The 120738-nt window shown below is 40.7% G+C and overlaps 1 protein-coding gene and 1 pseudogene across 2 annotated transcripts; one reads left to right on the top strand and one right to left on the bottom strand.

The window, feature by feature from the left end:
• Window positions 1-17012: 17012 nt before the first annotated feature.
• Window positions 17013-78942, top strand: LOC308611151 (putative helicase senataxin). Its single transcript, XM_081260041.1, has 24 exons — window positions 17013-17503; window positions 18736-18946; window positions 20919-21028; window positions 24544-24763; window positions 25537-25656; window positions 28325-28496; window positions 28631-28718; window positions 29216-32380; window positions 41894-41993; window positions 48727-48900; window positions 51217-51449; window positions 52510-52682; window positions 53361-53506; window positions 58674-58775; window positions 58965-59080; window positions 60279-60350; window positions 62049-62198; window positions 63374-63481; window positions 66751-66938; window positions 67560-67652; window positions 69340-69504; window positions 72964-73062; window positions 73667-73754; window positions 77762-78942. The coding sequence occupies exons 1-24, from the start codon at window positions 17327-17329 to the stop codon at window positions 78512-78514; spliced, it is 7023 nt and encodes a 2340-aa protein (XP_081116167.1). The 5' UTR covers window positions 17013-17326; the 3' UTR covers window positions 78515-78942.
• A 2679-nt stretch (window positions 78943-81621) lies between these two features.
• Window positions 81622-102792, bottom strand: LOC308611147 (ubiquitin-like modifier-activating enzyme 1; annotated as a pseudogene). The gene is made up of 19 exons: window positions 102786-102792; window positions 102130-102227; window positions 101897-102043; window positions 101598-101773; window positions 101374-101478; window positions 101203-101283; window positions 100717-100872; window positions 98113-98279; window positions 97794-97990; window positions 96096-96160; window positions 95679-95874; window positions 94957-95018; window positions 94648-94834; window positions 92903-92989; window positions 92405-92497; window positions 92100-92281; window positions 91712-91813; window positions 91535-91607; window positions 81622-81785 (listed from the first exon to the last, which is right to left on the bottom strand). The product of its transcript is annotated as a ubiquitin-like modifier-activating enzyme 1 (transcript).
• Between the last annotated feature and the right edge of the window lie 17946 nt (window positions 102793-120738).

The raw sequence follows: 120738 nt of genomic DNA, 5'->3' as shown, positions 1-120738 counted from the left end.
CTTTATGCCTCATTTGAAACACGGGTGAACAATAGTGCCTACCTCATAGCATTTTTGAGAGGATTGAATGAGTGACTATGAATAAAGCAGTTAGAGCCAGGTCTTGCACACAGTAGTGCCAGTAACAATGCATTGTCATCATCTGTGCCGTCCGTCCTTTGACCTTGGGAAGAGGCTTTGTCAGATCATCTCAAGATTCAGTTTCTTTTCTTTAGAGATTATAGACTACCTTCATGAGACTAGTCTACCGTTGCTTAAAGAAAAATTAGAGAAGAAGATGGAGAAAAACGGGACTGAGATCCAGACTCTGGCAACCCCCAAGCCAGTCTTCCTGTTTCGAGACATCTTTTGTTGTGACGATGACAGTGAGGGAGAAGACGGAGATGAACAATGTTAAGCGGCTGATACTCTCTTGTCCATTTTTCTAGGTCTGGTTGTGTTTATGTACGTGTCAATAATGCTATTTCCACTATTGATTTTACTGAAGAAGGTGCAACAGCCAAAGGAAGGGTATGAAAATAATAACATACTGTGGAACATTAAAAATTGATTCACATTTCATATTCAAGTTTGTCTGAATGTGAAAAGAAAGGCGAGTACATGAGTTGATTTAATATTTTCTGTGCTATTATATTGAAAATTATCATATTGAAAATACTTACAACTAATGGTTTTCATACAACAACAGGATCCCAAGTCCCTCTAATGGCAGCAGAGGGTAGTCATGTCCAAGGAACATTTTCTTTTTGTTTTTTTTTTTTTTATGGCTGTGCCACATAGCTTATGGGATCTTAGTTCCCCACCGGGGATTGAACCCAGGCCCTCGGCAGTGAAAACGCAGAGTCCTAACCCCTGGACCGCCAGGGAATTCCCCAATGAACATTTTCATGGTGTGGATTCAACTATACGTGCATTCAGCAAAACAGAGAATGTTAACAATTTTAATAATGCATGCCATTTTTTTCTGTGTTTCAGTTGTTTAGATGTATATTTTAGTGTGTGTGCGTATTAGGTAAGTGGTACAGGGACGTTTGTGTTCCTGGAAGCTGGTTTCGGTTCCCATGTGCCTGTCATGGTGTGCGTATCTCATCTTCCCGAGTGTGATTCTAGTGTTCAAAGATAAGTATTTTTCATACAAGATGCCCTCTCAAAGCCAGTCACAGAATTCTTCTGGTGTTTAACTGGAAAAAACAAAGAATCCAGCAGTCTCTTCCATTGCTTCTGGAAAAACTGCCTCTGTTAGACTTCCCTTGCTGGCAAGGGGAATAAAGTGCCCAGGCTTCTAGCCTCATCTGTACAGGGGAGAACATAGAAAGGAAGGTGTGGGTGAGCAATATCCCATACAGTGAGGCCACCCTCTGGGCCAAGGTGCAGCACCCTTGTCTCCTGAGTGTAGCATCATGCTGTGTGATGTTGGTTAATTCATCCACAAAGCTAGACATGTTTCCAAGCTTGCCGTCATCAGAGAAGGAAGAATAGAGAGAAACAAGTTTAGGAGTCCTCATTCACCAGTATATCCACAGCACCTATCATGGTGTTGTGCAAATAATAGACACTCGATAAATATTCAGGGCACAAATGAGTATTTTCTTTTTAAAAGTTAATTAATTAATTTATTTTTGGCTGTGTTGGGTCTCCGTTGCTGCAGAGGCTTTCTCTGGTTGCGGAGAGCAGGGGCTACTCTTCATTGCAGTGCACGGGCTTCTCACTCTGGTTGCTTCTCTTGTTGTGGAGCACGGGCTATAGGTATGTGGGCTTCAGTAGTTGTGGCCCATGGGCTCATTAGTTGTGGTGCACAGGCTTAGCTGCTCCGCAGGATGTGGGATCTTCCTGGACCAGGAGGTGAACCCATGTCCCCTGCATTGGCAGGCGGACTCTTAACCACTGCGCCACCAGGGAAGTCCCAGAACAAATGAATATTTTCTTTTTAATAAGCATCTTGCCTTTAGTCACCTCCTTCTATCTGTCAAACATACCAATCTTCAGGCTGATGGGAATATAAATTACATGTTCCTTTTGGAGGACAATCAGGTAGAATACATCAAAGCCTTAAGAATGTACATATTCTGAGGTCCAGCAATTTCACTTCTAGGACCTAAAGAAATAATAGAACTAGTGTAAAAGAATGGCACATTTATAATATGGAAACTAGAAAAATGAATGTTCTTTCATAGGAAATTTACTATATATGATGGTGTATTCCTAGAATGGAATATTAGGCAGTAATTAAAGAATGATAATGAGGGACTTCCCGGGTGATGCAGTGGTTAAGAATCTGCCTGCCAATGCAGGGGACATGGGTTCAATCCCCGGTCTGGGAAGATCCCACATGCCACAGAGCAACTAAGCCCATGCACCGCAACTACTGAGCCTGCGCTCTAGAGCCCGCAGGCCACAACTACTGAGCCTGTGTGTCACAACTACCGAAGCCCACGCTCCTAGAGCCCGTGCTCCACAACAAGAGAAGCCACTGCAATGAGAAGCCCACGCACCACAACAAAGAGCAGCCTCTGCTCGCAGCAGCTAGAGAAAGCCCACGCATGACAACAAAGACCCAACACAGACATGAATAAATAGATAAATTAAAAAAAATAATGATAGTGATAGATTTGTTTAACATACAAGGTAAACAGTATCATCAACTAAAATATATACTGTTTTTCATTCAGAAGTGTACATATTATCTTCTTAATTTTGTAACAGTAAAAAAAAAATAGGGACTTCCTGGTGGTCCAGTGGTTAAGACACCTTGCTTCCAATTCAGGGGGCACAGGTTCGATCCCTGTTGGGGGAACTAATATCCCACATGCCGCGTGGTGCAGCCAAAAAAGAAAAAAAAATGTGTAAATAGAGTTGCATTACAGAGTAACGGAGGAATTAAACCCAAAGTGTTGACAGTGGTTCTCTCCGGGGAGTGGGATTGTGAGTTTATAGGTTAGAAGTCTTGACTTGCAAGTGCCAGAAAATGAGACTCAGATAGCTCAAAGGAATCCGGGGACTCTCAGACTGAAAATCCAGAGGGAGAGGATGGATCCAGCTACTCGGAGTCCCCAAAATGTGTTTTCTTGCTGATTCTCAGCTCTCCCTTCTCCAGAGTCCACTTCATCTTCAATCCACACAAGGGGCCCCTTGGTCCTGAGGGGTGCCTTCATAGAGCCCCATGTTATAGCATCCTTATTATTACTTAAATAGAGGATGCCATTCAGAGAAGAGAACAATAGCTCTTGCTTAAGTCCTGGGTTTCGTTCCCAGTGCCCAAATTAGAGCTTGTGCCCAACTCTGAGCCATCACTGTAGCCACAAAAAATAGGATGGTCTTCAACCCATCTGGGCTCATGTCTGGAGCTCGGATTTAGCTCAACCTTCCTTAAATGGCTGAAAGGGTAAATACCCCTGTGGACAATTGTTCCCAATTGTCATCTCTATTCTGCATTGTTATCACCATACAAACAAGCCATGGTGTTAGCTATCTTTTTTATTTTTTATTTTTTTTTTGTGGTACGTGGGCCCCTCAACGCTGCGGACCCTCCCGCCGCAGAGCACAGGCTGCGGACGCGCAGGCCCAGCGGCCATGGCCCACGGGCCCAGGTGCTCCGCGGCATGCGGGATCCTCCCGGACGGGGGCACGGACCCACACCCCCTGCACTGGCAAGCGGACCCCCAACCACTGTGCCACCAGGGAAGCCCAGTATTAGCTATCTTTGATTCTATACAGGTAGAATCAATTACCACTTTCTGCTACACTCCCCCAACTGCCCCCAACTTCTAAATGCTCATGTTCCTCGAGACTTTTTGGACTCTTCACATTCTCCCGGTGCCTCGAAATAACATCTATGTGCTGATGGCTCCCAAATGTGTAGTTATAGGTCAGATTCTCCCCCAAACTCCAGGCTAAAATATTAATCTACCTACCTGCCATTTCCATTCAAACGTCTGAGCTGTTTGACCATAAGGTTAAAAAGGACTTTAGTTTCTCAGAGCAGTTTTAGGTTCACAGCAAAATTCAGAGGAAGCTACAGAGATTTCTGATATACCCGCTGCTGCCCCCCGCCATATGCATAGTATCCCCCATTACCAACATTCCCTACCAGTGTAGTACATTTGTTACGACTGAGGAACCTGCGGTGACACATCATTATCACCCAGAGTCCATAGTTTTCATTAGGGTTCACTCTTGATATGTACATTCTATGGATTTGGACAAATGTATACTGACCTGTATCAGTCCTTTAATATCAGAGTACTTTCACTGCCCTAAAAATCCTCTGTGCTCTGCCTGAAAGCTCAGTCAGTTCACAAAGAAGATACACTAATTCTCAATCTGCACATGAATAGGTGTTCTAGGGCTTCCCCCGTGGCGCAGTGGTTGAGAGTCCTTCTGCCGATTCAGGGGACACGGGTTCGTGCCCCAGTCCTGGAAGATCCCACATGCTGCGGACCAGCTGGGCCCGTGAGCCATGGCCGCTGAGCCTGTGCTTCCGGAGCCTGTGCTCCGCAACAGGAGAGGCCGCAACAGTGAGAGGCCCGCATTCCACAAAAGAAAAGAAAAGAAAAGATGTTCTACATCATTATTCATTAGGGAAATACAAATGAGGCACCATTTTAACCCATTGGGATGACTGAAATTTAAAATACTTACAATAGGGGTAGTATTGACAAGGATGTGGAGCAAATGGCAGTCTTATACTTTGTTTATGGTAATTGAAGATGGTAAAATCACTTTGGAAATGGCTTGTAAATTCTTGTAATGTTAAAGGCACACCTACCCTGTAACCCAGCAATTCCACTCCTGCATATTTATCCATGTTAAATGAAAACATATGAGCATAAAAAGACTTGTACAGTAGTGTTCACAACAGCTTTATCTATTAACAGTGGAAAACTTGAAACCACCCAATATTCATCAGTAGATGACTAAAAGAAAAAAACCCAATTGTGGTGTATTCATTGAATGATACCCTTCTCTGCAATAAAAATGAATTGCTGATACATACAGTAACATCTGTGGACTTCATACACTTCCTGTTGAACAAAAGCAGATGGTCAAAAGAATACATAGTGTATAATTCCATTGATAGAGTTCTAGAATAGTCTAAATTAATCTATGATGATAGATATGTTGATAGAAGTCAAATCAATGTTTCCATTGGGTGAATGGGGAGAAGATTTTCTGCCAAGTGTCCCAAGGGCACTTTTCTGGCAGGAAGAAAATGTTTTATATCATGATTAGAGATGGTTACATGAAATTATGGAGTTGTTAAAATCTCTCAACCATACACCTAAAATGTGTACTTATTGTGTATAATTGTATATAAATTATATAAAGTTGACAGAATAATGGACTAAGAGGCTACAATGAAGGTTAATGTTGATGAAGTCAATAGAAATTATAATATAACAAATATTTTAGTAATTCATTAAGAACAGATCCATTTCAAATAGAAATAATGTGTAACATGTTCTTGGATTGTTGATGATCCAAATAATGATGAGTAATGAGTCAAATGATCAAACTGGAAAAAGTACTGAAAATTTGACATAAAATACTGACATATAAAACTCACAATCTGTATCTAAAAATGAGAAAATCTATGACAACCTAGTAGTAATGTGTTATCAATTCCAAGTACTTAGGTTCAATCATTACACCAGAAACTTTATGTGTTCTGAATTCTTACAGCTTATCTGTGAAAAAAGGCTTGATCCAAATTTTTTAAACTTGACAATCCTAAAATGTGCATATTATCAAACGAAGTATTAATTTGAAATGTTCATAAACACCATAAAATTTCATCAATCTTACTAGAAAAGAGACTGAATTACATTTGTGTTCCTTGTATAGAAAATGATCTTCAACCTCATTGCTGAGATAAAAGTGTATGAAGCCCAAATATATAACTTTTATAGAGTTGTGTTTGCAGCTTAAATATTTTTTTTTCTGAATTTTTAGTATTTGTGGGGTTTGTCCATTTAAAAAATTTGTAATTTGTGCTATTCATTTCAAATAAATATTAAAGACACCCCTCAAGTTTTGTAAACTTTTTGCTCTACAACTCCTGAGCATACCTTGGGTCAATGAATCTCTGAGTATAAAAAGCAATTCACGGAAAAATGCATTCAGTCTAATTTGATAAAGCTCAAAAACACGCTAAGCTTCATATGTTTACAGATTAAAGACAAACGTGGTAATATCATAAGGAAAGACCCACAGCGGGCTCCAAAGCAGGATGAAATTATGGCTTCAGTGGCCCTAGGCACTTTTTGCCTTCAGGGGCACTCTCCTCCTTAAAAATACCAAAATTTATATTTTATGACTGTATTGGTATAAAGACAAATAAATGGTAAATATTAAAAGATTTTCTTCAACGTAATATTCCACTTGTTTTTCTGATTTTATAAGAAGTTAAAACATTTCTGTGTGTCCCTAGCCCAAGCTACCCTATAAAATGGAGGAGCCCCTCTGTTCAGGATTCACGGTAATATTCCGTTTCTTACACTGTGGTGAGTAGCTTAGCATTTTATAAATATCCTTTCATGGCTACTTTAATAAAAACGTATGTAATACATTCTTCAAGGATACACATTAAAATGGTTATCTCAGGGAAATAGAGATTCCAGTGATTTTTTTTTCCATCTTCTCTTTCAGAAAAAGTTTTTTTTTTTTTTTTTTAATAGCCAGCCAGATCCCTATTTTACAAAAGTATTAATATTATTTTAAAAAGGATACCTACGCAATTTATAGTGCAATATAGTTCCGCACAGTTTTGTAACTTTCGTATTTGAACACTGGATTTGAATTTGGCCAACAGTCTGCCTGACAGAGAAAAATCTAGAAACGAGAATAACAGTCTTTGCCTCCCGCTGGGATTGTTAAATTTCCATAACAGGCATCGGGGCTTTCCGATAAGCCACGCCCTCTTTCTGGAATGTTCTTCAGCAGGACCCTGCCCACTTCTTCCCTGGCTCACCCCTTCTCATTCTTTGGTTAGGGATTTCTGCTCAGTAAGATCGTCGCTGGCTGACCGGTCTGGATCGGGCCTAACTCAGCCTCTGCTTTCCTTTAGAGCCTTGATCAGAACTAGTAATTATTTGTTTTTCTGTCTCCTCTATTAGAGTATAAGCTAGTGGTGACGCCTCATCGTCGAAGTCAGCAGTAAGCGTTAAAAGAAAAAAAAAAATGGGTAGGCTTCCCAGGGGGTTTTACTGTTATATTCTGTACTGTTTTTCCTCTTTCCAATACTTAATGTATCCCTTTTCTATGATACAAAGTATATACTTCCCCCAAAGTACGTGTTGATTACATATTATATTTTAGGTCTTTAAAGGAAATCGAAAGAGAAAAACAATTCCTTCGCAACCCGTAACACCCCTGCTGAAACTCCTGAGGCGTCTAAAAGGGAAGAAAAAGGACTGGGCGGAAAAGACAGCAGGGTAAGCGTCCAGGTCGCCCGGGGTGGGCGCATCGGTGGGCGGCCGCTACCCGGAGAAATCCGGGTCAAGGCCGCGGTGGAACCTCGGCCTCAAGCTTTCCCCCAGACCCCGCCCCTCACGGACGCTCCTGATTGGGCGGCCCTGGGAGCCCGGAAGTGACGCCGCGCCGGGCTTCCCGGCCTCCAGGCGGAGCCCGGGCGTGTCTCTTCCCACGCCCCGCCCCTCGGGGCACCAAAACAAGAAAGCGGCGGCCGGGGCGGGGCCTGCGGACGGCCGACGCCACGCAGAGGGCGGGTCCTGCGCTCGGGGCTTCTTCGGTTGGGTGGTCGGTTACGGATATTGGCGACTGATCGCAGGCCCGCACTTCCGTTCTCGGCCGACTGTTGAGTTGAGGCATGGAGGCGGAGGCTGGTTAGCGGCCGGGGGGAGGCCGAGACGGGTGAGGAGAGCGTTGAACTCACGGCTGCTGGCCCGGTGAGCGTGGGAGTGCGCACGGTGTAACCGTCGCAGCGTGTGAGGCCCGGGCGGGTGGGGTAGGGGCGGCGTGAGCTCGGCCGCGTCCCTCAGGACAGTTGCGGCGCCCATTGGGGCGCCCTCCGGTCCTCTCCCTTCGCGTCGTCTGCAGTGCCGTCCCGTGTGAGCTCTTCTGAGTCTGGGCGCTGCGTAGTTTCTGTGGGAGTGAGTGGGGTGTCTCACTACAGAAAGTCTCTGTCCGCTCGGCGCCCCCTGCTTTCTCCTGCTGGGGTTCGTGCCTTTGGAGAGTGTGCCCCTCCCGAGTGGCCACCTGAGCCCTCCCTGCCCCACCTGAAGGCGATGGAGCGCTGACAGCCAGCCAGAGGGCCCTTTGCCGTCCTCCCCACCTTCCAGGAGCGACGATGTGGCAAGACCTGTGTGGCCCAGAAGGAATCGGGCCCGAGGCTCGAAGGAAGAAGAGCCCTTGGCTGGTCAGTCAAAGCGGCAGAGATGTTAGCTACTGACGATCGTAGGGCTGAACTCACCTGCTAATTGCGGGACTTAATGACAAAGTGCCTCGCTGTCCCCAGCGTGGGGACGAGGTCCCCCGTGGAGCCACTCCCCCTGTGGAGTCAGAATGGCAGTTGCACTGTTTCTTCATTCCTTGTTAGATCCACAGGCATGTTGTCTAACCTCTGGGAGCTTGAGCCCTGTCATCAAATGGTAATATTTGGTGGTTCTTTATAAGGATTGATGTGAAGCCCAGGTGAGAGAGCGAGTCTAAAAACCACTTCCTCAGTTTTGTTTTGTTTTGCTTTTTCAGAAATGTTGGGGGCCAGAGTCTGGTTATATATGAATGCAGATCCTCACCCATTCTCAAATAAACCCAGGAATCTCGACTGAAAGGATGGCTTCGCTGTAGGCCATTACCCCAGGTAATTATTTGTTTTTTTTTTTTTTTAATTTTAAATGTTTACATGTTTTATTATTTATTTGGTTGCATTGGGTCTTAGTTGCAGCAGGCGGGCTCCTTAGTTGTGGCATGCGAACTCTTAGTTGTGGCATGCATGTTGGATCTAGTTCCCAGACCCAGGGATCGAACCTGGGCCCCCTGCATTGGCAGCGCGGAGTCTTAACCAGTGTGCCACCAGGGAAGTGCCGGCAGTTATTTGTTAAATAGACACTTAAGACTTTTTTTTTCAGGCACTTATTATGTGCCAAGCACTGAGAAGTAAGACAAAAGAAAAAAAAATACAGAACGGATCCTTGCCCCCTAACACACGCAGAATTGCTGAGGATGGAGCTTGTAGGTGGGAGACAGATAAGTAAACAGCTCAGCCTAACATGGTAAATGCAGTGATAGAGACCATGTACAAAGTCCTGAGGGGATGGAGAAAAAAGTCATCAAAGACAGATTGGAAGGTAGGGAATGAGTCAGACAAGCCTCCAGGCATGATGATGCTCAGAGGTAGTTCTCAAATCTGGCTCCTCCCACCCCCGCCCCCGAAATATTTACTTATTTATTTATTTTGGCTGTGCTGGGTCTTAGTTGTGGCTTGCGAACTCTCAGTGGCGGCATGCATGTGGGATCTAGTTCCCAGTCCAGGGCTCGAACCCCGGCCCACTGCATTGGGAGTGCAGAGTCTTACCCCCTGGACCACCAGGGATGTCCCCCAAATCTGGCTTTTTATCAGACGTACTGGTGGAGTCTTTTTTAGAACGCATCTGAATTTTCTCAGTGGTATCTCACCATGTGCCTTTGCTAATTTTTTTTGCCAAGTTCCTTTGGTGAGTCTGAGGCACATCCAGGGTTAAGAAGCAGGCAAAGGTATGAAGAGTAGGTGTCCAAGGCAGATGGAAGAGCTTCCATAAAGGCAGGTAATGCCAAACACCAGGAAGCATTTTAGGAAGTGCAAGTGAGGGGGAATGTCAAGAGATGATGCTGAAGCCAGGTCATGGAGAGCCTTGTGTGGTGAGGTCAGAAATTTTAATTTTATCGGCCAAAGGTAGAGGAGTCATTTGTGCTTTTAGAGTCTGGTTTTGGCTTTGGCCTTTGGCAGCACTTTGGAGGAAGAATTGATGGTGGATCAAACAAGAGGCAGATCATTTAGGTTTCTTCTGTAATCCAGACAAATAATGAAAATGTATTGAACTAAGGAAATGGCAGTCTCACTGAGAGTAAAGTACAGAGGTAATCAAGGTGGTAGACTGTATAGAACTTGTAGAGATGGGGGCTAAGGGAGGATAGCATAGGAGAATTCACAGGTTACTGGTTTGAAAAGTGAAGTCATGGTAATACCGTGGATACAGAGAATACAGGACAGATAACACATTGACGGGAAGGACTTTGTTCTGTTCTGGTCCTGTTTACTTTGAGGCAACTGTCAAGTGAGTATAGATTCACTGTACAGTTGGATATTGAGTACGGTCAGCCTTCCATATCTTTGGGTTTCCCATGTGTGGATATAGAGGGCCAACTGTGTTCCCTGTACTCCACTATTTTATGGAAGGGACTTGAGCATCTGCAGATTTTGGTGTGCATGGGGGGTACTCCTGGAACCAATCCCCTGCAGAAACTGAAGGGCAGCTGTATATCTTTGTGGAATTCTAGGCTAGGCTATCATTTATTGAGTAGCTGAAACACAAACATGGCATTGAGTTTTACCTACGTTCTCAGTCTTTGGGGAAGCTTCATTATAAATAGTAGTTGAAGAAATAGGTTGAATTGTCACCCACAAAGAGGATATTGAATGAAGGGTTAGAGTCCTGAGGACAAACCTTTGGAAATGTTGATATGAAGCAGGGGGAAAAGGAACAGATGATTATGGGGGCTGGGTAGAGGAAGTGAGAGAAGAATGCTGTGTTGTCGTAGCTAAGGAATACATGCTTAGCAGTTTCATATGCTTTAGAGGAGTCCATTAAAGAACCTACTGGATTTGGTATTAAAGAGATTATTAGGGACTTTTGTGAAAACATTCAGTGAAACATAAGGTAGAAGCCAGAGTGCAAAGGAGCTAAAGAAGTGAATCTAAATTATTTTTTCAAGGGGAGTTCCCTGGTGGTCCAGTGGTTAGGACTCGGCGCTTTCACAGCCGTGGCCCGGGTTCAATCCCTTGTCAGGGATCTAAACTAAGATCCCTCGAGTCGCTCAGCGTGGCCGAGGAAAAAAATAAATAAAAGCAATTGTGAAGAAGTTTAAAATAAATAAATTTTCAAAAAGTTTAGCTAGGAAGGATAGAAGAAAGTGATTGTTATTTGAAGTTTCTGTCCAGCTATTATTGATAAATGATATCCCCTGGATAAGTCAATAGAAAATTACAGTTATACCTCTGGTGAAGCATCCTATGTTATTGGCAAAAATACTGTCTCTCTGATGCACAGGAGCCGCTCTTACTTCTGTCATGCAGCTTGAGGATTCCCTGGACTCCCCCATTTGTGGTTCAGTAATGATTCCAAGCAGTAAAAACACTGATGAACTTAACAAAACTGTCCTCCAGAAGAACTGAATTGTACAAAAATTTGCAAGATTCATAGTCATCTACCAGCAGTTTTCCCTTAAAAGAAAAATTTCAGTATACCCTGTTGAGATTTTTTTGGGCTTAGCTATCAGGCCAATGATGATTTTAGTTTTAGGAACATAACCACACCCACTTATGGCCTTTGAGAGGAACTATGGAAACATGTTTCTATTGTTGATTTGCTGTAGCACTGTTCTCTCTGTTTTCTAAATTCCATGGCACTTATCTGTTATATGGCAGTACCTCCTATCTACTTTGAGAACATTTAGTTTGCTTTCTGGAATGTGGAAGTAAGCCAGCTCTCTGAGTGAGTGAAATAAAAAGCAGCCTCCATAATTTTTTTTTTTACTAGAAAGTTTATTTTGCTAACTAACTTCTCTGTTAATAATTATTTTAAAGTATACAACATTTTGGGCTTCCCCGGAGGCGCAGTGGTTGAGAGTCCACCTGCCGACGCAGGGGACACTGGTTCGTGCCCCAGTCCTGGAAGATCCCACATGCTGCACGGAGCGGCTAGGCCCGTGAGCCATGGCCGCTGAGCCTGCGCGTCCGGAGCCTGTGCTCTGCGACGAGAGAGGCCACAGCAGTGAGAGGCCCGTGTACCGCAAAAAGAAAAAAAAAATGTATACAACATTTTATTTGTACTTCAGTACCTTGATTTTTTCAAAGTTGCAGTTGACTGCAGTCTTGTTTCCTGCTCAAGTCAAGCTTGAAACAACTGATGTTTGAGAAATCTTCCCTGAGTTTCATTTTCTGTCCTTGCATTGTCTAGAAGGGTGAAACTTGTTGAATTAGATTACATCACTGGAAAAACACAGCTTCTGCAGACTTTTAACTTCCTGGTATTATATTACTGGTTTTTCAAGTATGAGAAGTTCTTTGAGTGAAATTTATATTCTGCAGAAACATAGTGTCTATTCTGTTACTTCATATTTCCTAGTTTGCAGCACCCTTAAAAAATGTAATTGAATTAGAATTAGTGTTAGGAAAGGGCAGGACTCTCCAGCTGAACTAGCATATTACTTTTTAAATTTTTCACACAAGGACTGTGTAACTCATGCTATTTTTCTGCTCTACTTTTCAGGAAGCTCCTAAATTAGGCCTTATTGAAATTAAATTTCTTGTACATAAGTTTTGATTTCTCTCCCTTTCTAAATTGCCTTCTAAAATGTCTTTTTCTTTATACTTTAATGTTGAAAGCTGCCCTGCATTCTTTTCAGAAGCCTGAAGAAAGTATACAGTTAATATTTAATAAATTTTAAAAATCAGTTCACAAGACAAATCCATGTTTTTGATTGTACAGAAACTATAAATACTGTCAAGATGTGATCAGTGTCCCATTAGCAGAGCTTATTATGCAGTCTGAATTTTTGGGTGGTAATGCATTCAAAAATGTAACATTGTCAAGTTTCTGTACCCAAGTATTCAATGACTTGGGTCATGTTTCTTAACCTTTTATTGTCCCTTCTCCCTCTCTGAAAGGAAACATTTAAGACATTTCTTTCCTATGAATTTGCCATGAATTTTAATCCCACCAATATATATTATATACTTCTTTACGTAATGTCCATATACCTGTGCTTTATATGTAAAAAGAGTAGGATGTGTTCCACTAACCAGTTTTCATCTCCTTGAGGATGATGTCACTCCTGATGAGAATGCATGGATTAGGATCATCCAGTTAGGCAATGAACTTCATTGGGTTTACAGTTGGGTTTGTAACTTTTTTCCCATCAGGCTGATATACATTCATTAGATAATGAAGGTCAAGTTTTCAAGACCGGTTTTGTTGGGTAATTTCCTGGCCCAATTCCCAATAAAATGTTTCCATACGATAGAACACTTGGTTTGATTTCCCTTGGGTGTGGTTTTCTCCATTTTTGTCAAAGACTGGCTAATAGCTGTTTGGCTAATACATTGAGTTTGTCTGATGTTTCTCGCATGAATAGACTGGGGTTGTGGGTTTGGGGAAGCATACTGCAGAGTTGAAGTTCCTGCCTCATCACATTGTGTCAGGGGTTACCAACACGACTTAACCACTGGTGATGTTAACCTTGATCACTTGGTTTGAGGTTGTGTTTGCCAGGTGTCTCCACCATAAGTGTGATTTTCACTTTGCATCCTTTCTTATTTGGAAGTGTTTCACCAAGTCCAGCCCTCGCTCAAGATAGGGTGGGCTTAAGCTCCACTTCCTGGAATGGGGAGTATCTGTATATATTATTTGCAATTCTTCCATAAGGAAAGTTTGTTCCTTCCCCCACATTTGTTTATTCATTCATTTGTATCAGTATGGATTCATGTATATTTATACTGTGGGTTATAATCCAATATTACATTATTTTGTTACTCAGATTGTTTCAGCTTTGGCCGCTGGGAGCTCTTCAGGTTGGTGTCTATTATGTCCCTTTGACATGCCCCCATCCTTTTGTGTTTTGTGCACTTTGTTTCTATTCCGGGCTTCCCTGGTGGCTCAGTGGTTGAGAGTCTGCCTGCCAGTGCAGGGGACACGGGTTCGAGCCCTGGTCCTGGAAGATCCCACATGCTGTGGAGCAACTGGGCCTGTGCGCCACAACTACTGAGCCTGCGCTACAGAGCCTGCAGGCCACAACTACTGAGCCTGTGCTCTAGAGCCTGAGAGCCACAACTACTGAGACCGCATGCCACAACTACTGAGGCCCATGCACCTAGAGCCCGTACTCCACGAGAGAGGCCACCGCAATGAGAAGCCCACACGCCACAACAAAGAGTGGCCTCTGTTTGCTGCAGCTGGAGAAAGCCAGCACGCAGCAACGAAGACCCAACACAGCCAAAAATAAAAAAATTAACATTAAAAAAAGTCCCCCACTATTATTGTGTTACTGTTGATTTCCGCTTTTATAGCTGTTAGCAGTTGCCTTACATATTGAGGTGCTCCTATTTTGGGTGCATATATATTTATAATTGTTATATCTTCTTCTTGGGTTGATCCCTTGATCATTGTGTAGCATCCTTCCTTGTCTCTTGTAACATTCTTTATTTTAAAGTCTATTTTATCTGATATGAGTATTGGTGCTCCAGCTTTCTTTTGATTTCCGTTTGCCTGGAATATCTTTTTCCATCCCCTCACTTTCAGTCTGTAACTGTTCCTAGGTCTGAAGTGGGTCTCTTGTAGGCAGCATATATATGGGTCTTGTTTTCATATGCATTCAGCGAGCCTGTGTCTTTTGGTTGGAGCATTTAATCCATTCATGTTCAAGGTAATTATTGATATGTATGTTCCTATTACCATTTTCTTAATGGGTATGGGTTTGTTTTTGTAGGTCGTTTTCTTTTGTGTTTCCCACTTAGAGAAGTTTCTTTAGCATTTGTTGTAGAGCTGGTTTGGTGGTGCTGAATTCTCTTTGCTTTTGCTTGTATGTAAAGCTTTTGATTTCTCCGTTGAATGTGAATGAGCTCCTTGCCAGGTAGAGTAATCTTGGTTGTAGGTTCTTCCCTTTCATCACTTTAAATATACCGTGCCACTCCCTTCTGGCTTGTAGAGTTTCTGCTGAGAAATCAGCTGTTAACCTTATGGGACTTCCCTTGTATGTTACGTGTCGTTTTTCCCTTGTTGTTTTCAGTAATGTTTCTTTGTCTTTAATTTTTTGTCAATTTGAGTACTGTGTGTCTTGGCGTGTTTGTCCTTGGGTTTATCCTGCCTGGGATTCTCTGCGCTTCCTGGACTTGGGTGGCTATTTCCTTTCCTATGTTAGGGAAGTTTTCGTCCATCATCTCTTCAAATATTTCCTTGGGTCCTTTCTCTCTCTCTTCTCCTTCTGGGACCCCTATAATGTGAATGGTGTTGCATTTAATGTTGTCCCAGAGGTCTCTTAGGCTGTCATCATTTCTTTTCATTCTTTTTTTCTTTATTCTGTTCCACAGCAGGTGAATTCTACCGTTCTGTCTTCCAGATCACCTATCCGTTCTTCTGACTCAGTTACTCTGCTGTTGATTCCTTCTAGTGTATTTTTCATTTCAGTTATTGTATTGTTCATCTCTGTTTGTTCTTTAATTCTTCTAGGTGTTTTTTCTTTAATTCTTGTAGGGCTTTGTTAAACCTTTCTTGCATCTTCTCGATCTTTGCCTCCATTCTTTTTCCAAGGTCCTGGGTCATCTTCACTGTCATTTTCCTGAATTCTTTTTCTGGAAGGTTGCCTATCTGCACTTCATTTAGTTGTTTTTCTGGGGTTTTATTTTGTTCCTTCATCTGGTACAAAGCACTCTCTGCCTTTTCATTTTGTCTGTCTTTCTGTGAATAGGGTTTTCCTTCCCCAGGCTGCAGAATTGTAGTTCTCCTTGCTTCTACTGTCTGCCCTCTGGTGGCTGAGGCTACCTAAGAGGCTTGTGCAGGCTTCCTCATGGGAGGGACAGGTGGTGGGTAGAGCTGGGTGTTGCTCTGGTGGGCAGAGCTCAGTCAAACTTTAATCTGCTTATCTGCTGATGGGTGGGGTTGTGTTCCCTCCCTGCTGGTTGTTTGGCCTTAGGCGACCTAGCACTGGAGCCTACCTGGCTCTTTGGTGGGGCTAATGGCGGACTCTGGAAGGGCTCCCACCGAGGAGTACTTCCCAGAACTTCTGCCACCAGCGTCCTTGTCCCCACGGTGAGCCACAGCCACCGCCCCTCCTGCCTCTGCAGGAGACCCTCCAACACTAGCAGGCAGGTCTGGTTCAGTCTCCTATGGGGTCACTGCTCCTTCCCCTGGGTCCCAGTGCTCACACTACTTTGTGTGTGCCCTGCAAGAGTGGAGTCTCTGTTTCCCCTAGTCCTGTCAAATTCCTGCAATCAAATCCTGCTAGCCTTCAAAGTCTGATTCTTCAGGAATTCTTCCTCCCGTTGCCGGACCCCCAGGTTGGGAAGCCTGACATTGGGCTCAGAACCTTCACTCTAGTGGGTGGACTTTGTGGTATAAGTGTTCTCCAGTTTGTGAGTCACCAGCCCAGCAATTATGGTATTTGATTTTATTGTGATTGCACCCCTCGTCATTGCAGCTTCTCCTTTGTCTTTGGATGTGGGGTATCTTTTTTGGTGAGTTCTAGTGTCTTCCGGTTGATGATTGTTCAGCAGTTAGTTGTGGTTCCGGTGCTCTCGCAAGAGGGAGTGAGTGCACATCCTGTACTCCGCCATCTTGAACCAATCTCTGAAATTAATTTCATTTAAGCCTTTTTACTTGAGTTTGGATGGTGGAGGCTCTGATGGTAGTATAAAACCCCAAATTGGAGACAGTTGAAAACTGTAAGTTTCAAACTTAGTAGGAATAGTTTTGTAGCTATTATATTTGCAGCCATTACAGTTTATACTGCCTTGACGAGCAGTGAGTTATGGGCAGCAGTTCATACACACATGTGCAAATTCATGTGTATATATACTTCCAAACCAAGAGAAAATTCTTCTCTATATGAGTTTTTGTTATTGGTATGGACTAATATTTGGGGATTTCTAAGGTTTCCAGGGATTTCGGGAGCAGGGCCTCAGGGAATGTGAAAGGTTTCCTGAGCTTTTCACTTGACTCCAGTACATGATTAGAACACTCCAAAATCTGTACTTTGAAAACATTGATAATTCTATGTCTCTGTATATAATTTCCCATCAGTACTGTATAGTTTTGAGCCGGCTTTATAACACAGCTGTATGTTGCCTTATGATGTTTATTACTAACTGCTTTCATTTCATTATTTTTCATGTGTCACAGGTAAAGTTTTTACGAGTAAGCTCAGATTGAGTTTAGCCAGTGATTGATAAGCTGGCCAGCAGAATGTTCTGGATGTGGTCGAGGCACATTGTAAGTTGAAGACATGATCATTAGTAGGAAATGTACCCATTCTCCACCAGAATAGGCCTGAAGTGTTGTGTGTTTTTTTTTTTTTTCTTTAGTCTTTCCATGTCTTCTTTTCTGGATACAGGTACAGAATGAGCACATGTTGTTGGTGTACACCAGGTGGTATTTCCACCATTGACTTCCTGCAACGCTATGCATCCAAGACCCACTCCAGTGAATTTCAAACAGCTGATGAAGACCTCTGCTACTGCTTAGAATGTGTGGCGGAATACCACAAAGCAAGGGATGAATTGCCATTCTTACATAAGGTACTTTACATTAATTGGGCAGTATTTTTCAGAGCTTGATAACTAGGAAGAGAATAAATTTAAACTCTGTTGGAAGCATTCAGGGAACTGAAAACGTGATTTAAACTGTGAATGCTAATATACGTGTAGTATGTAACTCATAGCCTGGTAGATAGTAGGTGCTGAATAAATGCTTATTGATTGATGGAATTGAATTGAAATCTAAAGCAGAATTTTATAATCCTCCACTTTTAGACATTTTGATGTGAAACAGTTTCATGAAATGAAGTGACGTATGGGGTATTTTTGGGTTCATGTTTTAATGTCGTTGTGTTTGACTTTCTTAACAGCCAGGTATCTGAATGGCTTGGGTTATTCTTTTATTGGCTAATAGTTCTCTTTTTCCCCTCTCTTCATTTTTTAATGTTAAGTGCTATAAATCAATAAAGACAAACATTTTTTTCATTCACAGGAACCAAAGTGAAACATATAATTTTAAATATGTGGCTTTGAATATTGGTTTATTATATTTATCTGGTGAGAAATGGAATACAGACCATAGAGTTACGTATAATAATATAGAAGAGAGGAGGGGATGATAAGTTATGAACATTTTGAGGAAAACTTTACGTTTACAAAGTTGCCTAGCGATGAAGCTAACCAATGCCTTTATGCTAAAGCTGATGTTTCAAGGTAATTACCTATGGCTGGAACATAGGAGGGAAGTCAGAGAAGGCCCAGCTTGTGTAAAGAAGCTCCAACTTCTCATTTCCTTTTCAATAGAGTATAGTTGACAGTGCTGTTGATAACAAAACTCTGCAAGAGCAATGTTGTAAACATCTCATGCTCTATGTACTCATGTTCATGTATCATAAAAGCCACTTTTATGTTCAGTGACTGTTTTCTTTAAATCTAATATAATTTTTTTTTTTTTTTTTGGTACGCAGGCCTCTCACTGTTGTGGCCTCTCCCGTTGCTGAGCACAGGCTCCGGACGCGCAGGCTCAGCAGCCACGTCTCACGGGCCCAGCAGCTTTGCGGCATGTGGCATCTTCCCGGACCGGGGCACGAACCCGTGTCCCCTGCATCGGCAAGCGGACTCTCAACCGCTGTGCCACCAGGGAAGCCCTGGTACTTCTTTAAACTTCTGAATTTTTATGCTTAGGAAAAGGCTTTCTAGAAGGATCGTCACATCCAGTATATTTTGTTGCTAATAAGATATAAAGCACACTGCCCGTTTTTCTTTTCCTGTAGGTTTTATGGGAATTAGAAACCTCACGTCTCATAAATCACTTTGAAAAGGCCATGAAGGGAGAAATTGGAGACGATGACGAGTTATATATAGTAGACAACAATGGAGAGGCACAGCTGTTTGACCTTACTGGCCAAGACTTTAAAAATAAGCTTCGAGTTGCTCTTCTTGAAATACTGAAATATCCTTATTTGCTTTTACATGAGCGTGTTAGTGAGTATCTTGGGTGTTTCACAGTTGTATCATTTTTATATTTTAAGAATTGTAAGAATTTGGGTTTATCTATATTGAAAATCTGTTTCTTAAACATATACTTAGGATACTTTTTTTTCCAAACGTTTTATTTTGAGCATTTCCAAACCTAGAAAAGTGAATTACACAGTGAATACCATATACACACCACATAGATTGTACAGCTGCTGATATCTTGCTGTATTTGCTTCATCACATATTTATTCTTCTATCCATTCAATTAATTTTCATTCTTGGAATTTGTCTGTAGCAGGGTTTTTCATACTTGGAACTGTTGACATTTTGGACTGGATAAATCTTGGTGTGTGAGGGACATGCTGTTTATTGTAGGATGTTTAGCAGCATCCCTGCCCTCTCTCCACTAGATGCTGGTAGTGACTTGCTCTCCCCATTACCCTAGTTGTGACAAGCAAAATTGTCTCCAGATATTGCCAAACGTCCCTTGGGAGTTGGGGGTCAGGGCCAGTGGGGGACAAAATCGCCAGGTTGAGAACCACTGGTCTGTAGTAGTTTTCAGTAATCACAATGGCATAGCATATTATGTCTGCCTAGATTTTGGCCATTTATATTTGCATTTCTTAATATGAATCTCTTGAAGACATTTTCCTGATCTGTCAAATCTAACGAAATAACAGTACCTTTAAGGCACCCACTACTGTATCTAGTCCACATTCAGATTTTCCCAGTAGTTGCAAAATGTGTTTTTTGGATGATTTATTTAAATTAGAGTCCAATCAGGGACTGTGCATTTGGTTCCATTTGGTTCCATATTTCTTACATCTCTTTTAATCCAGAATAGTTTACTTTTACGTATGTGTGCACAGGTATAGATATAGTTAGATAAATAGATAGATGGATAGATAGATAGATAGATTTTTTTTTTTGTCATAACTTTGACTTGCTGAGACCAGATGGTTGCCCTAAAGAATAATGTGCTTCCTGGACTTTTCTGATTTCTTCCTTGTCATGTTATTTGACTTGTTTCTCTATCCTCTGTATTTTCAGTAAATTGAAAAGTATATCTAAAGATTTATTAGATAAATCAGTTCTTTCTAAATAAATTCAAAATAACTAGATTTTTAAATTCGAACAAGTCATTTTTCAAACATTTATTAAAGAGTACCATATCCAGAAAACTATATAAGCTTGATTTTTCATAAACTAAGCATACTTGTGTAGCTGGCACCCAGGTCAGAAACAAATCATCATCAACACACCAGAAGCTCTCCTCTTACTTTTCCAGTCATTGTCCCTCCTTCCCAAAGCTAACCACTGTCACTACAATATTCTTTGAAGCTTGACAAAATAAAGTTGATTCATCTGATATGGTAAACGTATGAGTCTATTCAGTATACTTTTGAAAGAGTGATGAAGAAATTTCCATGAAGCAACAGGGATTAAGATAGTGCTGGTACAGATAGACTCATGGAGCAGTGTAGAGACTCCAGAAGTAAACCGAATATATTTGGGGAATTTACTCTTTGCTGATGATAGCATTTCAAACCACTGGAGAAAATGGATTACTCAGTAACTGAGAGTAGGACAAAATAGCCATTTGTGGGGCAAAGCTGATTTTATCCCTGGGGTACAAGATAAAGTCCTCATGGATCAAAATGTAAAATGCTAATGGAATTGGACCTATAGCCATACTTCTAAGAAGGTGCTCTCTGGAGATAATTATGCCCAGTGTGAAAAAAGATGTTTGTACTAGGAAAGTCAGAGCAATTCATAGGCACACACTATGATCAACCTACCGGTCTTTCAGCAGCTAAATATCATTCCTACATTTACAGCATTTTTATGCCTCAGTTTAAAAAAAAAAGGAGCAACTTTTCATTTACTTACAGAGCAACTGAAGGAGCCAAATTTAGGGAATCTTGATACGTTGATAAGATTTATGTCTTATGTTTACTGCCTTATTTTTTCTATTTAGATGAATTATGCGTTGAAGCACTTTGCCGGATGGAACAAGCTAACTGCTCCTTTCAGGTTTTTGACAAACATCCAGGGATCTATTTGTTTTTGGTCCATCCCAATGAAATGGTGAGTGTGAGTGTTAGGCAGTGGAAGAGGGGATATTTTATTTTTGCACCTATATTACAGATAACTATAATAGAGGTTTTTGATGTGTACTTTGTTTAAAATATTTGCCAAAGTTATTCTCTTGTTGTTGTAACATTACTGTAGTTCAGGAGGGGGTGCTGGGGGGCTCAAAGAAGAGGGTTAAAAGAGTAGGGAAACAGTTCTGACAGGTGATGCTTCAGTTTAAAAGACAAATGAGGGAATAATCTGAACTTTCAGTGTGTTGACCTGAACTAACGAAGAAGGAGAGTTCTCTCTTGCTTTTCTTGCTTGCCTGCCCCGCTCCAAGCACATGGAAATACCAGTTAAAACACTTGAAATAATTATTTTGCTAATAGATGAGATTTTTAACAGGTGATGGGGTAGAGGGGAGAACAAGGAGATTCAGTTCTTAGGTGCCAAACAGGAAGAGGAACATGAGAATCAGAACAGTAGGTAGACAGAAGCAGAGAGCAACACCAGAGGCTTGGAACCTGACTTTGAGCTGATTGCTCGAGTTTGAGGACTTAACATCATGTGGCGAGGCAGCGTGTGCAGTAGGACCTGTGCACATTGGCCTCTAGAACTGAGTTACAACGTTAAGACAATAGCCACGAAGGGTTGCTCTGCCAATAGAAGGATAGTAAAGAGGCTTTTTTTTTAAGTGGCGAAGAAAGAACACGGTAATGGGGTTTCCAGTCAGAATGGTGGTGAATTTCTGTCTCCTTTGTGCCAAACCCAAACAATGATAGAAAAGAATTCAAAAAGTGGAATTCTAAAAGGTATAGTCCCACTTTTTAAAGGGTAAATGTTTCTTTGGACCAGTAATGGAACAGAAATACAAAGTGATACATGGTGGAAACCTGTATGTCGGCCTGGGTGGCTGTAGGTAGCAGGGGACTGAGTTTGTGCATGATAATAAGAATTACAAGTCTACTCCAGGCAAGGGTAGAACCAGAGTCGAGGCCTGTGCTTAAAATAAGGGTGGGGCTTTCCTGCCTGTGAAAGAAGACTGACAGAAAGTACAGCCAGCTGCTCTCCGGGACTGGCTTTCTTAAAGCTGCAAAGCAGTAGAGGAAGCAGGTCCAGCTGAGCAACCAGGACCTGGGCCAAGAACTTGCAGACTGGGTGACTGGGTCTGCAGGGCCAGGAATGACTGTATTCTTCATTATATATGTGTTTTTGTAGGTGAGGAAACTGAGTCAGGAGACTTAACCACAGTTACACAGGCTAGTATGGTGACTGGGATTTGTATATAGGCAGCCTGATCCAGAGCCCTAATGCTTTTTTTAAAGTTTTTATTTGAAAATACTTTAAAATTTTCAGAAAATTCTCAAAAATAAAAAAAGTAGAAAACACCTGTATATTCTTTAGCTGTATTCACCAATTACTAATGTTTCACTCCATTTGTTCTATCATTTGCTTTCAGTTAACTACAAAGCTGTTTGTTTTCTGACCATTTGAGAGTAGGTTGCATGTATCATAGCCTTTTGCCCCTAAATACTTCAGTGTATATTTCCTAAGAATAAGTATATTCTCACAATATTATAAACTTCAGTGACTTTAACATTGACACAGTAAGGTCTGTTTTCCAGTTGTGTCGTGTGATCCAGTGTACTTTGTAGCATTTTCCCCCTGTACTCCAGTATCCAGACCAGGATCAGGATTTACATGTAGTTGTGTTACATTAGTCTCCCTTAATCTGTAACATTTCCGCAGCCTATCTTTGTCTTTTATGACAATTACATTTCTGAAGAATAGTCATTTCTGCCTCCCTCCCATTTACAAAAAATAGAATGCTTTTCATTTTGGGTTTGTCTGATGCTTGCGCATGGTTAGGCTTCGGTTATACGTTCCAACTGGAAAACTACATAAGTGAAGGATGTTATGTCCTTCTCAGGCTGTCAGATATACGGCATGCCATATCATCCGGCCTCTCATGGTGATGTTAATTTTGATCATCTAGTTGAGGTGTTGTCCAGTTTCTTCACTGTACAATGTCTATTTCTTAAGTACTCTAAGATCACATAAATACCTTACTCCTCACCAAAATGTTCTCCTAAATTTAGCATTACCTGATGGTTCTTCCCTGAGCCAGTTTTTCTAAGATTGCAAAATAGTTTCAACCCCAGCACTTTACACGTTTTACCAGTCAGCACTTGACATTGATTATACTATAATCAAGAGCCATTTTCCCTGCTCTTCATTTATTCATCTGTTTATCATAAGTTATAGACTCATTGATTCCTTTGTATTTTTTTTCGATAGCTTAAAATCCATTACTTAATTATGTTGGCATAGAGCCCATTCTTTTGTCCACTAGTTCTATGTTTTGCAAACTTTTCTGCCCATAACCTAAGTAAAAATATTCTTCATCGAGTTCACACACATATAGACATACGTGACCTAAACATTTCACAAAACAGTACTTACTGTTACTATGAAGGAAGCCCACTGATTTTTTTAAAAAAAATTTATTTAGTTTTTAAGGTTGGTTGTGATCACTAAATTCAGTTTGTAGTGCAGAATAAATTTAAAATCACTTCCCTATGCTATATCGCCATGTAGAGGTGACCTTTGATTTCTTCTGAGGTTTCTCTTTTCATTTTTCCTTTTTTAACTTTCTATTATGGAACATTACAAACATACAAAAATAGATTGGTGTAGTGAACCCCCATATATCCATCACTGTGCTTCATCTGTTATCAATATGTGGTCAATATTCTACTCCTGTTTAGTTACCGCAAATCTTAGACATCAGAGCATTTCATCCATAAAATACTTTAGTTCGTGTATCAAAAAGGTAAGTGCTCTTTAAAAAGAACAATTACATCGACACACTTATAATAATAATAATAATATATTTCTAGTCAGTATTTGAGTGGAAGTTACTCTCTCAAAAATGCTTTATCAGGGTTAGATCAAATCAGGATCAAGTAAGGTTCACATGTCGCATTCCAGTTGACCCTTGAGCAACAGGGGTTTGAACTGCATGGGTCCTCTTATACACAGATCCTTTTTAATAGCATGTAGTATAGTACTACACAGTTCGAGGTTAGTTGAATCCATGATGCAGAACCAGGATATGGAGGGCTGCCAACTATGTTATATTCGAATTATATTAGTGTATTCAACTACGCAGAGGGTAGGTGCCCCTAACCCTTGTGTGTTGTTCAAAGTTCAATTGTAATTAGTATCTTCCGTCTTTTTTTTTTTCTGTCATCATGGACCTTTTGGTTTATTTCCTTTAAATGTCTGAAAATCATGTATTTTTCCTAAAGTACTTTATTCTATATGATAGTTTTTTTCTTCCAGTTTTATTGAGGTATAATTGACATACAGCACTGTATAAGTTTAAGATATACGGTGCAATGATTTTTTTAAAGTATTTGATGTATCTTGTGTCCTCTGTAATCTGTAGAGAATCTTATTTTAACTGTATTCTTTCTGTAGACAATTGTGTGTTAAATGAAGTAATGAATGTGTTACACTTTTAGGTTTCACGTTGGGCTATCCTGACAGCAAGAAACTTGGGGAAAGTGAACAGAGATGATTATTATGACTTACAGGAGGTTTTGACTTGCCTTTTTAAAGTTATTGAGTTGGGGCTTTTCGAAAGTCCAGACATTGATACTTCTTCTGTCCTTGAGAAGGGTAAACTGATTCTTCTGCCTTCACACATGTATGATACTGCCAACTACAAAAACTATTGGTTAGGTGAGTATTGTTCCTACACACATATAATTAGTATTTTCCAATATTTCTTACGATTATCCTGCAAGGGAAGGGATCTCTTCTGGTAATCTGATCAAAATTGCTAAATAAAGGATTTCATAGTTCACAATTCTTGTTCTGTCATTAAATTGACTATTACAACATCTTGTCTTTAAACATTTCTTATCCTAGAAATCATCTGTGTAAGAGGTACATTTTCAAGTATGGCAAATAGATCTTTTATTTAAGGCAGTATTAGATGTTACCGTATTAGCACAGCAGCTGAACTTAATAGGGTTTTGATCTCTTGAAACAGAGGTTTAATACCTCTTTTCCCATCTGTAAAATATTTCCTGGGAGAAAGCGATACTAACTTTGGTTTTCATCAAGTTGTATATTGACTTAAAGTAGTTCTGTCCTACTTCATTGATTCAGAGTCTTACAGTCATGTGTATATTTGGCAGTGACTGGTACTTGAAATATAGTGATCTTAAAATTTAAGGGGTCTTTGATATTATGAGATGCAAATTGTGTGGTAGTCATTTTGGAAATGGTTTTCTAACCAGGTTCGTGCCATTTTCCCTTTTTATTCAGTCTAAAGTTCTGTTCTTAGGAGGAGGAGTTGTATATGAATATCTCAGACTTCAATGTCTGAGGCACTGGATACTGTTTGGTTTCATCTTACTGTCTTGTTATTCTTTTTGCCAACTAAACTGGAGAAGACATTAGAACAGTTTTATTTAATCAATTCAAGAAAACTATACGTGATCTTACAGGTATCTGCATGTTGCTGACCATTCTTGAGGAGCAAACCATGGATTCACTGTTGTTGGGCTCAAACAAACAGAATGATTTTATGCAATCAATACTTCACGCCATGGAGAGGCAATCAGATGGTAATAAACTTTATTTGCTGACTATTGTGATGATGGTGCACTTTGAAAATACTAGTGTCACGGTAAGAACTTGGGTGTATGATGTGGAGGAAAGAAAGAATGACCATTTTATGGTTCTGGTCACAGAGTCAGAATTTTTAATTGGAAAGGACCTTCAGAGTTTAACTCAGCACGTTACTTTCATAAAAGAAGAAACTGAAGCCCAAGGAAGTTAACTTACTTTTGAAAAAATTAATTAATTAATTTTTGGCTGTGTTGTGTCTTTGTTGCTGTGCATGGGCTTTCTCTAGTTGCAGCGAGTGGGGTCTACAGATTCCTTCTTTAACATCTTTATTGGAGTATAATTTCTTTACAATGGTGTGCTAGTTTCTGCTGTATAACAAAGTGAATCAGCTACACATATACATATATCCCCATGTCCCCTCCCTCTTGCGTCTCCCTTCCACACCCCCATCCCACCCATCTAGGTGGTCACAGAGCACCAAGCGGATCTCCCTGTGCTCTGTGGCTTCTTCCCACTAGCTATTTTACATGTGGTTGTCCATGCCACTCTCTCACTTCGTCCCAGCTTACCCTTCCCTCTCCCCGTGTCCTCACGTCCATTCTCTATGTCTGCATCTTTATTCCTGTCCTGCCCCTAGGTTCTTCAGAACCTTTTTTTTTTTAGATTCCATATGTAAGTGTTAGCGTACAGTATTTGTTTTTCTCTTTCTGACTTACTTCACTCCGTACCACAGACTCTAGGTCCACCTACCTCACTACAAATAACTCGATTTCGTTTCTTTTTTATGGCTGAGTAATATTCCATTGTATGTATAGCCACATCTTTATCTATTCATCTGTCGATGGACACTTGGGTTGATTCCATGTCCTGGCTCTTGTAAATAAAGCTGCAGTGAACATTGTGGTACATGACTGTTTTTGGATTATGGTTTTCTCAGGGTATATGCCCAGGAGTGGAATTTCTGGGTCGTATGGTAGTTCTATTTTTCGTTTCTTAAGGAACCTCCATACTGCTCTCCATAGTGGCTGTATCAATTTACATTCCTACCAATAGTGCAAGAGGGCTCCCTTTTCTCCACACCGTCGCCAGCATTTGTTGTTTGTAGATTTTTTGATGATGGCCATTCTGACTGGTGTGAGGTGACACCTCATTGTAGTTTTGATTTGCACTGCTCTAATGATTAGTGGTGTTGAGCATCCTTTCATGTGTTTGTTGGCAAACTGTATATCTTCTTTGGAGAAATGTCTGTTTAGGGCTTCTGCCCATTTTTGGATGGGGTTGTTTATTTTTTTGATATTGAGCTGCATGAGCTGCTTGTAAATTTTGGAGATTAATCATTTGTCTGTTGCTTCATTTGCAAATATTTTCTCCCATTCTGAGGGTTGTCTTTTCATCTTGTTTATATTTTCCATTGCTGTGCAAAAGCTTTGAAGTTTCATTAGGTCCCATTTGTTTGTTTTTATTTCCATGTCTCTAGGCGGTGGGTCAAAAAGGGTCTTTTATGTCATAGAGTGTTCTGCCAATGTTGTGGCAGGCGGATTCTTTACCACTTCACCACCAGGGAAGTCCCCTCTTTAAGAAACATTCCATAATTGTCTTCACCTAACTAATGACTTTCTTCCTTATTTGAGAGCTTCCTAGACGTAAGATAGCTTCAGTAGAGGATAAAAAAGTATATGAGCAGTTCTACATGAACGACTATGATAAAAAAAAAAAGTAGACTCTAAGAGCCCTGAGGGAAATAAAGCAGAAAGTTCTAAGGTTGACAGTAATTGGGTGAGTTAGAGCACTTGCCTCCTAAGAATACTGCGGAAGATGACAGGTGGTGCTAACAGTGAAGCCATTCTGGTTCTCACTTGGAAAAAGCCAGCTATCTGTTTTTTTCTGTAGGTGGTGTATCTTTATGTGAGTGTCAAAAATAAATCTGGAAAGAAAGAATAGAGTAAGATCTTACAGATGCTTGACTGAGGGCTTCTAATTTCCTTAGAAGACATTAAGGAGCAAGTGAAGGTCTTTGAGCAGGGCAGTGTTTTGCCCCTGCATGTAGAGAAGAGGGGAAGGACCGGGCATAAGAGTGTGTGAGTAATGGGAATTCCTGCCAGTTGGATGGAATGGAGATAACAACAAAGCCTTGTTGAGAATGGATGGATAAAGAGTATGTATCTCTGCTTATCCAGTGGATGAGGGGTTCAGTCCTTTATTCCAACCGAATGACACACACAATTCAGGATTTCTCATATCATGGACTTTGTTTAGATCTGAAAATACCAAGTTTTTCTTTCTCTCCCTTTTTTTTTTTCTACTTTACCTCTGTTATTTATTGAAGGATGGGAGTATAAAGGTCTGGAAGAAGCAGAGGAGGAACGATTCTTTCAGGTTGGCAAATAGGGTGAGAAAGTTGAGTTTATCTGGACTATCTCAGTTTGTTCCACACAACAAGATTTCTTAACAGAGGTGTATTGCTTTAAAAAAAAAAATGCAGACATTATTTAAAAGTTTGCCAGGTTTCTAAAACCTGTAGTTGACAACACTTTACTTTAAATTACTTCCTGCTTTGCTTTCAGTTTTGTTGCTACCCAGGTAAAGAATGCTTAATTCTCAATATATTTTAGTCCCTTTCTCTAATTGTGTTGTAATTTGGCAAATTACTCCATTGTGTTTCAGATGATAGTGTGGATCCTTTCTGGCCAGCGTTACACTGTTTCATGGTGATTCTGGATCGTCTTGGATCTAAGGTCTGGGGTCAACTGATTGATCCTATTGAGGCATTTCAAACCATTATCAACAATGTGAGCTACAGGAAAGAGATCCAGAACATACGGAACAGCTCTGTGAGGTTCGTTCAGTTCCTGTGTCAGGATTTCCAACAATCTGTATGAGGAAGTCTACTATAATTGACTTTAACAGTAGGATTTTTCTCTTCTTTTTACCCTTCATTTCAGTAATTTCTATTTGTTCTTAATATTTAAGGACCAAGTCAGAACCGGAGTCATATTTAGATGATATGGCGACTTGCAGCCAGATGGTATACAATTATAACCCTGAAAAGACCAAAAAGGTATAAAACATTTTGAGAATTCAGATGATATTGTATTGCCTTTATATTGTATAGTCAGTGTTTTACGTGGTTAGTTGCATTGCTGATTTTATGATATGTAGCTATTCTGAATCAACTGTTGCATAAAACAGTTTCTGATTGAACAGTAGCTCATGAGGAAAAATGGTCTGTAATGAGAGCATGCACAGTTTGAGAGATTAATTTTTAAGTACATTTTGGAAGGGTAGAACATTTATGGCATGAGGGAGATAAATCACATGACTAGAAATCGAAACCAACTGAAGGAAAGAGGTCCAGAGTACATGGAGGTTTTGTAAATTTAACCTTTTCATGAAAGCTTCACCTCAAAATTGGACTGTTTTCAATTTCTTGGGGGTCCATATATGTACATCAACACAGGAAAGTTGAGCAGTGTATTTTCTTGTTGGCAACTTTTGTGTTAAACCTGTCATGAATGGTGCTTGTTTATCTGAATGTCAGTATCTCTTTCATTTTAGGATTCAGGGTGGAGATCAGCCATTTGCCCAGATTATTGTCCTAACATGTATGAAGAAATGGAAACATTAGCTAATGTGCTTCAGTCAGATATCGGTCAAGACATGCGTGTTCATAACAGCACGTTTCTGTGGTTCATCCCCTTTGTGCAGTCCCTCATGGATCTTAAGGATCTGGGTGTGGCTTATATAGTGGAGGTTATTCATCATCTGCATTCTGAAGTCAAAGACGTCCTCAACCAGACGGACGCCGTGTGTGACACAGTCACTGAGTTTTTCCTTCTGATTTTGGTGTCAGTGATTGAACTGCATAGAAATAAAAAGTGTTTGCATTTGCTGTGGGTTAGTTCCCAGCAGTGGGTGGAAGCCATCGTAAAATGTGCCAAGCTTCCCACCACCGCGTTTGCTCGGAGTTCTGAGAAGTCATCTGGAAACTGCTCCAAAGGCACAACAATGATATCTCTGTCACTGCATTCAGTGCCATCTAACTCTGTACAACTTGCTTGTGTGCAGCTGATCAGAAGTCTCCTTAAAGAAGGCTATCAGCTTGGGCAGCAGACTCTTTGTAAGCGATTCTGGGATAAGCTCAACTTATACCTACGAGGAAATATATCTTTAGGTTGGCAGTTGACTAGTCAGGAAACCCATGAGTTACAAACTTGTTTAAAGCAAATTATTAGAAACATAAAATTCAAAGTGCCTCAGTGTAGCACTTCTGTGGATCTGACTCCTCCATGTAAAACACCTCCTGCATCTTACAATAAAGAAGAAAGTGAACAAACAGGGAAGAAGTCTAAAAAACAAAGGCACTGTCTGGAAAACTCCAGCCCAACATTCTCTAAAGAACCGATGAAAGCTGATGCATGTGAAGTGAAAGAGAGTATTTTCAGCAAGGCACATAATGCCATAGAAGAGGATAATGAGCAAACTTATCTAAAAGATTTGAAACTCAAAGACCATCTCTCAGCTGAGTTGTGCTTGAAGCCGAGTAGTAAAAGGCTTGTGAATGAAAGAGCTCGAGGCCAAGTTAAAATAAGTACAGGGAAGCATATGTCTGTAAAAGAGAATTCCTCATATACCCCACAGAATTGTACTTCAAGAAATGGTCCAGAAAAGGTATTTGACAGAGGAATAATCACATCAACAGGTTTGTTGACTGATTCTAGCAATGACTCTCTGGAAAAAGTGTCCACATCAGATGAGGATTTATCTTTAAAGGATGATGCTCTTGGCAAAACCTCAAAAGCAAAAACTAAGGCACATAAAGATGAAATCTGTGCTAAGTTATTGCATGTAATGAAAAAGCAAGACAGGAAAAGTACCACTTTAGAGGAAAACCTGACTGTATCTAGCATTGAAAGTTTCTGTTCAAAGAAAGATACAGGAGCTCAGAAAGGAGATGGCTTCATACACAATCTCTCTTTAGGCCCTAATGGTGTTCTGGATGATAAAAATGGACAACAAAAACCTGAAAACAGTTTACTGCTGAAAAAGAAACAAGTACAGGAAGAAGAGTTGGGCATTTTCTCCACCCCTGATATCAGTTGTCAAATACTAGAATGTCATGTTGGTAATAAAGATTTGGTCTCATTCACAGAAATGACCAATATTTTTGTGGAGAAAACACCTCCCTTTAAAGATCCTGTGACTGGACTTGAATCAAGAGATATGGGAATTAGCAAGAGTACTGTTGAGTTTTCTTCTGATTTAAGAGAACAGGTCCTTAGCATCAGTCCTAAGTCTGACCCTTTAACAGATTCTCAGATAGACAGAGACCTCCACATATTATCTTTAATAGTTCAAGCCAGTGTTATTAAGTTCCCATCAGGTTCAACCCAAAGAAGTTTATCCCAGCTACAAAGAAAAGTTAAAGATGATAGAAGATGTTTGACAGCCAACCAAAATAGTGTCAGGGAAACCTGCTCTGGACACGTCATTATTATTTCAGAATCTGATGATGATGATGATGATGATGAAAGAATTGTGGGTTTTAAGAAACACATTAAACAGGGTAAGACATGCATTGAGAAAGGATGTCCAGAGCATCATACTTCAATAGCTAACACAAATGTGGAACAGAATGTAATAAAGGAAGAAAATACAAGGTCCCTTTTGCGGTTTGAGGAATCGGATTCTCATTTTTTTGAGTTTGAAAGTCCATGTGAAGTGTTTTCAGTTCGGCAAGATCAGAGACCAGACAACAAGAATTCAGTTCAAGAGAATGAAGAGAATTCGTGCTTGACTCATGTAGAGGATATCACAGATGATTGGGGTTATGGTCCAGCTTATGTACCTGAAGAGGTCATTAAAAAAGCAGCAGAGGCAGCTTTGAAGGAGGGAGAACCTGAATCCAACAGTGACATAGAGGAGGATAATATATTTTTAACACAATGTGATCCAGAAGATATGGATTTATGTTCACAAATGGAGAAAGAGAATGATGAACTCATTGAAGTAGTTCATGGAAAAGATACAGTCCAGGTAGAAGAAGATTCTGTGAGTCGGCCTCAGTTGGAATCTTGGAGTAGCACAAAATGTAAATACAAAGATTGTGTGGAAACACTGGAAAACCAGGGTGAATACTGTTCCAAACACTCTGAAGCTAAAGCAGCAGATGAAGATACATTTCGTAGACCTGGCTTGCCTCTCTCTTCATCTAAACCTTCGAGACCTCCCACTGCTAAGATATTTACCTCCAGTAGTACTTCACGAATTGCTGGTCTTTACAAGTCTTTGGTAAATACGTCAGCGCTCTTACCAACTCTGCAAAATAAGTCAAGTGGGGTACAATCTGCTTTGAAAGTACCACAGCCAGTCTCTGTGGTGTCTCAGAAGCCAGTGGCTGAAATGAAGGGTTTGTGCAACGTTCTCCAGTCTCATACTCCAAATAATTCCAACAGGCAAGGCTACAAAGTTCCATTTTGTGAAAACAGATCTTTTTCACCTTCCTCTCCAGTAAACGTTTTCTTGTCAGCACAGTCCATCTCTGACACCTTCGTTAAAGAGGTCTTAAAATGGAAATACGCAATGTTTGTGGACTTTGATCAGTGCGGACCCCCTTCAACTCTTTGTCAGTCCATCACAAGACCTGTGCCTGTGAGATTTCAAGATGGTAGAGATTATTTTAATGTGTTTTTCCCTTTGATGATCCTGAATACTTTTGAAACTGTAAGTATATGTTCTAATCGTATACCTTCAGACTTTGAAATTACGTTTCTTTACCATGCTGAGTACGGCTAAAATAACTGATCGCATTTTGATTTAGATGTAGCTTGTAGATTTCATGTTGAACAGACATTGTGCCCCACACTGTTCTAGATGCCGGTGATACAGAGGAAACCCTTAAACTCTGCCCTTCTGGAGCTTACAGACACAATTCAGAGTGCTAGTTTACCAAGTCCAGAGGTGGCACAGGAGGAGGAAACGTTTTTCGGTGTAAAATAAGGGAAGACTTCTCAGAGGACATAGTCTCTCATCTGCGTTTATTTTTTTGAAAAGTAGTGTAAACCTTTACTGAAGTTTTCTTGAGGAGGTAGCAAAGGGCAAGTTACACTGGTCAGCACAAAGCAGTAAATCCCAAATTTCTCATCTGTCTTCCCAACTTCTTAGGCCTCATAGCAGCCTTTAGCTGCCCCCCTACCCCAACACATCCCATTCTGGTTCTTCTCTCTTTCTTACTGCCTGACTGGGATTGCCAAGAAAAATATAGGATTCCCAGTTAAATTTGAACCTCAGAAAAACAGTAATTCTTTAGTGTAAACATCCACCTGCACTTTGAAGGATGTTTTTGGTGTTCTCACAGCAGGTCGATTTTTCCTTTTTTTCAAATTGGTTAAAAAACAAAAACCCAAAAGGTGAGTGTGCAACAAGACTCTTCAAAACCAAGAGCACTGAGGTAAATACCCACGTATTCAGTCAGCAGATCCTCGGGTGCCTGATACTTGCCCAGTACTATCACAGACCTGGCGGGGGTAAAGTGGTGAACACGACAGACAAGGCCTCTGCCTTCTGGGAATGATCATTTCAGATCGGGACAAAAGGCTCTAGAGTGCTCTAGAATGATCTAGAACAAAAGGGAGCAGGCACTTGAGACTGAAAGGTGAGACGGCCTCTGTGAGCGATGGTATTCACACCGAGACCAGAGTGAGCAGAAGGAGTTGGCCATAGGAAGTATATCGCAGGCAGAGAGACTGCAAAGATCCAGCTTAGAATTGTTAAAGGCAAAGGAGATGTACTGCACAAAGAGGCAAGTTGGTGTCAATTTATGCCCTAAATTTCAGCCATTGTCGTAAGAATTATTTTACTAGTGTTTCAGAACCATTAGAAACAACTAACTGATAAAGGCTCTTCAGTCTCTCTCCTTAAGAACAATGTGAAATAGTATTACAAGAATGATTTTCTTACCTTACAAAATCGTTAGTTCAGTGAACAGTGTATACAGTTAAATAAGCTGGGGAATATACAGAGATTTTCTTCATCTTGGAGCTTATTTTTTTCTTGAACGTTTATCCTTTCCAGAAAACACTAAATTGCTTAGAGGCCATTCATAGCCCTTAAATTTAGGACACATTTGTGATTTTATTTTTCCCTTAGTTCAGAAGTATTTATATGTTTATCTTTAAGATTTCTTCCTTCAGGACATTTCTGTAGCCAGAACCTTTTCAAAGCAGAATGAGCACAAGTTCCGTTTGTATATACACAAAGTTTAAGATAGTCAAATACTTGTGGAAGGCCCATTATTAAAAAAAAAAAAATCAGCCACTCTCACCTCCCCAAGTAATTATTTTTGATCCTTGAGGGATCCTTTTGTTATTTACTTCCATATTTCTAAATAACATGCCACTATTTTGACTTGTTAATTTTTCAGTACTAGACATTTTCTGTAATTACCCACTACAGGAAGTACCCTCTCTTCCCAGCCCTGTGTTCACACACACCTCTCCTGTTTTCCCATCCTCACTATGGAGTAGTCTTGTAATTTTTAGGTCAGTATTTGTTATTATTTTGACGATATAAAAGGTGTCCACTGGGCTTCCCTGGTGGCGCAGTGGTTGAGAATCTGCCTGCTAATGCAGGGGTCACAGGTTCGAGCCCTGGTCTGGGAGGATCCCACGTGCCGTGGAGCAGCTATGCCCGTGAGCCACAAGTACTGAGCCTGCGTGTCTGGAGCCTGTGCTCCCCAACTAGAGAGGCTGCGATAGTGAGAGGCCCACGCACTGCGATGAAGAGTAGCCCCCGCTTGCCGCAACTAGAGAAAGCCCTCGCACAGAAACGAAGACCCAACACAGCAAAAATAAATTAATTTAAACAAAAGAGAATAAGGTCTTTGAATTAAAAACAAAAGTGTCCGCGACTAAGTCATGTGGTAGTTGTAACTACTTTTCGTTTCCGACTCTTTGCTTTCTCTGGATTTATTGTTTACTTAATTTTCTATGTACTTATTACTAATTTAGCTTCAGGCTGTCTCTTGGATGTTTAGGTCTCTCAGTATGATCAGGCACATCAGATAGTTGATAAATTTCATCTTCTTGGTTTAGGATGGTTAACCTGAAATGCTCACCATCCTCATCCTAGGGCTTGCATTTCCTTCTTTCCTGTGTTGGATCTTTGTCTCCTGTACCCAGGGTTGTCTGTTTTTGTCACCCTCTCATTTTAGTAAGGCACATCCTTCAAGCTTCCTGAGAAAAGAATGTGTAGGAGATAAATTTTGAAACTTTGCATGTCTTAAAATTTCTTTCTATTTTGCCATCTCTGTCTTTGTTGTTGTCATCGTCATTCTCCTTCCTTGGAGACTTTCTCAGCGTCCAAGTCTATTGAAAAAAATTTTGAGCATATTTTTAGTTTCACAGTACTCTTGTCCTCTCATTATTCCTTTTTAGAGGATTGTGTGCTTTCTTCATGTGCACAGTATTTTTTACTACCTGAAGTTAATTAATGATAAGTTTAAAGTTAGTTGAAAGTTTTCTTCTCTTTTCATTGTCCCTGTTTTCCCAGTTGCTTTTTTCCTATTCATTTTAGTGTCTACAGACCTTTCATGTTAACTCCTTTCTTCACATGTCTAATGATTTTTGTTGGTTTACTCACATTTAAGAACAGGATACTAACAAGCAGATGGGAGCATTGTTCATAATAGCCAAAAGTTGTAAACAGCCGAGATGTCCATCAGGAGATGAATGGGTAAACAAAACATGGTATATGCCTACAATGGAATATTAGTCTACTATTAAAAGGAATGACCCGTTCTATGTACTTTTACCTGTTCTTTGATGAGCCTGGAAAATATTATGCTAAGTGAAAGAAGCCAGGTACAGAAGGCCACACATTGTGTAATTCCATTTATATGAATTTTCCAGAATAGGCACATCCGTAGAGACAGAAAGTGGATTAGTAGTCGCCAGGGGATGGGTGAGGGAGGGGTGTGGGAATTAGGACTGACTGCTAATAGGTATAAGGCTTGTTTGGGGATGGTGGGAATGTTCTGGAATTAGATAATGGTGATGGTTACACAAAATAGTGAATGTACTAAAAACACACTGTAGTGTGCACACTTTAAAGTGGTGAATTTTATATTGTGAACTATATCTCAACTTTTTAATGCTATAAGAAAAGAGGATGCATTTAAATAATGACAGGTCAAAAGAGATGCTTAGGAAAAGAGATACTTTTACTAAAATGGTCCTTTATTATTTGCACTGTGGAAGTCAAATGTGATCTGAAGGACACCATCACATGGTGAAATCCAAATTAGTTTCATTCTTTATATTAAGATTACATGCTTAGGTATAGTTATAATCTATATTTTGTTACATGTAAGATTTTAAAACCGATTAGAAGCTCTGAGTGAAAGGGATAGGCTTGTTGACCATTTGGCATTTTATTGGGAAGCCTCATCCCCACCCTCATGTCACTGTTTTTAGTCTTTTCTTTTCCCCTCTTAGTGAGGTCAGATTTCCCCAAGAAGAATCTTCAGATCGATTGCCTGGAAAGCATAGGCTTGATGGGGAGCTGACTGTGGGGTGAGGGTGGGGGCAGAGGGAAAGGTCCAGGCATTCAGTATCTAAATATTTGCTTAATTCCCTGTTTAAAAATTATTTTATTTTATTTTTAAAATTATTTTATTTATTTTTGGCTGTGTTGGGTCTTCGTTGCTGCACGTGGGCTTTTCCCTAGTTGTGGCGAGGGCTTCAGTAGTTGTGGCTCAAAGACTCCAGAGCGCAGGCTCAGTAGTTGTAGTGCATGGGCTTAGTTGCTCCACGGCACGTGGGATCTTCCCAGACCAGGGATAGAACCCGTGGCCCCTGCATTGGCAGGCAGATGCCTAACCACTGTACCACCAGGGACGCCCCCCCCACCTTTTTTTTTTTTTTTTAAGTACAGTATCCCCTCTCTATCTGCTGCCCCACAGGCAGAGACGGTCACACTTTATAGAAGTGAAACCACTCTAGCTTTTTGCTAGGAACAGGGATGGGCAGTCTCCCTTCAGCCCTCCTCCTCCTAGAGGTGTATGTCAGACACTTCCTTCTTAGAGTTCAGCTTCTTGGACTTGCTGAGTTAGTTAACCATTCATCCATCTGCTTACCAGCTTCCCAGATTTTGATACTCTTGCCTCGTCTTCTGTTCTCTTCATCCTAATGAATTAATCCTGTTGTGAAAAATCCCTTGGGTGTTTTAGTGGGGTTTCAGGGGAATGAAAGGAAATGCCTGTGTTCAATCTGTCATCTTTACCATGAAGTTTTATCTTGTTCTTTTTTTCTTATTTTTGCAATCTTGTTCTTTTTCTTTAACCATGTAGTGAAACAGCATTGTTTTAGCATTTCTAGTTTATATAGGCCAACATTTATTAATGGTATTATTAATATACCTTGATTCCTTTTTTTTTTTCCCACTGTAACGTGTGGCTTGTGGGATCTTAGTTGCCTGACCAGGGATTGAACCTGGGCCCTCAGCAGTGAAAGCACTAACAACTGAACTGCCAGAGAATTCTCAGATACCTTGATTACTTTTAATGTTTATTCTTTCTTATAAGCCAGAGACTGTGGCATCAACCACAGTCTTGGGCCAAGGCTTCTTATCCTCATTTGGATGTAATTTGACTTCATAATATTGTTTGTTAATGGAATGCTGAAGTGTGTTTAGAGTCCTTTGACAGAAATGTGGTTGGTATCCTATTTAGGACATGAAACGCAGTGTTTGGTTATCCAGTTCTTATGTCTTATTGCAGGTGGAATGCAATGACATTGCGTAGAATTATCCCTTGCCCCAAAGGGCAAACGAGCAAATTCAACTTTTAGAAATATGAGTCTCTTGAATAAAAAAAAATTCCCACAGGACTCAGAGGCAAAAAGTATACAAGTCAATTTTCACAGCAAAGTAAAGGAGCTGTTACAGTGGAGGATTCCTGGACTGAATGTCAATATTATGACATAGTATGAGTCTGTTTCGTGTTTGGTAATTGCAATCATTGTTGCTTTTGTTGTGGTCATCCATTTGCAATGCTTGGTGTCAGTTTATTTATCTCTTGTAAAAATAAAATACAGTGTGTGGGGGGAAAAAAGAAATATGAGTCTTTTGTGCACTGATGTGACTGATAGAGGATATATTAGTTTTTAATCCTTACGTTTAACACACAAAAATATTAGATAAATGTGCACTATTTTGACAGGGACCAATTGTTTTGGTCAGTTTTGGCAAATACTCTATTTTCTTAAAGTTTTGGTTTGCTGGGTCTGTCTGCAGTCCCCTTCGGTTACCTGTGTGTGCATGCACGTGTATGCAGAGTGTAATTGGCAGCTGCTTTTTAGGTTGTGTAGACAAGGAGCAGGCAGAAAGGGGGCCCTTCTGGAGTACCAGCTGTGATTCTTAGTGCCCACACCCCTTATAGGGAGAGTGCACCATTTTTAGCTAATTTCCTGTTATAATTTGTTCTGTGAAGGAAACAAAACAGGTTGATATGATGAGCGACATTGGGAGGCTGCTTTTGAGATCGGGCTGAGAGCCAGGAGAGGAGGGTTTTGTGCAGAGGAGGGGGGAGGGTCAAGACTATAATGCTTTGAAGTAGGCCTAACTGAGCATATGTGAGCAAAGAGATTAGGCTGATGTGACTGGAGTGAGGTAACTTAGAGGTAAAGGGAAATGAAGTAAGATTGCAGAAATCAGTCAAGAGCTGGATGGTATACAACCCTGTAAGTGCAGGTTGGGGTTTCATTCTCAGTACAGTGAGAAGATGTTGGAGGATTTTTAGCTGGTTGGTGTTTAGGCTGGGGGAGTAGCAATATGTAATAGTTTACTTTTTTGTTTTAAAGAAAACATTCTTAGTTGCTCATTAGAGAATAACTGTAGAAAGGTAAGCATAGATGCAGTAGACCTGTCGGGGGCTATTATAATAGCCCAGGAGAAAGATGATGGTAGCTTGATCTAGGTGGTAGCTATGGAAATAAAGAGAAGTGAATTCATTGGGCGTAAATTTTGGAGATAGTACTCAGTACTTATCTTTTTTAAATATATATAGAAATTTATGTGATTCATTTTTGGCTGGGTTGGGTCTTGGTTGATGCACACAGGCTTTCTCTAGTTGCAGCGAGCTAGAGAACCTCTGCATAGCATCCCCCATTATCAACATCCCCTACCAATGTAGTACATTTGTACAACTGATGAACCTACATTGACACGTCATTACCACCCAGAGTCCATAGTTTTCATTAGGGTTCACTCTTGATTTGTATATTCTAAGGGTTTGGACAAACGTATAATGACATGTATCAGTCCTTTAATATCAGCGTACTTTCACTGCCCTAAAAATCCTCTCTGCTCTGCCTGTTCACCCCTCCACAGTCTCAACCCTGGCAATCACTCATCCTTTTACTGTCTCCATAGTTTGCTTTCTCCAGCATGTCAAATAGTTGGAATCACACAGTATGTAGCCTTTCCAGATTGGCTTCTTTCACTTAGTAATGTGCATTTCAGGTCCTTCTGTGTCTTTTCATGGCTTCATAGCTCATTTCTTTTTAGCACTAAATAATATTCCATTGTCTGGTTGTACCATAGTTGGTTTATCCGTTCACCCACTGAAGGGCATCTTGGTTGCTTCCAAGTTTAGGCAGTTATGAATAAAGCTGCTATAAATATCCATGTGCAGGTTTTTAACGTAAATATAAGTTTTCAGTTCATTTGGATAAATAGTGAGGGCACTATTGCTGGATCCTACAGTAAGAATATGTTTAGTTTCATAGGAAACCACCGAACAGTCTTCCAAAGTGGTGGTACCATCTTGGGAATTTCCTGGTGGTCCAGTGGTTAGGACTCTGCACTTCCACTTGCAGGGGGCACAGGTTCGATCCCCGGTCAGGGAACTAAATCCCACAAGCCACGTGGCTCAGCAAAAAAAAAGAAAAAGAAAAAAAAGGTGATGGTGCCATTACATTCCCACGAGCAATAAATGAGAGTTCCTACTGTTCCACATCCCCGTCAGCATTTGGTCCTGTCAGTGCTCCAGATTTTGGCCATTCTAATACGTGTGTAATAGTATCTTGTTGTTTTAATTTGCATTCCTTTGATGACATAAGATATGGAGCATTTTTTCATATACTAATTTACGGTCTGTATATCTACTTTTGTGAGGTGTCTGTCCAGGCCTTTTGTACATCTTTTTCATCAGATTGTCTGTTTTCTTACTGTTGAGTTATTTTTTTCTTTTTTAAATAAATTTAGTTTATTTATTTTTGGCTGCATTGGGTCTTCATTGCTGTGCACAGGCTTCCTCTAGTTGCAGCGAGCAGGGGCTACTCTTTGCAGTGTGCGGGCTTCTCATTGCAGTGGCTTCTCTTGTTATGGAGCACGGGCTCTAGGCATGTGGGCTTCAGTGGTTGTGGCATGCGGGCTCAGTAGTTGTGGCTCACGGGCTTAGTTGCTCTGTGGCATGTGAGATCTTCCTGGACCAGGGATCGAACCTGTGTCCCCTGTGTTGGCAGGCAGATTCTTAACCACTGTGCCACCAGAGAAGCCCTTCTCCTTCACTTTTAAAGGATAATTTTTCAGCATTCCGAATTCTAGATTGGTAGGATTTTTTCTTTCAACAGTCTAAATATTTCACTACTCTCTCCTTGCTTGCATGGTTTCTGAGGAGAAGTTAGATGTAATTCTTATCCTTCCTCCTCTATAAATAAGGTGTTTATTCCCACAGGCTTCTTTCATGATTTTTTTTTCCTTTATCTTTGATATTTCATATTCCTGAAGGTTGAATATGATATGCCTAGGTGTAGTTTCTGGCATTTATTCTGCTTGGTCTTGGAGCTTCCTGGATCTGTGGTTTGGTGTCTGATGTTAATTTTGGAAAACTCTGGGTCATTATACCTCAAATACTGCTTCTTTTTCGCTCTCTCTTCTTCTCGTATCTCCATTATGTGTATGCTGCATCTTTTGTCATTATCTCACAGTCTTGGATATTCTGGGGTGTGTTTTTTTTTACCCATTTTTTTCTCCTTGCTTTTCAGCTTTGGTAGCTTCTATTGCTGTAGCCTCAAGCTCAGAGATTGTTTCCTCAGCAATGTCCAGTGTAGTAATGAGGCCATCAGAGGCATCCTTCATTTCTGTTACAGTGTTTTTGATCTCTGGCATTACCTTTTGATTCTTTCTACTTTACATCTCATTCATTACATTACCCATCTATTATTTCATGGCCTCCTTTTTTCATTAAACTCTTAGTATATTAACTATAGTTTAAAAAAAAAAAATCCTGGTCTGATAATTCCAGTATTCCTGCCATATCTGACAGGTTTTAGTGCTTCTTTATTCTGTGCAAACTGTGTTTTTTGCCTTTGAGTATGCCTTGTAATTTTTTGTTGCAAGGCAGACGTAATCTACTAAATAAAAGGAACAGCAGTAAATAGGCCTTTAGTGATATAGAAATGAGGTATGGGGGAAGGAAGACCATTCCATAGTCCTATGATAAGGTGTCACTCTTTTAGTGAGCCTTTGCCTCTGGACTAAGAACTTTACACCACATGCTTCTTAGTTTCCCCCCACCTCCTTGGGTGCGACAGGATGGTTAGAATGGGCTGGAGCTGGTTTTCTTCCCTCAAGTAGTTTAAGCTCTGATAAAATCCCAGCAACTTTGACTCCGGTAAAATAGCATCTCATAGATCAGGCCTTGTTAAGAAGGTCAGGAATGCTCTGGTGTATTACACAATGGTTCCTTTACCCCAGTCCCCACCAACCCCCCACCCCCGCTGGAAGCACACAGGGAATTTTCTCCAGTGTTCACTGTGAGGGCCTGTTCGAGCTCCTAGAGGTAAGACTCACCAAAGTGTGGAGTCCCTTTTATGACTGGGTCCCCCTAGAGTTTTTAAGAGAGGTCATGCTGAGCCTCCAACAGTTTGTCGCATCCAGTTCAGGATTTCCTCCTGGCATGGAGGTTTCTACTTAAGAGTTTTCTGCGCTGGCAAGTTGTGATTTTCTGTATCCACCTTTTTGTCTCTTTTTACTTGTTAGGATGGAGTGGCGACTTCTAAGTTCCTTACATGCCAAGCTGGAAACCAGAAGTCCCAAATTAATTTTTAATGTTTGTGTCACACAGGAGTTCTAGGTTCTGGATTTTATGGTTGCTTACTTTGGAAAATTTTGCCGTTTAACATTGGCTTTTCAGATGTTTTTGCTTTCTTAAGTTGCTTTTTTTGCTTTGCGTAGGTGGCACAGGAATGGAACAGCTCTCCAAACAAAGAGAAATTCCATCAGTTGCATTTACGAAAATTTCCTGCTGATTATAAAAAATACTGGGAGTTTGTGGGTGAGTTCTTTCTTATGTAACTTGGGCTCTATCATATAATAATTGGAGATTGCTATTTGAGGGAACATAATAAGTGCTTGCATTTTCTGGGATATAGGTTTCCTGAGGTGAATTTGTAAGCTCTTACAAAGAGTATGTTTAAAGTCTTTACTTAATGAGGATAATTACTGGGACAGTTATAAAATTCATGGTTTTAACCATTGTGCTAGCAGAATACCACAGGCCAAAGTGTCCCTAGATGCTGGGCAAGGGAGAGAGAAGGTGAGTGAGGGAGTTTGATTGGCGGGGGCGGAGGGGGTGTTGACATGATCGTGCGTACAGATTCTGAGTAAATCTCTCTGCCGTCTCTGCTCTCACTTCATGAGTTGTCTGGAGCAGGTGTCACAGTTATGTCTTAGTTATAAAGAAACCAAGCATTTAGAACCCTTTAAAATAAAAAGTATAAATTCTCCGTCTGTCTCCTTCCCCCTTGCAGTCCATCCCACTCCATAGATTCACTTAAGAAAAAAAGCGTGTACATATATTTGGGGGGGAAGGTATTATATGTTCACTGTAGATTATTCAGATAATATTAGCCAATAGTAAAATAAACATCACTCACAGTTCCCATCATTCAGAGATCATCTTATGAACATAGTATTGTATATCTTACTGCTAGACTTCCTATTCATCTGAGTGAAGGGTGGGTGGGTAGGGTTATTTTACCTAAGTGACTTTTTTCATGTATTTATTCAGCAAATATTTACTGACTTTATACTACCTGATAGTGTATGATTCTAGATGCTAGGTATGTAGCTGTGATGAAAACATAAAATTCCACCTTCGTGAAGCTTACATTTGACTTATTTTCATTTAGTCTATTATAAATGTCTTTTCAGAGGTAAATAATAAGAGCATGTTCAGTGTTTGTAGTTATTCCATTGTAAGTGTATTCCATCGTTCTCTTTAACCAGTAATTTCTAGTTAGACATGTACATTACTTATGATTTTTTACTGTTACACTGAATAAATCCCTTTGCTAGATCAAACAGTGTGTGCATTTTAAGACTTTCGGTTCATATTGCCTCTGTCTACCAAAAAGAATACCATTTTCACTTCTGACATAAGAATGTAAGAATGTATCTCTTCTCATTTGCTAGTTTAAACTTATCCCTCAGTTTTATATGGAACATGTATCTCATTTGAAGTTGTAGTTTTTGTCCTCAAATCTTTATTGGTCTTTTATATTCTTGGGGGGGGGAGCGGATAATTGTCTGTTCATGCCTTTTGTCCTTTTTTTATCTCTTAGGGAGGTTATTTTCTTACTTGTATGCATTGTTAATTTTTTTTCAATTTCATTATTTGCTGTTCAGTTTCACATGCAGTTTTTGAGGCAGACAATTTTTATCTTCACATGTTCAAAAATACCGTATTTATTTCTTTACTGTTCAGTTGGTTTTAGAAATCAGATAAATACTTCCATATTTTCTTGTAGTAGTTTTATATTTCTTTCTAATATTTAAATCACTGGTTTATCATCCATTTATCTTGATGGTATGATAGAATCACATAGCATTTACTCTTGTGTCTGACTTCTTTCACGTAACATGTCTTCGTAATTCATCAATTTTGTGTGCATCTTTGGTATTTTTTTCATTGCTGTGGTGGTATTTCAATATGTGACTGTGTCACAATTTTACTGTTGATGGACATTTTTATGATTATTATTTTAAAGAAGTTTTTTTTGTCAGTGCTATGCAGCTTGTGGGATCTTAGTTCCCCGACCAGGGATTGAACCCGGGCCACAGCAGTGAAAGCGCCGAGTCCTAACCACTGGATCGCCAGAGAACTCCCGTTAATGGACATTTTTTCAGCAGTTTAGGCCTGTGTGTCAGGGCTCTCCAAGTCCATGCCCAAGTTCAGTGATTCGCTAGGAGGACTCACAGGAATTATATTCATGCTCATGGCTGTGACTTACTATGGCAAAAGGATACAAAGCAAAATCAGCAAAGGGAAAAAGGAAACCAGGAGCAAGTTTCCAAGAGTCATTTCCCAGCGAAGTCACACAGGACACACTTAATTTTCCCAGTAGTGGGCTGCGACAACCCATGTGACACATTATCTACCAGGGAAGCTTAGAGACCCAGTGCCTAAAACACCCTCTGCCTAGCCCACATTCATGACTTTCACAAGTAAAGTGGGTGTTTGACATAAGCTGTAGAGAAAAAAATTGGCAAACAGGTAAGGTACAGTGAGCCATTGTCATCAGCAAATGATGAGAGCTGTCTGGAAAACCAAGTTCCCAGATTCCAAGGGGGCCAACCTTGTAAGCAGGCCTTTGTAATGAGAGCAGCCTCAGGCCTTCTTCTACACACAGCATTTTATGAATAATGCTACTATGGTCATTCATGTGTCTCTTCGTGTTATGCGAGGGCATTTTTGTGGAGTCTGTCTCCTGAAGTGGGTCTCAGAGTCTCAGGGTATTATGCATGAGCTTAACATGAGTAGATAATGCCAAGCTAGTCATGCAGAATGACACACCCCACCAGCGTATGGAAGTCACGTTGCTCCATGTCTCTGCCAACACATTTGTGTTGATTGTGCTGTTCATTTTAGCCATTGTAGTGTGTGTGTATTGATGGCCATTTGTGGTTTTATTTTGTAATATCCTGGCTATCAGTGAGATTGAGCACCTTCTCATATATTTAGTAGATGCTCAAGTAACCTCTCTAGGGAAGCACCTATTAAAGACTCTTGTTCATTTTCTGTTAGTTGTCTTTTCCTTACTGATTTGTAGCAAGTTCTTTATGCAATCTGGATATAAACCATCCTCCCACTTTGGCTTGCATTATGTCTCTCTTAGTGATGTCTTTAAAATTCTTATTTTATTCTTGTTTAGACTTTATTTTTTAACATAACAAATGCATCTGTGTATTTTTTATGGTTAATGGTCTGTGCCAAAGGTTTAAGAGACCTTTCCCTGCTGCAGGTCATAAATATATTATCTTAACATCTAGAACAGGTGTCAGCAAACCACAGCTTGCAGATCTACCCTGTATCCTGTTTTTATACTGCCCAAGAGTAAGGTTCTTACATTTTTTTAAGCTTTTGAAGAAAAGATGATGATGAATATGCAACAGACACCATGTGTAGCCTGCAAAGAAAAATCTGGCTCTTTACAGAAAGTTTGCCAATCCCTTTTCTAGAGGCTTCGCTGTTTTGCCGACCTGGAATGGATTTTGTACACGAGTAAGATGTAGGGGCCATGTTTCATTTTTTTTTCCCTAATGGAAATGTAATTACCCCAGTAGTGTTTATTGAAAAGATTATCCTTTCTCCATGGTCTGCAGTGTCATATTTGTTACAAATCTAATGTCCATTTAATGCACTCGCCTTTTTCTGGACTCCTTTCTTCTTTGTTGGATCATTTGCCTACCTTTCTGCCCATATCACATTGCTTAATTTTACTTAATTAAGCTTTATTATAAACATTAATGAGCAAGTCTGCTTACCTTGTTTGGCCTTAAGAGTACGTTGGCTATTCTTGTCCCTTTGCATTACCATGTAAGTTTTAGAGAAAAAAAAGATGTGGACATTTGTTAAGAATTGACATCTTTCTAATACTGATTTGAATACGATACATACTGTCAGTTATTTAGGTTTACTTTCAGTAATGTTTTACAGTTTTCTAGGGAGAGGTTTTGCAGATCATCATTGGTTAGATTTTTTTTCTTTTGGTGTCATAATTATTTAAGTGACTATCTCTAATAGAGATGGACCTAAAAATTCATAGTATTTTTGCTGATAATTCATTATTTTGTTGCTAAAGTATGAACCATGATTTCTTAATATTAGATAGCTAGACAGTGTTCAAGTTTTCCGTTTCCTCATAAAGAACAATTTATTTCAGCCTGCTTGAATTAAGATCCAAGTTAGGTCCACTCACTGACATTGTTAATATGTCTTCTTCAATTACAATTGTCTCCTTCATGGATCCCTCCCGCTTTGTAATTTATTTTTTGAAGAAATTGTGTTGTTGACCCTGTAGAATTACAGGGTCTGTGTCTGTGTCTTGCTGATAGCATCCCCCTGGTGGTGTTTAGTATGTTTTTCAGTCCTTTGTACTTTTTGTAAATTGATAGTTGGATCTAGAGGCTTGATCAGTTTCATTTGACCTAATATTTTTGGCAAAACTAGTTCATAGCTGAGGTTGGTGTGTTCCTTTATCAGGAGGTGCTTGATCTCTAATTTCTCTTTTTGTAATACTTATAACCGTTGATCCTTAATGCCTAGATTAATTATTTTACTAAAGGATACAAAATGGTGATATTTTTATTTGATCATTTCTTCATTTATTTGCTATTGTAGTTCTGTAAAGAAAAAGTGCTCCATTTTATTTGATTACTCAGTAGTATACTTTATAAAGAAGGGTAGAATAAGTATTGATACTTGACTCCTGACCAGTTTTCAAACTAATGACTTAATTCTCTGCAAGTGCTGGGTTGACCAGTGAACTTTAAAAAAATGTTTTCTCGTTATGAACACATGGACTTAAATACACTTGTTTCAAGTCTTTGTAATTGGTTTCTTCAAGTTGGCTCCTGAGCCCTTTAGACAGGCTAGTCTTTGAGAGCTTTCTTGCTACCTGATATAACCGATACCATCTATATGTTTTATCCTGTATGTGAGCTTTCAATTTTCTAAGTAGCCGTAGTATCTTTGGGTAGAAAAAGTTATTTCAAGATCAGTATTGGCATGTTATATGCTGTTTACAAGTAATACATGTAAACATAAGGATACAGAAAGGTTAGAAGAGGAAGATTGGAGAAAGCTACTCATGCAAACCCAACTAAAAGAAACTTGTTTTGCTCTGTTAATACCAGACTAAATAGACTTTACGGCAGAAGAGCATTATTTGAGATTAAAAGCGAGTATTTCACAATGATAGCAAGTTCAGTGAACAGAAGATAGGACCATTTTGAATACCTAATAACATATATAAAGAAAAAACTGATAGAACTAGAGTGTACTCTTTACATATATGTGAGACCTTTGAACCATTCATTTTTTCTTTTCTTTTAGTTTGGAAATTATACGTCAACTTGTACCTCTTTTGCCATTTAGTAGTTTAGGTGAAAACTTAGAGCGTACATGATTCAAAGTTTACAGATTTCATTGATACTTTAAGTGTCTCCATAGATAAGGCAAAATCTTAAAAAACTTTAACCCTGTTTATCTGTTCCACTTTGTATATTATTATTGTTACGTATTTTAACTCTATATTTTAAACTGTGTTATACATACAGTTGGTCCTCTGTATTTGCGGGATTTGCGTCATCGGATTCAAGCGTGGATTGAAAATATTCAGGGAAAAAAAATTCCAGAAAAACATGTTTGCTATGCACCAGCACCTATTTACATACCACTTATGTTGGATTTACAACTATGTCCATAGCGTTTGCATTGGATTAGGTATTATAAGTAATCTAGAGATGATTTAAAGTGTACTGGAGGATGTGCGTGGGTTATATGCAAATACTATGCCGTTTTACATAAGGGACATGAGCATCTGAGGATTTTGGTGCCTGCGGGAGTCCTAGAACCAATTCAAGGACTGTACTCTGTGTAGTGCCTTGTGCAGCCCTTTTTTGTTTGTTTGTTGATTCTAGTAGTTCATGTATTCTCTCCTGGTGCTTTGCTTATTTCTAATATGTTGGTCATTGTCTTTGGAAAGCTATTTAAAAAATAATCAGGGGCGTAGGATGATAGGATGTCCTCTTCCAGAGAGGATTTTTCTTTGCTTCTGCCAGGATTCTGGGAGTACTAGCAATGTGGGATCATCTTAATCCGGCTTAAAGGATTGAGCTTTCCTGAAGTACTCGGGTGAATTGAAGCTGCCTTCATTGTTGGGTGTAGTCCTTCATGGTCCCTACCTGAAGCTTGAGGGCTACCAGGATGCCTACTTTATCTATGCAGGCCCTGGACTCCAGTTTTTGTCTCTTTTTTATGTACAAGGCTATCCCAGGTACTGCTCAAATTCCTGGCTGCCACTCCCTGAAGAGTTCAGATGTTTCTAGGGAAAATACTGGGCTGACCCTTACGGATCTCCACCTTGTTCTGGATCTCAACAGAGTGATTCTTCATTGTTGTATTTGCTCTCTGATGCCTTCAAATAGACATTTCTTACATGATGCATTTTTAAAATTCTTTTTTGACTTAGTAGTTCAGTCTACTTAATCCTAGTACTTCATGCTTTGGTTAAGTATGTTGCTGCTGGATTTGGCAGTTGGTACTGAACTTTTTTTAATTTTAGAGCTTGCTCTGTTTTCCCAGCCCCATTTATTTTACTACTGTCCTTTCCCCCTTGTTTGAAATGCCACTAGTAGGCTCAAAATTCTTACGTGTACATGGATCTGTTTCCAGATTTTCTCTCGGGATTTTGAAAGCAGGGCACAAAAGTGAAAATTCCTTGATTAAAAACTAAGGTAAACTTCAAGGAAAAGAAATGTATTAGCTACTTTTGAATATTATGACTTCATCTATTTTGGCTTTGTAGCAGGTTTTAAGAAGACTTTTATAATGCTGTGTGATCAATATTTGTCAATGCTGACTAGCTTAGACTATCATTTTAAAGTATGTACAAAGTCCGCTAGTGCTGTATACTTGCTTGAACTTAGTACAAGCGTTTAATATCCTTTAATCTCATGTAAAATAATTCTGTTAGAATAAATGCTGGCTTCTTCTTGTGTTATAGTTTATCTTGAGGAATGTGAACTAGCTAAACAGCTTCATCCAAAGGAAAATGATTTGGTGTTTTTGGTTCCTGAAAGAGTAAATGGAGAGAAGAAGGATATAGAGAGACATCGCCTGCAAGTTCCCCGTGAACATTACTGTGGCTATGTTCATACGTTCCGCCGCACTTCAGTCAGTAAGTACCTAATGAGACATGGAAGAGAAATCTGTCAGCAGCTCATCTTTTCATCTCCCTCTAAATTAGGCTTTACTAGCCATGTATTTGCTATACATTTACCAGCCCTCTATTTGCTGTCCATTTACCAGATGTATGTTTGCTCTATGTTTACCAGACTGTATTTGCTAGGTTGATTACTTACCATTCAGAGTCCTCTTTTAGTTTTTCTAGACTCAGCTGGAAAAGGCCCAGCACGTATTGCTTTAGACTTAGGATTTTAAAGCTTTCTTTTGTAATGTCTTCTCCTTCTAGTAAATTCCTTCATCTGTCAGTGTGTTTGTTATAAAACAGACAGTTTGCAAACCATCTGTTTGTTAAATCACATTCCAGCCTTGGTTTGGGGGCTAATTATTGATGAGCAGACCAAACACAGAACTAATTGTAAGGCAACTGGAGGGGTTTACTGTTTCATCACTCCCATCCATTGTGGTGTAGGGACTTCTCTCCCTAAGGTAGCATAACAAAAATAATGTTAGCTTGAATTTAAGGACTACTGACTGTGTGCCAGCCAGTGTGCCCTGTCCTTCCTGTACACATTTATCATCTTTTCCCAGAGCCCTGCAAAGCAGAATGGTTTGTTCCCTGCTCATTGGGAAATCAGAGTTCAGGGATGTTAAGTAACATATCCAAAGGCATCCTTACTATTAAACACTTGGTCCAGAATTGAAACCTAATTTTGTTTGACTACGAAGTCCACATGCTTGATATATGCCAAGCTGCCTTTTTGACATTGCTGCTCTCTTAGTCTCTGTTACGGGAAGAGAATATGTGATCATTATTCCTTCCCCTTTTTGTATCATACCTTAAAAATAGCAACAAAGCTCTTAGAGTTTAACATCGTGCCGCATCATAACTGGTGTGCCATGTCCACTATTGTGTGGTCAGAGCTCAGTTCTTTGTGCAAGATGCGTTGAGCACCAGGGATATCTAGCTTCATCTGTGCTTTCAACTCTTACAAGTGGTTACATTTGCCAAAGTTCTGTTTCTAAGATTTAGCAATGGTTTCTGTCTCCTTCCCGGAACTCCTCATGCATCCAACTACCTGACATCTCCATTTGGAGATTATTAGACATTTCAAACCTACTCCAAAAGGAAGCACTTGATTTACTGCCTGACATCTGCTGTTGCTCCGGTTTTTCCCCACTCAGCATGTGGGACCTCCATCCCATTCTTCCAGTTGCTCAGCCCAAAACCTCAGAGTCATCCTCGAGTCCTGCTTTCCCTCGCACGCTCCATCTAATGCATCAGGAAGTCCTGTCGGATCTTCCTTGGCCATATATCCTACATCCAAGTGCCACCTCTCCTGCTGCCTCCTGGCCCACGTGACCATTCACTTTTACCTAGATTTTAGCCTCTTAAGTTGTCTTCTTGTGCTTTTTCCATTGCAGTTTATTCTTCATTCGCGATAAGTGATTCTTTTAATGTGTGACTTAGCGTGTGTCACTTACCTGCGCGGAGCTGTCCCGTGCTCTTGACCTGACTCAGAGTCATGTTCAGAGTGGTTAACTGCAGAGCCCTCTGAAGTGTAGCTGCATTTACCATCTTGGTCTTCTAGCTCGCTTCTCCCTGCTTTTCCTTCTAGCCATTCTGGCCTTCTCCCTGTTGTGAAAATAATCCAGGCACCTTGCTGCCCCATTGTCTTTGCAGTTGCTGATTCTCTGCCTGTAACCCACTTTCCCCGGTTACGGGCATGGCTCACTCACTTAATGCCATGGCTCTGCTCAAATATCATATCAGGAAAACCTCCCCTGACTCTCCTGTCTACAACAACACTCCCTCACAACCCTCATCACTTCCTCATCCCCTTCTCGGCTTTCTTCCTAGCACTTACCATCACCTGACATGTTTATTTGCTTATCTGCCCCCTTCTTCTAAAAAATAAGCCTCCAGAGGACAGGAATGTTGCCTGGTTCTTAGGAGGCAGTCAGTAGATACTTACTGAGAAAATTATTTAAATGATGTATAAAAAACATGTTACAGGGCTTCCCTGGTGGCGCAGCAGTTGAGAGTCCGCCTGCCGATGCAGGGGACGTGGGTTCGTGCCCCGGTCTGAGAAGACCCCACGTGCCACAGAGCGGCTAGGCCCGTGAGCCATGGCCGCTGAGCCTGCGTGTCCGGAGCCTGTGCTCTGCAACGGGAGAGGCCACAACATTGAGAGAGGGCTGCATACCACAAAAAAAAAAGTTACAAAACACCTTGTTCTGAATAACCTTTTTAACTGGACACTGTTATTCACTGGTAACTGAAATTGCTTTTTCTCCTTCTTGATAATAGTGCGTAATGGGAAATCTGAGTGTTCCCTTTCCATCCAGACTCAACATAATTTACCAGTCAATTTAAATGAATTCGTGAAATGTCTTGTAATCAGCTCTCTGGTGACTACACAGAGGAAGTTGAAAGCCATGTCTTTGCTGAGTGGTCGGAACCAACTGGCCAGAGCCGTTCTGAATCCAAACCCCATGGACTTCTGTACAAAAGATTTACTAACAACAGCATCTGAGAGAATTGTGAGTGACAGTCATTTGATAACAGGGAAAGTCAGAACATTTCATGTCAAGATGTTAAAGCATGTTATTTTTATCTGTCACACATTCCCTGTTGTCTACAACAAAGACATAGTCACCATGTGTGCCCAGTGACGTTTTTAGTGCTTAGTTTTCTTTAATATTGCAAAGTAGTTCTTTGTGTTAAGTTAGTCAGCTTACCTCAGGAAAAAAGGTAGAGTCCAAAAAGGAATTGAAAACATGCTTGCAGAGCAGCATTAAAATGTGAGGTGAACATCCTACTTAACTGTTTGTTAGGTAATTAAATACAGGAGTAAGAGGAGGTTTAATGGAATGACTTTTGCATTTGAATGATCAGTGGAGCATTGACTGGTACTGTTGTCAGTGTGACGACGAAGTTGTGATTTTTGTGTGAACACATATTTCTCATTGTTGTAAGAGTTGGGTGTAAGTTCCAGGAAATTAACACAGAGACAGGCGGAAGGAAAGGAATGTTATTTGAACCCCTGTCTTGTGTTAGGACTTTCATATGCATTTTCTCAGTCAGTTCCCACCCTCTAAGGAATCCCAGATTTAATGATTGTCAAAGCCTGAAGCCCAGAGAGGTTAGGAGTTTAGAGACCTAGCGTTTGAGTGAAACTGAGGTGTAGACTCAGATCTGACCCCAAATCCCTGTTGTTTTGACTGTATCACTTGTGTTAGGAAAGGAAGTCTTGGAATGTTTTTACTGTCTAAAGAGAGGATTGACTAAAATGGGAAGAACCACGGAATAAAAAGAAGAAAAGTACAAAACAGTTTATTGTGATCATCTTTATAAGAATCACAAATAAAAATATAGTTGTTGTGGTTGTAGGTGGACTGAGGCCTGTAGACTCATCAGTAGCTCTTTCCAGTAGTGAAAGTGGTTCTTAGATTAAGGGTCATTTTGGGGTTTTGCCTGATCATCACCAAAGCTTCTGTCTGACAAAGGTCAGCAGCAGTTCAAACAGATGTCTTCCACTCTCTCGCTCTCCTGTGCCATCCCAGGAAGAACCGCTCGTTCTCACTAGTGTCTTTTGTATAGATTGCCTACCTAAAAGATTTCAATGAAGACCAAAAGAAAGCGATAGAAACTGCATATGCCATGGTGAAACACTCCCCAGCAGTTGCCAAGATCTGTCTGATTCATGGACCACCCGGGACAGGAAAATCAAAAACCATTGTGGGCCTCCTGTACCGCCTACTGACAGAGGTAGAGTGTGCACGAGGGCATCTGTGCCCTTAATTGAGTATGTTGTTTTACTTTAACGTGTAAATAAGTACTAAAGTGTGTTTTTCCCTTCACTTCTGTGTACCTTTTTGATACTGTGTGGAACTATATCAGATAAAGCGGTAGCAGAGGTAGAGAAGGTTATAAGAAATAAAAGGAACAGAAAATGTTATCTTGTGTGAAACTAATTCTATGGGCTAGAATAGTGGTCTTCGGGCTTTATTATAGGTCACGGCTAATCCCAGGAGACAATCTTGAATGTATTCCTGGGTTACATTTTGGATTGAACATTGAATAAAATAAGTGGATAGTAAGGTAAGGCTCAGAGAAGTTAGATTTTATGCCAGAGTAATTTTTTTTTTTTTCGGGCACACCATGCGGCATGTGGGATCTTAGTTCCCCGACCAGGGATCAAACCTGGGCCCTTGGCAGTAAGAGCACTGCGTCCTAACCACTCGTTGGCCAGGGAATTCCCGGCCAGAGTAATTTTTTAACATCAGTGTAAGATGTAGGTGCTTTTATTTACTTTTAACTATTTATTAGGGGAACTTTCAAATATATGTGACAGTAGAGACGAACTATAACACTGCACAATAGAGCTTATCAGTATTGTTTGTTTTGTTTGTTTGTTTGTTTATTTGTTGCAAATTGTCGAACCGGAAGAGGGGGCATTCAGATGAGAACTCCAATGCCAAAATCAAACAAAACCGTGTCCTTGTGTGTGCACCTTCCAATACAGCTGTTGATGAACTTACGAAAAAAATTATGCTTGAATTCAACGAGAAGTGTAAAGACAAGAAGAATCCTTTAGGTATGATACTTATGTGGGCTTTTCATTTGTTTTTGTTTTCAGTGTTTAGTGTGGTAACTTTGAATGACAAAGAGCAAGCCAGTTCTGGTCATTTTTTCTACTTGAGGCTGTGGCCCATGTGTACTTACTGCTTTGTTTACTGAATATGTTGGAGCATTTATTCTGTGCCAGGCCCTGTGCCGTTTGAAACACCTTAGAGCAGCCCTTGATTCAGTTGTGTAGGGGTTAGGGAAGACTTTTAGAGGAAATGATATCTAAGATGAAACTTGGAAGAGCAATGAGGAAGTGAAGTGGGGAGAGGACTCTGGTGGAACTTACTGTACATAAAAAGGACCAGAAGCCAGAGAACCGTGGATGGTTCAGTCTAGCTAGAATATAACGAGGTCCACCAAGGCAAGGGCTTTTAAAAATGTGTTCATTGTAGTAACCCCCGTGCCTGGAACAGTGCCTGGCACTCAGTTGGGACTTAGTAGATGTTTAGTGACACAAAAGCTAGAGCAGTCATCACTTATGGTTACCGAGTGCTCACTATGTGTCAGTACTCAGAGTAATCCTCTGAGCCATGCAATAAATAACCTATCTACATTTTATAGGCGGAGAAGCTGAGGAGTTGAGATGTAAAGTATACCACAGGGACAAGTCTTTTCAGTACAGTTGACAGATTGAAGAGCATTGCCACCGAGGATTCGGAATGCTTGAGCGAATGTGTAAAGTCATTTCTGTGCCCTTAACCTTAACACCTCCTCTCACACCAGCCATCCTGAGTGGCGTGGTTATGGCTCTGGGTCGGGCTGCTCTTCTAAGCACATGTATCTCGTCTTCCCTAAGCAAATTTTATTTTCCTTGATGTTACCTGGCAGTGACCTAAATCAGTTAAGATTCAATTAGGCTTCAAATAATAGACACTCCAACTACAGTGGCTTAACTATGATAGAAGTTTATTTCCTGCTTACTCAGAAGCCCAGAGATGGGCAGCTGAGGGATGATACTGGCGTGATGACTCTACTTCCGAGTCTTCAGAGACCTAGGGTCTTTCTACCTTGTTGCTGCACTACGTGGGACCCCCCCACTCCTTAGTGCACCTCATGGTCAGAAACAGCTGCTCCAGCACCAGTAGTCCCATCTAGCAAGTGCAAGGAAAAAGGGACAGATATACTAGCTGTGCTTTAAGGAAAGTTCTGAGACGCTGCCAGTAGCACCTCTGCTTATTTCCTTTTGGCCAGAACTCAGTCCCGTGGCCACACCAGCTGCAGGAGCAGCCAGGATGTGTCGTCTGTCTTCGCAGGGATCACACATATTTCCCCTTTTATTGCACATGTATTAGCTACATCTAGAGGTCATTTGCCTTTAAAACTGAAAATGCATTGTGAACGGCAACTTTTCTACTCACCATTATGTTTGTGAGAACTATGACTTTATGTATCGCTGTATATGGATACGGTCATTCATGTTAACTGCTATAGGGTGTCTCATCTATGAGTGCACAGTTCATTCGTTATCCATTGATAGAAATGTAAGTTCTTTCCCTTTTTTTTTTTTTGTTATTTCAAACTTAATTCCTGTACTTGTGCCTGTTTCTCCAGTGCAGGATGAAAACGTTTACTGCCGTGACTGAGTTGTATTGTGTTGTACTGTACAGCAGCTGAAAGGAGTACACTGGAGTACTGTGTTCTTACTCACGTCTCCTGAGTATTCATACAGGCTGCTAGGGCAGTGCTTTCACACTGTGGCTTGTGACCAGTTAGTGGATTGTGAAATCAGTTTAGGGAGATCAGAACCAGCATACTTACACAAGATAAGATAGAACAGAAGAGAACAGAAAAGATTAGAGTGTAGGTAGTGAGGGGTAAAGTATTGTTTTGTGAAACCTGTTTTATTGGTGAGGTATGAGTGTACTGGCTTTCAATGTGAAGTGTACCTCATACTATAGATCACGGTCAAAAGAGTTTATAAAAACACTGGTCTAGTGTATATATACCTAGAAATGAGAATGCTGGGTTGAAGGATTTGTGCTGATTCTAGATAGTGCCCGGTTCTGCTCCAAAGTAGTTGTATCAAATTATACAACCGAGAACAGTTCCCGTGTGGTTTTCACTTTCCTTTCCCTGAGGGAGGGTAATAAGCCCTTTTTCAGGTGTGGGCTGACAACACGAGAAGGCTGGGACGAAGGTGGCACAAGTGTAGTGTCTAGGTTGGATTTTTAATATTTTTGTTAGAGAGAAAATGACATCTCTTGTCAGTAAAGACGGCTTTTTTCTTCTTATTCAGTACTTTCATTTTTGTTTCTTTTCACTATGTCCAGTGGTCCTGGGTGTCCTTTACAGAAATACCTTGGACATCTCACCATTAAGTGTGATGTTTGTTCCTGGGGTTTGGTATATACGCTTTTATCAGGTTAAAAAAGTCCCCACCTAATTAGAGTTTTTTAATGAATGGGTGTTGAATTTTACTGCATGCAGTATTTTTTCCTTCATATACCCCTCCCCCTCACCATATGGCAGTGCAAGCACAGAGTCCTAACCAGGGAATTCTGCTTTTCTTTTCTTTCTTTCTTTCATTCTTTCTTTTCTTTCTTTTCCTTTCCTTTTTTTTTTTTGTGTGTGGTACGCTGGCCTCTCACTGTTGTGGCCTCTCCCGTTGCGGAGCACAGGGTCTGGACGCGCAGGCTCAGTGGCCATGGCTCCCGGGCCTAGCCGCTCCACGGCATATGGGATCTTCCCGGACTGGGGCACAAACCTCTGTCCCCTGCATCGGCAGGCAGACTCTCAACCACTGCGCAACCAGGGAAGCCCCTTTTCTTTTCTTTCTTTTCTTCTTTCTTTCCATACCCCGAGGCTTAAGGGATCTGAGTTCCCCGACCAGGGTTTGAAACCAGGCCCATGGCAGTGAAAGTGCCGAGTCCTAACCACTGGACTGCCAGGGAATTCCCTACAATGCTTTACTAATTTGAAAATACCTTTGATTCCTAGAATAAGGTCTGCTTGGTTGTGTACTATTATTTTTTTACCACATTGCTGGATTGCTATTGATTTTTTTAACTGACGGCAGCCTATAATTTTTCTTTGTCATATCTTTGGTTTTAGTATTGAAGTTATACAGACTTTAAAAATGAAGTTATACAGGGCTTCCCTGGTGCCGTAGTGGTTGAGAGTCTGCCTGCCGATGCAGAGGACATGTGTTCGTGCCCTGGTCCGGGAGGATCCCACGTGCCACAGAGAGGCTGGGCCCATAAGCCATGGCGGCTGAGCCTGTGCGTCTGGAGCCTGTGCTCCACAATGGGAGAGGCCAGAGCAGTAAGAGGCCCGTGAACCACAAAAAAAAAAAAAAAAAAAAAAAGAATTTATACAGACATTTATTTGGGATGTTTCATATATGACAGGGAATTACCTGTTACTTGAAGGTTAATTTGTTTTTAGTGTTGTTTTTTGGGGGGCTTCTTGTTTGTTTGTTTTTTGTCTGTTTTTTGACAGATGGGTAAGTTTCTGTGTGCTGAATGTCTTTAATTGTTGGTTTATTCAAGTTTTCTACATTTGAGTGAGTTTTGCTAATTCATATTATTCAAGAAAAATCTCCACTTCACCTTAGGTTTTCAAATATATTGGTATAACATTGTTCACTGTATTCTCATTTTTAAAATCTCAACTGTATTTTGGTTGGGTCACCTTTGTCATTCTCTGTATTATGTGTTTAGGCTCTAAGTCCACATGTGGCATGGGCCTATAGTTGGAAAGTCCTAGAAGAGAGTTTTTTTTCCCAGCTAAGCCCAGGCCAAGATAGATTCATGTCGTTTTCATCCCTCCACCTCTTCCATGCCCTCTTGCTTTCTAGTGGACGTTAAAATCCAAGCCCCCATTATACAATTTCTATATGTTGATTGGAATGGTAGTTTTGCTGATGTAGATATTTGTCAAACTCTGTAGAACTAAGGATTTTTAAATCTCTGCATTTGATTGTATGTAAATGAAAAAACAAACACCTAAGCATCTAGAGAGTGACCAGCCCTCACCCTGTTCCCTCCAGGGAAGCCACAGCAGCTCAGGGGCTTTCACCTCTGTTTTTCACCTTTCTCTTTGTTTTTGGCCCCTAGGAATTTCTCTTACATCCTTCTGAGCTCACCCTGCAATTTAAAGGATGTCTGTTTTAATTTCTGGAGCATTTTTAGATGCTTATAGTGGCTATAAATCTCATCCACCTTTCTGGTAGAAACACAAGTTAGCAATTTTGACACCTTCAAGTAAATGTTGGTCAGAGAAGATGGCTTCAAATTTTAGAAGAATGAGCTGAACTAGGAACAAAAATATGTGTGAACAGCTGTATAATGAGTTCATTTATTCATTCAGTGTATGTTTATTGTACTTACGTGCCAGCTGCAGTTCTAGGCTGTGACCAAAACAAAACCTGGTTCTTATGGGACTTGGATTCAGTGGAAGGAGATAGCAAACAAGTATGTGATGTGTCAGATTGGGATAAGTGCTAATAAACGCTGCATGATTGCTATAGTTTAGTAGTTCAGTGAAGCAGTGGGAGACTTTTAGATTAAATAATATCTGAAATGTGCTAACCTAAAATTAAAATGTGGTTAATAAACCAGTTAAATGATGCTGACAGTTTTTGGAATTACCATATTCCAGAATTTCCAGCATCTTGTGTCCCTTAGATCCTGGAGTGGCATTGTGATGTGGAACAGTGTTTCAAAACCGTGGTTCTCAGTATTCTGCAGAAAAGCATTTGATGGTCCTGTAAGATTCTGTTTGGGGAATTCAGACCTGCATTAATAGAGAAAAGTCTTCATCTTCGAAATATCCTATGGTCAAGAAATTTGTTTTATTTTCACTCGCCATTTCCCAAATACATTTTACCATGGAGTGATGTATAGAACATAGTTTGAGAAGCATTAGTGTAATAGAATCTCAACTCTGCAGTGTACTGCTTGTGCAACCTCAGTAGCTTTTATTAGGTGGAAATAAATTCTTGCCTTATAGGATTCTTATGAAGCAAATCTAAAAGAATGTGTGTGGAACCTCTAGCGCAGTTCCAGGTATTTGGTTGATTAATAGTTCATGTTAGCTCCTTTCTCTGACTGTTAATATATTTGCTTAGAAATAATTATTATGTACAGAAATTGACAGCATTCTTATTAACCTCTAAGTGTGACTTCTATCAACAGGAAACTGTGGAGATATAAATTTAGTACGTCTAGGTCCAGAAAAGTGTATTAATACTGAGGTCCTAAAATTCAGTTTGGAGAGCCAAGTTAACCACAGAATGAGTAAGTACTGAATAAAGGTATATATAAATTGATTTCTGTTTCTTTTTGTATGGTAGAAAATGGCATGGGCATTAAAGGTAATTTGGAGACCCTAGAAGTAGTCTAGTTTTGAAAGCTAGTTTTTCTTCTCATTTGTATGCATATGTGTGTATTTGTTAGAATCAACAGCTTTTTATCTTTTTTTTAAAGAAAAAGACTTACCTTCTCATATTCATGAGATTCACAGAAGAAAGGAATTTCTAGATCATCAACTAGCTGAACTTTCTCGCCAGCGTGCTTTATGCCGAGGTGGAAGGGAACTACAGGTATCTAAACATGTCTTGATCAGTGTTTTTTAAAAGCTCATAGATAAACTAGTTGGTGAGTATTTGATGCCATTCTTTCATTGTGGAATAGCATAATTTGTGTACAAAAATGTACACAGAGATGGTATGCCTTACATTAGGGGTTAAACTTTTTTTAAAAGAACAAGATAGTAAATATTTCAGACTTTGCAGGCCACGTGCAGTCTGTTTTAGCCACTGAACGCCACTGTTAATAGCATGAAGGCAGAGTAGATAACACGTAAGTGATGCCCCAAGGGTTGGCCTGCTTAAGCAGAAAGCGTACCTGCAGTACTCTGAACAGAACTGAATCATACACACTATTAAGAATTTATTGGACTTCCCTGGTGGTCCAGTGGTTAAGAATCTGCACTTACACTGAAGGGAGCTCAGGTTCGATCCCTGCTCAGGGAACCCTAGTTCCTCATGAGCATCCCTCATGCTGCACAGGGTGGCCACAAAAAATAAAAGAATTTATCAAATTAGCACCTACTGATTGAAGCATGGGGTGCTGGTTGTCGGGTTGCTGGACAATGAGCTGATGTTTAAAAACAGACCACAAGAGAAAGCGAAATAGAGAAGTTTATTTTCACAGGTCTTGAGGGAGGTATAAGGCATGTCTCGTGGGGCATGACAGGCAGGTCAAGGGAGAGTGCAGACAGAGAGAGGCAGGCCCTGGCGCACATGTCATGATCAGAGTCCATGCGTGGAGTACTTTGGGGTTCCCAGGCTAGGGCTGGATTGGCCAATTTTAACTGAAAGAGCAGGGTTTTGGTAAGTAGCTTAGAGGGTCTCTTATCTAAAGGGCATATAAGGGGAAGGCACTGGATGGCAGAGGAGACTGTTGATCACAAGAGCTTATGTTGGCTGGTGGGCCGGTGACTCCACGGGCTGCCATCTAGGGCGTGCATGTGTGTGAAGGGGCCTAGTGTTAGTTTGGGGTCTCTGCAGGCTGCTTGGCCAAACAAAATGGATGCCAGGGCATCAGTACCATGGAGTAGCTTAGCTAAACTCTGACACACAGCAATACAGAAAGACTGGTATAGAGAAAACACACTGGGTGAATCAGTTTTTCATTGGTAAAGTACTGGCTCACCCTTTTGAAATGTGAGGCAGTCCATTGGAAAGCATTTTAAAATGCTTAATTTAATTTTAATGATGGCATTCTGATTTTTTCCAGAGGCAAGAATTAGATGAAAAAATGGCCAAAGTTTCACAAGAAAGGCAGGAGCTTTCTTCTAAAATTAAAGAGGTAAGTAGTTCACGTGTAGCACTTTACTGGTATTACTGTTTCTTTTTTAAAATTATGAAATAGTTCAGACAACCTGTGGTCTTTTCTCAATTACATTTAAAAATTTGGGGGAATTCCCTGGCTGTCCAGTGGTTAGGACTCTGCTTCCATTGCAGGGGGTGTGGGTGTGATTCCTGGTCAGGGAACTAGATCCCATGTGCTGCAACTAAGAGCCCGCATGCTACAACTAAAAGATCCCTCATGCTGCAACTAAAAGATCCCACACGCTGCCGGGAAGATCCCACATGCCACAACTAAGACCCAGCGTAGCCAAATAAATAAATAAATAAGTAACTATTTGAAGATACAGGAAAAAAAAAATACACATCTGAATTCAGGTAGAGTGACAGTGGCTGGGATGTGCCCCAAGAAATATAAGCACCTTTTTTCTCAGTTTTTGGCTGAAAGCATACACTCCTTTTACTTGTTTCTGATCACAAAAAATCCTTCTATAACATGTATAACTTTTCCCAGTTTTCTTTGGATATAAAAATATCAACTAACATTTATATTGGTCAAAGCTAGAATGAGCCAGGTGTGTACCCCATCATCAGCATGCAGCCCTTAATGAAATGAATTGGCGGTCAGGGAAAGAGAGGGTAATACTCAACCGGTAATGGTATTTGTATTTTTGAGCTGTGGTTTTCCTCTTGAATGTATTATTGACCTTCTCTGTGTGGCTAAATAAATATAATTGAACTTAATGTGTATTTCCACTAGCAGTTTGTTTATTTAAATCAAAAGTTATGTGGAAAGCTTTTTATTAAAACTTTAAGCTGAGCCCAAAATTAATCTTCCCACATTTAAGGATGAAGTCCATGTTTACCTGTATTATGGTTTTTGCCGCTGATCACATTGTTCTGTGGGCCATTAAATTAATTGTCCTTGGCAGTTTTACTCATTAGATAGCTGAGAGGAGAGGTATGTGACAGTTAACATGTGAGCACCAGAAGGCCACAGTTGCCACCCTCTCTTCACATACATGCCTTGGCCTCCATGGTTGAATCTATCACATGTTCAGGGATGATTCACGACAGCTTTTTCAGGAGGGGAGATAGGCTACCTGAATCTATGATGAGAGTACTAGTTTATTAATTTGAACACTGAATGATATGCATTGTGAGGTGTCATTCATACTGTTAGTCTCCATCACAGTTTATTCCATTATAGTCTGGACCAAGGTTGTTGGATTCCACTGTGGAACTAGAATGCTTGTCAGTTTCACAGGCGTTTTTGTTGGTACTATCCCTTATAAAAGAACAATATTACATACTTAAAAACTAACAGCAAAGTGTATGTTCAGGCTTAGTTCTGATCCTGGTTTTACTCAGATAATTGCTTCACAACTCAGTAGAATTACTTAATCTTTGCTTATTCTGATACCTTCCCTCATACGTCAGGCTGTAAGAATTGTAATCCACTTCGACCAAATTAAACCTGAATAAATTTTTCTTAATGTGCTTATTATTAACTCATGTTCTGAGATTAGACTCCACTGCAAAGTGTTCTTTTTGGTGGCTTCTGATTATCTTGAATGTTTCTTCTCTTTTCTAGGCTTGAGGTTCCTACCTAACATTTACTAGACATTATTCTGCCACATAATAAGTGTAGTTAAGAATTTATATACAACTGAATGTTGATGAACTTTTATTCTCTTAGGTTCAAGGATGCCCACAAAAGACACAGAACATCATCATCTTAGAGTCCCACATCATCTGCTGCACACTGAGCACGAGTGGTGGTTTGCTGCTCGAGGCTGCTTTCCGTGGGCAAGGGGGTGTCCCCTTTAGTTGTGTCATTGTTGATGAGGTCAGTAAGCAGTCGGCCATACAGCTTTGCTAGGAGTAAGGAGTAAGTCTTAGATGAAGAGTGGCTGCCGAGATGTTGACAAAGTGGTCTTTGCATCTGATTTTGACCTGCCATTACATATGTATTCTCTTATGTTGAAATACGCTGCTAATGACCCACCACGATGAAAATTGCTTTTTCAGTATCGGGACTGTAGTCTTAGAGATTCCTGATTGTTCTTCATAAAATCCCTCCCAAGGATTATTCTAGCTCCTGCTTGGGATATCTCTGGTTACCTTTTTTTTTTTTTTTTTTTGCGGTACGTGGCCCTCTCACTGTTGTGGCCTCTCCCGTTGTGGTGCACAGTCTCTGGACGCACAGGCTCAGCGGCCATGGCTCATGGGCCCAGCTGCTCCGCGGCATGTGGGATCTTCCCGGACCGGGGCACGAGCCCGTGTCCCCTGCATCGGCAGGCGGACTCTCAACCACTGCGCCACCAGGGAAGCCCTCTGGTGACCTTTTGAAGCATTTTTAATATAACTCTGGACAGCTCTGAGCCACCGTATTTTCAGCTAACATCTTTATTTCTACTTCATTCATTGAGCAAACATTTATTGGGTACCTACTGTTTGCCAGAATGTAGAGCCAGAAGACAAAAGAGATGGAAAATGAGGTACAGAGAACCCATCCAGGAGATCCAAGATCCAGTATTCACCAAAACGAAGGAATAGAAAAGGTGGAAGTGATGAAATAATTGAAGGAAATGCCATTGAATTGAAAAGAAGCTTGAGTCTTGCAACTGAAGCGGCCTACTGAGGAGCAAGGAAGAGAGAGGGGGTGGGGCACACAGACACACAGTCCCCCCAGGCATGTGCCCAGCAGGGACAAAGAAGACAAACTGGGGACATGACATGGCCCTTCTTGCTTATGGGCTGCTTCCCAGGTGGTAGTGGCACCTGAGTGGTGGCTGACTTCAAAACGTGTGTGGGTCTTTTTCCCCCGCTTCGGCATTTAGAATGTTTTTGTTGTTTTGTTTTCTAACCAAAGGAAGTTCTTATTTTTGATCTTTGGTGCAGAAGGAGAAAGTGTATGTTTCTGAATGGTTAGGACACTTGTGAATTGGATAGACTGTATATGGATAAATAAATAATAGAGATAATTCTGATTATGTCTCCATTCTGTACTCTCTTACCAAGGCCGGACAGTCTTGTGAAGTTGAAACTCTTACTCCACTCATACATCGTTGCAACAAGCTCATCCTTGTAGGAGATCCTAAGCAGCTCCCTCCCACAGTCATTTCTATGGTATGTTTTTTCACATTCGTGTTGCTTTAAAGTGGTAGGGGCTTGTTTGGGTTTTTTTTTTTTTTTTTGGGGGGCGGCGGGGCGGTCTTTCTTGGATCATCATCTCTTATTTGCAAGGATAAATAGGGAATGGCTGAGAAAAGAGAACCACTGTTGAGAGCCTTCATAGTGAAAGTCTCCGGAAATGTTCCTTTGTTCATAATGTGCTTATGTGTGTGTGACAGGAGCAGTGTGAGTGTCACAGACCAGAAGTTTAGGAGGAGGATGTCCCATGTGCAGTGGGCTGTTCCTTTGGGAAAGGCAGTGTGCAGCTGTTCTAAGGGCTGTATCTGATTTATTTTAGTAACATAAACACCAAAACAATAATAATAGAAAAACTTTAAAAGCAGGGAATAGAATCCAACCTCCTGATTTATCTTTCAATATGTGCAAATTTGAGGAAAACAGTATAAAGAGAAATTATTCTTACAGTAACGTTTTCAATTTTAGGATTCTGTATCCTATAGCACAGGAAAATGCCGGTGTCCCTCACATCCTCTGAAAGGGAAGGTGGTGAAAGGAAAGAGGTTGTGGGCTGTGCTTGTGGGAAGATGAGCACCAAAGTTGTGGTTCCCTTCACTTCGTTTCTTAAATCTCACTAAAGATGGCTCCTAGAAATGCACAGCAGAATCAGGATTCAGATGTTTTGGGTAATCTTCATAGGTCTAGATGACGGTTTTGAAGTTTAATGAAATTTGAGCATTTTACTGATACATAGATTATTTGTACAAATATAGAGTAGTGGCTGCATAAACTGTCCCAGAGAACAGACCATTTTCACAGCATTTCTGTTACGTTATGGAAAGAAAGCAGGTTTTTTTGGTTAGTATTGTTTTTGACTTTGGAATCATCAAAATGATAGTGCAGTTCTTTGACGTCTGAACACTCGTGCGTGACTGTTCAAGGGAGTAGCCTAGGAGCGCCCATGTCCCTGAGTGAAAACCTTGTCCATAGGACAGAGCTGCTGTGGGGGGTTCTGCTTGTGGAGACCTAGGAGGAGCCAGCTCTGCCCTGCATTCCTTGAATAGTTGCAGTATTTCAGAAACCTACTGATTTAACTTCCTGAAGGGCCTTAGCACGTGGTTAGTGAAAAGGGTTGTCGATAGGCCTCAACTTCACTGTCTCCTTTGGTGATTGATTAAAAACAGCAGAAATGAGAAAAATCCATTTGGGCTTTTCTTATTGTTGCAAAAATAATAGAGGCTTATTGAGAAGATTCAGAAAATAATTACAAAGTTAATTTTCTCAGCATGCCTTTCTAACCCTAGGGATAAGTACTATGAACAGTTTAGTGAGTATTTGAACAGTTTGTGGGCATGTGTGTGTTGACTTTTTTTCAGTCTGTGTTCATTGAGTGCCAGGCTAATTCAAGCACTGTTTTTAAGTTCTGGCGTCATGACAGTGACGAAAATTGACAAAAATCCCTGACCTCTGGCTTCCCTGGTGGCACAGTGGTTGAGAGTCCGCCTGCCGATGCAGGGGACACGGGTTCGTGTCCCAGTCCGGGAAGATCCCACAAGCCACGGAGCGGCTGAGCCATGACTGCTGAGGCTGCGTGTGCGGAGCCTGTGCTCCGCAGCGGGAGAGGCCACAACAGTGAGAGGCCCGCATACCACAAAGAGAAAAAAAATCCTCGCCCTCATGAAGCTGACATTCTAGTGGGTAACAGACAGTAAATAAGTTACTAGATTCAGAATGTCAGATGGCTATAGGGAATGTATAAATTTGTGTATATGTATGTAGGTTTTTTTTTTTTAATTTATGGCTGTGTTGGATCTTCGTTTCTGTGTGAGGGCTTTCTCTAGTTGTGGCAAGTGTGGGCCACTCCACATCACGGTGCGCGGGCCTTTCACTATCGCGGCCTCTCTTGTTGCGGAGCACAGGCTCCAGACGCGCAGGCTCAGTAATTGTGGCTCATGGGGCCAGCTGCTCCGTGGCATGTGGGATCTTCCCAGACCAGGGCTCGAACCCTTGGGTCCTGCATTGGCAGGCAGACTCTCAACCACTGTGCCACCAGGGAAGCCCTGTATGTAGGTTTTGACCTTGTTTAAAGGTGGAAGAATCAGTCTGTACCAAATTACCTTTTTTTCCAGTCAGTAAATAGATCAGGGATATATGTTCATGTCAAAACATAAAAATCTCCATCATTTTGTAGGATGGACTCAGTTTTTTTTTCTGGAAGTAGATGTGTTACCTCATATAAACCTCTTTCTTTTTTCACAGAGTGAAATAAATGAGGTTTTTTAGCTAACTTGAATAGATAAACTTTGGGGGGTATAGATGAAATTGCCAAATGTCTACTAAAAATATTCTCTTTAATTATACAAACCTATTTAATATCACATATGTAAATAATCACATATATAACTAATATAAATAAGAAGTAACGCCTGTTTTCTCCACTCTGATAGTTTGTGAAACAGGTTTATTAAAACTTTGCACATACATCTTCAACGCTCATATTGTCAACGTCACTCATAAAGATTGCATCATCCTAGTGGGTTTTCCAGAGCACATTTTTTGCTTCTAGATTATTTAAGACGTAATACTTTTTGAATCTTGATATGATGCTACCATTGAAAAGTATATCCCAAGGCACGACCGTGATAACATTAAGACAGTTTTCTTCGTTTGTCAATTAAGTCACTGTGTTTCAGATCACAGGTTTTGTAACCCTTTCTTGGATTTATGAAATCAACTTAGTTGCCTGTGTCCTCCACTAGAATGTAAGCTCTGTGACATTTGATCTTCACTGTAGACTGTCAGCACCCCAAATTTTAGCTGCTTGGTATATGATGGATGGATGAAGAAAGTGGTCTTTCAGAGGCTTATTTACAATGGCATTCATTATTTCTAGTTGTGATAGCATAGCCCAGAAATAATTGTTAAAATCTGGGTTACAGTTCTTTGCTGCTTTTATCATTGATTCTTTCAGGTGACCCCTGTTAGCACCTATAAAATAGCGACAGTTGTGGTCATTCACAAGATCACATCTCGTTCATAAGCAGTATGTGGGTTTTCTAAATAAGGGGAAAATACCTTAACTTTTGTAGTCAAGCTACATGGCTTTTCTAGGGCTGGAGTCGGAAATATCTTCTCTCTCTGAATCTTTGGTTGTTGGTAATACCTTGTACATTTGAGAGCTCAGTGATTGTTTTGTTTTGTTTTTTAATAGTGGGAAAAGTACACATGAATTCTTGCAGATTATTGTTTTGTTTTCCTCCTTTCAGAAGGCCCAGGAGTATGGCTATGACCAGTCGATGATGGCCCGCTTCTACAACCTTCTGGAAGAGAACGTGGAGCACAACGTGATTGGCAGGCTGCCTGTCTTACAGCTCACCATTCAGTACAGGATGCACCCAGACATATGTCTCTTCCCTTCTAATTACATTTATAACAGGAACTTGAAAACAAATAGGTGAGCTCTGTTCATTGCATGTTCACCTGTTTTATTTGTAGGTTTGGCTGCTTAGGAAGAATAGCTCTTTTGTTGTGCTTTTAGGTCTTGTTATTAAAAACACAAAGGTTTAATAATTTTAATTACAAAAGTCCTATTGATTGTAGCAAATGCAGATAAATGAAAAGAAAGGGATAAACCCAACCCCTATTGATACTACCCAGAAGTAATCACTGGTAACATTTTGTTATATCTACTTCCAGTCCTTGTACTATGCACATCTTTTTTTTTTTACTTTTTCTCCTTTTTTTGGAGGAAAAAAGCACACCATGCTCTACATAGTATACTGTAGCATGCATTTTTCACTTACTGTATTATGAGTAACTTTCCAATCATGATTGTTATATTTTAATTTACATGGGTCATTCTCCCTAGTACTAGAATAGAAATGAAATTCACCTGCTACCTCTCACTAAAATATGTTATTTACAAGTATTTAATTTTACTTAAAAAGAAGGTCCTTCTTGTCCTCTTAACTTTCCCTTGCTCTCTTCCACAGAAAGAACAAATAGTAATAATAATTCTAAAACATTTTCTCTTGTAATTTGACTTGCATTCTAAATGGTGGCTGCTCTTTTGTAGAATGACAGAGACCATTCGGTGTTCATCTGACTGGCCATTTCAACCCTACCTCGTGTTTGATGTTGAAGATGGTTCAGAAAAGCGGGATAATGAGTAAGTTCTCCTTTTTCTTCAGTCCCCACTGATGGTCCCAGAATTTTTGTATTGTTTCTGTTCATATTTAAATTCAAAATACTTTCCATATAAATCTCTCTGCCTAGTGCCAGTGCACAATCATTTTGTTTTAGCTGGGTTGATAACTTCACCTTTTCAATCATAAATTACTGATGTCTTTATATATTTCAGTCTTGATTATTTTTTTCTTAACTGGGTAATGGGGGTTATGTTACCTAAAATGCGGTCAGCACTTCAGTAGATCCATGCTGAGATCCCAGCTGTGAGTAAAACAGACGTGGCCCCAGTGCAAGGCTGCTGTGGTCCAACAGGCGAGACAGACATTAACCAGGCCATCACCGTGGTGATTAATGGTTCCAGTTGGGTTAAGTATTGTGACGGATAAGTACAGATACAGTTGAATCAAGGTGTGAGGCAGAGGGTGGACAATACTTCCAGCATGTTGGATTGTGAATCAGGTGGTTTGTGAATGACAGCACAAAAGGAGCAGTGGTTGCTAATTAGCAAGCATCTCAGAGGAGCCGGGGCTTCTTGTGAGAGAATAAAGGAGGAGGAGCCCGGAGGCTGCATTTGTTAGCACAGATAGAAATGCCACCCCTGCATCATGACGTATGAAGAAATAGAAATTCCACCTCTGTGTCAAGAGAGAGCTGCAAAGCAAGTGGTGTCCTCCATGAGAATAAGATATTAGTTAATAGTGGTGGAAGGAGGGGCCCCTCAGTGAAGAAGTCAGAAATACGGAGCAGTTGGCTGGGGGGTTGCTATTCCAGAGGGACTGTGGAAGTTGTAGTGGGGTCTGTTGGAATGGAGCAGGGGATTGAGAGTTTACCGCATAAGTATTATGGAGATGGATGGTCACGGGAAGAGAGTTGGCCTGAGAGGTGACCAAATAAAGCTTTCAGGTATGGAAAAGAAAGCTAGCTGACTGGCTTGTCCGTATAGTAAGTCTTGAAATTAGAATAGTGAATATTTAAGGCTTTAAAGTGAGACAGATAAGGTAGCCTCGGGAATAAAGTTGCGCGTGCAGGGCATCCCCCAGTGTGCACACATGTTGCATTTGGTATGGTGATGAGGGAACGCATTGTAGTTCAGGAGATGAGTTGGGAGTGCAGGATGAGGCCAGCAAGGACAGAGGACGTGATCCTGCTGTAGGGCCCCGTGTTTGTTCATCTCTGGGAGCCGGGTCACATTTAGTCCGTGTGGCTGCCATCCTCTCGGTCATGTGGTGCATGATCTGCATGACCTGTGGTGGGGAATGCAGGAAGGTAGTACATCTGAAGCACTTTTCTCAGTGTGGGGAAGATAGTCAATCCTTAATGTTAGCTATTCATTAGTCATATCTTCATTATTATTATGAATACTTTCGTTCTCACTGTGGCTATCCCTGTTTTAATAAGTGAAGAAACTGGTGCCTTAACATCACGTAACTCGAACCACTTTTCTCTCCTACAACTTTGTGTTTCACTGGGCAGTTATTTTTATATTTATTCATATGTACAATATTAATGGTCATTATAACAGCCTCTTTGAATCACTGCTGACTGAATAAAGATGAAACCTACCTATGTACCCTTTACTGTAGTGGAAAACAAAGTGGAACTTAACTTAGCAATTGGGCTGCTATTAGTTTTGATGTGTTGTATTTTTTTGTTTTCATCTTATTTAGCTCATATGTAAATGTTCAAGAAATAAAACTGGTAATGGAAATAATTAAACTTATGAAAGACAGAAGAAGGGATGTTACTTTCCGAAACATTGGCATAATAACCCATTACAAGGCTCAGAAGACGATGATTCAGAAGGATTTGGACAAAGAGTTTGATAGAAAAGGGTGAGGCATCTCTATTTTTACAGAGATTTTGAGTTTTTCTGTTGAATTAAAAAGAAGAAAGAGGGGATAGAAGGAAAGAAGCAAAGGAAACTTAACTCTAGGGAGTGGTCTTAGACCCTGGTAGTATAGAACAAGGAGACTAGGACCCTGGCTCCATAGACTTGTGCTGGGAGGGAGTGTGGTTACACGTGTCGCCCCTGCAGATGGAGTGCCTCCTGCCAGTTCAAATGTCATCACCGTTACACTTGACAATGGAAGTGACTGAGAAATTCTTCAGGCCTTTACCTTTAGTTGGATGACTTGTTATCTGAATTCTAACTCTACTGAGAATCATGTATTCACATTTTCCCTTACAATAAATTATTTAACCCTTTTAGTGCCTTCATGTATAGGGTGAAGATCATGTTTTTGTCTCCTTTATACCTCAACAGTAAAATAAAAAAATTAAATATTAGAAATCCATTAACTCAAAAGTTTCTGCACCTAGAAGCACACAAAGTACCAAAATTGACTCTAGGAAAAGCCAGAAACTTTGGATAGACCTATTAAATGTAAAAAGAGTGAGTTAGTAATCACTTTCCAACAGAGAAAAACAGAGGATCAGGCTTCACAGGTGAATTCTGTCCAACATTAAGAATTAGCACCTGTCCTATGCAAATGCTTCCAAAAAATAGAAGGGAACACTTTCTAACTCATTTTATGGGGCCATTATTACCCTGATACCAAAGCCATGGAGACATCACCAGAAAAGAAAACTACGGACCAATATCCTTTATGAATATGGATGCAGAAGTTCTCAACAAAATAATGGCAGCTGAACTCAGCAGCATATTAAAAGGATTATTTACCACAGCCAAGTGGAATTTATCTCAGGAATGCAAGGTTGGTTCAACATATGAAAATCAGTCAGTGTGATATACCGTATTAAAGGGGGAAACCCCACATGATGGTGATCATCTGAATAAATGTGGAAAAGACATGTGACTGAATGCAGTAACCTTTCATGATAAAGATACTCAACAAACTAGGAAGAGAAGGGAACTTCCTCAACCTAATAAAGAGCATCTATGAAAAACCCACAGCTAACACATCATACTTGATGCTAAGATTGAAAGCTTTCCCCCTATGATGAGGAAGGATGCCACTCTCTACTCTCTCTACTTGCACTACTTCTGTGCAGCACTGTATTAGAAGTTCTATGCAGAGCAATTAAGCAAGAAAAGGAAATAAATGGCATCCATATTGGAAAAGAAGAAGTAAAAGTGTCTCCTTACAAATGGCATAATCTGGGACTTGCCTGGTGGTCCAGTGGTTAAGACACCATGCTTCCACCGCAGGGGGCATGGGTTTGATCCCTGGTCAGGGAACTAAGATCCTGCATGCTGTGTGGCCACAAAAAATCCAAAAACAAACAAACAAACAAAAAAACACACGCAAAAAGCTAACAACAACAACAAAAAAAAACAAACGGCATACTCTTACATCTAGAAAAACCTAAAAAAATCTATGCAAACTACTGGTCCTTATAAACAAGTTCAGCAGAGTTGTAAGGTACAAGATCAGTATACAAAAATCAGTTGTATTTCTTTACACTCTAGAGAAGTCTGAAAAGGAAAATTTCTTAAAATTCCATTTACACTAGCATCATAAAGAACAAAATACTTCGGAGTAAATGTAACCAAAGAAGTGTGAGCTCATACACAGAAGGACAAAACGTTGTTGAAAGAATTTAAAGTACTAGATAAATGTAAAGACATTTCATGTCCATGGATCGGAAGACTTAATATTGTTAAGATGGCACCAATCCCCAGGTTGATCTACAGATTCATTGTTACCTCTGTCAAAATTCCAGCTACCTTCTTTTACAGAAATGGACAAGCTTATTCTAAAATTCACATGGAAGTGCAAGAGACCCTAAATAGCTTGACAGAGAACAGTGTTGGAGGGCTCACACTTCCCTCTTTCAAAATTTACTACAAAGCTATCAACACTGGTACTGTCATAAGGGTAGACATATATAGACCAATAGAATAGAAGTGAGATTCCAGAAATCAGTCCATACATTCATGGCCAGTTGATACTCAACAAGGGTGCCAAGCCTACTCATTGGGGAAATAATAGTTTTTCAACAAATGGTGCTGGAATAACTGGATATCCACCCGCAAAAGAATGAATTTAGACCCCTGTCTCACACTGTATAGAGTAATTAACTCAAAATGAATGAGTGCTCTGAGTCTAAGAGACAAAACTATAAAACTTACAAGGAAACAAAGGTAAATTTATATGACCTCAGATTAGGCAACAGATTCTTAGATATGATACCCAGGCACCAGTAAACCAAAGGAGAAGTAAATTGGCCTTCATAAAAATTAAAAACTTATGTGTTTCAAAGGACACACTATCAAAAGAGTGAAAAGACAACACACAGAGTGGGAGAAAATACTTGCAAAATATTTATCTGACAAGTCATATCCAGCATATATAAAGAACTCATACAACTTAATAAAATGATAATCTAACTTTTTAAGCGGGCAACGGATGTGAAGAGCATTTCTCAAAAGAAGATAAACAGAAATCCAACAGGCACATGAAAAGCTGCTCCACATCATTTGTCATGAGGGAAATGCAGATCAAAACCACAGTGAGGAGATATCATTTCACACCCACCAAGATGACTATCATTACAAAAAAAAAAAAAAAAAAACAATAACAAGTTTTGGAAGGGATGTGGAGAAATTAGAATACTTACACATTGCTGATGAGAAACTGCAGAAAACAGTTTGGCAGTTCCTCCTAAAGTTGAACATAGAATTACCACGTGACCCAGCAATTCCACTCCTAGGTACATACCTGAAAGAATTGAGAAAGGGTTCACACAAAAGCTTGTACATGAATGTTCGTAGCAGCATTATTCATGATAGTCAAAAAGTGGAAACAACCCAAATGTCCCAAAATGGTACATAGGTAAGAAGTAAATTGTGTATCTGTACAAGCGAATAGTCAGTCGTGGAAGGAATGAAGTACTGTTACCAGTCTACGACACGGATGAACCTTGAAAACATTATGCTAGGTGAAGGAAGCCCAACACAAAAGGTCCCATATTTTATGATTCCATTTATATGAAATTTCCCATGTAGAAAAGTCCATAGAGACAGACAGTAGATTAGTGGTTGCCAGGGCCTGGGGAGGGGGAGATAGAGACTGATGGCTGATAGGCACAGGGCTTCTCTCCTGGGTGATGGACATGCTATGAAATTAGATAGCGGTGATGACTGCACACTGTAGTGAATGGACTCAACACCACCAAATGGTGTGCTTTAAAATGGTGAATTCTGTGTTATGTGAATTCTACTCCAGTTTTAAAAGATAGCACTACAAAAGTAAGAAATACTACTGTATAAATATGTATATTTAATAATTATCTTTTTTCAGCAAATATGTTTCTCTCTTCGTAAATAGGCCAGCAGAAGTAGATACCGTGGATGCCTTCCAGGGTCGTGAGAAAGACTGTATTATTGTTACATGTGTCAGAGCAAATGCCATGCAAGGCTCAATTGGGTGGGTAACTGTCATCATTGATTCTTTGCTTGTTTATGATCCAGAGTTAGATCTTTTTAATCACTGTTAGAGAATACCATCATTTGCTCTATTTTCTTATATAAAAAATTGAGTAATATCATGAAGGTTTCTTTTTTAAGTTGTGAAGTTGATCCACTGTTAGGTCTGCTTCTCTTGGTACCTTGTGTATTAACCCATGTCACAGTGTGAATCTGTTGTTTCACTTGATAAGAGTGAAACAGATTATTGAATCCAGTATATTTTGCAGGGGCATGCTCCTCTCCATGGTATGTGTCATAATTGATCTACTATCATATTTTTAGGATCTTTGAAGGCTTAAAAATCATACCATTAAAATTTCCAATATCTCATCCAAGTCAAAATAGGAAATCGACAGACAGATGCATCACTTTGAAGGAAAGCACTGGGCCTCTTGTTTGTTTGCTGTCCTTAATGGGAATTGCTTCTGTGTCGGGTCCTGCACCACGAGCTTAAAGCAGGAGCCCAAGAAAAGCTGTCTGAAATGCCTGTGTCTCACCTACACTGACATGCCGAGTCTTTCTGAAGAAAGAAGTAACTCTTTTTTTTTCCTTCTATTGCTTAGGTTTCTGGCAAGTTTGCAGAGATTGAATGTCACCATCACACGAGCCAAGTACAGCCTCTTCATCCTGGGACATTTGAGGACCCTGATGGTAGGTACATTCTAGAGGACCGGGGAACTCCAGAGTTTGCTCATGATGACTGATACCGGGTTGAGGTTTTGTTTTTATTTTTCATCAAAGTGGAAATGATTTTGAGGCTACAAACAATAATGAGCCTCTTCCCACTGGTTGTTTTGTCCTCCAGCAGCTTCTTCCTGGGAGCTTTTATAATGCCTAAACCGCTCACCCTTTCTTAGCCCAAGACCCAGGTATCCGTAGTGTACTCTCAAGATGAGCTTTAAAAAAATTGTATCTACATCGTAGAATTGTTAAGAAGACATGTAAACCCATATATGTAAAGTGCTAGAAGATTGGTTAGCACTTAGTAAACACTCAGTAAATGTGGCTATTAGCCTAGCTTAATGCCAGAGAGAGGGGGAATTTGCAGGAAAGTGCTTGGATCTTCATTTCTGTCTTGGCACTTAGAGCAGCACTGCTTGCTGTTTCCCTTGAGGGGTGAGTGGCATCAGAGCTCATCCATGCGTACAGATACTCCTGTAGAAGGAGGGGCAAGTTTACATGTGTAGTCGACAAATAGTAATAGTACAGCTTAATTTGGTGAACCACAGCTAGATAAAGCATGTATTTGCCTGCCTCATTAGGTGTAATAACTCAGTTTCTCTAATTTCTGTATTTAACAGAGTCATTGTTTTATCTCAGGAGAGGTGCCAACTCAGTAGGATTTTCCCCTGTTTTGGTTAGTTCCACCAGAGGGCGCCCAAATACAGTCTTTCTCATTCAGCTCTTACCTAGATTTGTGGTCTTCAACCTTTGTTGTTTGTGTACCCCCTTGAAAGAATGTTTAAAAGCTGTGTATCCTCCGCTTTTAAGTTTATATTGAAAATGTTTCATCGTTAAGTGTTGATAAAGATTTTGTTTCTAATGTATTGTAAATATTTGACATTTTAAAAGAAAGCTATTAAAAATAAATCCATTATGCCACTCTTAAATATATCCAGTGGAATAGAGAGCAGTGCTATTCTTTCTGCTCTTTAAAATTGAATTGCCATTTATACTGTTTAGGATAAAATTCAGTGGGGGTAGTTTATATATTTTCATAATTAAAAGGCTTTCTGTTAATATGACTATTAGGCTTTTCTGCCACAAAAACTTTACATGTAAATTTGAAAATTTAAAGAATTGGTTTTCATAACGATTTGGGGAAACTGTGTGAAGGGTGTGTGGAACCTCTGGACTGTTTTGGTAACTTCCTATGAATGTATAGTTACCTCGAAGAGTTTTTTTAAAAAAATATATTTTTCCTGTGACCATAAGGATCTGAGTATTAACAAATGATATCTTGTCAGTTGAGTAACATATTAACAATTACTCTTTTCACACAGTTGAATTTTGATAATGTTCAAACCCGAAAAGTAAAATGTTTATAGAGTTGTGTCTCTTAGATGCCCTGATTGCAGGAGCCTTCATGGGCACCCCTCTGTTTACCACCCCCTCTATTTGACACCCAGGCGTGTTTACCTCCCCTAGCTGTGTGCCCTGTGGTCAGATTTGGGACAGGTGAGACTTGTGGTTGTGAAGGATGGAGTGGAAGGGCAGAAAAGCCCCAGGAGGACATAGGGAACTGGGGTTTGGAAGCTGAGGTTTGGAAATTGATTCCCAGAAAACGTGCTCACATCCCCCCGAGTAAGTCTCTGTGAGCCCCAGAGTCACCGTCACGCAGATTTGAAGACCACTGACGTCTAGCTGCAGTATAGACGTTATTATCTTCACTCTGGGAAGCCAGTGTGACAAAAAGAGACTGACAGAACAGAGTAGAAAAACTTCCACTTTATCATTTGGACTTCGCAATCCAACTTGCGTATTTGTCCTTGGGCTTCCCCCTTCCCGAGCCTCTTTTTTTTTTTTTTTTTTTTTTTTTGGTTTTTCAGCCCAGTTTCCCTTATGGAGATAGAATCAGTGATTAAGGCACTCGGTTTCCTCTGAGAAATCAAGACTAATAGCCCCTTCTCAGAACTGTTTTTGTGATCTAGGGATTGGATTAAACAGCAAGTTTAGGTGCAGTAGAATTGGCAGAAATAGCAGCAAGGCCGTCTGCTTTACATCTGCTTTCCAGCCACAGGGTAGGACTCTCAAGAGCTCTCCTGAGTCAGGGAGATCTGAGCCTGGTACTGCTTACATGCACCTTCCTGATGCATGCGGTCACCGTACCGTGCACTTGATTTACGTGACTTACTTTAAAAGGCCCTGTGAGGTCTGCATTGCCACCATAGTTTATCAAATCCAAGAAGCCAATAGTTATATAATGTGCGTCATTATTTTATGCTCCACTATTGAACTGTGACACTTTATTTTCACTTAGAATTTTTGTCTTATAGTGACTGAAAGAACTCTTTTAGACTTTAGACAGATTTTTATTGGGTTGGCCAGAAGGTTCATTTGTTTCTTTTCTGTACCATCTGAATGAACTTTTTGGCCAACCCAGTGTTATATCACTCTTGTTCATACCTAGGAAAAACAGCAAAATAGGTAGACTAAGATACCCCTGAAAGCATCTCACTCTCAGACTAACACTCTGGTCGTCCCCATTCACCATCCCATGTACCCTTGCTGATGCTCGAACCATTCCCTGTGCAGTCAGAGGCATGTCATGAGAGGGCCCCACTGTGGTCCCGGGGTTTTTTCCAACTTCTGATCTCCATTCTCCAAGTTGTAGTGCTGGTACTTTCTTGTCTTATCAGAGGATGTCTGTGGAAAGATTTTTCAGGCAAGAGCCAGGACTCATTCTTTGTAGAAGTGGTTTGTTGACTAAAAGTCAAGCGGTTGTAGTCGCCCAGCCATGAATTCCTCCAGGATTACATACATGGAAACTGCTGTCTGGCCTAGAGGCACCCTAAAGTCAGAAATGGTAAAATGTGAAAATAAAGTGCATTTTATTTATTTTATTTTATTTCAACGCACATTTTAGAGTCATTTAAATAAAATACTATTCATACCTTACAGTGAGGAAACAGGCTCAGAGAGGTCAAGTGATTTGACCAAGGTCACACAGCAGGTCAGTACTATGTATGCAGCTTCACTGCTATACCCTTACCCACCTTCATGAATAGTGCAGGAGCCCCCATGAGGGGAGCTATCCTTTCCTTCTCTTTCCTTCAGTCTCTGTCTTTTTTTCCTCCCTCATACTCTCTCTTTCTTCTGTCTAAAGAGGCCCAAGTTCTGATGGTTGTAAAGAAGCAATTTATTGCTGAGGAAACTCTAAAAGGAAGAGAGGAGAGATGCGTGAGTTGGGTTTTTGTTTTGTTTTTCCGTTTAGATGTGCTTTTCATAATTTAAGCTCTTCTAGAAAAGAGACACAAGTGAGACAACATCTTTGGAATAGTTATCTCAGCAGATTAAGATGGTTTAGCCCTTGGGAGTTTGAGAAGCCTTTGGGAATTTGATGCAAGCTGTGGTCCTCTTTCTAGAACAGTCAGCATGCACTCAAGAGTTAGAGCTTTCTGAAACCAAGCCTTCCTCTTCCAGAATGTTAGCCTTGGCCGGAGACAGGCAAGACTCTAGGGTCAGCAGTGTCAAAGGGAACTTGGTGGGATGACGGAGCCCTTCTGTGTCTGTGTTGTCCAGGATACTAACCCTAGTCACATGTGTCTGCTGAGCACTTGAAATGTGGCTGGTGCAACTGAGGAAATGAATTTTTAATTTTATTTAATTGAAGATTAAAGAGCTACATGAGGCTACCGGCAGTTGGTACAGATTTGCATGACAGCTAATTCACCACGTGGCCTGAGTATCAGTGGTAAAATGATGGAAGTACTTTCTTAGAGGTGGTTCCCAGTGTTCTGTTCTAGCAGCATGGCTTTATAGTTTTGTATTCGACCTTATTTTTCCTTTCAGCCTTGTCTGAAAAGTAATGGATTCTTGAGAATCTGTTCACGAAAGTATACTTACTATTTGTTCAGAAGTGAAAGCTGGAACCTCTGCTTCCCAAGCATATGAGTGTTTCTTTGGGATGTAATTTTCTTCCTTCTCTTTGTTTCAAGGAAAACCAGCATTGGAACCACCTGATTCAGGATGCACAGAAGCGTGGTGCCATTATTAAGACTTGCAACAAAAACTATAGACACGATGCAATGAAGATTCTGAAACGCAGGCCCGTACTGCAGAGAAGTCTGACTCACCCTCCTGCTATCACCCCAGAGGTGTCCAGACCCCAGGGCAGAGTGCCCAGCAACAAGCTAGACAGTGAATTTGCCAAGATGTCTCTTGCTTCTTCCCTGTACCCCTCACCCTCTGAGTCCAAAGAAGCCACTGTCACTGTTACTGCAAAGGACCCTGAAAGGCCACCCCTTCAGGACTGGCTTCGGGACCCACGACTGCTTAGGAGGATGGGCTTGGGCAGTGAAGCCAAAGGGAAGTGCCTCTGTGAGCTGCAGCCCTCGAGCCCCCGGTATCCTGGAGCAACGCCTCCCTCTGGAGAGCCAGGCTCCCCTGGAAGTCACCAGGATGTGACCAGTATCAGGCAGCAGGCCCCCGCCAAGGGAGCTGCTGTGAACAACCACAGACCTCATATGCAGTGTGATCCTCCAGCTGCTAGTACCAATACTTCCACGAGTGAGAGAAGATGTGCCCAGGAAGGGGAGGCACTCAGCCACAGGAGGGAGACCAGGGCCTTCACCAAGGGGGATCAGGAGAGGCGTGGCTCTCTGAGCCACCACACAAAGAGGAACTCAGGCTGGGACGAGAGGGGACTGGAGGAGGAGGACAGTAGCTTGAAGAAGAGGAAGCTTTTGTAGTGGAGCCAAATGAGACTGTCAGCCACAAGCATTACTGCACATTTCAGATGACCAGCTAGTAGGACTGTCCAGATAAGATTATTTTTTTTTCCTTAAAGGAGTTTGTGTGCTGTTGGAAAACAGAAAATGTATCCTAACACATGGGCCTCTTGGTCATCTTCAGTACATTTTGTCAGTTGCAAAAGCTTTCAGAAGGCATTTGTGTATCAGTAATAATGTCCTCGAAGTCGAAGACTTAAAATGTTGATCTCTTGTTCTTCTGTAGGAAAGGTCAGACTGGAGGATTTTAAGAGGATGCTGTAAAAGTTGGAATGTATATTTGTATAGCAAATAACAGAATCCTCTTAAAATTTAATCTGGTAGACAGCTTTTCTTTCCCCTGCTTAAAATGTTAATCATTTTCAACGGAACCAACCTTATATTTAAAAAAAAAAAAGATGGGAGCAGGGCAGTTCCTTTCAGAGATTGTTGTAGCAAACAGACGTTTTTAACAGCCCAGGTGGCCTGAGAGAAGTGAGTCAATGCGTTGGGTCAGAGTCCTGTTAAACCAACTGGAGTGTCCTGGGCAAGACCCTGGGAAGCAGAGCTCTGTTAGGTGAAGTTCCACTCCTGCACCTTTTTAGACGAGGCACCTTGGCACAGGATGTTACATTTCTGTGATGAGTTTGTCTGCCCATTGTAGTCAGCACGTAGTTCTCTAGCTAAAATTCTCATTCTTCGTGAGATAGAAGAATATGAAATGAAAGAATAATTCTTGAAATGTCATTCAGATCCCCCCAGCATATTGTGAATTTCCTGCAACTGGTGGGTTACAAATCCAGTGGTTGCCAAGTATTGGAGCAGTGCTGGGGTGGCTTGTGGAAGCCTGGGGATCACCAAGAGAATCCAACTCATGAAACTCTGGATGTTTAACATCTTCCCAAGGGATACTGGTCACCAGGCAGCTTGAGAACCAGTTAGGGCAGACCAGATACAATATTTTAGGCAGGAGAGAAACATCCTCTAAAAAGCGAAGGATGGGAGAGGAGTGCAAATGCTTGGGAGTTGAGAACAGGGAGAGAGTTGACAGATTGCCTGTCATCTTTGGAAACCATCGTAAGTGACGCAAATACACCGCTGTGGTGGAAGATCTGGTTAGAGGGGTTGTGCTTCTGTGAAAGGAGGTGGCCATGGTGGGTGGTGATTTGAGAGACTTGATGGAGGGCAGGGCTGCCTAATGTCAAAGTCCAGTTTTCCAAGCGCACACACACTGATGTTGAGGTATCACAGACTGAGAATCTGTGTTAGTAACAGTTGACCATTGTTTGAACTAGCGGTTTGTAGTGAATGCTTTGCAGCCCTAGTTAATTTGGGGGAGAAAGCATGCATTCCTGAAGACGAATGTGCACCATTTGAAACTTTTTCAGTCATCTGCTTTTTAAGCAAAAAGGGCTTTGTGTTCATCAGGAATTCTCCTGAAGCAGGTTATTAAGAGCTTTCAAAAAAAAACATTTGGTTGCCAAAGGTTTAAGCATGCTACTTCTTTGTTACCCTTGTCCCTCCCTCTGGTTTCCAGACCTCTGCTGATGGGATTGAACACTCCTGTCACTCGGGGAGCACGTGCTCTGTCCCCACAGTTAGCCCCTGCTCCCTGTTGACAGAGGCGGGCTGAGCCCCACTCTGGGTAGGGGCTTCATAAGCTTCCTGCCTGGCCTTTGGCAAGAAAGCTCATTGTTTCTTTAAGTTTACTTTCCTGCTATCTTGGTAAAATGCTTCATTTAGCAGACACTTGCAGTGACAATGTAGAGAATCTAAAACCTGTAAGCTTAGAGAAGAGGCATGCTGGAAAGAGCTTGGGTCAGGAACTTCTCCCACTCCGCTCACACAACACGTGAAGTAAGTGCTCCCCACCGTACGTACTTTGCTGCCCCACCCAAACGATGTTATTTCCAGTTAAGTTTGGTGCCTGTTCTCACACGTTGTGTTCACTTTTGGTCCACCTTCCACCTGGTCTGGCAACGTGAGAATTAGTGCATCATCTCTGGTAATGAGCAAGCCTGTGTCCTGACAGCCTCTCCCAGCAGGAAACAGTCATACCTGACATTGCATTGGAATCGATTGGTGGTTCCTGTTGATGTATGTATTTGCATGAAGCATTTCATATGTACAGTGTGGCCTTTCCTGATGTGGCTGTCATAGCAGTGTTGTTGATTGGTGGTTAACCTTACTGCAGGTGAAAAATGCAGCTGTTAGTTTCGTCCTTGCCCTGGCGTTAAAGAAAGTGGCCTTCTTTCAGTCTTAGTTCTTTGAACATGCATATATTGTACTTAAAAATTTGTTTTGCTTCTTTGTATATAATTTGCTTTGGATTTACTATGCATAGTTTATTGAGTTTTTGTTTTCATGTATTATCAGGAGGAAATTTGATAAGTACATGTGATTAACCTCCTGTAAATGAGTTTTACAACAAAATTGTACTAAACTATTTTCTAAAGTTAGTTGTACAGATTGATAATTTTTTTGCTGTAGTTTTGATTTGTTCTATGCTCTGAATTCCTAGCTGGGATTTGGCAAGCAATAGCCCTGTTGTCTTTGTTAAAACCTGAACATTAAGGGAAAATGGCAGAATTAAAAGTGGAAACAAGAAAACTGACGTGGTTTAGGAGTTATGTGTTTTTGAATGAAGGTTCAAGGTACTTCCCAGATACTCCATTTAGTCTGCCATTAGATTTATTTTATGCCACAGTTATCTGGTGGGGATTTGTTTTATTCAGGTTTCTCATCCAGTCCACAACCCCAGCTCTCCTTGCTTCTCAGCTGTTCTTGGAATCTTACCCGTAAGGTTGCAGGGTGCACTGTGGCTAGTTGTGGTGTCAGTTACACGTTGACGTTTGGTCCAGAAACGCACGCTCACCTCCAGGCTAAGATTGGGGAGCGGGTGAGAGAGGAGGGATGGATGAACAGTGACCCACGAAAGGAGCTCCCGGGGCGCCAATGGGGGCGCAGGGAATAGATGGCCAAGTTGGGGGTCACCACTGCTGGTTACAAAAGTACAACTCGTTTTATAAAAGCAGTGGCTTCAGGGGGTGCAGTCAGATGTGCTGTGCTCCGCCAGGACATGGGCACCATCAGCTTCGCTGTGCCTCCCACTCATTCCGGATGGAGGCACCAACCACCCACGAGCGTAAAGTGACATACGTGTTCTGGGGCGAGATCAGCTTGCCAAGTGACCTGATGGGAGGTGAGCGCTCTGCGATGGCCATTTTATTTGTGGAATTTGTTACTGCAGCAGCTGGAGCAGTGATTTTTAAAGTCCCTCCTGAGCAACACGCACTGTCACCACCATCTCCTGGGGTTCACCATTTATTTTTTGAGGAATAAATAATTCAGGGAGGAAACTAAAATTTAGCTTCAGCTTAAATAGAATTCCCAATGTTCTGCAGCACCGTGAAGGCTGGTTCTGTACACAGGGGGTCCCTCCATAACTCTGAAAGGACCTGAGTTATCGTCACCCTGTCCTGCTGTACAGAAGGCATTTGCCAAGTCAAATGGCATAAATGGTGTCTGCAGTTGGAAGGTGCTCGGAACCACAGGAGCTGCCTTTGTGCTCTCTTCGTTAGAGCTTGGGCCCAGCCGTGCTGGTGGACACTGTTGCCTTTGGTCTAAGGAGTATTGCTGCAAATCAAATTGTTAGTAGTTTTCAGCCTGGGAGGTGCACTTTGGAGTCACCTGGGGGAACTTCAGAAAAATTCCCACTCCCGGGCCCTACTGTAGAATTCCTGATTTCATGGGTCTGGGGGCAAGTACTTGTCGCCTTTTCCTTTTTTAAACTTAAGCTTAAACTCACTCTCAGGTGTTTCCGTCTAGTGGCCAGCCTTGCGGCCTGGCTCCTAAGGGTTCAGGAGGGAGGGGGAGCAGCCTTGGGGCCCATCGGGGTCACGTCTGCCTTCCTCAGTAATGGTCCCCCCACGGGCCCTGAGTGGGGCGAGGCCCACCACCAAAAACCATCTGGCCATCTCTGCTTTTGTTCAGAAGGAGATTCCCAAGGGCTGCAGAGTGGGGCTGGGGAAGGAGGTCGGGGAATGTATCCAGAGAAAACCATAATTTGAAAAGATACGTGCACCCTGATGTTTATTGCAGCACTATTTACGATAGCCAAGCAACCTAAATGTCCATCCCCAGAGGAATGGATAAAGAAGATGTGGTACATATATACAATGGGATATTACTCGGCCATAAAAAAGAACAAAATAATGCCATTTGCAGCAACATGCGTGGACCTAGAGATGGTCATACTGAGTGAAGTAAGTCAGAGACAAATATCATATGATGTCACTTATATGTGGAATCTAAAAAAATGGTACCAATGAACTTATTTACAAAACAGAAATAGAGTCATAGATGTAGAAAACAAACATGGTTACCGGTGGGAAGGGGAGGAGGAGGGATAAATTGGGAGATTGGGATTGACATGTACACACTACTATGTATAAAATAGGTAACTAGTAAGGACCTACTGTATAGCACAGGGAACGCTTCTTGTTAGTCTGTAACGGCCTCTATGGGAAAAGAATCTAAAAAAGAATGGATATATGTGGACGTATAACTGATTTGTTTTGCTGTACAGCAAAAACTAACACAACATTTAAAATCAACTATACTCCCATAAAAATTATTTAAAAAAACACAAAACAAAAACCACACTGCCACCATTCAGGTCACAGGGACATCTTATTTTGGTTCCTCTGGTCAGAGGGATGGGTTTTCTATGAGGATTTTCCCACAGTCCCCGCTCACACGGGCCTCTTTTCCTGGTCCTCCAGAAAACTACAAAACATTGCTGCTGCTTCCTTTACCAAATACCCACCCTGGTCATTGCAAGTATCTGAAATAGTTAATTCTGATCTTTTTTTTATAGTCTACTGCCATAAAAAGGCATAAGGGCATCACTGTTTTTTTTAAGTGCATTTATAAATTAAATCTTTTATTTTTTTAAATTAAACTTTTTTAAAGAAAAAATTGGAAAATTTTATTTGAGCCGAATTTGAGGATTCTAACCCAGGAAGAGCATCTCAGAAAGCTCTGAGAACTGTTCCCTAATTTTCTTTTTAAGCCCTTTAATTGCCACCTCTTCTAGTATTTAACCTGATCTAGTGAATCTAATAAACTCATAAACACGGTGAATCTCTAGTTCTTTTAAAAATACCATTTACATACGTACACTAATATGTATAAAATGGATAACTAATAAGAACCTGCTGTATAAAAAAGTAAAATAAAATTCACAATATAAAAAAAGAAACCAGAAAACCTGAGGTTTCTTTTCCTCACATCAAAAAATAATAATAATAAAACAAATAAATATCATTTAATACAATGTTCTTAAATTTTCCATTTAATCCTAAACTGAGTTATTTAGTAGGTTTCTAATTGAAATAACAAAACTAATCTGAGATGAATATGCCAAATTCTCTTCAATGTTAAAAACGAGCCATCAAATACACTTTAACACATACAATTTGATCTAAAAACATCACTATCGTTTTAATTTACTACATCATCTCAGATTTAATTTTCAGTCTTTACAAAGTTAGAAAGCAGCCACTAAGGGAAGTTTTTATCTTCCTGCGTGAATTAAGGTTGGCATCCCAAGCAAGTTAAAAAACAAATATGTGACCTGGGAATGGTGTATGTCCACAGTGATTCTCAGACCACTGATTGGCACAGACCTGGCTCTTAAAACTTTTGTGAAATAAATCATACACATCAGAGTGTATATAAGTGATGTAAAAGGAAAGACATAATAAAATAGACACTCGTGTACCCCACACCCCATCGTAAGTAACGGCACTGCTGACACCTGGAAAGGTCACTCCATGTTTCTTCCAGACACTCCGCCCCACCACCCCCTTCCACCTAGTTGTAACCCGAATTCTGAATTCTGTAGTTTGTATAAAGTTTCACTGCACACCCCCAAATTATATTTACTTAATTTTGAAGTTTATGTGTTATATACAATGGGTATTCTGGAGCTGACTTTTCTCCCCCTCATCCTTATATTTCTGAGATGACTAGCCGTTATCCACTCTTTTTGGGTGGAGGGTAGTATTCCATTTTAGGAACACACCCCAGTTAGCCCGTTCTACTCTGATGGACTTTGGGGTTGTTACTGCTTTTCCTGTCACATTCCTCTGGTACCCACGTAGAAGAGTTTTCCCAGGCAGTGCTCAGACCTTTGTCACGTAGGGACACAGGACAGGAAGGCACTCCAGAGCACCCAGACGTGGATGTTTCTGGGCTTGAGGCTGTGACATTAGAGCTCCAGACAGCAGCACGGTCAGATGCTCCCTTCCCCAGGAAGCAAGCCAGGAGGACTGCATGCCAGATGGGGACTGATTGGAGCCCCGCCCTTTGCATCATAATCCCCTTATCCCACCAGTAAACCCCTTGGTCACAGGAGCCAGACTTCGTGGGTTCCATTCTTAGTAACATAAGTGCCTTGATTGGAGTATTCCTTACCGAGCAATCTAAGGTAGTTAGGGGTCTAGAGACACATCCTGTGGTCCTAGCGATGTTGGAATTACACCCACCTCTCTGGGGCAGAGTTTCAGCGCCAGATGTAAATAGATCCCGGTAGCTGGGAACTGTCCACAATGTTATGGTTAGGTGGGGGTTATAGTTTTTTTTTTCTGTATACGTGTATATATGTGTGTGTGTGTGCGTATATTTGAACAGAGTAAAGAGGCAATGGAACAGGAAGCATAGGAATTCTATGGAATGGGAGAAAAGATTTGCCAACTACATGACAGCTAAGGGACTAATGTCCAAACATAAAAGGACACAATTAAAACAAAAGCTGAATAATCTAATTAAAAAGTTGGCTGAACACTTTAGCAGATATATTCCTCTCATAGGAGACCTATGAATGACCAACAGACACATGAAAATTTGCTCAAGTTCTGTACTAGTAAGAGAAATGCAACATAAAACCACCAAAAGATATCGACTCACACATTTTATAGTGGTCATTATGAAAAAGACAAGACATAAAAGTGTAGTCAAGCATGTAGAAAAAAAGAGAACACTTACAGACTGTTGGTGGGAATGTAACTTAGTACAACCACTATGGAAAATAATTTGGATGTTCCTCAAAATAGTAAAAACAGTACCACCATATAACCTAGCAATTCCATTTCTGAATATACATATTTGAAGGAAATGAAATTAGTTACTTTACTGAGATATTTGCACTCCCTTGTTCACTGTATTAATATTTACCTAAAATATGCAAGGCATAGTCATTAACTATGTCATTGTTTATCAATGGTTAAATGAATCCTTTTAATGTGCTGTTGCATTCTCTTTGCTAGTATTTTGTGGAGGATTTTTGCATCTATGTTCATCAGTGACATTGGCCTGTAGTTTTCTTTCTTTGTGACATCCTTGTCTGGTTTTGGTATCACGGTGATGTTGGCCTCCTAAAATGTGTTTGGGAGTGTTCCTCCCTCTGCTATATTTTGGAAGACTTTGAAAAGAATAGGTGTTAGCTCTTCACTAGTTGTTTGATAGAGTTCGCCTGTGAAGCCGTCTCGTCTTGGGCTTTGTTTGTTGGAAGACGTTTAATCACAGTTTCGATTTCAGTGCTTGTGATTGGTCTGTTCATATTTTCTATTTCTTCCTGATTCAGTCTTGGCAGGTTGTGCATTTCTAAGAAGTTTTCCATTTCTTCCAGATTGTCCAATTTATTGGCATAGAGTTGCTTGTAGCAATCTCTCATGATCTTTTGTATTTCTGCAGTGTCAGTTGTTACTTCTCCTTTTTCATTTCTAATTCTATTGATTTGAGTCTTCTCCCTTTTTTTCTTGATGAATCTGGCTAATGGTTTATCAATTTTGTTTATCTTCCCAAAGAACCAGCTTTTGGTTTTCTTGATATTTGCTGTTGTTTCCTTCATTTCTTTTTCATTTATTACTCATCTGATGTTTTTGATTTCTTTCCTTCTGCGAACCTTGGGGGATTTTTGTTCTTCTTTCTCTTATTGCTTTAGGTGCAAGGTTAGGTTGTTTATTTGAGATGTTTCCTGTTCCTTAAGGTAGGATTGTATTGCTATAAACTTCCCTCTTAGAACTGCTTTTGCTACATCCCATAGGTTTTTGGTCGTCATGTCTCCATTGTCATGTGTTGCTAGGTATTTTTTGATTTCCTCTTTGATTTCTTCAGTGATCACTTCGTTATTAAGTAGTGTAGTGTTTAGCCTCCATGCGTTTGTATTTTTTTACAGATCTTTTCCTGAAATTGCTATCTAGTCTCATAGCATTGTGGTCGGAAAAGATACTTGATAGAGTTTCAATTTTCTTAAATTTACCAAGGCTTGATTTGTGACCCAAGATATGATCTATCTTGGAGAACGTTCCATGTGCATTTGAGAAAAATGTGTATTCTGTTGTTTTTGGATGGAATGCCCTATAAATATCAATTAGGTCCACCTTTTTTAATGTATCACATAAAGCTTGTGTTTCCTTATTTATTTTCATTTTGGATGATCTGTCCATTGGTGAAAGTGGGGTGTTAAAGTCCCCTACTATGAATATGTTATTGTCGATTTCCCCTTTTATGGCTGTTAGTATTTGTTTTATGTACTGAGGTGCCCCTATGTTGGGTGCATAAATATTTACAATTGTCATATCTTCCTCTTGGATCGATCCCTTGATCATTATGTAGTGTCCTTCTTTGTCTCTTGTAATAGTCTTTATTTTAAATTCTATTTTTTTCTGATATGAGAATTTCTACCCCAGCTTTCTTTTGAATTCCATTTGCATGGAATACCATTTTCCATCCCCTCACTTTCATTCTGTATGTGTCCCTCGGTCTGAAGTGGGTCTCTTGTACACAGCATATATATGGGTCTTGGATTTGTATCCATTCAGCTCGTCTGTGTCTTTTGGTCGGAGCATTTAACCCATTTACCTTTAAAGTAATTATCAATATGTATGTTCCCCTTCCCACTTCTTAATTATTTTGTATTTGTTTTTGTAGATCTTTTTCTTCTCTTGTGTTTCTTGCCTAGAAAAGTTCCTTTAGCATTTGCTGTAAAGTTAGTTTGGTGGTGCTGAAGTCTCTCAGCTTTTGCTTGTCGTTAAAGTTTTTAATTTCCCCATCAAATGTGAATGAGATCCTTGTTGGGTAGTGTAATCTGGGTTGTAGATTTTTCTCCTTCATCACTTTAAATATGTCCTGCCACTCCCTTCTGGCTTGCAGGGTTTCTGCTGAAAGATCCACCGTTAACCTTATGGGGAATCTCTTTTGTGTTGTTTGTTTGTTTGTTTGTTTTCCCCTGCTGCTTTTAATATGTTTTCTTTGTATTTAATTTTTGATAGTTTGATTAATATGTGTCTTGGCGTGTTTCTCCTTGGATTTATCCTGCATGGGACTCTGTGCTTCCTGGATTTGATTAAATTTTTCCTTTCCCATATTACGGATATTTTGAACTATAATCTCTTCAAATATTTTCTCAGTCCCTTTCGTTTTCTCTTCTTCTTCTGGGACACATATGATTCGAATGTGGTTCATTTAATATTGTCCAAGAGGTCTGTGAGACTGTCTGCAGTTCTTTTCATTCTTTTCTCCTTATTCTGCTCTGCAGTTTTATTTCCATTATTTTACTTCCAGGTCACTTATCCATTTTTTCTGCCTCAGTTATTCTGCTGCTGATCCATTCTACAGTATTTTTAGTTTCATTTATTGTGCTGTTCATCATTACTTGTTTCTTCTTTACTTGTTCTAGGTCTTGTGAAATGTTTCTTGCATTTTCTCTATTCTATTTCACAGATTTTGGATCATCTTCACTATCATTATTCTGAATTCTTTTTCAGGTAGACTGCCTATTTGCTCTTCATTTATTAGGTCTGGTGGGTTTTTACCTTGCTCCGTCATCTGCTGTGTGTTTTTCTGTCTTCTCATTTTGCTCATCTTTCTGTGTTTGGGGTCTCCTTTTTGCAGGCTGCAGGTCCGTAGTTCCCATTGTTTTTGGTGTCTGTCTCCAGTGGCTAAAGTTCATTCAATGGGTTGTGTAGGCTTCCTGGTGGAGGGGACTCTGGTGCCTGTGTTCTGGTGGATGCAGTTGGATCTTGTCTTTCTGGTGAAAACTTCCAGGTCTAGTGTTGTGTTCTAGGGTGTCTGTGGCCTTATTATGATTTCAGGCAGCCTCTCTGCTAATGGGTGGTGTTGTGTTCCTGTCTTGCTAGTTGTTTGGCATATGGTGTCCAACACCATAGCTTGTTGGTTGTTGAGTGAAGCTGGGTCTTGACATTGAGACGGAGATCTCTGGGAGATTTTCACCATTTGATATTATGTGCAGCTGGGAGGTCTCTTGTGGGCCAGTGTCCTGAATTTGGCTTCCCCACCTCAGAGGCACAGCACTGACTCCTGGCTGGAGCACCAAGAGCCTTTCATCCACATGGCTCAGAATAAAAGGGAGAAAAAGTAGAAAGAAGGAAAGAAAGAAGGAAGGAAGGAAAGAAAGCAAGAAAAAAGAAAAGATAGATAAAATTTAAAAAGTTATTAAAACAAAAATAGAAAATAATTATTAAGGAAAGAAATATTTTATAAGTAAAAAAAAAAATTGACAGACCGAACCATAGGACAAATTGTGAAAGCAAAGCTATACAAACAAAATCTCACACAGAAGCATACACATACACACTCACAAAAAGAGGAAAAGAGGAATAAATAATATATCTTGCTCACAAAGTCCACCCGTCAATATGGGATGAACCATTGTCTATTCAGGTATTCCACTGATGCAGGGTACATGAAGTTGATTGTGGAGAATTAGTCCGCTGCTCCTGAGGCTGCTGGGAGAGATCTCCCTTTATCTTTTTTTGTTTTTGTTGTCTGTGTTTTGTTGTTTGTTTTTGTTTTTGACCCTGGTGTGAAATATCTTTTAAAAATATATTTTTGAATTAAGTGTACTTTCATTTATTTATTTATTTTTAACTGTACTGGGTTTTCATTTCTGTGTGAGGGCTTTATCTAGTTTTGGCAAGCAGTGGCCACTCTTCATTACAGTGTGCAGGCCTCTCACTGTCGTGGCCTCTCTTGTTGTGGAGCATAGGCTCCAGACGTGCAGGGTCAGTAGTTGTGGCTCACGGGCCTAGTTGCTCCACGTGGCATGTGGGATCTTCCCAGACCAGGGCTCGAACCCGTGTTACCTGCATTAGCAGGCGGATTCTCAATGATTGTGCCACCAGAGAAGCCCCCCTTTCTCTTCTTTGCTCGCACAGCTCCTGTGTTTCCGCTATGAATTTGGCCCTGCCTCTGCATGTAGCTTGCCTGAGGGTGTCTGTTCTTCGCTCAGACAGGACAGGGTTAAAGGAGCCACTGATTCAGTGGCTCTGCCTCTCTCAGGCCGTGGGGATGGAGGCATATGGATGCAGGTCTGGCCTGTGGTGTCCAAATCTGGCGTGACTTTGCAGCAGCCTGAGGTGCACAATTAATTCTCCTGGGGAAGTTGTCCCTGGATCTCGGGACCCTGACACTGGCGGGCTGCTCTGCTTCCTGTTCACGGAGGCATGAGGAGGGACCTGTGCTTCTACACAGGATTCTAGGTGGTGGCAGCAGCAGCCTTAGCATCTCATGCCCATCTCTGGGGTCACGCTGATAGCCACAACTCGCACCCTTCTCTGGAGCTCCTTTAAGTAGCGCTCTCCTCGCGCACCAGGAATCAAAGAGGGAAGAAAATGTCTCTTGCCTCTCTGGAAGCTCCAGACTTCTTCCCGGACTCCCTCCCGGCTAGCCGTGCTGCACTAACCCATTCAAGCTGTGTTCACACCGCCAACTCCAGTCCTCTCCTTGCGCTCTGACCCAAGCCCGAGTCTCAGCTCCCAGCTCCTGCATGCCCCGGCCATTGAGCAGACCAGCCTCTTGGGCTGGTGAGTGCCAGTCATCACCGATACTCTGTGTGGGAACCTCTCTGCTTTGCCCTCCGCACCCGTTGCTGTGCTCTCCTATGTGGTTGCAAAGCTACACCCCTCAACCACCAGCAGTCTCCGCCCACAAAGGGGCTCCTAGTGTATGGAAGCCTTTCCTCCTTCACAGCTCCCTCCCACTGGTGCAGGTCCCATCCCTATTCTTTTGTCTCTGTTTTTCCTTTTTTTTCTTTTGCCCTACACAGGTACGTGGGGAGTTTCTGGCTTTTTGAGAGGCCTGAGGCCTTCTGCCAGCGTTCAGTAGGTATTCTGTAGGAGTTGCTCCACGTGTAGATGTATTTCTGATGTATCTGTGGGGAGGAAGGTGATCTCCGTGACTTACTCTTCTGCCATCTTCCTGAACTCCCCCTCTATTTCTTTTTAAACAGAGAGGACAAAGGAAAAAATAGCAAACCAATGGTTTACCAGAACAGTTGGATTTAATCTTTTCTCATAAGCTTGGATGTGAGGCAAATTCCATGCTGGTGGGAGGGGCTGAGCCTTTCATACTATCACCTGAACCTGCAGAGCTAAAGAAAGGCTGGTCTTTCCCACAGACAACAGGGTATGGGCCTTTGACAAAAGAAGGCTATGACACACTTGGATTAATAACTCTTTATTAAGAATTCCATCTCCAAACAGTAGAAAGCAGCAGCAACAACAAAAAGTCCTCAGAAGAACTTAAGGCTCAGCATTTGCGACAACTATAAGAGAAATGGAAATAGATTGATTTGACTGAGAATGAGGTAGATGGGTGTAGAGGGAATAGCGAATGGTGTATCGTACATAGGGGACATCCAAATCATCGCCGCTCTAGTTGCAGCACAGCTCAAGAAACAGTGCTTGAATGTGGTGTCCCAGCTTTTGCTTTGATACTCGTTTCACTATTGCTGACATCCTGGGGTGAGGAGAAAGAGAGTCTGTGAAGTAAACAGAGAGGAAAGACTTACAGAGACAAAGTTAAGAGAACAGTGAAGATGAGTTGCATAGCTAGCTGATGTTTCCCACCCCAGGCAGGACCTGTTTCTGTTTGCACACTGACCCAACTCAAGCCTGAGTTGATCTTTGATCTTACTTGCTGTCTTGATAAAGGAGTAGAACATAGATACACCCTGGAACAGCATGATGATCTCTAACTTGTACTCTGTCTGAAGAGGGTGGAAACGAGGAGGGGCAACAGGGTCACTGGGATGGACAGTACCAGTAACCTGGGCAACCACCACCACAGGTGCAGTGAGTGAAAGGGTCTTACCTTAAAATAGTCAAGGAACTGCTTGAGGGGCATCTCTTCACCATTAGGCTGCAGCCACTGTACCTCAAAGCAATCCCACAGTGACCACTGCTGGTTGTAGTATTATGGGACAAAGCACAGAGTAAAGCACAAAGAGTAAAATGGGAGCAAGCCCTAATCATACGCTCCTCTTCATTTCACAAACATGCCAGTTCCATTCCTACTTTGCACAGGTTCAAACAATGAACAAAGGATACACAAAATTAAAAAAGCCTCTCACCAGGTATGATGAAAACTAGAGCCAGTTCTACCGAAATAAGATACACACAACTTCTACGCATGCACACACACACATAGCATCAATCACTGATGGGCAACACCAAAGGTTTCTATAAAAGCAAGCCCTTACCTGGTGATGGTGTGGGGCAAGGGGCTCAGAGAAACGGAAAAAAAAGGAAGGGCCAAGTTGATGAAGCTGTTCTTATAGGACTCAAGCTGTTGGTGTCCCTGAACTACCTTGTACAGCTCCAGACCTGCAAGGCCAACTATAGCTGCTATGGCTGGAATGATCTTCCCTGCAATCAGCTTGATCTGTAATACAGAAGGTGATGAGAAGACGTAGTTGTTAGAGACGTTCAAGGTCTACAGAAGACTTCAAATGTGGCACAGTTAAACTTGGAAAAGGATGCAAGGTTAGGTATAGACTATTGTAATCTTATGCCGGTCAGCAGGGGGAATGTTATAGCTCTCTGCCCGGAGACTCGATACAGCCACAATGAAATGCATATGAAAGTTGCTGTCATCATCCTGTTGTGAGTGGAGACAGAGGAAGAACAGGAGAGACAGAGTTAAGGAGAAAAAGTTTTCCTGGATACTGGGAACTGAGGTATATTCACCTCAATTACCTGCCAGACCAGCCAAATACTAGCCCAGACCACAAAAGATACTTGGGTCATCCGATGCAGGAGAAACGGGTCCTTGCACCAGTCCGGGAAGATCCCACATGCCAGGGAGCGGCTGGGCACAGGAGCCATGTTTGCTGAACCTTCACATCCGGCACCTGTGCTCAGTAATGGGAGAGCCCACAAGAGAGAGAAAGCCACGTACCGAAAAAAAAACAACAACATAATTACAGTCAGGCCTGTAATCCCCAAAAAAGCTTAGGGTGGCTCAGCCATTTCTCATACACGGTTGAGGTCCCCATCACAGCACCTTCTCAAAGTTGATGGGGTAGATCTTGAACCCAGGGAGGCTCTCTGGTTGGTCAGCATGGCTTGAGCTCCTGCAGGTGATTATCCACTGCGGAAAGGGAGGAAGTACACGTTAGTCCTTAGATACATGTTAAATCCCTGTTCACGGTCTGAGGTGCCAGCAGGAATCCAGGGTGGGGCAGAGATGTTCAGGCAGATAAAGGATTTGAAAAGGAGAGACATCATGGGAAAGAGAAAAGAAGGGGGAAAGATAGGGCAGAAAACATGTCAGAAAAGAAAAAGGTAGACAGGTGTGTGGGACATGGAGATATGTAGAGACACTGAGGGCAACAGGTAAAGCCACTAAGAAAGGATATAGACAGCAGCGTTAATCATGACAGATAAGAGGTGAAAGCACAGAAGTTGTTCACTGCTGAATGAGTGGACAGAAAAATGTGATCTATCCATCCAATGAAATATTAAGCCTTAAAATCCATTCCATTAAATATTAAGCCTTCCAAACTGGAAGTCTACTATATTTAAAGATGGTAAATCCTTTGTGTTTCTTACCACAATTAAAAAAAAAAAAAGGGAGTCAATGAGAACATACTTCAAGAGAAAGACATAGAGAGAGATGGGGAGACATGAAGGAAGATACGAGGGAAAACAAGAGACAGAGGGATAAGAGATACAGAAAGGAACATAGGGGGAAAGTGTACAGACAGCAAAGAAGAGAGTAATATGAAATGGGAGAGACGTGAAAAAAATCTGAAGAGGGAGACCAAGGAGGATAAATGTGAAGATTATGAGAACGTTCAGAGAATGGGAAAGTTCAAAACACCTGAAAGGGAGACACGTAGGGAGATAAATAAAGAAAATATACAAAGAGGGGCATGAGAGAGTAGTTATTTCGGAAGGGAAATGCGGGGGATACATCAGGAGGGGAGAGATATACAGACGAAGAAATTGAAGGAGATATACAAAGAAGATGAAATGTAGAGGAAGACTTACAGAACATGAGACAGAATACGGTAGAGGGGGGGAAATTTGAGTTGGGGGGTAGTTAGAGATGGAGAGATGAGGAGGGCTATCTAGAGAGGGAGATGAGGAAAGATATATGGAGGTTAAAAATAGGTTAGGCCTTCCCTGGTGGCCCAGTGGTTGAAAATATGCCTGCCAGGGCAGGGGACACGGGTTCGAGCCCTGGTCTGGGAAGATCCCACATGCCACAGAGCAAGTAGGCCCGTGAGCCACAAGAAGTGAAAGCCCTCACACAGAAACGAAGACCCAACACAGCCTAAATAAATAAATAAATCAGTAAATAAATAAATAACAATAGGGTAAACAGGCATACCAAAGAAGGGGGGAGGTGGATGAGGAGATCTATAATGAAATGAATCAAGGAAGAAATCAAGGCAGAGAGCCTACTGGTAAAGATCATATCCATTTGTCCCTGCATATGGACACAAAAAGAAACAGAGAAAGAACAAAACAAAGCAAACATACACACAGAAAAGAGCTGGACAACTGGTGCACCTGAGGGAGAAACAGTGGGAAGAACAAAGTAGTAGGGCATCAGAGAACTTGCCTCAACCAACCAACCTTATTTTAAATTGGAAGAAGCAAGGACCAAAGGACAGTGTGGATTAATCTCAGGCCTGAGATCTCAGAGCAGAGCCAGTGGCAAAACACAAGTACAGGGGAGGCTTGCATAGGTAGGTGATAAGTAGGATGCTAGCTCTAGGCCAACTAGATAAACATCCTCACCAACACACGAAGTGGTCTGCAGCTCCTGGTCAGAAACATGGATCTTGACACCAGACTTCGGGGTGAACTCAAGGACCTGCACAGACTGAATGAGTATGATCACAGAAACTCGGTCCTGAAAGCCCCTCAGCCCATAGGCCTGGGCAAACAGGTTAGCAGCAGCTATCACCTAGTCCAGATGCAGGGGCTAAGAGAAGGCAAGGTATGGAGGGGTAAGCATATCAGTACTCACCTAAGGAGCTGCAGCCTCCTTCCCATCCACGTACCCACATTTGACCCGACTGTAGGAGACCTGAGGGAGGAGACTTCATTGCTGACATCAAAGATGAGCGTCTGTGCACAGACCAGAAAGGGGCTCCTGAGCTTGTAAGCTAGGAAAACAGAAAGATGTGGGAGAGTGGGACCTGAGAGGAGAGGTCTTTCTCATAATTGTGACTCCTCATTTTCAAGCCCGGAAGTCCCAAATTAGTATATTGCTGGGCACTCCCTTTGTGCCAGACACAGAGCTATTTATGAAACTTTTATGGATTGCCAGTCGTGTAGTAACATATTTAATTTATTAACTTAGTAAATATAAATCAACCCTCATAGAACTCTCATGAAATTAGGTCACCATTATTCCAACTTCCTACATGAGGCTACTAAGGCACAGAGAGAAAATACATGATTAGTCCCAATATCAAATGCAGTTGAGACTTGAAGCCACCTAGGTCCTGTGCTCTTAACACCAAAATTTCTCTTCTACAATCTCTATAGCCCTGACAGGGAATCTGGAATGACTCATGTCATATCTAAGGGAATAGGTACCAAGTATGTTGCTTGAGAGAACAGGGCTGGGCAGGTAGAGGAGAGAGGTTGGGAGGAACAGGTCTTTGACTTCAAAAATCACTCACTTAATCATTTAATGAGATCTCTGGGACTTGGTGGTCTTGCCACAAATGGATGAACTGCAATGAACCATGTCAAAAGCGTGTAACAAACTGCTTCCAGTAAGCCTATTCTGACAAATGGAGCCCAGAAGAGTGTAATACCTGGTTCGGAGGAAAGCTGTGCAGCAGCTGTCTGATGTTGTTGGAGCACTGGTTGTGCCAGTGCTAGTAAGCCCACGTCACACAGTCAGCCCATGTATGTGGCCGCTGAAGCACCAGGCTGAGCTGCACAGACTGCAGCACCTCTAGGGTTTGGATGCCTGCCAGGTGCAGTGTTTGCTCCACAAACTTTGAATCCCTATCAAGAATTAGAGAGGACACAAACTCAGAGTTACACAGTGATCCCAGAGGGAGCTTAACAGCATGAAAAGTCAGTGCTGACTCCCAAATGTATAAGGCCCAAGGAATCATTAGATTATTTGAAAAGTAGACCAGGTCCTAAGTGTTACACTGGTTACAGAATGCTTTGACTGACAGGCAGCAGACACGGTGAGCGAGGATTTGGACAGAATTACTCACATTAGGTACTGGTTGACGTTTTCTGCTGGCTGCTTGAAGAGACCTTCAAACTCATCCACGGCAGACAGAGCAAATCAACACTACGTGGGTTATGGGAAACAAATAAGTTTCTGTAGGCCTTAGGACCACCATCAGGAAATACAGCAAATAGGAAGAGCATGGCTGTTATGGGAGAACAGAGGAAGAAAACCCTCCCAATCTGTCTGGTCAAACTTGTCAAGCCCTCACCACTTCAATGTAAAAACCTATGATCTTAATCTGGGAAGAGGTTTACACACAAGTGTACATTCATGCAGAATTTATTAAGATGTACACATTACCCTAGGTATGTCATGCATCAATTCAAGAAAAAGTTCACACCAAGAATAAAACATGAACGATCTCTATGCAGGTTCTGGGGACTGGGAAGAAAGTAAGATAGAGGTTTGACCCCTGTGAATTCGGAGGTCGATAAATAGTCACTGGTGAAGTGATCTGGAGCACCTTGATGCTCGAAATCCAGGTTCAAAGGCCAGCTGTGCCACAGTCTTGTGACAATCAGGTATATCTTTACTTGTGTTTCCTCATTTTAAAGACAAACACTGTAACAGTAAAACTACACCTCAGGGAGTTAATAAGAAATAAGCAAACATGTACACATTTAAAGCTTAGTTTGAAAGTCACAAGGGCATATTAAGTATACATGTTTTTCAGAATTCCTGTGAGAGTTACTACTGTCATTCCAATTTTACAGATAAGGAATCTGAAGCATGAAGTGGTTAAGTCCAAGGGCACATAGTATATTAGTTTTAAAATCCTTTTTATTGGCCTTTCTGCATACTGGGTAGAGAGAAACACAATAATAGAACCATAACCTAGGAGAGGATTTATATGTATAGAAATGAACACACACACACAAACACATCTCTTTCTCCGTCTCTCTGTATCTACACACACACACACACACACACACACACACCAACATGGGATGCATGGAAAGGGAGAAAGACACATACTGAACTGACTCCACAAGTATAAACTCTTCCCTTCTGGAAGGAAAAGTGACAGACTGAACTGTTACTGCTCATTTTCTTCCTGTTCCCATACTTCCTAAACATAGCCTCAAAGACTGGGTTAAGAATCATTTTGATAAAAGGATGGTTATTTGTGGTTTGAAAGGGGACTGTAATTAGGGCCAAGTTCTGAGGACCAGTTAATGGGGTGCTTTTACTTTGTCAATGTACATGAGAGTTATGCTCTTTTGTATGTATGTGTACTATATAAACACAACTATGCTGACAAACTATTAAACATATTTTGGGAAACAATTAGAAAATTATTCCTAAATATGGACTTAATATTAGAGATATCTAAATAACTAGCAGAGATGATATTAAGTTAATTTTGTTCAACGACAAAATAGTATCCTGTACACAAAGAAACATATCCTCACCGTTTAGATATACACTTCTCACATAAAGTATTTCACATGGTATAAATAATACTTCCCTGTATGCTTGCAAAATAAAAATTTCAAGTTAAAGAAATCATTATGAAAAGCGTTAGGCTCCTAGGTTTAAAGTGAGTGAAGGAGAGTTAAAGAGAGGGCAGATATTACATACACTGAGGCTTCATCATCGGAATAACAAGAGTTTGGCAACTGAGACACTGTCCCAGTACATATCTGTTCCACCACTTTCTCCCTGCAAGGCTGATCACCTGCAAAGTGTGCTCGATGACATTCGGGAAGTTCTTCAGTGTGCACCTGGGGATGGACTTGTCAGGAGGGTCCTGGCTGGAGCTGTATGACTCTGTCAGGAAGGGGATAAACCCTTACACATTACCCTTGGTACCCAGTGTGCCTGACTCCAGAAGAGGCTTTCGGTACAACACACAGCAGCAGTCCATATACGTGCCTGTGAGAAAGTTGCAGCAGGTGAGGGTGGGGTAAATAACATCAGGATAGGACACGGTGACACACACTCCCTAAAACACACACATTACTCTCGCCTCGTCCTCACCCATCCCCAAAACTCACGGGCATCCACATTGTCCGAGGCATTGTCCACACCATCCAGGTTTTGGAGGAATTTATCAATCATACACATGCTCTCTGTGAGGGCCCACACAGTTCTGATGGCTCATCACACGGATGTGTGCGTTTATCTGGTTCACAGCTGCAGCATCTGTATCAGACTTCAATTTCTGGGTAGTGATGGAGAAACAGAACTGTCATTCACATAATCACCCAACAAAACTTTACAGAGCTGTTCTGAAAACTGATTTAAGTAATGATGCACAAGACCTAGGCTCTGAGGTCAGGAGGCTCTGTGGTCTATGACAAATGCCACACAGCTTGGGCTGGGACAAATGAGGAATGGCGTGAATAAAAAAGGAAAACAGTGATACAATAGGAGACAATGGGTTGAGTATCTGTTCTTTTGTCTACCGAACATCCACTGTTTTTCATTACTAGCACCCCGAGTTGGAGTGCATTCACGCAAAGAAAACCAAGGTCCTCTGAACTTACAAAAACAAAAAGGATCTTCTGAAAGTCCAAGTCAGATCACATTCCTCTCCGCAAAGCCCTCTATTGATTCCCACTTTCACTAAGGGTGAAATGAGCTGGTCCCTATTCCTTTGACAACCTTCTCTCTTACCATGATCTATCTCTGTCTCTACTCCTTAAACATAGCAGTCATATTCCAAACTCAGGGTTTTGCTCACACTGTTAACTTCACCTGGCATACTCTTCCCTGAGATTTCTTCCTGTTCTCGTATACCATCTTTAATTCTCTGCGGTTATACCACCTTTCCAATGTGGATTTCCTTTACCACACTGCAAACCACCCTCTCATGGCACTTCCAGTTCTATATCTTGATTTTGATTCTTGCCCCTACACAGTATGTTTCACCTTGTTATGTTCTAACCACATACAGTGCTATTGTATTTATTATTTGCTCTAGCAGTTGTCCAAAATGAAGTTAAAACAAAGTTTGTGGTTTCTTTTTTATCTGATGCACAGCTATCAGGATTTCCTACGTTTGATATTTAATCTGAGAACATTTTAAAATATTATTACTCCATTTAAAATTGGAGGGGCTTCCCTGGTGGCACAGTGGTTTAGAATCTCCCTGCTAATGCAGAGGAAATGTTTTTGAGCCCTGGTCTTGGAAGATCCCACATACAACGGAGCAACTAGGCCAGAGCCACAACTACTGAGCCTGCGCGTCTGGAACCTGTGCTCCACAAAAAGACAGGCTGCACTAGTGAGAGGCCCGCGCACTGCGATGAAGCATGGTCCCCGCTTACTACAACTAGAGAAAGACCTCACATAGAAAGGAAGCCCCAACACAGCCAAAAATAAATAAATTAATTAATTAATAAATATGGAATAATTCCATTATATACTACAAACACTATGAAAGAAACTCCAATACAAAGCGTTAATGACAGGAGTCAATCTGTATTTACAGTTTTACAAATTTTACTTATATAATGTCTTAGAAGATAGCTGAATTTTCGTTATTTACTGACTTTAATGTATTACATGTTTTGCTTGAAAGATGTCAGGGATATCCAGCCTCACAGAAAAAAAAAATCAATAACATTTTCAGATGACTGTTGATATTTAAAATTATATATATATCAAAACTTGACAAGCGATATTTCTTTAAAGTTTAGTTGAAAGGTAAAATACTGATCCACATCAATACCCACTGTCTTTCTCTGTATTTTGAATGGCTCTTTAGTTAATGCACAGTTCTGTATCATCATGAATTGGTCTGGTCATTTGGAAAATACTGTGTTTTGGGGTTATGGACAGCCTCCTAGAACAGAGTGGAAAATTACCCTTTCACCTGATAAAATGAGGATAAAAAGGACATAATGTCTTAGTATTCTTAAAAGAGTTGTGATCTTTTGGACTTGAGGAAAGAGTGCTGCCAACCTCCACTGCATTAGAGAATCTCTCATTTACTATGTCTTCTCACTAGACAAAAGCAGAAACCTTTCATTTGCTATCTTATATATTCTAACTACTTAAGTAGTACCTAGTATTTGCATGATAAAATGAAAGGAAAGATAAACACTGGGCAGGCAAAATAACACTGAACTTTACAGAGACGCCCCAGATAGATCCCTCTATAATCTAGCTTCCAGAGTTCCACATTAGCCGTAACCAAAAACCAAAGAAAAAAAAAAGATGGCTGGGGACAGGTTTAAACTCACAAATGAAAGATGTAATAATTTTTCAATAAATATCTCCTGGAAGAAAGAGTGAGTGGTAGAGAAAAGAAATAAGGTAAGGACTGAAGGAAAGAGACAAACAAAAAAGTCCTAAGGTGGTCTTCCCTGGTGACACAGTGCTTGAGAGTCCACCTGCCGTTTCGGGGACATGGGTTCTTTCCCTCATCCAGGAAGATCCCACATTCCATGGAGCGTCTGTGCCCATGATCCATGGCCGCTGGTCCTGAAGGTCCAGAGCCTGCGCTCCACAATGGCAGAGGCCACAACAGTGTGAGGCCCGCATACCAAAAAAAAAAAAAAAAAAGTCCAAAGGCAATAAGACAGATAACCAGAAAAAGACAGGAGAAAAGTGAAAAACAAAGCTGAACCACATACCATATCCATTCCACTCACCTTGATATCCCAAGGTTGGAACAGAAACTGTCGATTCAGATTGGATTTTACTATGGTGTCCATGTCTGTAATGGTGATTGCCACACCCTCCCCACAGCCTAGCCCAGTCATGGCAAAGGTCTTGAGTAGCTCACAGCCAAAGGCCCCTGCACCCACCTGGGAGGTGGCCAAGAAGAGAGACACAAGATGGTTAGGGTCACTGGGTAACAAAACCACTCCTCAGTCCTCACTACCCCTGCAGATGGCAAGAGAGTGTAAGAGGATCTATGACTGCATATTTAAGTCACAGTGCCATAAAAATCCATGGTCCTCTAAGGAAAGAGGCACAAGACCAGGATATAAAGGACCTGGTGCGAAGAAAATGGAAGAGGGATGAGATGAGGGTACAAGCCAACACCATCCCTTGTACACCACGAGGAGACTCCAGAAGAGGTGGCCAGAGCCTAGGGGACCTAAAGGTAGCTTTTGACCACAAGGTTCTCTCACCAAGAAGTATCTCTGCTTACCCAGCTTCTCTTGCAGGTCAGAGCCAAATACAGCCACCTGCCCATCATAATGGTTCTGGCACTGAGTCATGTGAAGGGAAGAGAGGGTTAGGGAAGAGCCACGTTAAAAAGATCCACAATAATGTCTTCTCCATGGGCCCAAATCACATACTGGAAGGCAGGTGTCCTCTGTAAAGGCCTCTTTTTCCACAGGGAGACACTCAATGGCATCAAAGTACAGCTACTGTATAACAGGCATAAACTTTCCAGAGCAGCCCTGAGGAGTTGGTTAGAAAGAGAATGTGATCGCTGGTTAATCAGAGCTGGAAAGCAAGCAGCAGGGCTGGAAAGGAACCTGGCCCAGGCCCAGCACTGTCCGTCTCCACTCACGCTGACCTTCATAAACTCCTGGGCAGCCACACAACCAGTGAAGGAGTTGATGGGTGCCAGATCCCCAGGGGCCATATAAGCCGGCTTCTGGATGAGGTCTTCATCCAGACTCTTTTGCTGCACTGGTGGCAGAGCTTGAGAATTCAAGCCTGTGCTAGGGTCACCAGTTCTGTTGCATCCCCCTGGAAGGGGTAAAAGAACAATCACACCACTGTGGGGAGAGGGAGAGGTAGAAAAACTAAGTAGATGAAAAGGCATAGAGCAGCTTTGGTTCAAGGACCTGGTTGGCTTGCCCACCCATCTACCTCATTGTGGGGCCGAGAGGGCTGACCATGCTGGGCACGGAACTGGTGCAGGACCTGGAAGCCAATTTGTAGCTGAGGAGGGCGAGAATACTTGACAAAATTTGTTATCACAAAGTCCGGCTCTGCCTGTGAAGTAGGCAAGGTTTTCTGTGAAGAACAAGATATCAGAACCAAAAAAGTAAAATCGTGGAGACGCCTGGAACCCTACAACACACCCTCCTGCTCATAGTCACAAAGCTTATCCTCTTAGTTACTTTGACTTGACTGACAATGCCTCCACAGATGTAGTCAGAGAAATTGGAGGTATCACAGATACTAAAGGTGTAGGGACCTGGGGGATGAAAAGAATGAAGGGTTATCTGTCAATTCATTCCCTCCCAAGATCAACAGCACTATCAAAACAGGAATATGAAAACCTCCCACCTTATTCCTCACCTAACACCCTCCCCCATACAGTGGGGGTTTGGAGTTAACAGATATAAGCTATTATATATAGAATGGGTAAACAACAGGGTCCTACTGTAGAGCACACAGAAATCTATTCAGTATCCTGAGATAAACCATCATGGAATAGAATATGAAAAAGAATGTATATATAGATAACTGAGTTACTTTGCTGTAAAGCAAAAAGTAACTAATTTTTAAATCAACTATACTTCAATTAAGAAATAAAAATAATGTATCGTACATCATAAAACAAAATCAAAAACGAAAACACAATGCTGATTTCTTCAGACAACACAGGTATTCTATGCCTTAATGCCCCTCTAGAGAAAAAGAAGTAAGGCCTGAAAGGATCAGATGGCAACTACATAATTTCTCTAGAACAGACTCAAAAATATTAAAGGAACACAAAACACAACTCCAAAACGCTAACATTCACAATTACCTTCCATCCATCAACACTTACCAGAAACTTACCAGCAACATCTGTGGCTTTAGTTTTCATTAAATTTGTAATTTTTTGGTCCATTATTTCTTCAAAAACTCTTTTGGCCCACCCCTTTCTTGGGAATTTCTTTGACATGTGAAATATAGTTATAATAGATGTTTTAATGTTCTTGACCTGTGATTTTACATAACAGATGTGATTAACAAATTAACACACAAGAAAAAATTAGGAAGTTTAACAAAGTAGAAGAAACTATGCAAAATACAAAAGGTGTGTGTGGGGGGGGAAAGTCAAACAAGTCAAGTGCCTTAATACTCATGTAATCGGAGTTCTGGAAAGAGATAATGATATGGCAGTGAGCTCCGAAAGTAATATTTTCAAAAAACATGTGGGCAGAAATTTTCCCAATTTCATAAAACTATAAACCCATATTTAATAAATATTTAATAAACTGCAGAAGAGACATGGAGAAAACTATACAAATGTATATAATGTATTATATATATATATATATATATATATATATATATATATATATATATATTCCTCTGTGCTCTGTTTTTGCCGAATCCCATGTTTTGGTATGTTGTGTTTACATTTTCATTCACTTCAGAGTATTTTCTAATATCTCTTGGACACTGTTTGACTCTTTTATTACTTAGGAATGCATTGTTTAATTTCCACATATTTACAAGTTTTCACAAGTTCCTCCTATTACTGATGCCCATTATTCTTTCCTTTGTGGTCAGAGAACAATTTGGTGTGATTTAAATTATTGACACTTGTTTTATGGCCTAACGTGAAGTCTATCCTGGAGAACATTCCTAGTTCAAGTGAAAGGAAATTGTATTCTTCTGTTCTTGGGAGGAATGTTGTGTACATGTCTGTTAAGTGCACTCGGTTTATATCATAGTTTTGTTTAGGTCTTCTCTTCCCTTGGTGATCATATGTTTTGTCATTCATTTGGATAGGCTGTTGAACCTATTTATCTCTCTCTCAAATTTTGTAAGTTTTTGATTCAGGTATCTGGAACTTTTTTGTTAGGTGAGCATTTGTTTATAATTCTTGTGTATTTCAACAGATTTACCCTTTTATCAATAATATATTGTTAATCTAATATAATAATACAGTAATATATACTGTCCTTTGTCTCATTTTTTTATTTAAAATCTGTTTTGTCTGTTGTTAGTATAGTCACTATAACTCCCTTTCGAGTTTTCTTGGCATGAGACTTATCTTTGCAACATTTTACTTAAAATCTATTTGTTTCACACTAAGATTTGTCTCTTTAACAACATATAGGTGGTCATGTTTTTAAAAAATCCATACTGACAATCTGCTTTTTAATTGGACATCTTCTAGTGTACCACTTTTATGGTTATTTGTTATTTCTTTTACTATATACATTTTAAGTTTATTTATTTATTTTTTTAATTAGTTTCTGCTTTATAACAAAGTGAATCAGTCATACATATACATCTGTTCCCACATCCCTTCCCTCATGCATCTCCCTCCCTCCCACCCTCCCCATCCCACCCCTCCAGGCGGTCACAAAGCACCGAGCTGATCTCCCTGTGCTCTGCGGCTGCTTCCCACTATCTATCTACCTTACGTTTGGTAGTGTATATATGTCCATGCCTCTTTCGCTTTGTCACAGCTTACCCTTCCCCCACCCCATATCCTCAAGTCCATTCTCAAGTAGGTCTGTGTCTTTATTCTCGTTTTGCCCCTAGGTTCTTCATGACATTTTTTTTTTTAATTCCGTATATATGTGTTAGCATACGGTATTTGTCTTTCTCTTTCTGACTAACTTCACTCTGTATGACAGACTCTAGGTCTATCCACCTCATTACAAATAGCTCAGTTTCGTTTCTTTTTATGGCTGAGTAATATTCCATTGTATATATGTGCCACATCTTCTTTATCCATTCATCCGATGATGGACATTTAGGTTGTTTCCAGCTCCGGGCTATTGTGAATAGAGCTGCAATGAACATTTTGGTACATGTCTCTTTTGGAATTATGGTTTTCTCAGGGTATATGCCCAGTAGTGGGATTGCTGGGTCATATGGTAGTTCTATTTGTAGTTTTTTAAGGAACCTCCATACCGTTCTCCATAGTGGCTGTACCAATTCACATTCCCACCAGCAGTGCAAGAGTGTTCCCTTTTCTCCACACCCTCTCCAGCATTTATTGTTTCTAGATTCCTTGATGATGGCCGTTCTGACTGGTGTGAGATGATATCTCATTGTAGTTTTGATTTGCATTTCTCTAATGATTAATGATGTTGAGCATTCTTTCATGTGTTTGTTGGCAGTCTGTATATCTTCTTTGGAGAAATGCCTATTTAAGTCTTCTGCCCATTTTTGGATTGGGTTGTCTGTTTTTTTGCTATTGAGCTGCATGAGCTGTTTATAAATTTTGGAGATTAATCCTTTGTCAGTTGCTTCATTTGCAAATATTTTCTCCCATTCTGAGGGTTGTCTTTTGGTCTTCTTTATGGTTTCCTTTGCTGTGCAAAAGCTTTGAAGTTTCATTAGGTCCCATTTGTTTATCTTTGTTTTTATTTCCATTTCTCTAGGAGGTGGGTCCAAAAGGATCTTGCTGTGATTTATGTCATAGAGTGTTCTACCTATGTTTTCCTCTAAGAGTTTGATAGTTTCTGGCCTTACATTTAAGTCTTTAATCCATTTTGAGCTTATTTTTGTGTATGGTGCTAGGGAATGATCTAATCTCAAACTTTTACATGTCCCTGTCCAGTTTTCCCAGCACCACTTATTGAAGAGGCTGTCCTTTCTCCACTGTACATTCCTGGCTCCTTTATCAAAGATAAGTTGGCCATATGTGCGTGGGTTTATCTCTGGGCTTTCTATCCTGATCCACTGATCTATCTTTCTGTTTTTATGCCAGTACCAGACTGTCTTAATTACTGTAGCTTTGTAGTATAGTCTGAAGTCAGGGAGCCTGATTCCTCCAGCTCCGTTTTTCGTTCTCAAGATTGCTTTAGCTATTCGGGGCCTTTTGTTTTTCCAAACAAATTTTGAAATTTTTTGTTCTAGTTCTGTGAAAAATGCCAGTGGTAGTTTGATAGGGATTGCATTGAATCTGTAGATTGCTTTCGGTAGTAGAGTCATTTTCACAATATTGATTCTTCCAATCCAGGAGCATGGTATATCTCTCCATCTATTTGTATCATCTTTAATTTCTTTCATCAGTGTCTTATAGTTTTCTGCATACAGGTCTTTTGTCTCCTTAGGTAGGTTTATTCCTAGATATTTTATTCTTTTTGTTGCGATGGTAAATGGGAGTGTTTTCTTGATTTCATTTTCAGATTTTTCATCATTAGTGTATAGGAATGCCAGAGATTTCTGTACATTAATTTTATATCCTGCTACTTTACCAAATTCATTGATTAGCTCTAGTAGTTTTTCGGTAGCATCTTTAGGATTCTCTATGTATAGTATCATGTCATCTGCAAACAGTGACAGCTTTACTTCTTCTTTTCCAATTTGGATTACTTTTATTTCCTTTTCTTCTCTGATTGCTGTGGCTAAAACTTCCAAAACTATGTTGAATAAGAGTGGTGAGAGTGGGCAGCCTTGTCTTGTTCCTGATCTTAGTGGAAATGGTTTCAGTTTTTCACCATTGAGGACAATGTTGGCTGTGGGTTTGTCATATATGGCCTTTATTATGTTGAGGAAAGATCCCTCTATACCTACTTTCTGCAGGGTTTTTATCATAAATGGGTGTTGAATTTTGTCGAAAGCTTTCTCTGCATCTATTGAGATGATCATATGGTTTTTCTCCTTCAGCTTGTTAATATGGTGTATTACATTGATTGATTTGCGTATATTGAAGAATCCTTGCATTCCTGGGATAAACCCCACTTGATCATGGTGTATGATCCTTTTAATGTGCTGTTGGATTCTGTTTGCTAGTATTTTGTTGAGGATTTTTGCATCTATGTTCATCAGTGATATTGGCCTGTAGTTTTCTTTCTTTGTGACATCCTTGCCTGGTTTTGGTATCAAGGTGATGTCGGCCTCGTAGAATGAGTTTGGGAGTGTTCCTCCCTCTGCTATATTTTGGAAGAGTTTGAGAAGGATAGGTGTTAGCTCTTCTCTAAATGTTTGATAGAATTCACCTGTGAAGCCATCTGGTCCTGGGCTTTTGTTTGATGGAAGATTTTTAATCACAGTTTCAATTTCAGTGCTTGTGATTGGTCTATTCATATTTTCTATTTCTTCCTGAGTCAGTCTTGGCAGGTTGTGCATTTCTAAGAATGTGTCCATTTCTTCCAGGTTGTCCATTTTATTGGAATAGAGTTGCTTATAGTAATCTCTCATAATCTTTTGTATTTCTGCAGTGTCAGTTGTTACTTCTCCTTTTTCATTTCTAATTCTATTGATTTGAGTCTTCTCCCTTTTTTTCTTGATGAGTCTGGCTAATGGTTTGTCAATTTTGTTTATCTTCTCAAAGAACCAGCTTTTAGTTTGGTTGATCTTTGCTATCGTTTCCTTCATTTCTTTTTCATTTATTTCTGATCTGATCTTTATGATTTCTTTCCTTCTGCTAGCTTTGGGGTATTTTTGTTCTTCTTTCTCTAATTGCTTTAGGTGCAGGGTCAGGTTGTTTACTCGAAATGCTTCCTGTTTCTTAAGGTGGGATTGTATTGCTATAAACTTCCCCCCTTAGAACTGCTTTTGCTGCGTCCCATAGGTTTTGGGTCGTCGTGTCTCCATTGTCATTTGTTTCTAGGTATTTTTTAATTTCCTCTTTGATTTCTTCAGTGATCACTTCGTTATTGAGTAGTGTATTGTTTAGCCTCCATGTGTTTGTATTTTTTACACATCTTTTCCTGTAATTGATGTCTAGTCTCATAGCATTGTGGTCGGAGAAGATACTTGATACAATTTCAATTTTCTTAAAATTACCGAGGCTTGATTTGTGACCCAAGATATGATCTATCCTGGAGAATGTTCCATGAGCACTTGAGAAAAATGTGTATTCTGTTGTTTTTGGATGGAATGTCCTATAAATATCAACTAAGTCCATCTCGTTTAATGTATCATTTAAAGCTTGTGTTTCCTTATTTATTTTCATTTTGGATGATCTGTCCATTGGTGAAAGTGGGGTGTTAAAGTCCCCTACTATGATTGTGTTACTGTCGATTTCCCCTTTTATAGCTGTTAGTATTTGCCTTATGTATTGAGGTGCTCCTATGTTGGGTGCATAAATATTTACAATTGTTATATCTTCTTCTTGGATCGATCCCTTTATCGTTATGTAGTGTCCTTCCTTGTCTCTTCTAATAGTCTTTATTTTAAAGTCTATTTTGTCTGATATAAGAATTGCTACTCCGGCTTTCTTTTGATTTCCATTTGCCTGGAATATCTTTTTCCATCCCTTTACTTTCAATCTGTATGTGTCTCTAGGTCTGAAGTGTGTCTCTTGTAGACAGCATATATATGGGTCTTGTTTTTGTATCCATTCAGCCACTCTGTGTCTTTTGGTGGGAGCATTTAGTCCATTTACATTTAAGGTAATTATTGATATGTATGTTCCTATTCCCATTTCCTTAATTGCTTTGGGTTCGTTATTGTAGGTATATTCCTTCTGTTGTGTTTCTTGCCTAGAGAAGTTCCTTTAGCATTTGTTGTAAAGCTGGTTTGGTGGTGCTGAACTCTCTCAGCTTTTGCTTGTCTGTAAAGGTTTTAATTTCTCCATCAAATCTGAATGAGATCCTTGCTGGGTAGAGTAATCTAGGTTGCAGGTTTCTCTCCTTCATCACTTTAATTATGTCCTGTCACTCCCTTCTGGCTTGTAGGGTTTCTGCTGAGAGATCAGCTGTTAACCTTATGGGGATTCCCTTGTGTGTTATTTGTTGTTTTTGCCTTGCTGCTTTTAATATGATTTCTTTGTGTTTAATTTTTGACAGTTTGATTAATATGTGTCTTGGTGTATTTCTCCTTGGATTTATTCTGTATGGGACTCTCTGTGCCTCCTGGACTTGATTAACTATTTCCTTTCCCAAATTAGGGAAGTTTTCAACTATAATCTCTTCAAATATTTTCTCAGTCCCTTTCTTTTTCTCTTCTTCTTCTGGAACCCCTATAATTCGAATGTTGGTGCATTTAATGTTGTCCCAGAGATCTCTGAGACTCTCCTCTGTTCTTTTCATTCTTTTTTCTTTATTTTGCTCTGCATCAGTTATTTCCACTATTTTATCTTCCACCTCACTTATCCGTTCTTCTGCCTCAGTTATTCTGCTATTGATCCCATCTAGAGTATTTTTCATTTCATTTATTGTGTTTTTAATCGATGCTTGATTCATCTTTAGTTCTTCTAGGTCCTTGTTAACTGTTTCTTGCATGTTGTCTATTCTATTTCCAAGATTATGGATCATGGAAATAGAATCTTGGATCAGCTTTACTATCATTATTCTGAATTCTTTTTCAGGTAGACTGCCTATTACCTCTTCATTTGTTAGGTCTGGTAGGTGTTTATCTTGCTCCTTCACCTGCTGTGTGTTTTTCTGCCTTCTCATTTTGCTTATGTTACTGTGTTTGGGGTCTCCTTTTTGCCGGCTGCAGATTCGTAGTTCCCGTCGTTTTTGGTGTCTGACCCCAGTGGCTAAGGTTGTTTCAGTAGGTTGTGTAGGCTTCCTGGTGGGGGGGACTAATTCCTGTGCTCTGGTGGTTGAGGCTCGATCTTGTCTTTCTGGTGGACAGGTCCACGTCTGGTGGTGTGTTTTGGGGTGCCTATGGCCTTATTATGTTTTTAGGTAGCCTCTCTGCTAATGGGTGGGGTTGTGTTCCTGCCTTGCTAGTTGCTTGGCATAGGGTGACCCGCACTGTAGCTTGCTGGTCGTTGACTGAAGCTGGGTGCTGGTGTTGGGATGGAGATCTCTGGGAGATTTTCGCTGCTTGATATTATGTGGAGCTGGGAGGTCTCTTGTGGACCCGTGTCCTGAAGTTGGCTCTCCCACTTCAGAGGCACAGCACTGGCTCCTGGCTGCAGCACCAAGAGCCTTTCATCCACCTGGCTCAGAGTAACAGGGAGAAAAAGTAGAAAGAAAGAATTAGTAGAAGAAAGAAAGAGAGAGGGAAAGAAAGGAAGAAGGGAAGAAAGGAAGGAAGGAAGGAAGGAAGAAAGAAAGGAGGGAGGGAGGGAGGGAGGAAGGATGGAAAGAAAGAAGGAAAGAAAGGAGGGAGGGAGGGAGGAAGGAAAGGAAGAAAGACAGGAGGGAGGGAGGAAGGAAAGAAAAAGAAAGTGGAAAGAAGAAGGGTGGGAGGGAGGAAAGAAAAAGAAAGAAGGAAAGGAGGAGCGGAGGGAGGGAGGGAGGAAGGGAGAGTAGGAAAAAAAGAAAGAGCAGGTAAAGTAAAATAGAATAAAGTATGAAATATAGTAGCGTTATTAAAATTAGAAAGTAATTATTGAAAAAAAAAAAAAAACGGACCGATAGAACCCTGAGACATATGGTGGAAGCAAAGCTATACAGAGAGAATCTTACACAGAAGATTACACATACACATTCACAAAAAGAGAGCAGGGGGAAAAATCAAAAATCTTGCTCTCCAAGTCCACCTCCTCAATTTGGGATAATTCGTTGTAAAAAGAGGAAAAGGGCGAGAAGTCTGAAATCTTGCTCTCTAAGTCCACCTCCTTAATTTGGAATAATTCGTTGTAAAAAGAGGAAAAGGGGGGAAAGTCTTAAATCTTGTCCTCAAAGTCCACTTCCTCAATTTGGGATGATTCGCTGTCCATTCATGCACTCCACAGACGCAGGGCACATCAAATGGACCGTGGAGCTTTAATCCGCTGCCTCCGAGGCTGCACAGAGAGATTTCCCTGCCTCTGCTCTCACAGCTCCCGGGTCTCAGCCTTGGACCTGGCCCCGCCTCTGCGCGTAGGTCGCCGGAGGGCGTCCGTTCTTCGCTCAGACAGGACGGGTTTAAAGGAGCCGCTGATTCGGGGGCTCTGGCTCACTCAGGCAGAGGGGAGGGAGGGGCGCGCAGTGTGGGGCGGGCCTGCGGCGGCAGAGGCCGGCGTGACGTTGCAGCAGCCCGTGGCGCTCCGTGCGCTTTCCCGGGAAAGCCGTCCCCGGGTCTCGGGGACCCCGGCAGTGGCGGGGTGCACAGGCCCCCCGGAAGGCGGGGCGGACAGTGACCCGCGCTCGCACACAGGCCCCGCGGCGGCGGCGGCAGCGGCGGCGGCGGGCCGCGGCGGCGGCGGCGGCGGCGGCGGGCCGCGGCGGGCGGCGGTGGCGGCGGCGGCGGCGGGCCGCGGCGGCGGGCGGCGGGCCGCGGCGGCGGCGGCGGCCCACGCCCGTCTCCGAGGTCCGTGCCTTACCCGCGGCTCGTGCCTGTCTCCGGCGCTTCCCCAAGCAGCCCTCTTAATGCCCTCTCCTCGCGCACCAGGAAACAAAAGGGAAAAAAGTCTCTTGCCTCTTCAGCAGCTCCAGACCCTTTCCCCGGACTCCCTCCGGGCTAGCCGTGGTGCACTAACCCCTTCAGGCTCTCTTCCTGCCGCCAGCCCCAGTCCTCTCCCTGCGCTCCGACTGAAAGCCGATACCCGAGCCTCAGCTCCCAGCCCCGCCCGCCACGGCGGCCGAGCAGACAAGCCTCTCGGGCTGGTGTGTGCCTGAGGGCACCGGTCCTCTGTGCCAGAATCTCTCCGCTTTGCCCTCCGCACCCCTGTTGCTGTGCTCTCCTCCGCTACTCCGAAGCTTTCCCCCTCCGCCACCTGCAGTCTCCGCCCGCGAAGGGGCTTGTAGTGTGTAGAAACCTTCCCCCCTTCACGGCTCCCTCCCACTGGTGCAGGTCCCGTCCCTATCCTATTGTCTCTGTTTATTCTTTTTTTCTTTTGCCCTACCCAGGTATGTGGGGAGCTTCTTGCCTTTTGGGGGGTCTGAGGTCTTCTGTCAGCGTTCAGTAGGTGTTCTGTAGGAGTTGTTCCACGTGTAGATGAATTTCTGATGTATCTGTGGGGAGGAAGGTGATCTCCGCGTCTTACTCTTCCGCCATCTTCCTCCGGGGTCCTATATACATTTTAGAGCCATTTTATTAGTGGTTGCTCTGGAATTAGGTTGTTATAAAGTAAACTGACACTTTCTAACAACGTAGTTCACATTAATACCAACTTAATTTCAAAATATGAATTTTTTCTTTTATCTAGTTTATCCTTTTTCTTGTGTTGTTCTTATCATAAATTACATCTTTATACACTTTTTACATCAGCACCGATTAATTTTTTTTTCCTGTGGAGTAATGCTTTAAATCAGGTAAGAGAAAAAAGTAACTGCATTTGTTTACTATTGTTGCTTTAACACATTTTCAGGAATTCAATTGTTTAAAACTTTACAAATTGTTCTCTTAAAATACTACATGTTACAAGTCCCAAATCCATTTTACTGGGCTAAAGTCAATATGTTGGCAGGATTGGGTCCATCTGGAGGCTCTGCTGGGAGAATGTATTTCTTTGCCCTTTTTTTTTTTTTTTTTTTGCTTAGTGGTTGCTAGTATTCCTAGTCTAGTAACCCCTTCTACTACCTTCAAATACATCAGTTCATTATCTACTTCTGTCATCACATTAACTTGTCCTCTGTCACCGACATCTCCTTCATTCCTCTTATAAGAAGCATTTTGATTAGATCCACCCAAGGTAACCCAAGAAAATTTCCCATCTGAAGACTCTAATATAATCATATATGCAAAGTTTTCTGCATAAAATAACATACATGTCCTGGGGATTAAAATGTGGGCATATTGGGGGACTATTATTCAGACTACAATCATACAAACAAAAAAATCGTTTAAATTATCCTCTGTATTTACCTATATAATTACTTTTACTGATGTTCTTTCTTTCTCTGGATTTGAGTTATCATCAAAGTGTCTTTCATTTTAGTTTGGACTCTCTCCAAGAATTATCTCATCTTGTAGGGCAGATAGTTAGCAATAAATCCTCTCCGTTTTGTGCTTATCTGGAATTGTCCTAATCCTGTCCTCAGTTTCAAAAGATGGTCTTGCTGCATATAAAATTCTTGGTTGACAGTTTTTGTTTTTTTTTCTTTTAGCACTATGAATGTATCGAAGTGTTTTCTGCCCTGCATGTTGTCTGATGAGTAGTCTTTTTTTTTTTTTTGGCTTAATTGAGAATCTCTTACATGTCATGGGTTGCTACACAGTGCTTTCACAATTCTCTCTTGGTTTTTGGCTTTCAGTAGTTTATGATATGTGTTGCTATGGATCTCTTTGAGTTTAACCTGCTTTGAGTTTGTTTAGCTGGGCGAATCTGTATAATGATGTTTTGCATCAAATTTGGGATGTTTCTTGGCATTAATTCTTAAAACTTTCTTTCTGCCCCCATAATTATTTTGACAACTCCCCAGGTTAAAGTACATCTGCACTGGGTGACCTCCAAATTATGTCAAATATAGACAGTCTTGCAAACGCAGAATTCCAAGGAACATCTCAGTCACATCAGATAATGATAAATCTTTGGAGATGAGGTTCTGAAAGAATTCTCACTTTGTTCTTCTCCTTCTGGTGGCTACTCGGATGCAAAAGGAATGCATACTCTTTCAATATGTACTATTATTAAGCTGGAAAAAAGGAGGATGGGATTGTGACCATTTAAAGTCTCTAGAGCTTGCTGATCTTACCAAGATTCAGTCATTTTTAAACACGTAAATACTTCCCTAGTTCCTGTGAAATTTTGTCAATTTCCAGAGTTCTGAAAAAGTTGAGTCTGACAACTTTGTAGGTTTGTAATGTAAAGAATTTTTGGAGGGCCTTACACTATCATCTTCTGACATAACTCATTAGCTGTCCTTTCTGAGGAAGAAACAATGATCCTTTCGTGTTCCAGCCCGCAGTTGGCACAAGAGAAGTGTTGGACCCTTCCAGTAATTCTTTCCATGATTATCAGCTGTGTGACCTGAAGACAGGGACCTCACTTCTCTGGGCCATCTATAAAATGAGGATAATGATTGTAACTTTCCCCATTGGTAGAGTTTAAATGACTAAATATGAATAAAGGGCATAAAAAAGAGTGTGACACAGAGTACATACTACCTAATTAACATTAGTAGCTGGAATACTATTAAATTACCTGGTGTATTATGACACCTGATAAAGACTTACATTCACCACACTGTAAAGATCATGTAAGTATTTGCTGTTCTACTTATCATCACCTTCCTACCACCAATGGATGCTGAAAAGAAATTGCCTGTGATCACACAGCAGGGAGAGAACAATGCTGGATTTTTCATTTAGAAACTTTGCAGGTAACTGACATACTGGACCAGAAGGCTTTCCCTTCCTCATATACAGAAGTATGTACTTCTTCACTAGACACAAGGCTCACAACTCTGTAACCCGTTAGGGAAAATTATACATAGTTTATGTACATGAATGAGCAAAGGCCATACTCTTCATGATAGATGTACATCTGTCCTAAATAGATCCTCTCTAAATTGGGACTATACTTTCCCTCATGAATAACCAATGCATGTAATTTTGCATGATAATATCTGTGTCCCAGCAGCACAACTGTTCTTTCTCCATTCCTGACAAGAAGGGCGCCATATGTTCATGAATGGTAGTAAAACTATAGAAAATGAAGTCCTAATGGTACCCTGTTTCTCTCCAAATCCCAGTTGACTATCTCCAGTATCCTTTCTTAGCCTGATTTGAAGACTATCTTTACGAGAAAAGTGATTTCCGATGAATCGAATCTTATTGACACAGATCTCCAAATGCTTGGAGGACCCTATAATGGAACTTGGGTCACAAAAGTCATTCTGGCAAGATCCCAACACTTGTACTAGGACCCTTACTTAAACAATATTCCTCAAATCCTGCCTTGATTAGAAATCTCCAATTTTACCCAAATCCACCTCCCTTTGGAGAACATTGCAAATACCATGTGCTATCGAAACATGGCCACAAATGACCATCTGCCAAATATTCCTAAGCCCTGGCGCAAAATGATATGCCCCCAAAGAGACATCCAAATCCCTCCCCTCAGTCCCTAAACACCACCTGTATAGGTCCCCTCCAGAATAGACATGCCCTAAATGGCACCATGGGCCATAGATGCAAAGACATACCTCAGGGTATACCTGAAGTTTAGATCCTTTCTACAAATGACATGTAGGCTTTTAGACAACTTGAACTCCTCTTGACTCATGAAACACTCTTATTTACCATTGCAACAAAAAGAATAGGAATAAACATACCCGGGGAGAGAATAGAGTTGTATGCAGAACACTATAAGATGCTGATGAAATAAATGAAAGATGATACAGACGGAGAGATATGCCATGTCCTTGGGTTGGAAGAATCAACATTATAAAAATGACTATATTACCCAAATCAATCTACAGATTCAATGCAATGCCTATCAAACTATCAATCGCATTTTCCAGGGAATCAGAAGAAAATATTGCACAATGTGTATGGAAATAAAAAGACACCGAATAACGAAAACAAACTTGAGAAAGAAAAACGGATCTGGATGAATCAGGCTCCTGCACTTCAGACTATACTACAAAGTTACAGTCCTCAACACAGTATGGTACTGACAGAAAAACAGAAATATACATCAATGTAACAGTATAGAAAGCCCAGAGATAAACCCACTCACATATAGTCATCTTATTTTTGACAAAGCAGGCAAGCATATACAATGGAGATAAGACATCCTCTTCAACAAGTGGTGCTTGGAAAACTGGACGGATACATGTCCAAGAATGAAATTAAAACACTCACTAACACCATACACAAAAATAAACACAAATGGATTAAAGTCCTAAATGTAAAGTCAGACATGACCAAACAATTAGAGGAAAACTTAGGCAGAACACTCTATGACATAAATCACAGCAAGATTCTTTTTGACCCACCTCCTAGAGAAATGGAAGTAAAAACAAAAATAAACAAATGGGACCTAGTGAAATTTAAAAGCTTTTGCACAGCAAAGGAAACCATAAACAAGACCAAAAGACAACCCTGAGAATAGGAGAACATATTTGCAAATGAAGCAACTGAAAATGATTAATCTCCAAATTTTACCAACAGGTCATGCAGCTCCAAACCAAAAACACAAACAACAATCCAAAAATGAGCAGAAGATCTAACTATACAGTTCTCCAAGGATGATATACAGATTGCCATAAAACACATGAAAGGTTGCCCAATATCATGAATCATTAAAGAAATGTAAATCAAATCTACACTGAGGTATCACCTCACATTAGTCAGAATGACCATCAACAAAAACGGTACAAACAATAAATTCTGTAGAGGGTGTGAAGAAAAGGGAAACTTCTGGCACTGTTGTTTGGAATGTAAATTGTTACAGTCACTACGGAGAAAAGTATGGAGGTCATAAGATACTACTACTAGAAATAGCATATGACCCAGCAATCCCACTACTGTGCTTATACCCTGAGAAAACCATAATTCAAAAGGAGTCATGGAACACAAAGTTCATTACAGGTCTATTTACAATAGCCAGGACATGGAAGCAACTTAAGTGTCCATGGACAGAAGAATGGATAAAGAATGTGTGGCATATATATATAAAATGGAATATTACTCAGACGTAAATAGAAATGAATTTGAGCTCTTTGTGGTTAGTTGGATGGATTTAGAGTCTGCCATATTTCATGAAGTAAATCAGAAAGAAAAAAGAAAAAACTGTTTGCTAAGACTTATGTACGAAATCAGAAAATAAAAAGGTTCTGATGAACGTAGGGGCAGGAGAGGAATAAAGATGCAGATGTAGAGAATCGACTTGATAACACTTGCAGGGGCAAGGATAAGCTGGCACGAAGTGAGATAGTCATATAGACGTACATACACTACCAAATGTAAAATGGATAGCTAGTGGAAAGCAGCTGCATAACACAGGGAGATAAGTTCAGGGCTTTGTGACCACCTAGCTGGGTGAGATAGGGATGGTGTGAGGAAAATGCAATAGGGAGTGGAAAAGGTAATATATGTATATCTATAGCTGATTCACTTTGATATACAGCAGAACTTAATGCAATATTGTAAAGCAATTATACTCCGATATAGGTGTTAAAAAAAAGGAATATGCTGTGTATAAGAGCCATTTTAACTTTAAGGACACACATAAGCTAAAGGTGTGGGAATACAAACTGATAGTGCAAACACTTTCCAAACAAGAGCAGGACTGGCTCTCCCAATCTCATGTAATACAGACTTTCAGTCACAGTAGTTCAGAAGTGATAAATAAGGTCAGTATAAAATAATAATGGATCAATTTATCAAGAGGTTATAATAATTGTAAATATATATGTACTGAATGTTGCATGATTAAACAAATATTTAAATCAACCATTAAGAGATCTGAGAGGAGAAACCAACAGTAAAAATAATAATACTAAGGAACTATATTATCCCACTTTCTACCTTAGAAAATTAATAAAGACACAGAAGGTACCTAATAAACTTATAGAGAACTTCCATTCATCAGAACCAGAATCCACATGCTTCTTAAGTGCTGATGGAACATTCCCCCTGATAGTCACTGCCTTGGTACATAAAGCAAGCCTTAACAAATTTAAGAAGATCAAAACCACATTGAGCATCCTGTTTTATCATAACGTTATGAAGCTAGAAATCAGTAACAAGAGAAAAAGTGAAAAATTCCTAATATGTAAAATTAAACAGCACACACTGGAAAAATCTATGGGTCAAGGAAGAAGTCAAAAGGGAAATCTGAAACTACCTTCACATAAACAAAAATGACAACATACCAAAACTTTGGGGATGTAGCATAATCAATCTAAAGAGTGAAGTTTTAGCATTCATAACTTCTTTTATTAAGAGAAAAGAATGATCTTAAATAAACGACTTATCCTTATACATGAAGGCCTAGGGAAAAGGAACAAATTAATTTCCAAGAATAAAAGGAAGAAATATGAAATTTTCAAATGGAAATGAATAAAACAATAATCATATAATTATTTAAAAACTGAATCCAAGAGCTGGTATTTGTAAAGCATAATAAAATTGACAAAGCTTTAGCTAGACTAATGAAGAGAAAAAAGAACTTAATAAATAAAACTTTAATTGAAAGAGGAGAAATTGTGACTGACACCCTAGCATACAAATAATAATAAAGAAAGCTAAAAAACAGGGTCACACAAATGCATAAATCTCCACTAACTCTAATGTACCATGTTGCAAGACCATCACGAAGAAGACAAAAAAAAAAGTATGTCTTGATCATACAAATGATGAATTAGAAAATTGATTCAGTATTCAAAACTCTCCAAACAAAGAGAAGTCGAGGATCAGATCATTTCATGGGTGAATTCTACTGAACATTTAATGAAGATTTATTGCCAGGCCTTCCCAACCCTACCAAATAACTAAAAAAGAGGAAACATTTCCAAACTCATTTTATAAAACCAGCATTTATCTGATTAACAAAGCCAGATAAAGATATAACAAGGGAATCACAAAACAAAACAAACAAAAAACGCAGAACTTACAGGCCAATATACTTGTACATATTGATCGAAAAATTCTCAAGAAAATTCTAGCAAACCAAATTCAATAGCACACTAAAAGGATCAACATGATAAGGTGGGATAACTCCTAAAGATGTAAGGGTAGTTAACATATTAAAATCAATACTATTTATTTTTTATTTTTTATTTTTTTAATTAGTTTCTGCTTTATAACAAAGTGAATCAGTCATACATATACATCTGTTCCCACATCCCTTCCCCCATGCATCTCCCTCCCTCCCACCCTCCCCATCCCACCCCTCCAGGCGGTCACAAAGCACCGAGCTGATCTCCCCGTGCTCTGCGGCTGCTTCCCACCTCCTATCTACCCCACGTCTGGTAGTGTATATATGTCCATGCCTCTCCTTCGCTTTGTCACAGCTTACCCTACCCCCTCCCCACATCCTCAAGTCCACTCTCAAGCAGGTCTGTGTCTTCATTCCCATTCTACCCCTAGGTTCTTCATGACATTCCTTTTTTTTTAAAATTCCGTATATATGTGTTAGCATACGGTATTTGTCTTTCTCTTTCTGACTAACTTCACTCTGTATGACAGACTCTAGGTCTATCCACCTCATTACAAATAGCTCAGTTTCGTTTCTTTTTATGGCTGAGTAATATTCCATTGTATATATGTGCCACATCTTCTTTATCCATTCATCCGATGATGGACACTTAGGTTGTTTCCAGCTCCGGGCTATTGTGAATAGAGCTGCAATGAACATTTTGGTACATGTCTCTTTTTGAATTATGGTTTTCTCAGGGTATATGCCCAGTAGTGGGATTGCTGGGTCATATGGTAGTTCTATTTGTAGTTTTTTAAGGAACCTCCATACCGTTCTCCATAGTGGCTGTACCAATTCACATTCCCACCAGCAGTGCAAGAGTGTTCCCTTTTCTCCACACCCTCTCCAGCATTTATTGTTTCTAGATTTCTTGATGATGGTCATTCTGACTGGTGTGAGATGATATCTCATTGTAGTTTTGATTTGCATTTCTCTAATGATTAATGATGTTGAGCATTCTTTCATGTGTTTGTTGGCAGTCTGTATATCTTCTTTGGAGAAATGCCTATTTAAGTCTTCTGCCCATTTTTGGATTGGGTTGTCTGTTTTTTTGCTATTGAGCTGCATGAGCTGTTTATAAATTTTGGAGATTAATCCTTTGTCAGTTGCTTCATTTGCAAATATTTTCTCCCATTCTGAGGGTTGTCTTTTGGTCTTCTTTATGGTTTCCTTTGCTGTGCAAAAGCTTTGAAGTTTCATTAGGTCCCATTTGTTTATCTTTGTTTTTATTTCCATTTCTCTAGGAGGTGGGTCCAAAAGGATCTTGCTGTGATTTATGTCATAGAGTGTTCTACCTATGTTTTCCTCTAAGAGTTTGATAGTTTCTGGCCTTACATTTAAGTCTTTAATCCATTTTGAGCTTATTTTTGTGTATGGTGCTAGGGAATGATCTAATCTCAAACTTTTACATGTCCCTGTCCAGTTTTCCCAGCACCACTTATTGAAGAGGCTGTCCTTTCTCCACTGTACATTCCTGGCTCCTTTATCAAAGATAAGTTGGCCATATGTGCGTGGGTTTATCTCTGGGCTTTCTATCCTGATCCACTGATCTATCTTTCTGTTTTTATGCCAGTACCAGACTGTCTTAATTACTGTAGCTTTGTAGTATAGTCTGAAGTCAGGGAGCCTGATTCCTCCAGCTCCGTTTTTCGTTCTCAAGATTGCTTTAGCTATTCGGGGCCTTTTGTTTTTCCAAACAAATTTTGAAATTTTTTGTTCTAGTTCTGTGAAAAATGCCAGTGGTAGTTTGATAGGGATTGCATTGAATCTGTAGATTGCTTTCGGTAGTAGAGTCATTTTCACAATATTGATTCTTCCAATCCAGGAGCATGGTATATCTCTCCATCTATTTGTATCATCTTTAATTTCTTTCATCAGTGTCTTATAGTTTTCTGCATACAGGTCTTTTGTCTCCTTAGGTAGGTTTATTCCTAGATATTTTATTCTTTTTGTTGCGATGGTAAATGGGAGTGTTTTCTTGATTTCATTTTCAGATTTTTCATCATTAGTGTACAGGAATGCCAGAGATTTCTGTACATTAATTTTATATCCTGCTACTTTACCAAATTCATTGATTAGCTCTAGTAGTTTTTCGGTAGCATCTTTAGGATTCTCTATGTATAGTATCATGTCATCTGCAAACAGTGACAGCTTTACTTCTTCTTTTCCAATTTGGATTCCTTTTATTTCTTTTCTTCTCTGATTGCTGTGGCTAAAACTTCCAAAACCATGTTGAATAAGAGTGGTGAGAGTGGGCAGCCTTGTCTTGTTCCTGATCTTAGTGGAAATGGTTTCAGTTTTTCACCATTGAGGACAATGTTGGCTGTGGGTT

The sequence above is a fragment of the Mesoplodon bidens genome (assembly GCF_964165515.1).
Source record: "Mesoplodon bidens genome assembly, contig: HAP1_SCAFFOLD_210, whole genome shotgun sequence".
Lineage (NCBI taxonomy): Eukaryota > Metazoa > Chordata > Mammalia > Artiodactyla > Ziphiidae > Mesoplodon > Mesoplodon bidens.
Note: the sequence above shows the minus strand (reverse complement) of the source record. Positions and strands in the feature narration are given on the sequence as shown.

Coding starts and splice junctions, on each gene's coding strand:
- LOC308611151 (XM_081260041.1), top strand. CDS start 17,327: ATGAGCACATGTTGTTGGTGTACACCAGGTGGTATTTCCACCATTGAC. Junction 28,497..28,630: donor ATACGGAACAGCTCTGTGAG/GTTCGTTCAGTT, acceptor TTAATATTTAAG/GACCAAGTCAGAACCGGAGT. Junction 51,450..52,509: donor CAACAGCATCTGAGAGAATT/GTGAGTGACAGT, acceptor TCTTTTGTATAG/ATTGCCTACCTAAAAGATTT.